Source organism: Phalacrocorax carbo, chromosome 22 (assembly GCF_963921805.1).
Source record: "Phalacrocorax carbo chromosome 22, bPhaCar2.1, whole genome shotgun sequence".
NCBI classification, from domain to species: Eukaryota; Metazoa; Chordata; class Aves; order Suliformes; family Phalacrocoracidae; genus Phalacrocorax; species Phalacrocorax carbo.
In genome coordinates this window covers 8066633-8184966 of record NC_087534.1, presented here as the reverse complement: position 1 = coordinate 8184966, position 118334 = coordinate 8066633, and the positions used below count along the sequence as shown (strand labels likewise).

The 118334-nt window shown below is 50.3% G+C and overlaps 6 protein-coding genes across 10 annotated transcripts; 3 read left to right on the top strand and 3 right to left on the bottom strand.

The window, feature by feature from the left end:
- Positions 1-12134: 12134 nt before the first annotated feature.
- Positions 12135-20229, top strand: PTAFR (platelet activating factor receptor). Its single transcript, XM_064471395.1, has 2 exons — positions 12135-12314; positions 16611-20229. Exon 2 carries the CDS (start codon positions 16669-16671, stop codon positions 17728-17730), a length of 1062 nt encoding a protein of 353 aa, XP_064327465.1. The 5' UTR covers positions 12135-12314; positions 16611-16668; the 3' UTR covers positions 17731-20229.
- Positions 20230-21247: 1018 nt separating this feature from the next.
- EYA3 (EYA transcriptional coactivator and phosphatase 3) lies at positions 21248-78959 on the top strand. 3 transcript variants are annotated; one of them, XM_064471393.1, is made up of 18 exons: positions 21248-21361; positions 39590-39685; positions 45606-45649; positions 49163-49242; positions 52548-52614; positions 53396-53538; positions 59952-60089; positions 64739-64821; positions 66295-66478; positions 69253-69392; positions 71223-71306; positions 71913-72002; positions 73792-73850; positions 74740-74900; positions 76528-76642; positions 77070-77191; positions 77467-77567; positions 78398-78959. In XM_064471393.1, exons 2-18 carry the CDS (start codon positions 39653-39655, stop codon positions 78476-78478), a joined length of 1725 nt encoding a protein of 574 aa, XP_064327463.1. In that variant the 5' UTR covers positions 21248-21361; positions 39590-39652; the 3' UTR covers positions 78479-78959. The 3 variants fall into 3 exon arrangements, with proteins under 3 accessions (XP_064327463.1, XP_064327462.1, XP_064327464.1); XM_064471392.1 differs by lacking the exon at positions 21248-21361 and adding an exon at positions 34823-34841; XM_064471394.1 differs by lacking the exons at positions 21248-21361; positions 59952-60089 and adding an exon at positions 34823-34841.
- A 3966-nt stretch (positions 78960-82925) lies between these two features.
- Positions 82926-86206, bottom strand: XKR8 (XK related 8). Its single transcript, XM_064471250.1, has 3 exons — positions 85693-86206; positions 84697-84893; positions 82926-83953 (listed from the first exon to the last, which is right to left on the bottom strand). Exons 1-3 carry the CDS (start codon positions 86121-86123, stop codon positions 83214-83216), a joined length of 1368 nt encoding a protein of 455 aa, XP_064327320.1. The 5' UTR covers positions 86124-86206; the 3' UTR covers positions 82926-83213.
- Positions 86207-88095: 1889 nt separating this feature from the next.
- SMPDL3B (sphingomyelin phosphodiesterase acid like 3B) lies at positions 88096-95415 on the bottom strand. 2 transcript variants are annotated; one of them, XM_064471521.1, is made up of 8 exons: positions 95215-95415; positions 94904-95117; positions 93162-93259; positions 92450-92593; positions 91686-91858; positions 91356-91536; positions 90643-90776; positions 88096-89831 (listed from the first exon to the last, which is right to left on the bottom strand). In XM_064471521.1, the coding sequence occupies exons 1-8, from the start codon at positions 95264-95266 to the stop codon at positions 89439-89441; spliced, it is 1389 nt and encodes a 462-aa protein (XP_064327591.1). In that variant the 5' UTR covers positions 95267-95415; the 3' UTR covers positions 88096-89438. The 2 variants fall into 2 exon arrangements, with proteins under 2 accessions (XP_064327591.1, XP_064327592.1); XM_064471522.1 differs by lacking the exon at positions 95215-95415 and having other exon boundaries at positions 94426-95047.
- Positions 95416-95463: 48 nt separating this feature from the next.
- On the top strand, positions 95464-100233 carry RPA2 (replication protein A2). Its single transcript, XM_064471523.1, has 9 exons — positions 95464-95613; positions 95803-95906; positions 95988-96089; positions 96169-96282; positions 97284-97358; positions 98001-98114; positions 98429-98539; positions 98722-98816; positions 99602-100233. Exons 1-9 carry the CDS (start codon positions 95598-95600, stop codon positions 99684-99686), a joined length of 816 nt encoding a protein of 271 aa, XP_064327593.1. The 5' UTR covers positions 95464-95597; the 3' UTR covers positions 99687-100233.
- Positions 100234-103017: 2784 nt separating this feature from the next.
- THEMIS2 (thymocyte selection associated family member 2) lies at positions 103018-111380 on the bottom strand. Of its 2 annotated transcripts, XM_064471260.1 has the most exons (5): positions 111174-111378; positions 106225-106365; positions 105925-106125; positions 104488-105615; positions 103018-103736 (listed from the first exon to the last, which is right to left on the bottom strand). In XM_064471260.1, the coding sequence occupies exons 1-5, from the start codon at positions 111265-111267 to the stop codon at positions 103642-103644; spliced, it is 1659 nt and encodes a 552-aa protein (XP_064327330.1). In that variant the 5' UTR covers positions 111268-111378; the 3' UTR covers positions 103018-103641. The 2 variants fall into 2 exon arrangements, with proteins under 2 accessions (XP_064327330.1, XP_064327329.1); XM_064471259.1 differs by having other exon boundaries at positions 103731-105615; positions 111174-111380.
- Positions 111381-118334: the final 6954 nt, after the last annotated feature.

Genomic DNA, 118334 nt, shown 5'->3' with positions numbered 1-118334 from the left:
TCTGCAGGAAAAGCAGCTCCCAAGGAAGGTAGTGCTTTCTGACGGGCCTAGGACTTAGATGAATCTGCTGAAAGGTGGCTGGTGCCCTCCACTAGCCTTTGTTTCGTCTCTCATGCACTGGTCTGTGACCAGATGTAAAGTGAAACATCCTTCCCTATTAAAACTAAGGTATTTTGGTGTTTTTTTATTTTACATTAAGTAGCTCTCAGAACAGCAGACTATTTTCTCTGTGAATACAGGCATACAAAGTTTCTTTGCTTCATTTGTCCTGCTAGGTATAATCTGCTAGTGGATAGCTTGAGCCAAACCTCAGAGGGCAAAACGTAGCTTAGAAAATAACATTGGTGATGTCTGGGTGGACACAAGAGCCAAACAATAACTAGCAGCAGACTAAAGTAGGCTGAGAGGTCGGGGAGACACTGAACTGTGCAGCCTGGCTCTGTTCAGGCACTGAAACTCCTTTTTGTTGGCAGAGTCTCGTCCTTCATTAACATGTTGGTAGGACACAACTTCCTTGTCAAGGCAGCGATTAGCCACATTTGTTCTGGGGAAATGTCAGTTAACTTTTGTGGTTCTGTTGCTCAGGTGCAATCTCTTCTGCTTCCTGGGTGTAAGAGCAGAGTGGTGCTGGGCAGTACCTCAGATGATCAGAGTATCAGAGTGCAGTCTCTCACCCAGAGGATGTGCTGTCCCTCTAACTTGTCTGCCTCTTGTTCCCATCAAAGTATTTGTAGCTTAGAGATAAATCCCAGTCATGCTTGTCCCAGAGTCCTTCCTTTTGATACTGAAACACTGGCCTTTCTAGTAGCATTTGCTTTCAGATGGTCTAATGTCTCTCCTGACTGATGGTACTGGTCTTGCAGATCTTTAAACTTTTTTCAGGTAGCTCAGGATGAGTCCTGTGAGAACTTGAAATGCTTATAAGAATCATAGAATCATTAAGGTTGGAAAAGACCTCTAGGATCATCAAGTCCGACTGCCAGCCCAGCACCCCCAGGCCTCCTAAGCCGTGTCCTGAAGTGCCACAGCTACACGGTGTTTGAACACCCCCAGGCACGGTGACTCCCCCACCTCTCTGGGCAGCCTGTGCCAGGGCCTGACCCCTCTGGCAGGGAAGACATTTTCCCCAATATCCAACCTAAACCTGCCCTGACGCAGCTTGAGGCCGTTCCCTCTCACCTGTCACTGGTGACTTGGGAGCAGAGACCAGCCCCCCCCTCACTCCAGCCCCTCTCAGGGGGCTGCAGAGAGCGAGAAGGGCTCCCCTCAGCCCCCCCTTCTCCAGGCTAAACCCCCCCAGCCCCCTCAGCCGCCCCCCAGCACACTTGTGCTCCAGACCCTGCCCCAGCCCCGCTGCCCTTCTCTGGACACGCTCCAGCCCCTCCAGGCCCTTCTTGTCCCGAGGGGCCCAAACCTGAGCCCAGCATTCGAGGTGGGGCCTCCCCAGGGCCCAGCACAGGGGCCCCATCCCTGCCCGGCTCCTGCTGGCCACACCAGGGCTGACACAAGCCCGGGTGATGGTGGCCTCCTTGGCCACCTGGGCACTGCTGGCTCATGCTCAGAATATAAGACACATTATGCTTCTGCTTCTTAGAGTCATGTATGTTTACGAGAATTTGACCGGTGGAATGGCTTACCACGGCCTCTTGAGGAGTGCAGCCTGCGGTCAAAGCTGCTGAAGTACTAGGCCTGTGGGCTTCTGTTGTTAGAGTGATCTTTTCCACTGGATAGTACTTGGTTGGGGCAGCAAAACATGTCACTTAGAAAAATGCTGTTTCATTGTCAGTTTAGCTGTTCCTGTTTCCTTTTCTTCCTGTCCTGCCTATGATATGCTTCTGTGTCTGAATATGCAGTATTTCTCCTGTCTTATCTACTCAGCCAAGTCCCGTGAAGCTTCCCATCTGCCAGGCAGGCTTTAGCGGCAGTGAAATACCTGGCCCTTTGCTAGATGTTTCTCTGCTCCACTGGAGGGAACCCAGGAGATTAATTTTGATCCTTGTAACAGGAAACTGTTTTGAATTGCCTGGGTGGAAATAATTGAATGCACAACATGGACCCCCACAGATACAGGCTGGGCTGTTGCCTGGCCTCTGCAGCACACGCCAAGGCACGGGGATTGAGTGAACCATTTAATTTCATAGAATCACAAAATCACTAAGGTTGGAAGAGACCTCTGGGATCATCAAGTCCAACCGCCAGCCCAACACCCCCAGGCCTCCTAAACCATGTCCTGAAGTGCCACAGCTACACATTTTTTGGACACCCCCAGGGATGGTGACTCCCCCACCTCTCTGAGCAGCCTCTTCCAGTGCCTGACCGGTCTTGTAGTGAAGAAATTTTCCCTAATATCCAATCTAAACCTCCCCTGGCACAGCTTTAGGACGTTTCCTCTTGTTCTGTTGCTAGCAGATAGCTTTCAAGAAGTTTTTGTCACAAGTAGATACCTTGCAAGAGGTAGAGATGTCATAGAGGGAAAGATCTGTAGGCCTCCTTCCTCCTTGGCGCTTTTTTTGGGTCAGTGGTCCTCGCACACTGAAATATTTGTCCTTGACATGCAGGACAAGAAAATACATTGGTGGGAATAAGGAGTAATTACTTTTTCTTTTGGAAGGAGAAAAGGTATCCGATAGCTACAGAAGCACCTTTCAGTAGAGTCTTGGCTTCAGTTTTCTGTGAAATAACTTGTTCTCTGTGTCCATTTCCCACAGAATGTGTCCAGCGGTTTACCAGAGTCCAGCTCAGCTCCTTGCTGCTTTCTTGGAGTCTAGGGAATGCTCCTGGCTCCCTTCTGAGGCAGGGAGGTTCCCCTCCCCTTCAGATGCAATTTGCAAGGGTGTATCTCCTGTTCAGCACTAGTGGGGTGGGAAAGGACTTTTACAGGTTACTCGGGGAAACTGCAGCAGGAACCTACTCACTGGTGGATTAAAGGGGACAGAGCGCAGGACCTTCCTGTCTGGGATGAGAGCAGAGGGTCCCCTGAGCACGGAGACAGGCATGGGTCCAGATTTCACCAGAAGTTCACCAGATTAGCTAGATTTCACCAGGTGGAAAAACTATTCAGTAAAGGCTAGGACCAAGTTATGGCAGCTATAAAAAGCTTGGGTGACCCACCAGAGATGAAATCTATTCTTGATAAGATGTAAACCAATGTTTTCCTTAACATTTATCATAGTTTGACAAACCCAGCAATGTGCTCTAAGCTAGCTACTGCTGCTCAGGAGCCATTTCTTAGTCACTCGGCCACAGGGGCTGTATAAAACAGAGTCCTGTTGGCAGAGACAGAGAGTGAAATGGCAAATACCGTCTTCCTCGCTACGAAGCCACGTTGTGGCCAGACCTTACAGTTTACATGGATGCCCACTTACATACCTGCTGTACTGCACAGCCTTTCAAAAGGAAACAAGCAATGATACAGGGGAGAGCCAGGGCATCAACAGCTGCTCTGTTCCTGAACCTGAGAACAAAAGGTTTTGGAGGGAAATCAGCAAGAAATGGGTTGAAAAGACAGAGAAATGCTTCTCCTGCAGTGGGTTGTAGAACTCAACATAGACTATTGTTGAGGTCAGAAGTTTCTAATTTTCATCCACATATGTGTTCACACAGATACATGCCATCACGCTCTGTAAAGATCCCGGTGTAGGAGCCACGGGGGTCTCTGCCCCCTGTTGGCACGTGCTGGCAGCATACGACGAGGGATGTGTTGCTCTGTGTTTGCTTTCTTAGTTGATCATCATCTGCCAGCTGCTGTTGGGCGCGAAGTACTGAACTGGATGGCCTGGATCCAGCATCACCGTTATGCTGTCTGGGTGGCTGGGTCTTCCTCCAGCCCTCCTCTTCCCCAAAGAGATGCCATCTTTGTAAATGCGTGGAAACCCCCTCTTTCTTCCACCCCTTCTCCTTGGGCAGTAACAGCTCTTTCACTGTACGTGATTTGTATTTTGGGAGCGTAACTGTAGTTCTGGGGGATTAACTAGCGTAGTGTTGGGAACCCCGGTGGGAGAGATCAAGGGCTTGTGCTCTCCTCTTCTTCCAGATGAGAGTCTCTTTTGCTAGTCTTTCTCTGCCCTCTTAACTGAAACGAGAGAAACTGAGAGAGTTTGGCCTTAATATATGAAGTTTTCCTCAGAAAGGGTTGGGCAGTTGCAGTGCGTTATCTAGAGCAAACGGGGTGTCTTGACTTCCTATTCCTCTTGCAAGCTGCAAGAGGTGTGAGCTGCTGTGTGAGCAAGACCTCCCCCGCTCAGGCAGCCGAGCCCTACAATTCACAAGCAGAAAGGGGCATCGTCCCTTGTGCATCAGCACAGCGTGCCCAGACCCGATGGTGTGTGGGGCTGCACCAGCTGGGTTCAAAACCTCCTCATTTTTGTTTTCCAGAGCTCCTGCTGGCAGCACACCTCCTGCTGCTGGGGGCTCCCTTGTCTTCAGCTCCAGGGGTAACTCCTTTTGCTCCTTGAAAGGTAAAGCTCTCACAGCCCCGGCTTCGCATCGTGCACAAAATGGGCAGATGTTTGGGAGTGCTGCTCCTCTAGGCTGGGCTCCTGACTTCCCCGCCCCAATTTCAGTGCTGCATCAAGCACCACGCACACTTTAGGTAGGATCTAGGATGAGGCTGAGCTGCCTGACTCACTACCGAGGCTTGGCAGCCTTTCTGCTAGGAAGCCTCCTTGTCACACCAGCTGGAGGGCTTCAGGCTCCCAGGGCAAGAATGGACATGTACTTTGGGGCAATTAGGTCTTACCTTTGTGGGAGGAGATCTCTGCCTCTGCCTGTTCAGTGTCATTAAAATGGATTCTTCATTCACACCTGCCTCATTCATACCCCTTTTCGGGGATATTCCGTTGTCTGGCAGCGGCAGGGAAGTCCAGACGCAGCATTAATATTAACATTAAGGTGAAAGTCTCCTGCTTCGCAGCTGCTACCACATTCTTACTGAAGCAAACAAGGATGTAACCTGAAAATAATCAATAGGATTTATGTGTCACCCATCCTCTCAGGTCTGGTCAAATTGCTTCCTTTTCAAATGCCAGTAGGCCCTGCCCGGTCACTGTTGTGGCAGTTTTTCTGGGTGGAATGGGGTTTGCAGGAGGGCGTTTTGATGACATGGAGAGCACCTGCAAAGGAAAATAACACTGGCACACATGCTAGTGCAGTTGTTGCAGTTCAAATCACAGAACTGCAGTGTTTTGGGGAAGAACCTCTGAGGTCTTTAATTCAACCTTGTGTTTGAAGTGGGGCTGTCACTAATGGTAGGTGACATCAGCTGCGGCTTTATCTAGCCAAGTGGTGAGGATCAGACCCTTGGCCTCTCTGGGTTCCTGTCCCAGGGATGCAGAGCCCTTCTAGCAAAAATATTTCACCAGTGTTCATCCTGACTGCCCTGCCCCCCAGTTTGTGGCTATTGCCCCTTGTCACACCACCTGTCACTGCTGAGAAGAGTTTGCTTCCATCCACTTTGCAACTTCCAACGACTGCAGGTAGTGCTCGGGTTGTCCCTCAGCCTCCGGGCTGTCCCAGCCCGGCTCCCTTTGTAGGGCATGTCCCAGGGCTCAGACTGGGGTGGCAACTCTCTGCCCATCCCTCTCCAGTTCTCCATGTCCCTTTTGAGTTGCACACACTGTTTCAGGCGCAGCATCACCAGTACCAAGCAGAGGGAATATTAACTGTCCTCATTCTGCTGGCCGCGGTCCTCCTAGCATAGCCTAGTTTTCCTTATTCACAAGGGGATGGTGGCAACCTTCTCTGTTGAGAGAAGCCAGAACTTACCTACTCTATAAACTGGTGCAGCTTTTCTGTTTGGTTGGGAAAATGGGGTGTTTGCTGCAGCTCTGCATTCTGCGTCTGGGTGTCTGGCAGGCCTGGATGGGGGGACTGCAGGACATGCAAACAGCTAGTTCCTTCTGATGGTGGTGCAGGCTGTGTGCCTGCCTGGACATGTTCAACATGCTTCTGTGCACTGACCAGTTGTGACTGTCTGGCCCTTCAGAGCCGTCTCAGCAACCTCGTGTCTTCTTGCAGAAACCAGTGCCGGTTCCTAACAGCAAAGAAAACCCAACAATGTTTCCTTGTTAAATAACCCATGGTGAGTAAAGGGAGGAGACAGAAGCGCATGTGATTTCTTGTTGTAACACAAGTGACTCGCTGGATGTTATGCCCATGACCTGAGTGATGCCAGTGCCAGGTACACTTCTGGGGAAATCCCACGTGAAACATGAGCAGAGCGATGCCGGAGCTGCTGCCCTGGGACTGCAGCAGCAAGGAGCGGTCAGTCCCCCATGCGTCCCTCCACCCTTTCTTCCCAGGCTGAAGGAGCACAAGAACCGAGGGGGGCTTATAATGCTGCAGAGAGGGCAAGGACACTAGCTGCCACGGCCTGGAATATTTTTCTGGCTAGTGCTTCCCCATACTGGGACTCGCACAGCAAAGCGGTCTCATCCTGACACGCTGCCCTGCTGCAGCAAGTTTCCACCTCCAATGGAAGCATTTGAACAAGCACTCGCCGCTCTGCTGGCTCCCGGTCCCAGTATCTGGAAGGAAATGAGAAGCCCAGGGGACGGATCTGCCGAGGGCGCTGGCCCCCCTCGCCAAGCCCAGACCACCTCTGCCAGCGCGGCCGGGCTGGGGAGTGCCCCTGCCCTGGAGCTGCTGCAGCGCAGGGCTGCCCCGTCTCAGGCCTGCGAGGCACTGGGCGACGCGGGAGCGTGACAAGCCCCTGGCCAGCACAGAGCCTCCGCTGCTGATCCCCTACCACGGCCTGCCAGAGGAAGGGCTGCAGGAGTCGGTGTGGAGCTCCAGGGCGCAGATGGGGCGCGTCTGAGCCATGTCGCAAGTGCCAAGAGGGAAGTGAGTCACTCACCTGCGAGCGCGCCCTCCTTCCCGTCTGAGCCTCTTCCCGGGCAGGGGCACGCTGATGGCTCGGTCCTGCTGGTGGCTCCGCTTGCAGCAGGGACCTGGCGGGCTGGGTCTGCGTCTGCTGGGCCAGGTGCTCTGTGGCCCTGAGGTAAGAGCCGCCTTTCCCTTCTCCTTGCTCTCCCAGGGTGCTGTCCTCCCTCCCCGAGCTCCACAGGCTCCTGCTGTGCCTGGGTGCCTCAGGGCTGGCTGCAGGTCCCCCCTGGGTCTCAGAGCTGTGGCATCTCAGCTCCAGGGTCGTCAGAGCCACCCTCGTCCTCCCTGTCCAGGCGCGCTGGGAAGACGCGTGCTCACTCCCTGCACCCAGCAAGCAGGGACGAGTTGCGTTGTGATGGCACAAGTCAGGCTAGTGCTGCTATTGCCTCTGGGGCTGTGGGGATGGGGACTGCGCTTGTCTGGCTCCTGTCCCACCCCTGGGTGGCAAGAACGACCCCATCTTTGCTTGGACACTGTAAAGCAAGGTTAGGAGCCCTGCCATGGATCTTCCTCCTGTGAGGAAGGGGAGGCAATGCCTCTCAAGGAGCCCAGGTCACTCATCCCGCTGGTGCGTGGCCCCTGCCCTTGCCAGGCTGGGGCAGGGGGACAGGGCAGAGGGCAGCCACTCGCTGTTGGGAGGTAACTTGCTGCAGCGTGGAGCGGCAGGAGCAGATCAACCCGGCCATGGACAGCTCAGTGAAGGCATGGTTTTCCCCTCCGGCAGAGCTAGACAGCCTGGGGCTGCAGCATACAAACCCTGACGCTGCGGCTCACCGAGATCACCCCCTGCCCTCTGCGTCGGGGCTGGACTTGGGCTCCACCTGCCCAAACCAGCCAGAGTCTGCCCTGCTCGCTTCTTCACCGCTGCTGGGGAGGCAGCCTGGCTCCCAACAGCGACGTTTCCTGCCAGGCTGGGTTATCCCAGCGGCAGCATGAGCAGCAGACGCTGTGCCCTGCCTCCCAGTTGTCAGATGGCTCCCAGGAAGCATCGCTGCTCGAGGAGGGGCTCTTGGCCGCTGCAGAGGGTGTATTTCCCTGCTGAGCAACCCAAGCTTGGGGGCACATTCCAGCAGAGTTGGTAATAAGGTGGGGACATGCTGTGCTGGGCTCTGAAGTGCTTGCAGGTGAAAGCTACAGAGTTTATTTAATATTTCTTTCCTGCAACAAGCAGGAGGAAATTGTGCAGATGCGTAGTGGAAACTCACAGACAGTAATGCTTAGTGTCAGATCATCCGCCGCTCCAGCTCAAAAGGAACTTGTGTCCTTTCAAAGACCTGTCGTGGCACTCGAGGACGACATCCTGGTGACTGGGGCCGGCAGGGATCATGCCCACCGTGTGCTGGTCCTGCACACTGCCGCACCGCACAGCTCTAGGCCTGGTGGCAGTGGCTGGTGCTTTCACAAGCTCTGTGTTGGCATCTCATCTTATACTTGTTCACTGCTCTTCTCACTGAACAGGGCAGTCGACAGCGCATGCAGACGGAGCCTGTCGGCTAAAATGCTGCTCCCCTCTTTGTACTCCAAGGAGAGTTTTTCTCCACTAATTCAGTGTGATTTTGCTCTTGGAAAGAGATCTCTGGATATTTGCTTATAATAGTGTATTTTCAAAACCAAAAGAGTTTCTGATACCTGAAAAATTTGTATATGGTCATCAAAAATGGGTATGTTGCTAATGGACTCCATATCAGAAGGAAACGAGCCCGAGGAAACATGCCACAAGCAGACAGCCTGTACAAGGAGGCAGTGTGTGTCTTCCATGGCAGCGTGCGCTTGCCATGAGAGTGCTGATACGGTGCCAGAACCAAGGGGAACAGCCCGCCGCCTGCCAGCCAGACATGAAGTTGTCCCTGCAACACATCATTTGAAGAGCTGCTCCAGGATCCAGCATCCTGACAACAACAACCTGAAGTACCATTAATGCTAGTTAACAGCATTGCATGGGAATCAGTTCTAGTAAAAGAGGCTTTTTTATTTCATTAGATGGCAAGTTTGGTTGATAAAAGTAAAGGCATATTCAAGATTTATTTTTTTTTTAACTTGGCCTTGCGTGGCATTCGGTGCTGCCAGACTTTGTGTGTGTCCCCTGGGCTGGAAGAGTGGTAAATAACGCTGATGACAGGTCAGTCAAAAACTGCCAGGACCATGTAATAAGCCAGGCCACCACACACAAAATGTGTCGTAATACCAGATACCCCAGGTAATGGGACCTGTCAGTGCAAACCAGGCACAAGGCAGTTCAGGAGGGAGGGTGGGACTATGCTCACCCTGCCTCCATTGCCTTGGTACTGGGAGCGCTGGATCTGGGTCCCCTTCTACTTTTCATGCTTTACATGCTACAGCTGAAAAAGGAGATGATGAGAAAGGGAACTCCCCAACTTATTAAGAGGTGGACAAGTGCAAGCCAAGCAAGAGGCCAGTCTGTATGACCAAGCAGTTGTTCTGGGTATTTCTGTGAATCGCAATAGCTTGAGGCCTAACCTGAGCATTTGAGGCAAAGCTCAAAAATGAGTAAATCTGGAGAGTGGTGAGGAGGCGCTGGCTGGCACGGATGTGGTCAGCTCCCAGCTCGGGGCAGTTAGAGGTGTCCTGGCTCCAGCGGGAGCGCTTAAATCAGAAAGCAAAGCTTGTGTCACTGCTAGAGCTTCCACCCATGAGGGCTCTTTGTGTCCTTCACCACTGAACTTGGTATGTGTTTGTTGTTTGGTTCTCTGGGTTTTACAAAAGGTCTTCTTCGCTGAACTTTGGTGATGTGCGTGTGCCCCATCAGTGGCCGAGTAGACGCAGGGCTGAGCAGAGGAAGGATGAAGATTTATGATGAGAGCTCCTCCCCAATCCAAGACCTCCTGGGCTTTCATTTCCTCTAAAAACTTGGCTGCAGCAGGACAGCAAGCTTTGTTTGGCCGTTGCTACAGCCTTTCCAAGAGCTCCCCTTCCCTCCGTGACCAGACATCCGCGCTGGCTGTTCTGCCCAAAGGCATGGGCTGGCTGCCAGCCAACCCCGTGAGCATGCTTTTGCTTTGTTTTTAATCTGAGCTCCTGGAAGCAGTCTTGCAGGCGTAACCGGGGCTCTGTCCGGTCTGTGAAGGGTCAGGTTCCTCAGTACATCTTTACAGCGGCTGATGGGGAAGGAGGGAGGACGGCAGCTGGTGGAGGGAAAGGGACCGCTGCAGCCTCCGTCCCAGCACAGAGTTCTAGCATCACTGCAGGAGCCTCATCTCACCCCGGTGAGCCTCAGGTCACCCTGACATGGGCTGACAGAGACAAAGCTGGGCTGTTCCCTGGTCTCCAGCCCCACACAGCCAGCCGCCTGGTGCAGCCCGCCCTGCCGAGGCAGGGCAGGGTAGAGTAGGGTCTCCCACCCCACACAGTGCTGCTGCTGCAGGACTCCCTCACGCTGGAGGAGTTTGGGTCCCGCTCAGCTCAGGTGGCTTCTGAGTCCCTTGGGCACCTCGTGATGTGTCCATGGGGAACAAGGGTGCTCCTGCAGCCGTTCGGGATGTGTCCAGCTGTGGTTGTGGTCTCCATGGACCTCTGGGTGTTTTGGAGCTTCCTCTGAGCAGGGCCTGGAACAGCAGGACGTCCAGTTTTGCACAGCAGTTTGCCGAGCACTTGCACAACACCCTGCCAGGCTGGGAGCTCGTCTGGGGCTGGTGGTGGCTGCCAGGCACCCGGGTACACAGCCTGCCTCTGCTCACCCCGAGGCACTGTGCTGAAGTACAGACCAGGTGCTTCCCTCTATAACAGCCCCGAGAAAGGCCATCTGCACCCTCTGGAGAAGAGCCAGGGAAGAGCTGACCCAGGCAAAGAAACCCAGATCAGTGCTGGGGCTTTGCGGGCCCCTGGCTGGCGACATTGAGCCATGAGCATGGAGAGAGGGTGGGCTCTGGCACCATGCTGGCTTGCCCTGGTGCTGCACAGCCCATCGCCTCGAGATGCCTGAGGCCAGGCAAGCCAAAAGTCAGCGTCTCGGCAGAGCAGCATGCTGCCGTCTGCCTTGCCCCCTCCACCAGTGCCCCAAGTCCCGGGCTGGTGAGGAGGTTGCTTTGTACCGGCTCAGAGCCAGGGCTCACCAGTCCAACAGCAAAAGCATGACTTGAAGGTGTCCCAGTGTCTGTGCCAGCTCCTGGCTCTCGGAGAAGTTTGGCAGGTGCCCTCAACTGATGTGGCCCAGGGGACACAACCCTCAGCCTGGCCCTGATGGCTCTCCCAAGATGTGACACCACACCATGGGGGTCTCTGGTGCTCCTCACAGCATGGACGAGGCCAGGGTCTACCCTGGGCTGTTTGCCATAGATGGCAATTCATGAGAAGAGCCTGGAGATCCAACCTTTCCTGGGGAGCACCAATGCAGACTGGCCTCTTCTGCTTCCACTTGAGCCCATGTTGTTCCTCAGCAGCCTTGTTGCAGGCTCAGACACCTCTTTGTGCTGGTACCGGACTTTGTGGCTCTATCCTGTGTTTCACACTGAACCCAGGCACCAGACTCGGTGTTCCAGTTCCTGTAGGTGTCTGCAGGTGTGAGATCTGTGCAGGACATGGTGCAGTTGCTCCAAGTTCACCTCCACACTGTGTGCAGGTGTCAGAGCAGTGTCCGCATGGAGGCCAGGTTAACCATCAGCATGCGAGCTACAACTTGGGCTTTACGGCTTAGCTGGGACCATGTGTGCAGCTTTGCTTCTCACCGGTGTCTCCCTGAGTGCTCCACCAACTCGCATCGTTGTGATGAGTCTTCAGGCTGCCACTAATAATGGTGGTCATGATGTGAAGGTGGATGGGCCAGGTGAAGACCTGCCATGCTGTGGTGTCTCAGTGTCCACTGAAGGTCCCTGAGATAAAAGGAGTCTTGGGATGGCTGGATTTCTGGGTCTGTTTAGCCCCAGCACAGGTGTGAAGGAAACTCTGGTAGGGAATGTGTCTGTCCACAGGATATATGAGTTTCCTGGCACTTCCTTTCCTCAAAGTTATTAAGTGAAAGCTCTTCTGGCTTCTGCCATTCATCCATTTGGAAGAAGGATGCTCAAATGCTGTCTAATCCCGGATCTAACCAGGGACAGGGAGTGGATTCCTAGTTTGCCTTTAGAGGAAAATCCTAACATTGCCCACTTTCAGGATCATCAGAAGCAGAGATACTTTGAGGAAAGCTTTTAGGACTTACCAGGTCTTTACTGTGGTTAATTGCTTTTCCTCTACAGCTTATTTTATTTCTCATTTCCTTTGAGCTGATGTCACCCATTTCCTCTTCTCTAGTGACTCTGCAGTCATGCTGCAGTTGCTTCCATTCTTGTGTCCTGTTCTGGAGAGCTGCCTGTGTGGAGACCTTCCAGCCTCAGGGCAGAGAAACACTTGGAAGACCAAGGATCCTCAGTAAAACACCCACCACTGCTCTACTGCAGCTGAAGATGGACATATTGTGCTGAATCCTTTCGACTGTGGTAAGCAGAAAGTATACTTTATTAGTACTATTCCTCTCGGAATATACTTTTTCTGATGGCATAGCTTGTGATAGCGTGGTCCTTGCACCTTGCAGCCATGAGGCAGTAAATCCTTATTGGAAGAGTATGGCCCATGGCAGAGAGCGCGGACTGGGAGCAGAGTCCACGGTTGCCCCAGCCGTGCTCTGCTATGCAGCTGGTTACTTCCATGCCTAGTCTGCATACAATGGAGTCGATGATATAAACCACTTGGTATTATCTCTGGTGTACTGCTGTACGTGGTAGTGCTTAGGCTAGAGGCGCCAGGGATTTTGGTGTCGCAGTCCAGCCTGCTGCAGCGGGGAACGGGACCCACACCTGCCAGCCTGCACCCCACCACGCTGTTCCTCCTTCTGCTGGCATGGAGAATATTTATGTGTTTTATACAAAGGAGAACCACTTCAACAGGAGAGGCTGAGTGAGGTGCCCCATACAGTACTCCAGAGTCTAGGGTTTGGACATCTCACAGGTGAACAGGAGATGTGAGCTCAAGTTCCTTAGGAAAGGAGGTATTGAGAAAGTTTAGTTGGGCATGGTGCCATGCTCTCTTCTAGCTGGATTTTGTAGAGTATCTGGCTTGACAAGAAAGAGGGGAACAACAACTTTCTTCTGATTCCCTGAAGAACCTTGGCATTGGCACTGGACAGGCTACTAATGCAAAGACCAAGTGCTGTTGGGGCCAGGAGACGGCACTGCCATCTCCCACAGCCCGCCTTTGCCAGAGATTTCTAGCAGACTTAACAACATAGTGCATGTCCCTGCCTTCATCTCTCCAGGTCAGAGAGCAGCCCCTTAGCTCAAACCCATCTTCTGTGCAGGGCTTTGCAGCAGAGGGGGATGCGCAGGTTTGCACTCCCTTCCACGACATCTGCTAGATCTGGCAGCTGATGGCCAGGCCTCAGACCCCACCAGTAGAGTTCACCAGAGCTCCTGGGCAAAGCTGGGAGGCTGCCCTGCCCACGTACAGCACCAGAAACAGAGGAGTAGATGGACGGTGCACCTTGGCAAGGTCTAAAGTGACTTTGTGAATAACAGTGGTGCCTATGTATTGGATGTGGCCACTCCTCAGGAATTCTGCTAGTGGGATGCATCACCTTTTTTTTTATTTCCCCCCACTCTTGGTATACTCAGGCCTGGTGCTGTGGTAATAGAGCACCTTTCATTGCAAAGATTCCAGCCCCAAGCACCAGAACTAGCTGCTGAAGTTGGCAGATAGTCAGATCAGAGGGTTTAAGATGCAGACTGGAAAAAACCCTGAAGTTCTCTAACAATCTTGGGTAGTTAGGACTTTTTAATTTCCTTATTCTAACATCAGAATAGTGTATCAAACACAAGCTTCTCTTGCCCCTGCAGAGCCTCACCCCTTCCCTGAATGTCTGCATCTTGCAGGTGCCCTCCCGAGCTGGGAGATGCAAACCCTTCCAACTGGTGTATGTCCTTGCTGGGGACAATCCCTCAGTGGGTGGGAGAGCTGGGCTTTGACATGGACATTTCTTTAAGACCATCTTGCAACAACCACCACTTTTCATACATAGATGAGGGTGTGGAAAGAGATCCATGAGATGACCAGTAGGACTTGCCTTGGGTCCTGCATGAAGGCAGAACAGGGAGCAGAGCACAGAGCCCTGTCCCCTCTGGGACCTCTCCGCAGGGCAGCAGGGAGTGCCGCAGTGACAGAGCAGGGGTGTGCCAGACCTCCGTGGCCAGACCCTGAGTTGCCATAGCCCACGCCATCCTCACCTCCTGGCTACCACCGCCTGATTCAGCTACTACCCCTCAGAGATCAGTGGGTTCTCAGCAGGGTGGCAGAGATCAAGGTGAAGGAGTACAGATCCATGTGTCACCCAGCCAACTACTACCACTGCCACAGCTACTTCTTAATTCATGTGGAACATGGGACGAACATAATTCACATGAAACACTTGAAGGATCGAGTTTAAAGGCACTCAAACCCCAGTGCTGCCCAGCACGCAGCAGCCTGTGAAGGGCCAAGGACAAGTTGTGGGTGTCTGTAGTTGTCCCGTCCTTAGGGGAGCTGTGAGGGGTGAGGAGGGACAGGCCCAGGGAGGTGACTATTGACTCCCTCTCCTAACAGCTGGGAAGAGGTACCAAGTGGTTTGCAGAGTTTTCTGAAGAAAGGTAGGGCTTTCTTGAACTAGGGCTGACTTCCCCATTTCAGGGGAAAATTGCAAATGTGCTAATGAGGAACCAACTGCACATGGGCACAAAGACAGACTCAACCCAGAGAGGGTGAGATGGGGCTTCATGCCACTGTCTGCTGCTGGGGAAGATCCAGAAAGTTTCAAGGCAGGAGGGTGCCTTCTCAGGAGGCAGCAGGGAAAACTCCTTGCTGTCCAAGGGGCTGGCAGAGCTGGGGCAAGCACATTACAATGCACAGCACCCGGCATTCCCGTTGTAACTGACACAAGAAGTTTGGGCTTCGTGACTGGCAGCACAGTTTACCACGCTCAAGGAAAACCACCGTGCTCTGCAAATTAGGTTAAAAACACAGCAAGTTTACCATCAGTGAGCAACCTAGTGTCCTTGCCCATGGCTTTCAAACTGCGTCACATGCATTAGTCCGTTATCTTCCCGTAAAGGAAGAGAAAAACAAGCAGATCTGCAGGATTATGTCAGGAGAGGTGAGTGCCTGCCCAGCGTCAGACAGGGAGTTGGAGCTAGAGCCAAGAACAGGCATCTATGTCCTCTGGATCATAAAAGCAGCAGGTTAAAGTATACAAGGGATTAGACCAAACCCATGTAACTCTGGCTGAATGGGGCAGGGGGTGAAAATAAGATGAAAAAAAACCCTCGTGGGTCAAGATAAAGGCAGTTTAATAAAAGCAAAAGCAAAGGCCATGCACAGAAGCAAAATGAAAACAAAGATTAATCCTCTGCTTCCCATCAGCAGGTGATGTCCACCCACTTCCCGGGAAGTAGGGCTTCAGTACAGGTAGCAGCTGCTCCCGAGACAAACATAAATAATGAATTCCCCCCCCCCCCCCATTCCTTCTCCTTTCTCTTAGCCTTTATTGCTGAGCGGACAGCATCTGGTATGGCATATCGCCTTGGTCCGTTTGGGTCAGCTGTCCCAGTCGCATCCCCTCCACAGACCTTGCCCACCCCCCGCCTGCTGGTGAGGGGGGAAATGGAGAGACAGCCTTGAGCGCTGCTCAGCAGCAGCCAAACCACCGGGTGTTACCAAAGCACAGCACTATGAGGGCTGCTGCGGGGAAAACGAACTCCATCCCAGCCAGGCTCAGTACATTCTGAGACTAGAACACATACAGTACTGATGGTGCAGGAATTCTCTACGTCCAAACTGGAGGCAAGGTTTGAAGAAATACTAACTGTGGTGGGGACTGGTAATAATAGAAACCTGACAGCATCTCTTTAGGGACAGTGTTCGTCAGCAGCCTCAGCAGCGGCACAGGGAAGTACAGAATTGCTGCTGCTGACACATGCATTTGGTGCAGACACCGCGGGGGAGAGCGCAGATGGGTTTGATGGCAACCTGAGTTCAAAATAATGGCATGAGAGACAACAGCCAGGGTTTTAAGAGAGATAAACTGTAGTTATAGTCAACAACGTACCACAAAACATCACCTGTTAGTATTAGTGACTCATCTTTTACATCATTCACTGAGTAAAAAAACTGAGAGCTCTGGTAGCCTATGAAGTGAATGTGAGATCCTACGGTGCCTGTGACTAGGAAAATACAGCTTATAAAGCTTCTGAAAGAAAAAAACAATCTTTACAAGTGTAAGAAGGAAAATGTCAGAAAACAGCAAGTAGAGGGCGACTCTGGAAACGGCACCAGTGAGACATTTTTACCAGGTATTGTTTCACTTCTGGAATCCCTAGGTAAAAATAAGTGCAGGCAAGTTAGAAAGCATTAGGAACCACGGGGGGAAAAAGAGACCCAGAAAACCTGTTTGCTTATAGTAAAAGATTAAGAAGCTTGAGACGGAGCAGAGTACCAGATGATTTTGTCTAAGAACGCTCACACAGGAAAGTCTTCTGAGATTAGAGATTAGTGATCTCAGATCCGCACTGCAGCGAACAACGCTGGATGAAGACACAAAGGTGTGGGAATGGCATCAAAGAGAGGACCAAGGGGAGAGGGCAGGTGTCTGTAGCTGGAGCCAAGGCACGGAGCAGAACTCCTGTGGTCACAGACAGCTGAAAATGAGAGGTGGGCTTTGGCTTAGCAATGGCACCATATCAATCAGCTCGTGTTATGCTTTGTATTTTTAGGTAAGAAGAAAAGCTACAGCACAAAATTCTGCTTCAGACGTGCCCACTCAGCACCACGATGTCTGGAAAGGATAAGAGTGGTGCTGAAGGCAGCGCTGGGTCCTCCATTCTATGCCAAATAGACTCCGAGTTTCGCTACAAACTCTTCACCATTTTCTACAGCATCATTTTCATTCTGGGCTTTGTTGCCAACTGCTATGTGCTCTGGATTTTCAGCCGTATTTACCCCACCAAGAAACTCAATGAAATTAAGATATTCATGGTGAACCTGACAGTAGCTGACCTGCTCTTCTTGATTACGATGCCAATGTGGATTATTTACTATAGCAACAATGGAGACTGGATCATGCCTGAGTTCCTCTGTAATGTGGCTGGTTGTTTATTTTTTGTTAACACTTACTCTTCTGTTGCCTTTCTGATGGTCATCACATACAACCGTTACCAAGCCGTGACTAATCCCATTAAAGCTGCTCAGTTTACCACCCAGAGAAGGGGTATCTACATATCAGCAGCTATCTGGATCATAACAGTGGGCAGCTCCTTGTATTACCTTTTTGACAAAAATACTAATCAGGAGGAGATGAATCTGAGGAATTTCACGCGGTGCTTTGAGCGCTATAAGCCTTCTGGCAGTGTTTCAGCTGTTCTTGCCATTCATATAATCATCTGCGTCCTCTTCTATATAATTTTCCTTTTTATACTAGGCTGGAACATCATCATTATCAGGACCCTGTTCTCCAAATCAGTGCAGCCACAGAAGAGAGCTCACGTCAAGCAAAGGGCGCTCTGGATGGTTTGCATGGTGCTGGGTGTGTTCATCATAAGCTTTGTCCCTCATCACATAGTGGACCTGCCCTGGACCCTGACTGTTCTGGAGCACTGGAAGAAGGAAGACTGTCACTTGCGCCAACTCCTCAATGATGCTCACCAGGTGACTTTGTGCCTCTTGAGTATGAACTGTGTGTTGGACCCAATCATCTACTGCTTCCTCACCAAGAAGTTCCAGAAGCATCTTTCAGAAAACCTGAAAAGCATGAAAGGGAGCCGCAAGTGCTCCAGGCAAACCACAGACACAGGGATTGAGGGCACCATTCACCAAGAGGATGCCATCAGGATCTAGGTCAGTTCTGTTCTGACTGCAGACTGAGGTGCATGAATTAGTCACTCATCTTCTCGAGAAGAAGCACTGAGGAACACAACAGAGGACCAGGATATTATGGCTTTTTTTCCCCATTAGAAAGATGAATGGATGGATGCTCATTTCTTCTATCCCATGCAACTGGCAGAACTGGGACCTGTAATAACCTGGCAGAAAAGCACCTTCTGCCTGGGCTGATGTTCTTGCGGGCACTGATAACAGCTCAGAGGATCTGCTTTTACATGAAAGAAATAGGTCACTGGGTCTCTGCAGTGAGCAGCTAGAAGCTAAGTGCACTGAAGTTACCCACTGTGTCAGCCCAGGTAGCACCATCCCTGGTTCTTTGCCTGCTCAGCTCCCACAAAGAATCTGGTATCAGACCTGTAAGAGGCTGCTAAAAGACCTAGAAGAACAGACTGAGTTGCTAGCATCATCAAGTGACTTTTCCAAGAAGCTTGCCTTGTTCTGTGAGGAGAGACTGAGCTGAAGAAGCTCCTGAGGGGCTAGAAGTCCAAGGAGTTCCTCAAATGCCATCAGAGAGATCTGCACCTCTGATCCCTTCTTACCTACTTGCATGGTCTGCTGGGGTCTATCCTTTGACCGATGTCTGAGAGTAGCTATTACAAATTTTAGCCTTTGCTTCCAGCTCTTGAATCAGTCAAGTGACTGAACTAGTAGGCAGGAACAGGAAGAGAAATTGGCAGTGCCTCAGCCCCCACCCCCAGAGCAGCATTATGTCCAAAGGGGACTGTGGCCCGCCCTGGCTTCTTGTATGATAGTGGGGCTGGCAAACCAGTGGCCTCTTACCCTCAGTTTAGTAATTTGTGGCTGACTCCACATGTCTGTGGAAATCCAATCTCACTTTGGAGGCTCCAAATAACAGAAGATTATTTTCAGCATGGGCATTATGATACGAAAAAAAAAAAAAAGCTTACAATGCTTCAGTATTTTTGTTCTTATTTATTTAAATTAGGGTTGTAGCAAGCAACTGTACATTATTCCTTCCCCCAGCTTTTCTATTTCTGCTTTGAAGAAATGAAGCTGCTGAGTTCTTGATATCCTACCACAAGTGAAGTATTAGGTCAGGTCATGGCCACTTTCTGAGTAAATCAGTGCTGCGCAGTGATACAGGACACTTGGCAGAAAATGAACTCATGCACTCCAGCAAGACTGGAGACTCCTCACTCAGGGCTGGCTGCAGCCAGTTGGGAACCAGGGCAAAGTGATTTTCCAGGGGTGCTGAGTTCTGTTACTAATCATGAGGTGCTTGAGGTTCCTCTTCTGACCCAAATTGCTCAATCCAGCACAGGAAATTGGGCAGGAAAGGGAACTTACTTGTTTTCACAACGGTTTTTGGTTCCCTAAACTATATAGCAGAGTTTGTTGATGACAGAAAAAGTGTATCTATCTGACCTGTGACACTGATTAATCATATGCAAGGTCAGGAGTCTTCTTACACCCACCAGAAAATGTGAAAGACAAGCTCGGGTCTTTCCAAAGACAGGAGCAATGTTTGTATCAGACTTTGCCTAGATTCAGTGGAGATATGGGTCCTTCAGATGTATGACCTGAAGCTCCTCAGGCAGCTTTTATGCTTATTTGGGCAAATGAGCAAAAGAACCAAGGTGTTTCTTTTTCTAACGCCATCTGTCAGGGCCAGCCATGCACCCCAGGCCCAGTGCCAGGCGGAGGAAAGAGCCTGATCACAACGTGAATGCATTTCCCTCCTGGTCCTGGACTCTGCTCCAGTAATGGCCACCCATAAAGGGCACCTGCTGGCACCTCCTGGCAGAGAGATCATTCCCTGACTAGGTCCCTCAGCCACGTTCAAAGCTTTGCCCTGGATGTGCAGCCATCCAAGCCGTAGCACACAGCAAGGGGGGCGATTTCTGTAATTTAAAAGCCTAAATCCCGCTTGCTGGAGGAACCTCGGTATTTCTGCCCTCCCCAGACGGCCAGTTGTGGCTGAGGAGCTCTTGCAGCTGGCAGACGGGGTGGAGCTTTCCCCTCTTCCCCTTGCCATAGCGGAGCTCTCTTGCTTCACAGCCCCTAAAGCACCGAACAGATGGAGTTTGGGAACTCTTAGAGCAAATGGAAAGGGATTTTATGTGGAGATCTGGTAAATGCGTGATCTCTTGCTGACTCCTGGAAAGCTTGCAACAGAGTTTACAGTATAGGCTGCTTACTGTGGGTAAATAACTTGCTTTACTCCACAGAAAACAGCTGTAAGGCCAGCGTGGGCTCAGAGGGCAAATGTAGACTGGCATTTAAGGAAAAGGGTAGGTGGAGGAAAAAGCCCCAAGGATGCTTCAGGAGGATATGTTGCAGTAATTACGACAGTAGCAATGCGCTTCTAAAAACCAGCCTGAGCTTCTACTTCTGTTCCTGGAATTATGCGGTTTTACCACAATGTTGTGTTACTCCGCTTTACTTTGCAATAAAATGCATCCTCAAAAAGTTCTTTTAAATAAAGCGTATTCCCCAAGTGTTTTGCCTTTTAACTTCTCCCACCTTCTCACCCCTCTGTATTTACACTCAAGGTAGAAGCCTCGGTGCCACGCGGACACAGCCTGTTTTGGTGCTGTGCTAGTTTTTTTTAAATCACCAAGCAAGCTCTTGGGAGAGGCGAAGTTAAAGGCTCAGCACGTTTTGACCCGCTAAGAAGGGAAGGGGAAAGAAAGAATTTCAGAGAGCAAAGAGCTTCCGAAAAACCCGCTGGAGCTCCAAGGCCAGGCAGAACTCCCGGCCTCTCCGGCCGGCCCGGGCAGGCTCCTCCGGCGGCACCGCGTCCCGCGGCTCCAGCAGCGCGGCGGGGGGCGAGCCCTGCTGCGGCCCCCCGCGCTGCGCTGCCGCCCCACAGCGCCGCGGCGGCCGCGACCCCCGGCCCAGCCGAGGCCCCCCTCGATATCCCGGGGGAAATGGCACCTTCTGCTGAGCCGTCAGCGTGGCCCACCCCAGCCTGGAAACAGACTGAGCCGAGGCCGGCAGGTGTGGGTGACGCGGCCGTAACCGCGAGGAGAGCCGAGACCGAGAGGGAGCGTCCCGCCTCCGGAGGCGCCGAGAGCGGGGTGACAAAGCGCGTAGTCGAGAACAGCTACCGGGGATGTGGAGAAGAACTAAAACCCGGTGTCCTTCAGGCGAACTATCATCATTCTAACACTAAAAGTCGCGCCCATAGGCAGAAACCCCCCACTCACATAAGCCCCTCGCTCTCTGAGCGTGCGTGGTGGACTGAAAGGGAGCTGTGCCTCTAGGGCGAAATGAGAAAGTAAATAATTAGCGGCTGGGGGTGCGAGCACCGGCTGCGACCGACACACGGAACCGGACAAACGCCCTGCAGCGGCGCGGGGCGCGGCTCTGCGCGGCAACGGGCCGAATAAGGCGCCTCGGCCCGGCGCGGGTCTGGTGTCGTGCCCGGACCCGAGGCGCCCGCTTTGCGGGGACACCCCCGCGCCCGCTGCCCCGCGGCCGCCCGCCGCGGCCCGGGCCGGGGCCGCCCCCGTCACTTCCGCGGCCGCCGCTCTGCTTCCGGGCGGCCTGCGGCGGGCGGGGGCGCCGCTGCCATGTCCGCTGCGGGACGCGCTCCCGGGCCCGGCTGCGGAGCCGCCTCTCGGTAAGCGCCCGCCCGGGAAGGCCCGGCCCGGCCCGGCCGCGCCCGGCGCCGCTGCGGGGAGGGCGGCGCGGGGGCCTCTCCCGCCCCGAGCGCGCCCGGCGCCGCCACTCCGCCACGGGGCGGGCCGGGCCCCGGCGGGCCCGAGCTCCGAGGGGGCGGCGCGGGAATGAAGCGTGTGCGATCTCGTCCCCGTCCCTCCCCCCCCCCCGCCCCGAAGGGAAGCCCGAGCGGCGGGGCCGCGCGAGGGCCCGGGGTTCGCCGCTCCCGGGGCGCGGCGGGGGTCGCCCGGGAGAGGTGGGGGGCAGCCCCGAGGCGCAGAAAGACACCGAGCGAGTCCCTTAGCGGGGGTGGCCGGGACGGAGAGCGCCGGGCGCCGGGGCCGTGCCCGGCCGGGCGCGTTCCGCGGGTGGCTTCGGCTCAGGGCAGCCCTGCCCAGGCCGTGTTGGCTTCGCAAGGCGGCACTTCCTCGTCGCCGCGTGGGTCCGGTTGCTCGCATGGGAGCTCCTGCGGACGGGTCCGAGAGGTCTGGGCTTGGCAGGGCCCCGGTCCGCGGTCGCAGGCCCTGCTGAGCCCGGTCGGCTCTGCCGTCCCTGGTGCCGGCGATGCTGCGCGGGGTCGCTGAGGCGTTATGTGGAGCCAGCCCGAGCGCAGCCTGCTCTGTTCGCTTTCTGCACTGCATGGTGTGACTGGATTGTTTCCAGACTGGAGTTGGTCCTTGATGCAGCGTAGCTGCAGTAACTCAGATGGAGCATCGTACAAAGGAGTCTTGGTGGAGTTTGCTTTTGGTATGGAGCGAGCTCTGCTGCTGCGATGCACTTAGTCTGCAGTGTACTAACTGGTAATTAAAAGTCAACCATACTGATTAAGATAAGATTTTTATGGTTATAATTATCTGCCTGTGTTGTTTGGTTTCCTTCAATTTTGTCTGTTGTAGATTATCTTAAAATCATGATACTGAATAAGATAGGTTTTGTTGAGAATCGTGGCAATTCACATGCCTAAGCCGCTGTTTTCATAACAGGTCGCTTTTAAAAAATCACGAGGGCAGTGGCTTCCTCAGCCTGCAAAATCCTGACCTATCAGGCCGTGCCCATTGTGTTTTGGGTTTTTTCTTGTCGCCTCACGGTGTGATACTTCTTAGTTGTGCGGTTCTGCGGTCCAATTTTTGCCACGCAAACGATACGCAGGTACGTTCTCACAGCTCTGTGTCTAAAAGGAAGCTGAGGTTAAGGTCTAGTAGTTTATGAGCCATCACAGTTACTGCGCAGTGTCTTTCTGCAGCTTTCACCTCCCTCTCGGCTCCTCCGTGCAACCTCGGCAGCAGTTATGGCGCCTTGGTAACTGCGTGGTGTTGGGTTGCGTGACAAATTTGATCGAAAAACTCTTGCTTCCCCATTGCAGATGTATGCAATAGCTGTCATAATTCCTGAGTAATGGGTGACTTTGGAAGGATTCATAGCTTCTCAAAACTTTGCCTTGTAAATATGCAGATGTTGAATGAGTTTTGAATAGAATATGTCTGACTGCACTTTATTAAATGGGTTTCCATGTTTTGTGTTAACGGGTTGCAGAACCTCTACAGCAGAATAACGTACGTCTTCCCATCTTTCGCGTACCAAAGGGTAGTGATCCAATTGTATGTGTAGTCGTATATAAACTATACTGAAATATTTTAGCTGAATGAAAAGCCTAGCAAGTAGCGTGTTCCTGTGTGCAAGTCATGTTATGCGTAAAGATTCAAGGCTTAAAGCAGATAATATGTCATTGTGGACGTGAGTAACGCAGGGCCTGTATTCCTAGTTATCAGAGGTAGGATGTTTTTTTTTCCTTCCCCGTCAGTCTGTGCTTTCTATTCCCCCCTCCCCCAAAAGGTGCTCCTAGAAAATGGATGTTTGTTAAAACTTGCACTGGGGCTGCAAAACCATGTGATCGAAAAAGGAGCTGTCAGGATGTACAGGAAACTTCTGAGCCTTCAATGGAATGGCGTTGGGGTTTAACAACCAGTATTTTCTGTTTGCTCTCGCACCCAGCAGTGCACGGACACCACGCCTACAGACAGAATTGTCTCTTGCAGCGGCTCCTGAGTGGTTTTGTCACTTAAACCATGACCAGTGGCACACACTGGTTAGCTGTAAGTTGACAAAGGTCTTTTTCAGTTTTTCTTGCTTTGTATTAATTTATTATCTTTCTTTCATCCTAACTTGTCTGGAAGTTTTTCCTTTAATTGGTTAAAGAGCAGCAAAACAAGCATCTCTTCAGGAGTGGCCCCTCTCTAGCAGTGATTCAAGGGCAGGTCGTGCGGGTGCTATGGCTGGAGGCCCTCCAGTACTCGAGGGTAAAATTTCATAGAATCGTGGAATGCCCTGAGCTGGAGGGGACTCACAAGGACTGTCAAGTCCAGCTCCTGTCCCCACACATGACAACCCCAAATTCACACCGTGTCTCTGAGGGCCTTGGCCAAGCGCTTCTGGAACATCGCTGGTGCCGTGATGCCTCCCTGGGGAGCCTGTGCCAGGGCTCCACCACCCTCTGGGGGAAGAGCCTTTCCCTAATGCCCAGCCTAACCCTCCCCTGGCACATCTCCCTGCCGTTCCCTCGGGGCCTGCCATTCCTTCAGGTCCTTCAAATCCTTTCTTCTTTCTTGCAGCCGCCTCTTGCAGCTTCAGTGAAGGTGGTGCTGCAAGGGGTCAGATCTCCTAATGCGTGACTCAAACCTGATGTTCAGGAGAGTGCTGAGGGAGAAAGACACAGCATGTTGTAGCAGGCTCTTCGGTGTATGGCATCATTTTGAGCCACACCGCACCAGTCACTGCTGTCTTGCCTCTCCTGGTTGTCACCGATCAGTCCCGTAACTGGGCCATATAACTAGAAAACCAGCTTTGTATTTAGAAAAATAATTTAGTATTGTGATGCAGCTGATGGGGAAGGTTTTCCATCTCTTAGATAAACTCTTGGGGTTAAAGGTATGGCTGATCTCATCTCATCTCAGGGATGATTGAACCGGTTCTTCAGTTCTGTAGAAGACGAGGCTCTCATGAGCTGAGACCCACTGACAGAGCTGTTCTCACACCCCAAGAGCATCCCGAGCCTTGAAGTTTGTGTTTGAATAATGACAGTCCTGTATCTCTGAGAGTCACCAGTGGAGCATAACATGAAGTGTGTGGCAGCTTTAAACCTTGGGTTATGGTTCATATTTCTATAAATATACTCTCGTATGTAATTCCATTTTGAAGACTTTACAAACCAGTCTCATACTAATGTCTTTTCTGTGGCAATCTTTTTGCCCTATTCTCTTTGAGAGAGCTTAAGAAATTCTTCATGAAGTATGATTGATTTAAGATGATCACGGTAGAAAAATGCATATTCAGGACCAAGATGATTTGAAGAAGTAGGTGATTAATTATTCTTCAGAGCAGAAAACAAAGTGGCAGCTGTTTTCAAAACCACATGGAAGTATTCTGAAGTACACTCGATCACTGGTTTCCTCTAAATTTCCCCGTGCTGCTTTTTTGGTAAAAGCATAGTTGTTCTCATATATCTGTTGGGGAAAACCCTGTTGGTCCAAGGCTTTGAAGTTGAACATATAACTCTGGTCCCATTTGCAATATGTCTGATATTTTATTAATACCTTTATAAGAGCTCTTGAAATTTCATAAGCTGTTTCCTTGATTATTCAGTGTACTTTAAATCCCCAATTCCTGTCCAGCCAGAACTTTTGGGGTATAGGGAGGCTCCTTCTAGAAGATAAAGGGACTCAAAGGTAACAGGGTCTACTTTTTTTCATTAGCCAGGCTGGTGTCTGGAGAACTATCAAGACACAGGTTTAATTCTTCTTTTTCTACTGTATCAATTTTTTTTTTTCTATCCAGTAGTTAGCTCTCATGCCAAATCTGCTGCTATGCTGACCTTTCTGGATATGAGGAAAATTAATTCTTTTAATTTTTTTTTTTTTTAAAGTTACAAAATACCCACTCTTGCCTAACCTGGAGAAATCCAAGAATTCCCCATGAGTCAATGATACCACTGCTCTCAGCATTTTAAAATAAGATAGCACAAGTAGTTTGACAATTCTCTGAATTATTAATCTGTGTAGTAGCCTTCCAGGACCTAAAGAATTTCTCTTGGTGCTGTTTTGTCTTCAGCACCAAGTTGTTGAGTAAGTTTCTCTAATCTCTGAATGAAATGACCTATTTTGTGGTTGCTGTTACAAAAAACATACATAATTGGTCTTCACTAAAAGTGTTAGTCCTTGCTGAACCATTGCCAGAATTCAGTGTATGTCACGCAGCTTTTTTCCAGTGAGGGAAGTGAAAGTGGACTAGTTCAAGAGAGTTTTTGGCAGACTCCGTTAGTCAAAGATGACAGCCCTTTGGGGAATTTCTGGATGTTGACAGACTTTGGAGCTACAGGGCAGGAGAAAATACTGTGGACTGCTCTTTCTCAGAGGTCACCTGTTACATATGGTGAGCAAGAAGATACTAATTCCTTGGGCTCTCGTGTAGCCTGAAGGCGTGTGTCATCCTGCTGGTTCTGCCGAAACTTTGGTCCTGTTAGTCACTCACCTGGGGCCTGGTTTCCCCAGGGATGGGCACGCAGTCACAGATGACGGAGCTACCAGGGCTCCAAAAGCTGCAAAAATGAGATATGCCTGCGTTCCTTGCCCATCTCAGCTCCCAAATAAAACTGGTTGTAACTTAATGGAGTGTAGGGTTAAACAGTCTTTGATTGCAACTGCAGTAATTTGCATAATGGGATTCACTTTGCAACTGGTGCCAGCTAAAATCTGGATAAAAAATGACCAGGCCATTTGTCTGCATTCTTTTTGTGTTCTAGATTTTCTGCAATCATCAGAAACTTCAGAAAATACGGCACTATTTTTACTATGACTTACTTGTTGTCTAGTTAGGGATTAATTCTCAGTGACAAGGTCTGAAGAAAATGTGTTTATAGCAATGAAGATATCTTCATGATCTTGTTTGTTTCCTGGAATCAAGCAATGCTTGCGTGTGCCAGAAGGTCAGAGGGCCTGGTCTACGTGATGCCTGAAGCAGTGTAATTAATTATCTTTTTTTGTTTGTTTGGTTTGGTTTGGTTTTTAATATTGACCAGAGAAAAACACAGACACTCACCGTGGAAAGGTGCAGATGCGAAGTTTGAGTCTCTTCTTGTGAACACAGTTGTGTGAACCCTGGAGTCTTGCCTCCTCTTTTTTTTTTTTTTTTTTTTTTTTATTTCCCTCCTTAAAAGCTGTAATTCAGGAAATGCAGTACATTAAAAAAAAAAACCAAAACCAAACTCCCAACGTCCCCCCTTCCTCCCCCCAAAAAAACCCCAAAACCTAAAACCTTGATGGCTCTCCGTCAACCCCTGTTGACTGTTTTGTTGCTGTTGTAATATGTGTAGTTGCCATTTGGCCAAATCTGGTAAAATAGTCCGACTGAGACCCCTGTGGATCAAGAACAATCTCGAACAAGGCTTCTTACATTGTTAAAATGTCAGACCTTTCCTGCTGTCTTTCCTTTGTCCATATCTTTGATATGTGCCATCCGACTCCGTCAGGGCCTTCAAATGCCTTTTCTGTGTGGGTAGCAGAAGTGGAACATGCATTTGGTGACCCTGTGGTGTTGCTGCTTGTGAAGTGCAACAGTGAGTCGTAATCCACGTTAGGTTACTGAACGCCCCACTTTTCTGCAGTTAGAAGAGAACTTGGAAGAATGCAGGGACAAAAAGCAATCTTTCTCGATAGTACAGAAAAAGTTTCGGGTAGGAGAGGTCCAAAGTCTGAAAGTTTCTGTCACCACAATGTTGTTGTCTAGAAGTATATTTTTGTTTTCTGGAGAAGAGAGTTGTTGATTAGAATGAGTCATTGTTTTTAGGTGTTAATACATTTGAGTACTTTTGGGCTGAAGATATTTTGCATGGGCTTAATATGAAAAGTTATGTAATGACTAGAGTGGCAGTTAGATAATTCAAATAAATAATGGCATGAAAGAGAAAAAAGGAAGTGGGATTAGGTGGGAAGACAACAGGAAAGACAAAGGAAATATGAATCTAGTTTTTACTGTGAAAGTTTTGTTGTCCTGGCTGCAAGGTCTTTTGAGGCTCGCGTAGAAACTTTGTACTGGTTTTGTGGTTTTGAATGTAGGTTTATTACTGGTTATCTCAGTCTGGAGCACAGGTAAGCTAGAAGCTCTCACAGTAAAATAACATAAAAAATATAATATAAAATAATAAAAAAGCTCTCGCATAAAATAACAGCCCCTTCTCTTTTATAAAAAATAATGCATGACGTACTCAGGATCAGCTCAGAGATTCTTAGGTTGCATGTGAGTTGGTCCATGCTAGCACGTATTAATTATGATTCATACTGAAGAGCACCTGAACTAACATGGAAGAAAAAGAGAATTGGGAGAAATGTGACCTTTAGGGTGGATTTGGAAAGAAAAAGTCACCAGACATTTCTTTGCCAAAAGAGGAGAGGTTCTCTATCAGTGGAAGGCTGGTGAAAGCATCGGGTTGGGCTGCAGGGGGCCTCAGGAGGTGGCCTCCTCCAGTCTCCTGCTCCTAGAAGAAAGGCTGTTCAGGGTCTTGTCCACTGGGGTTTTGAAAATGTGCAAGGGTGGGCGTTTCACCACCCCCGTGGGTCACTCTTCCGATGCAGACCACTGACATGGTGAATGAATTTTTCCTCATGTCAAACTGGGATTTTCCTTGTTGCAATTTATGACCATTATCTCTTTCTCTAGGCACTTGAGATGAGTCTGGCTGTGTCTTTTCTAAGAATCTTTTTAGCCTAGCTTGAGACAAGCCTTCATTGCTGCCAGGACGCACAGCTGACTCATGTTGAACTTCTTGTCCACCAGGATCTCCAGTTTCCTTCCTGCAGAACTGTGACCTCTCATCTTGTTCCAGCCTGTCCTCTGCATGGGGTTGCCCCATCCCTAGGGCAGCACATAGCACGTGCCCTTGTTGAACGTCATGAGGTTCCTGCCAGCCCATGCTTCCAGTGTGTCACAGACCATCTGAATTGCAGTTCTGCTTTTCAGGCTTTTGGGCCGCACCCCCCAGGTTGGTCTTATCCACAGATTTTTTTTTTTTTTTTTTTTTTTGAAGGAGCGTTCTGTGCTGTTGCGCTGGTCGTGATGAAGATAATATTTTGTCCGCTATCGGCTCTTGTAGGTGGCCTTTTGTTACCAGCCACTAGTTAGACTGTAGACCTGTAATCAGTCCTTTGAACCTGGCAGTCCAGACAATTTTTCCTCCACCATGTCATCTGTCCATAGTTCATACCTGCCTGGTCTGGCTGTAAGGATGCTGAAGGACTCTGCCTCACTGAAACGAGCTACAGAGTGTTTATAGTTCTCTTATTCCACAGAGCAAATATTGCATCAGAAAGGGCAGTCAAGCTGGCCAGGCACCATTTCCCTTTGGTGGATCCATGCTTCTTGTTCCTAATAGCTTTCTTGTCCTTCATGTGCATGCAAATCACGTGCGGATTTGCTCCACGGTCCCCTGAGATGCTGAGGCAAGCCTGACTGGATGGTATCGCCCTTATTGCCTCTCTTGGAAGTGACATTTGCCCTTCTGCAGTCATCAGTCACCTCCTGGATTGATATGACCATTCAAAAATGATAGAAATCAGCTCCTTCTCCATCCCGTTTGGTCTTACGGAGTTGTATGTGTCCAGTTTTCTTAAGGCAGTCTCTAACTTCATCTTTCCATATCGTTGTCAGTGTCTGGGAGCCGCAGGGACACACTGGTCCTGAAGGGAAGGGACGCCCAATGTCGTAGCAAGGCAGGCAGCAGCAGTGGCCTCACCAGCAAGGGTGCAGTCGCTCAGGACCCACGGGGTGAGGAGGGCAAGTGGGGCAATGGCAGGTCGCTGGGTTAAGGCAAGAGCCTGGGTTGGCAGAGGGACCCGTGGTGAGGCAGCTTTGAGGTCAAGCTGGGAAGTCAAGTTTAGTGCAGGTGAGTGCCAAAGGAGGGAGCTCCTGAGGCAGGGAGTGGAGACCTTCACTGAAGCTTCCAGAAGAGCTTTCTGGAAAAGCTGTCAGCAGGGTCACGAACTGTACTATGTTGCCCTGAGCCAAGGTAACCAAGACTCCAGAAGAGGGGATATTTGCTGGGGGCCCTGTCAGGTGGCACTTTATTCCTCCAAGCTCTGCCACAAGGCACAAGGAACTGGTGGGGCTGAGAGCAGACCTTGGTGGTAAAGCCTGAAGCAAGGAAGACAATGCATCAGCCTTTGCTGTGTCCTTGATCGGTTGCCCTGCTCAGCATCCAACCACTGGTTTTCTTGGGTTTTTTTGCTGCCAGCATGCTCGCAGGAGCCCTAGAAGCCCTTCTTGATGCCCTTTGCATCCCGGGTCAGATCTGAGCCAGCCAGGCTTCTGATCTCTGCATGCTTCATCAGTTCTGGTCAATTCCTCACAGCTATCTGGTCTTTGCTTGGCCTCCAATGTTTCCTTTTTGAGCTTAGTCAGAAGTTCACTTTCCGGCCAAACTGTTGCCCTTCTGCATCTGCTCCTTCTCCTGCCTGGGATGGACTGTTCTTGGAGGAAGCTGTCCGTGAGGACAGCTGCGTTGCTCCTCAGGCCCTCCTGTAGTACTGTACCTATTGGATCAGTTTCCTGAACAAACTGTAATCTGGCTGTTTATTTTGCTACTTGTCCTCTTCACTTCTGGGATCTTGAAGTCTTACCCTGTCACATCACCACATAAAAAAATTATCTTTGATGCATTGAGAAACCTGACTTTTGTGTGCCCCACCGTGTTGCCCTCGCAGCAGATGCTGGGGTGAGTGAAGCCCCTCTTGCAAACTGTAGCGTGCGATCACTAGGTTTCTTCCAGCTGTTTAAAGCAGCCTTCATTCACTTCTTGACAGATGATCTGTAGTGGACATCCACCGCAACATTCCTCTTTTTTGGCTGCCCTTTTTACTCTGTTCAAGATGATTAGGGGTCTATCCATCATGCTGTAGCAGAGCTGGTTTATCTGAGCATTTTTGTCACCCTGCCTTACCTGTGTTATCCCCTACTTGGTAGGTCTTCCCTGACAAACCTAGCTAAAAGCCCTCTAACTCAGTTAGCAGCAGACAGGGCGTAGCGGTCACCTCGGAGGCTGGAGAAGAGACAGCACTGTAGTACCCTGAACATTGGTGCTTAGACTGGTTTTGTCCAGCATTTTCACCAGTGACCCAGAGAAATGAATGACTGGTGAAATCCCCAAGTTTACTGATGTTAGGGAACTTTTGAGCCTTAAAAAGCCACACCAAAGGCAGAAGGCTATCCCCAAACTGAGTGATTAAAAAGGTGGCAGAAGAGCTGCAGTGTAGATGAATTTGTGAAAACTTAAGGTAATTAACATCAACGCAGTTTAGACTGCTTTCACTACAATATGGGTAATTCACCTAGGGAAAAGCGATCTAAACTGCATCTACCTACGGCTGAACTCAGAACAGGCAGTTACGGCTCCAGGAGGAGAACCTGAGAGTGATGGTTCGTTGAAGTGATCACTCGCTGTAAACGGGAGCCAAACAAAAAGCCAGCGATGCTGGCTGTCATTAGGAAGGGTGTTGAAAACAACAGACATTGTTTCACTGCTCTGCAGTAAGGCTGTGGTTGCAGCCACATCTCATACACTGTGTGCAGCTCTGGTCGCCGCGTCTCAGGCGGGAGCAGAGGTTGTAGGGGATGGAGTAGGTGCCTTATGAAGAGAAGATGAAGCTTGAGACTGATGTGGAGAGAGAATGTAATCAAGGTGTACAAAATCCTGAAGGCAGGGACATGCTGAAATTGGAGCTGCTCACCCAGTCCTGCCGTACTAGGACCGAAAGTACTCGGAAACTCCTTGGAGTTGGGTGGGAGACAGCGAAGAAGTTCTTCACGCGGCAGGCTGTGGGCTGCTCTGGGCAGCCGTGGGAGCTGCCGACCACAGCCGGTGCGGAGAGGGACCGGGCAGGCTCATGGCAAACAGGCCCGTGAGCGGGTGCTGGAGGCCGGGGCAGGGGCGTCCCCTTGGCGGTCCCACGCCGTGGCTGCTGGAGGGGCGTGCGGGGGTGGTGGGGGGCGGCCAGGCGCACGCGCTGCCCGCGGCGGCATCTGCAGTTGGAGGCAGCAAAGCGGGGCTGGGCTGGGCTGGGCTGGACGGACCATTTGTCTGACCCGGCAGGGTGTTTCTGTGCTCCCACCTGCCTCTGCCAGCGGGACTGATGCTGTGTGAAGCAAATGGTTTAATAAATCTGCTTAATTAAAAGCAGTGGCTCCTACCGAGCAGCTGAGCCTAGAACACCGTCATTTAGACTGTTTTTTTCCCCAGTAAAAAATCTCACATATCCAGTACTTTATTCTTTCTTTAATTTTTTGAGCAGGTTACTCTAGCAACTGTTGTTGCTAAGACACAAATGGCTGCAGATGTTCTCAGAACTGATTGCACTGTGATAAATACCGTGGCTGCCTCTAATGCAAAATAACAAAAGAAACAAGTAAATTTACTGTAGTCACAACCTTTTAAATAAAATTGTGGTGAAAGTCGAGTACTGAAACGGTTTCTCTAATAGAACCATAGGTTAACTTCCTTGTAGCCTCTCATGGTAGCTACAGGACTTTTTAATATGTATTAGTGAAATCTTTTATTGAAAATAAAGTTTAGAGCTGCATAAAGTAAATAATTCCTTTTTTGTGGTTAACGTGATGCAGATTTGCTGTCTGACTAATAGAGGATTAAAAATTTCAGTCTTTCATTCAGGAAATTTCCTCATCTGTTCGAATGTGTCTGAAGTGGCTTCTAGAAATTAAAAGTAGTATCCTCTGCTCTTTGAAAGCTTGTTTTAAAAAGCTTTTAAGACAAACAGCATTTTTTCCCCTGGAGCTGCAGCTTATCTAAAACACAAAAATGTGTGAGAGCGACAAGATACTAGGTACCCATCTTATCATTTGTGGTCTTCAGAAAAAATGGATTAAGCCTCAGTGCACGTTGAATCCTCATGAACAGAGGGCGTAGATCTTTTTCTACTTTTCTTATGTTTACATAAACTCCTGTGCTTTGTTTTGTAACTAAAAGGTTGAGGGCAGTTTCGTGTTCTTGTGCCGCGTGCGCTCTGCACGTTAGATCTATCTAGAAGGAATCGCTGACTTGTTTCTGGGCTCAGTGGGAGTTGTTTTTCTCAAGGATGAAGCTGTTATTTCCAAATTTCCCTTTTGTGAAAACAGTTCGTTTCCCCATTAAAAATTTCCCTGCTGTGTTTCAAAATCATATTTAACAGAATTGCAAAAGAGCTGGGAAACCATGCTGCGTGTGTGTCGTTCAAGCGGAGTGACCTGCAGACAGCCTTAACGTGGATAGCCCTGCGAGGATTTAAAAATAACATGAAAATTCCTATTAATCAAATTGGCATTGCTTAGGGTAAAACTGTATCTGTATTACCACATTTAATTTCACTAACTCTCTCACTTTGTAAATATGGTGCTTTTTTTTTTTCCATTTTAAGATTATGAAATTTTAATCAAACCATGATTTTTCAGTCCTACAGGACTGTTCATAGGCTTGTCACGGCTGCTCGTACCTTCGAAAATAGGGCATGCGATCTGCCTTCCCTGTAACTTTTACAGTGTTTGATTCTGAGTCTTCCCCAGTTAATAAAGAGGAGGAGAGAGGGCATGGAGAGGGAGCAGTAAACAGCCCCGCAGATCTCGCAGCAAAGGTTTGTGCTTTGGTATTCTTCACAGTACTTGCAAATACCCGTGTGTGTTGTGTGTGGGTGTGTGCGTGGAGGGTGAGGAAAAGCGAAGAATAGCGGAGTATAAATCTCTCTGCCATGAGATTTCCTGGAGCTGTTGAAGATACGAAATCAGCAGGCTGGTGTGTAACACAGCTTTCATTCATTAACTCCATTCCACTTTGTTTTTTTAAACTGCTGCTCTCTGCTGCTGAAAAAGGAAAATAGTAGAGAACTGTACTTAGAGAAGGGGTGGATTTAACAAAACAAAGCTTGAGATGTAGTGTCTCAAAGAAGGATTTAGAGGGAATTTTAAAGAATTTTTTTGGGGAGCAAAGCTGTTGTCAGAGGAGTTGGTTGCTGATACTGTTAAAGTAGGATGTGGGGGTGTCACAATTTCAAGTTAGAAACCCTTTTCCCTCTTTACCTGATTTGTTTTTTCAAACTCCGGAGTAATGCACCTATTTCATCTGCTTGGCTGTCATCGGGCGACTGCCTTAATGCGATACTTACCAATTCAGATTACAAATTCACCGTGAGCACCAAGGGAAGGAGATCATTCATTGTGTTGCTTGCAGGTCTGCTTGTGAAAGCCATTAATTTGTATTAAGTATTTCATTCCTTAGTGGAGGAGGACAGCTAGATGGCCCCCTCCTGCTCGCCCCTGCCTTTCTTCGCACGCCGCTGGAGCTGCATTAGCCTACTGAGGACTGCAACTCCCCTTTCTTTAAAGAATCTGTAAAGTTTCTTGAGTTTGTATTCAGACTCACCAGACAGAACATTTTACACACCCAGGTCTCTGCTCACTCCTTCATTTTGTTTGCATTATTGTGGTGGCACAACTTCATGAAGAATTTTCATTACCTTGTTTTTGCCTGAAAGAAGGAAAAAATGAAGCTTAGAGCACAAAATTGTTTGATTCCTCACAGCTCCTATTGGGCTGTTCTATTAGACCAAACCAGGACCCAGGCTGATGCTGCCATCTCCTCTGATCTTTAATCAGGCTGTTTAAAAACTAAATGGAAGATTTTTCAAAACTTTCGAGAATGCCTGTTTTTGCCAGATCCTCGTGAGAGGTCCCGTAGGAGTGGGCAGCGGGCTGGGTTTGCTTGCTCGGTGTAGGCAGAATGCTAGTTTGGCTATGCTGAATACCAAGTTGGAAATATTTCAGCAGCTTGGCTGATGAAGTATTATCGTAGTTGGAATGCTGAGATATGGGAAGAATCAAGTTGTACAGAAACTTTCCTGTGAAACAAGGAGGTTGTATCTATACACCCACGCACACCCTGATGTGGAGGCACGTGGGTTGCTGCCGGTCTGGGGGATGATTGATAGCGTATTATGCCTGAAGATTAAAACTTAAGTCATAAACCTTCAGAATAAAAAGCACTTGGTAGCTGTGCAGTGCATAGTGGCGTCAGTATGTGTCTCTTCTCTCTTAACTTTTTGTATTTACTTATTTGGGTGTTTTTGATTAAATTTAAAAAAAGGGGGGGAGGGAGGGAATCCACCACATCCCACTGTGCCAAATTCTGCTCCTCTCCAAAAGCAGCAGTTTGTCACACGGTGAGTGGCACGAAGTAAAAGCATATTGCAAGGAAAAACACTGCGCTGGTCGGGTGAGGGCTTAGGTTGCTGTGGTTGCACTCCCCGAGCCCGCATTTGTGTAGTGAGCACCATGGGACAGATCGCCGTGAAACGCTCCACTGGAAAATATGGGAAGCTTAGACTCTTCTGCAGCAGCTTAATGCATTGCTGATCATGGTAAGGTGCTGGCCCTTGAGTAAATACGGAGTGGAAATAACTGCCTGGATTTCATTATTGTGCATACAGAACATTTTATTTTAACTTTCTGTTTAATAGATATAATTTCATTACCCTAACTAATGCTTTGTTCTTAGGGAAATAGTGGCTGTTCTAAAGTAATATAAAACCATATCCAAAGAGCTTTTTTCTAATCAGGATAATTACCGCTTGTTGGTTTTATCACGGTATCTTTGACTTCAATTATTTGCAGCTTGAGAGGAGCTGTTCTGTTCCTCAGCCGAAATTTTGTATTGCTAAGCCAAGGCAGATGGGATTGAAAAGAACAGAATGAAAGTATAGCAGTCTAGCCTGATGCTAATAGCGGGTAGCTTTTAGAAATTATATCCATAGTATCTAGTTCGAGAGAGTCTGAGCCAGCGAGACTTCACATTTTAGGTTTGTTAAAACGGAGTTTAGGGCCACTGTACCTAGCTTGCCAGGGCTTTTAATGGGGAATTACTGGCGTAGCGATCTTGTGCAGAACAGAAGGCCGGCAGCTGATCTGCACGATTCTGCAGACCATTCCTCTGCTTTGATGCCTGCTCTTTTGAGGTTGAGATGATGTGTCTCCACAACCTGAGCAAGCAAAATAAAACGTCACGCAAACACCTATCCTCGGTGTTATGCGCAAGCTGGAATTAAACCAGGATGGCTATCTGAAGCAAGTCTAGATTAAATAGTGTTGTTTAATTCAGATATTACAAAATGTTTTTCATCAGATAAATAACGAAAACCTCACCGTAAATGGAAGAAAGTATGGTATTTCGCTGGTTTTCAGAGGCCTAACACTTGACTCATTTTTTTTCTGAATGTTTCTTTTGTTGCTGCAACCCATTTGAGGGCTTGTTGCACACTCAGTTACGTTTTGTACAGGTTTTTCTCGCTCACAAGCCCAGTGCCCCACAGAAGTATTCTCCCTACCAGAATCTCCTTTTCAGACCTCCCTCATGCACACATCAATATAAGCAGATATATAGATGGAAAAAGTGACCAAAGCCCAGCTGCCCCGAAGCTGTTAAGCACCGATTTCTTCTCTGCTGAGGTTAGCAGGCGTCGGGCCCCTTCGGGAGGTCGTGGCTTCGCGTGGGGCGGGGAGCGGGGCTGGCGGCGGCCACCGTTGCCCTGCCCAGCAGCTGCGTTGGCACCCCCACCGTGGGTGCGAGCGCAGCGATCAGGACTCTCTGGAGCTGCAGATATCTGACGTCTGCCTTGATATCTCTTCTGGTGCGGGCACTTAGAGTTTTAAAATGTTCCATAATTGAAAGTGTGGTAACTTTATCTGAAGTGCAGTCGCTTTGCGTTTTAAGTTAAAAACCTAATTTTGAGATTTGAGGTGCCACCAAAAAAATCAGAGGTGTTTACATTCAGTTTTTTAAAATCAGCTTTGGTCATGGCGAGCTGCTTGCTAGATAAGATAATACGCTGAGGTGCTCAAGCTGAGCAGGTGCAAGGCGCTGGGGTTGGTTTTTTGCAAACCCCAGCCTTGGGTGGTGCAGGGGTGCGTCCCCTCCTCCCGGGCAAGGGGCGGCTTACAGCACCTGGAAGTGCCCGGGGCTGGCCGGAGGGCAGGGGTGCCGGTGCACCTGCCTGGGGGCTGGAGCCGGCTGGTGGGCAGCGGCGGGATGACTGTGGTGGAGGGTGCTGGGAGGGAGGCGAACGTGGCCGCAGCAGCTGCTCCCCAGATCCTCCTCCGCAGGGCTTCGGTGCTGAAGCTGTCAGCGGCTTTGCTCAGCCTCTCGCTGCAGCAGGGCAGAGGCAGGCAGCTCCTGCGCCCATGGAGGTGGCGGTGTGGGGAGCCTCCGGCCTCGCTTGTTGCCCAGGTGCTTTCTGTGCCCAGCCATGAGCCGTCGGGTCGCGGCTCTGCAGGAGAGCTTGGTGGTTCGGTGGGTGATATGGGTTAAAAGGCTGCGCAGGCATACGTATATCACTGAGACTTTAGGCCCTCTGTTTTGCCTAAGCGAAAAGTAAATATGATGGTAAAATTATGGATTCATTCACTGTGGCTGTTGCTGAAAAGGGGCATCCTGCGGGCAGGGCAGCGTGCTCTGCCTGTTCCCCATCAGCACTGGGCTGCATGAGACCGGAGCTGATCCCACGAAAACAGCTCAGTAGACAGGTTGTGTTCGGGTGCCTTTTTTCTTTTCCCTTTTTCCTTAGAAGAAGGTCGGCTCCCAGATGCAGGCTGCTGTTCAGCCACAGCAGCACTTTGGGGTCCACGAGGGAAGGGGTGCCAAGTGAGCAGCAGTGGCTTGCTGGGGGTAAGGAGGGGCAGGAACTCTTCCTTCAGCCCCAGCCTGAACTTTTTGTGGTGTAGGAGGCCTTTGCTGGAGAGAAGCCCCACCACCCCCGGCTAGTTGGGTGGGCTGGGTAAGTACCTCCCTTTCACCCTGAAGCACGTGCTGCTGCTTCTGCCTGCTCCTGGGTAGCAACAACAGCTACAAGCACTAAGCCTTTGCGAGATGCCTTCTGCCCAAGCTGCTATTTCTGGAGGTATGGAGTTTTCTCTAGAAGAAAGTGTGAAGCCACCAGAGGTCAAGTTTTCACTTGCCTTCTAGGCATGTGGTTACTGCTCACCTGCTTTGGGTCATTCATTTCCGTGCGGGTGCTACAAGATGCCCTGCTCATTTGGGAGGGGGGGTTTTGTTCACAAGAGCAACTAACATATTCTGACATGACTCTGGGGATCTTTTTGCCTCTCTGATTATTTATACCCTTCTCAAAAACAAAATTAAAGAACTCACAGCTTTTAAACAGAGCATGGAATGGGAGGTTACTGCTGTATGGATCAGAGAGCGATGTGAAATCTTTTTCCGTACTGAAGAGTTTAGTTTGGGACTTTTCTAAAATTACACAATGAAACAGTGTTGGGTAACAAAAATGAAGGACAAGGGACAGGACGGGACCCGTTGGTATCAGTTTCAAATATTCTTGCTGTTGGCCGTTGTAGTCTACACTCCTATAATCTCTGAATGCCACAGTTTCTCTTAAGTCTTAATTTTTATCTGTTATCCCTACAAAAAGTAAAAAGGAAACAAGCATTTATACTGAAAATAAAACCGATTAAAACTGATGAAGGAAAAATTGGAACAGTGACAGTAGTACATTGTATTGTACGTTTCCTTGTGTGTGGTGTGAAGAGGGTAATTTCAAAAGAACCTGAGTTATTGAAGAGACTTACTGTAAATCAGTTGATTTACAGTTAAGGCAATAAAGGTAAGTAGCTTTGATTAGGGGAGACAGCCTTGGAAAATACGCAAACCCTCAATGAAATTTTACCCTGCCATATGTGATAACACCCTGGCATGTAAGACCTTCATCTGCCCTCAAATAAGGGAGAAGAAATCCTTTGTGTTTTCATGGTTAATATGAAGTTATTCCAGGCTGCAAAGCATCCCCATGGTCGGCACGTGGTGCTCCACCGCAGGCTGGCTGCACGTGCTAGGAGTTTAACTAGGTCTGACGGGCTGGGAGGGGGGAATAGCAGTTGGTTTTGGGATGCTGGAAAGTTGTTTCTATTAACTTGTTTAGTCACTTGGCATGGGGACAAGCTCGTGTTGTGGAGGCACCTGAATGCTCCAGACACGATGGGAAAACAGAAAAGCATAGAGACAGCAGAGCCGGGTACGTGGCCTTTTGCATTTCTACTGAGATTTACAGCAAAACTTTCATGGCCGTGGGGGCAGGGATAGGTTGTACCTCAGCACAGAACGACGCTGTATTGAATTTCTTCCAAACCACTAAGTTTTTTTCAGGATTTCTTCTAATTTCTGTAATCCACTGAGGCTGTGCTGTGTGCGGTAATGCACGTGTGTGTGAGACAGCTCTGCTGGGATGGGAGAGCAGGCACCTGCTCGCTTTTGGTGCAGCTGAGATGGTGCTTGTCTGAAGAGGTTAGGGTTTGTTCTTAATAAACTGGCTCTGAAACAGGAGGGTGAAAGAAGAGCAGCCGAGCGCAGGGGTCGCACTGTTCGTGACGATGGGCCAGGCAGAGAGGGAAGCCGTGGAGGACACATGCCTTTATCTTTTGCCCAGCAAACTGCAAAAATGAATCAGGTTGTGAAAGTAATCTGCAACATGTCCTTTTCATGGTTTTTACACCTCAGGGGATGGCCGCTCTTTGGTGTAGCATATAAGAACTCTATGCGAAATGCTACTGGGTTACCTAGCTTCCAAAATAAAAATTATTTTATAAATTTTCATCAAGCTTGTCTTTTTGAAAGGTGTGACTGAAATAATAAGCTTGCCTTGTGAGTCTGGCAATAAACAGTACTGGATGTAAATACATTTAGGTGTACAGTCTTGTCCTGATTTTTTTTTTTGTTCGTTATATAAATGTTCTAAATTAAAACAGGTTAGATTGAATCACGCTGTTTACTGACCTAGTAGACCAGACTTGATCATTTAAAGTGTCTTTAAAATCATGGTGCACATGTCTGATTGATACATTAGCTCCTGCAGTCAGTATGGTACAAGTAAATGATGTGGAAAAGTGCCACGTGCATAAAAAAGTCTGTATCTTGAAGCTTAAAGCTAAATCCCTTGTTTATGAAATCTTCCCATATACGAATTTCGTCTTTTAATTGGGAGATGGCAACACGAGTTTAGAAAGCTTGTGGGTGGAATATTTAACAATTAATGTTCTCTGATAGCCTAAATGATAAGACCCTGCAAAAGTACATAAAGCTATGAACACCTTTTTTTGACAGGCTTTGAAGACTTGCCGAGGAACACACGATCTGAATCATTTAAGCATTAAAATAGTAATACCCATGGAAGAGCCACAAGACTTGCCTGAACAACCAGTAAGTACATTAAAAAAGGCTAAAAATGAACATAAAAACCAAATCGGTGATCTTGGAAATTCAGTGTAGTTAATTAATAATGTCAATGGAAATGAAGACTTACAATAGGTGTATTTGTCTAGAGGTGAAAAATCACTTTGCTGTTAGTAAAATTGTTGTGTGCTGCAATCATACAGGCAATAGTAGTAACGTGTGCTTAAACTCTAGAAAGTTTCTATGTAAAATAATTAACTTGTTATGCTCAGAAAACCAGACTACTTCAAGCCCGTTCTAGAGAAACTAAAGCTCACTAGTTTAATGACAGGATCAGCATGCTGGTTATTTACAGTGTGTGTAGTCTTTAATTCTTCTTGTGCGTGAGATCTTGAAAAGCTCCCACGATCCATCATCTCCACAGGTGGAAGGCAGTTTTTCAAATTCTTAATTTAACAGTGCGTTCAAGTAGGGAAACTTGTCTTAAGTTAAAAATTGCTGTCCAGACATCTTGCCTATTTGCAATACTGTCTGGATTATCCATAACTGATAGTATCAGGTCACAGAAGTTTTGGGTAGAGCGATTATTAATATAGTATGATATGAAATTAAATTTGTATATCTAAAACATAATAGCGTAGGAGTTAAGCAAAAAAGTTTGTATTAATGTTGTATTCCTGAATTAAACCTGATGCAAACTCAACAAGAAATTGCCAAGTTACCTTGAGAGTGAAGCTTGTTTTAATTTTGGAGACCTTTTCAAATGCACACAGAAAGAGTCGTGTGCTGAGGGCAATTTGGTATGTTCTCATCAAAAAGATTTCGATGCCTTTTTTAATATGAGAATTTTATATTCTGCAGTTAACTAGTTAGAAAATATGTTGTAATGTCATTTATGCAAATCTATGACTTAGGAACAAAATTGGATGACATGGAAAGTAAATTTACAACTATTCAAAATATCGCTTGGCACAACATGACGACTATGTGCCTGAGCCAATACGCACAGAATGTGAAACTAATCAGCAAATCATATCGTTTGAACTCCAGAGATTTGTAGGATTTAAAAATTATTTAAATGCCTGTATTAAAAAAGGAGGTATCTCTAATTACATCCTTATATAATGAAAACTGCCTTTCTAAAATTTTATTCTTCAAGGCATGAGAGACAGGGCACAGCTAATTTTCGGTACATGAAAGCATTTTCTCTAAGCAGAGTCTGTTGTAATTTTCAGCTGAAGGTTTTCTTGGTGATTTATTTCAAGTATCTGATGCCAGTCAGTCGTTCTGAGATGGAATATGAGACTCTATTGATCGCAGCTTGTAAGTGAGGTGGTACTGTGAGTAGCGTAGCATGTTATTGCAGGAGGAAGTGCTAAGAACAATATTCTTGGTTTTTTGTAGTGAAACAAGTGAAACAAGTGAATTTTCCTAATTAAAAAAGAAGTCAGCTTTGCCAAACCCTGTCAGCCTGGTAGCCCAACACTGATACTGTACAAATTTGTCTTCTTCCCCGACTGATTCTGCTTTTCTTAATCATGGGAACAAGATTATTATGTCATGTCAGAAAATAATGTTTATGGCAAACTGCTGACACGTGAATCCGGAAAGGAGCCTGCGGAGAAGTCACCAGGCTTTGACTTCCATGTCGCATACTGTTGCCTGGGAGGTGAAACACGCGGGCCTTTTGTCCCTGTTTTTTGAATGCTTTTTCCCTTTTCAAGTCTGAATTAGAATCAAAAAGTTTCTGTGCACGCTGCAGCGCTAGAAAGCAGAAACAGCCATGGGAAGTAAGAGCAAAGGGAAGTTTGGGGGGGAATGATCGGAAGTGACCTCCTGACCTTCCCATGACAAAAAAAATTATTAATTTAGAGTAAATTATTAATCTGGGTTAGTTTTTAGAAGTAATGTCGTATAGTAATCGCTCACGAGTTGAATGCATTGTGGATGCATGGAGTTGAGTTTTATAATACTTTATTTAATCCTTCATGCTAGAAAATGACAAAAATCCTTTTTATAAGGGGCGGTGAACTTGTGCTGCACTCATTGTGGGCATCTGCTGGGTTGCTCTCTGTCTGGAACAACTTTCATACCCGACAGCCGCGGCGAGGCACAGGCAAGGAGAGCACGGTGTTGGAAACACCTCCGGAAAGCGCCAGCGCTGCCAAAAGTGCAGAGAAAAAACGATGGCGTGTTCTTGGGCTGACAATTTTTCATAACTGAAATCGGCAAAGAGTGCAATAAAACTCCGCGCTCCTGGCCTGTGTGCGGCCCTCCCTTTGCAGCGGTGTCGCCGCGGCCTGCAGTGGCTTTGGCAGCACTTGCCTGGCTTGGGGCTGGCTGTGAGCGGGGGCATTGCTGGGTTCTGCTTGGCCTCGGGAGGTAGGCTGTATTAGTCTGAGAGTTGGATTCGGTCGCAGAGCAGCTCTTATCTTGACGTCAGGAGGAGAACTTTGTTTCTGCTTTGATTCTGAATCTGTAAACGCAACTGAACTCCAACGCTGGTAGATGTGGGGCAGAAACAGAGTTTTCCAGCACCAAGAATGATTTGGATGTTCACTTATAGAAATTTGTGTTTTGGGAGCAGGGATCAGCCAGAATGTGTCACTTTTTTTTTTTTTTACTTTTTTTATTTTTAAATCAACATAAGCCCGAAATTGAGTGAAAGCCAAAAAGAGTGAAATAAAAAGATGGAGGTAGGAGCAAAGATGTAGCTCATGAGACTTGTTGTTCATTGTAGTGCAGCAGAACAGGTTAGTGAGGTAATGCCTGAAGTTGATAAAGCTGAAACTTGAATCACTGAGGTGGACCCCATCTTTTCCCTTGTTTTAATTTCTTTTCTTCCTTTTTTTTATTTCTCATTTTTAAAAAGAGTGAATGAACTTCTCCTGCATGGAAAGTCTTCAACCTGTAATCCTGTCACTTGAGAGGGGACAAAAACCCTCCTCAGCACGTCTCCAGAGGTTTCCCGAGGGGAGTGTGTGTTGAAAGGAGGTGTTTGAAGAGGTTTCAGCAGCCCTCTCTGAGGCTTGTGCAGGGGAGGACAGATGGGTGCCCCACGTGGGATTTGGGGCTGGAGTGTGACCGTGCAGGGCTCAGCTGGGAGCACAGCGCGTCGTGGCAGCTCTCGCTCCTTCTGCCCCAAACATCTTCCTGAAGTTATCGTTACTAGGTGCTGTTCCCGTCCCAGCTGCAGGGCGTGAGAAGCTGAAAGGTCTTTGACTGGTGCAAACACTAAGCAACAACTAAAACATCAATGTGTTATCAACATTACTTTCCTACTAAATCCAAAACACAGCTGTGTACCAGCTACTAGGAGGAAAATCAACTCTATCCCGGCTGAAACCAGGACGTGGGGTCTGCATCCCACTGAAGTTTCAAGGTTTTGGAAATGTTATTGTGCAGCATTAAGAAGTTAGGGAGAATTACTTTTAAAAACCTGCAGAGATGGGGAGCAGCCACAGCTAGCCGGCCGAGGCTGGGGCACGATAGGCTGAAATTCAGAATTGCTGTTTGGCCTGATGCGCTGCATACTCACAGCCCATGTTCCAGAGCCATTGAAAGAGAGTACGAAACCCTCTCCAGATATTCAGTGATTTTTAAAAAATGAAATTAACTATTGACTTAAAGGAAAACTCATTTAAAATATTGTTCTCTGCACAACACCAAGGGCATGTTTCTGGCAGAGGGAGAAGGTCTCCCATCAGAGGAGGACGAGGCACCTTGCGTTGTAGGTACTCATCCAGCCCGGGGACCAGTCAGCAGAGCAGAGGTTTGAGCTCAAGTCCTGACTATCGGGAGGCATTTTAGGAACAGCTCTTCTGTTCTGGTTGTGAGGAGAACATCAATAAAACCGACCTGTTCTTCAAAACCTTGCTTTTTTGGGGGGGTTTTGGAGTTTGGTGTTGGGGTTTTTTGTTGTTGTTTGGGTTTTTTTTTAAAAAAAAACACCAAAACCTACTGAATTGAAGAAGCCAGATCTTCCCCAGTATCTGACTGGAAACAGCAGCATTCCTCCTGTGAAATCTGAAATTCAACCTGCCAACTCTAAGTTAATTTTTATTTTTATCCTCAATGTAATTTCGGTCTGAAGCAGTTTGCTGCTACTTCTTCTGATGTGATTCATTTTTTTATTCTCTCTCCTTTCCTTAAGAGCCCCGTGGGCAGCCTGGCACCTTGCGTGCACCCTGAGACACGCGCTGGTGCAGGGTTGGTGGCTGAGGTCCCTGCTCAGGAGTGGGTGGCAGGGTCCCAGGGAAGAGCTGGAGCACCTGCTGCGGGACAGAGGGACGCCAAAAGGAGCTGAGGGGCATTGTCGGGGGGTGGCAGGCATGCTCTGGTGCCTGAGGGGGCGGGGGGAACACTAGTCTGCTTTCCCTTAGTGTTGCAGTTAACATGGTCTTTAGGAGGGGAAGACGGATGCTGCTCCTTTACGCCCGGACGTCATGGAAATGGGGACCAGAAGTAGAGTGTGTTCTTGGCCAGGCAGGAGAGGGACTGGAGGAGTTAATGTCAATGCTCTTTGCTCGGGTTGAATGACAAATGCCAGAAGACTTGAGGCTGTGTCACGTCCAAGCCCTTGTACTGCCGCAGTCTTTTGTCATTGCCTTTGCCCTTTTTATGCGTTAGCTGCTGGCAAGGCTAGTGCAGAGGTGAAAGCAGACTGAGCTCTAAAATACTGGTAACTTCATCAGGGAGAGAAGATTGTCCTTTCAGCTTTCTCCTTCCCATCCTTACTGTTTGCTTACTCCTTTCCCCTTGCTGCTGCCTTGAGCCTTTATCCTTGTTGTGCCTCTGCCTCCCATCTCCCCCTGCCCAACAGAAATTCACCTGTGCTGTATTAATTTTATTTTTTTTTTTTAATTGTGAGCACATTTTGACCTCTCATGCTCAGATTGCACTTTTCTGGTGTTTTATTTATACTCACCCAAGAGAGCCAAACTTGAATAACACGGTGTGAGGCATTTACGCTAGCGGCTTTCGTATGGGGAGCAGTCTCTCTTTGACTGCTGTACCCGAGCTGGGGGACAGGGCTCCCTGCAGCCTGACGCCCAGCACGTGCCTCCCCAGACCCCCTTCACAGAAAACGTGCTAAACAGTGCTGTCCGCTGAGCGCCCTGCGGGGCCCGGGGTGAGCTGCGAGTGCAGCTGGCTACCGAAGCAGCAAGCTTGGCATTTAAATGTGTTCCAGAATTGTGGAAGGCTGTAAAACTTTGTGCTATGAGGGAGAAGGTGGGGGAAAGAAAAGCCAGTGTATCACAGGAACATCTCGCTCAAAGGACTGCGGGCTGTGGGAACTAACCCTGTCATCCTGCCGAGGATTTCGAAGTAGCATTTGGAGCCTGTGTGCAGAAAACCGAGTTTGTGTTCAAGGCGGTGCTTTCTGTTGTGTAATGCCCTACACAGGAATTGGATCCAGCTGGCCAGCTACAAAACCGGAATAAATGCTGTATTGTTTTTACTCAGAAATGAAAATCTGAACTTCTAATTTATTACAGAAAAAATATTCAAGCTCCTATCTTATATAATATTTTAATATGGGGGGGGGGGGGAGTGAAGGACCCAAGTTTATGGCAGTTGTGCTGAACCTATGCAGAATAAGATTTCCTTAAATCTTATGGCTGTTCTATTCAATTTCCATAATATTGTCCTTATCAGACGTTTGTAGCTCTATATCCCATCAGCTGTGACTTCTTTAAATAACATGGGTGTTTTGCTAACGCGTTCAGCTTTAGCGCTTGTTCTCTAATTAGGAGAAAGCTTGTTTTGAGGCGAAGAACCTATGGTTACACAGGTTAGCTCTGGGTTCAGCGCAAGGCTTTCTGTATTTAAACAGTAATGCGAACTCTGTAGTAACTAGCGGTGAGCTGCTAACGGAGGTCTGCGTGCACGGGTTCTGTCAAGGACAGCTCTTGTTCGTTGTCTCTGAACGTTTCTGTCTTTGCAGGTGAAAAAAGCCAAGATGCAGGAATCCAGAGAACAAAGCTTGAGGTACGTAATTTTGAATTTTATTTTAGTGTGGAAGAGTTAGTAATGTTGGTTTATCGTTATAAGCTTCCATTTTTAGAGGCCTGCATATCGTTTTAGTTTTCACAGAGGTAGGGCAAATATAAGTCACTTTTGATATTGATATGTTTGGTTATATATATAAATATAAATTGATATAATTTGAGATTAAGTGCCTGATTTAAAAAATTAACCGGCCATTTGGTATTAAGCTTATCTAAAAGTGGCAGCAAAGAGTCTTAATTGCATCATCAAGCACCCTGTTTTTCACAGAATCTGGACTGTCACATACGGCACATAAGATGCCTTTACTCTGGTGAGACTGAGAGTATTTTAATAATACCTGTGCTACGTTTCTCAGCAAAACTCTGTGGATAACTGTTTTGAGAAATTAAATCTTCTCAAATTGATAGCCTCTTCTCTTTAAAGCTGTTGTATTGTTTAGCCTCAGGAAATGCTTCCTGGTGGACATCGTACTTGGGAATGAATCGATGTTATTGCATGGGAGTAGCTGTATTGGGTTAATTCCCTTCCTGTGAGTGGTAGCAAATACTGTGAAAAAAAGACTTCTTTTTGGAGCCTCTGGCATCCCTGTGTGAGTGAGAAGGAAACACTGCATGCACCATTTGTGCGGGAGTGGGTGTGAAGCCCTCAATAGGGACATTAGTACGTACTTTTTAAAAAAAATTGAAGGGAACACGTCAAAGGGAAACAGCGAGCAGGCAGTGCGTGAAATTCATTATACGTCTAAAATTTAGAAATTCGAGCTGATCACTGCAAGCTCCCTTTCTAGCCGGTATGAGGTGAGATGAACTGTGTCCTAGGAGGATTTTTCTTCTCTGTTGGCTGCAGAGGAGCTGAGGGCAGCACAGGCAGGTGTGAACATGCCAGGTCGATTCTCCTTCAGCGCATCACCCTGCTTCAGTGCAATCATGGCTTTCACTGACACCAGTAGATTTGAGTGTAAATGTCCTTATACAGTATTTAAAAATAGAATGGGGAGGAGGGGTAAAATTGCATTTCCAACCTGCTTAAATATTCTGTTTAAATATTCTGGCTCTATTTTGATAAAACTATATATGATTTTAAGTTTGACCGTTGGAATAGTTTAAAATAATTTATTAGACCCGTCTCTCCTCAGCAACATGCTTTTCCACCTGTGTCAATATTCTGGCTGTATTTGCCTTAGCTGGATTGTGGAAGTGGAGAAGAGCAGAGCTGTACCCAGTGAGGGCCGTCTGTCTTGGGAGCATTAAGCATCGTAAGAGTCTTAATGCTTTCATGAATACAGCGTGCTCCACTGGTCAGGCTGGTCTGTGGGACGCTTGCAGGGTGCAAGGCAGCATGGTCCAAGTGGGAATTTTCCTCTGAGTCGGTGAGAATTGAAAAGTTTTAAATGATGGAGAATAAGAGCACTTGAGATGGATGCGTCCCAAGAGCCACAGGTGTGTGTGTTGAGAAGCAGCAGTGACAAAGAGCGCAGAAACATGGGCTAGTATAGTATGGTCAGAAATGTTGCTTTATCTATCATATTTTCCACAGGAAGCTATCACGATGAGCAGCTCTCAGCCTGCTTGCAAACTGCGTATGTTTAACAGCTGCAGATTGACTCTCTGTGCTGAAGAATCACAGCATTTTTTTTTCCACCAAAACTAATACTAGAGAAATACCCCGACTCTGCATAGAAATATGTTATTTTCCTGCAAAACCCATACTTTATTATGGAAGTCTGTTCAAGTAATAGCATTGAGAAAGATTTCCAAGGATTTTCTTTATAAAGGTTTTCAGGGGAAAGAAGCCAGGTTATGCATTTTGGTTAAGTTTCACTCTGTCTCACCAGCCAAAGAAAGGAAACTCACTTGCCTTATAACCAAACCTGTGGTACTCACTAATCACAGAATCACAGAATGCCCTGAGCTGGAAGGGACCCACAAGGACCATCGAGCCCAACCCCTGTCCCTGCACAGGACACCCCAAATTCACACCGTGTCTCTGAGGACCGTGTCCAAGGGCTTCTGGAACATCGCCAGGCTGGTGCCGTGATGCCTCCCTGGGGAGCCTGTGCCAGGGCTCCACCACCCTCTGGGGGAAGGACCTTTCCCTAATGCCCAGCCTAACCCTCCCCTGGCACGTCTCCCTGCCATCCCCTCGGGGCCTGGCGTTGGGCACCAGAGAGCAGAGACCAGCCCTGCCCCTCCTCCTCCCCTCGGGAGGGGGCTGCAGAGCGCCATGAGGCTGCCCTCGGCCCCCTCTGCTCCAGCTGAACAGACCAAGGGACTCCAGCCGCTCCTCGTACCGTTTCCCCTCTAAACCCTTCCCCAACTTCATGGCCCTCCTCCAGGCACTCTCCAGTAGCTTTATACCCTCAATGTCCTGCGGCGCCCAACGCTGCACCGGCGGCTCGAGGTGAGGCCGCCCCAGCGCGGAGCAGCACTAGCCAAATCCCCCATTCCCTGTCCCGGGAAAGCTGCACCTCCTGCCCCAGGGGATGGTCTCCAGCCTGTCCTGGAGGAAGGAGCTCTGTCACGGACAGAAGGAGCAGTCCAGGGGCAGATGGAGCTGCCAGGGCACTGCTGGTTGATGGCACACACTCCTTGGCTTCTTCCCCGAGCCTGCAGGAGCCGAGTAAATGCCACCGTGAGTGGTGTGTTGTGGCCCTGCTGCCACAGAGTTCTGTGTCCGCGCGAGGTTGCCTCACTGCTGGGTTTGTCCCTCAAGACTTGTGCTGAAGCATCCTTGAACTGGGTGTTGCTTCTGTACTTTGCCACGCACTGTTTCAGTTGTGTTGTTTATATGTAGAGTAGGTAGTACAGATAATTTTGTAATGAAACGGCATTTTCTTTTATGATTGCCTTGTTGGCCTTAGTTTTATTATTGCTGGTTCTGCAACACAGCTTTTCCTGAAGCTTTGAGGCACCTGTGTGCTATACTGATAATCTCACGCTGCAGTTTTACAACGTGAAGAGCCAATATAACTGCTTATTGCTGCTGAAGGGGGAGTTCTGCTTGTAGCTCAAGTGTGCACCAAGCATGGTGCTTTGCTGGATCCCTCCGTGAGCTGAGTCTATTCAGAATCCCAGCAGACTGAATGGTTTTGTGCTGGATGAGCAAATTAAACTCTGATGGAGAGCCTGATGGGTGCCTGAGCTGATGCAAGGGAGCAGGAGGCCGTGCCCAGGCGGCAGGAAAGAAGTTTGTACTTGCTGGCAGCAGCACCAAGCTGCTAGGTCTGCCAAGCTGTCAGTGACCCTACAGCCTTATCTTGAGAGACCAGTTGGTGAGTAAATGTGGTGGAGGTGATGAAAGTTTAATGTCTAATTAGTTTAATGTCTAGTCCCTCTTGGGATCTCTGTGTGAAATACCAAAGGGTGCAGAGCTAGTTGCTGTTAAGAGACAGTTCGCCTCAGTTAGGAGGGTTGAACACAGGGGTTACGATGCCCAAGGATGCTAATTTAAGAGTTCATAATGCTAATGATTAGCCTTTATTTGTCCTGGCAGTCATGTGAGCACCGCGGAAGTCAGCGATCAGAAACCTGAATCTTCAAGCCTTGGTTCAAACCTTCCCATGTCCAGTGAGAGTAAGTATCTTCCGGAGTTCTGCTCCCACTGTCTTTCCTCTGTTCTTCTACTGGTCTTGTTACTTTGCTTCATCAAGGACAAGTTTTGTCTCCGCCTTTCAACCCTTAGCTTGCCTTCCCTAGTAGTTCTAAAGTGAAAGTTTGCTGTAGAGCTTACAAAGCATTAATGCCTGATGGTGAGCAAATATACCTTTCTAACAAATACTGTTGTGTCACTTGCTGCTGGGTACCACTGTGTCTTATCCGCCTTATACATGATTCTTCTTGAGGGAAGGGGTTGAGCTGATCACTAGTAATGCCTATTGTAAAAGATGATATTTTTATAAATCATTATCTCTACACAGCTGGTTGGGTGTTTTGTAATAATATGCCATACACCTACTCTCAGACTCTGAACTGTATTGAATGTCTGCAGAAATTCCTTATGAACAAAACAGAGGGGAAGCTGAGGCAGAAAATAAAAAGATTGCTTAGTGAGAGGTGGAATGTGTCCTTTCTTCTAGCAAAAGAGGACTAGAAGTTATTACGAAAGCAGAATTCCTGTGTAGAATACCTTTGACTGCCCATACTTATTTATAAGTGTAAATCAGCTCAACTTGATTGAAAATATGCAACATGTAACTTTCCATTGCTAACTGATTGCATCTTCACTATTTTAATCAATATGCTGTGATGTTGCAGTTGCACAAGTTACCAGAAGTTTTAGCCTGCAAAATCTGCTGCCTAACTGGATAAGTCATTTACAAATTCCAGAAGTTGCATGCAGTAATATTGTGGGGATTTTTTCTTTTTGACACCATTACCTAATCCTTTATATGCTATTTTTAAAACTAAGATTCTAGAAATACCATTACTACATTACTATTCAGGTGAACATTAGAATCATAGAATCATTTAGGTTGGAAAAGATCTTTAAGATCAAGTCCAGCCGTTAACTCAGCACTGCCAAGCCCACCACTAAACCATGTCCCCAGGTGCCACATCTGCATGTCTTTTAAATACCCCCAGGGACGGTGACTCCCCCCCCTCTCTGGGCAGCCTGTGCCAGGGCCTGACCGCTCTGGCAGGGAAGGCATTTTCCCTCATCTCCAACCCAAACCTCCCCTGACGCAGCCTGAGGCCGTTCCCTCTCACCTGTCACTGGTGACTTGGGAGCAGAGACCGACCCCCCCTCACTCCAGCCCCTCTCAGGCAGCTGCAGAGAGCGAGAAGGGCTCCCCTCAGCCCCCCCTTCTCCAGGCTAAACCCCCCCAGCCCCCTCAGCCGCCCCCCAGCACACTTGTGCTCCAGACCCTGCCCCAGCCCCGCTGCCCTTCTCTGGACACGCTCCAGCCCCTCCAGGGCCTTCTTGTCCCGAGGGGCCCAAACCTGAGCCCAGCATTCGAGGTGGGGCCTCCCCAGGGCCGAGCACAGGGGCCCCATCCCTGCCCGGCTCCTGCTGGCCACACCAGTGCTGACACAAGCCCGGGGGCTGGTGGCCTCCTTGGCCACCCGGGCACTGCTGGCTCATGCTCAGCCGGCTGAATTGACAGTCTTTAAAAAAAAAAAAAGATATTTTTGCATGAGGGATGTGAGAATACCTGAGAAGTGTTCAGTGAAAGCCTTTAGGTCCAAAAGTTCCAGGTTTGTGTTTCCTGTTGTATCCTTGTGCTTCGTGGGCTTTACACCATGAATAAAGGCGATACTGAGGACCAGGGGGAGGTGATTCATGGATCATTCAGAAGGTTCAGAGCGTGTGGCTGGTGGTTTGTATTTCTCAGCCACTTCTGCTCAGGTTACATTAAGAAAAAGTTATTTAGGTAGCAGAATGCAAATGTTACAGTTAGGGTTGCCTGTGCAAACTGACTTGCTCCCCTTAGTGGATGTAACTGATAGAAGGGTAACCTACATGATGATACAAGAGTGATAATGTTGTAGGACTGTTCCAGATAGGGAAAGCCCCACTTGTTGGAGCACATCACTGGCATCTGGAGCAAATCCCAGGGCAAAGTATGCTGCCATCCGTGACCGTATTTCTTTCTGAAGGCTGTTGAGGCTTACTCTAGGGAAGGGAGAGGGAAAGTGCAGTCTCTTGTCATGGAGGATCCAGGCCCCTGGACCCATGCGAGGTCCATGTTAGCCTGGATCTCCTCCTAGGCAGGGCTGGAACCTGGCTGCTTTGCCCACTTCCAAACTGCCTTCAGATTAATAAGCTGGATATGCAGCAGCAGCGCTCTGTTTTCTGAGAATTTGGGTATGGCGCTTGTAGATCCAAACGGGTAAACCCATGCACTGTGCAGGTTTACAGTTACAAAGTCATCTAGCTTGGAGATCACTGCAGCATACTGCACTACAGGGGTGGCGTGTGCCAGAGGGGCTATGCAGTGCCAAATTCTGTGCCAGGGGTCCTGCACGTTCTTACTTTCCTGGTTTGATGGACAGCTGACTATTTCTCAGGTCAGCTCATCTGAATCCAGGGTTTGTTTTCTTTAAGGGCTCTTGGGTTAAGACATACCAACTCAAGTGCCCTTCTCCACCCCAACCCAGAATGCTGTAATTAAGAGCTGTCGTGTATGGGGTATACTAGAGTCATAGGCAGTGATAAGTGAGGCGATTTTGAACGTACTCTCCTTGGATTGGCAGCCTGAGTGACTCTTTCTTACCAGTTTTAGAGGGCAATTGCTGTGGATTTATTCAAGCAGAAAAATGGAAAAGTCCGGTTAAATGTAGCTGCCAAATTTCTTTAGACATCGTCTGAATTTGGACTCAGAGCCTTGTGCACTGCAGCTCCACCTGTTGTCACCTGGTGTGTGGGATTGTTGAGCTGGGAGCTGCTCCTTTTTAAGGGAAAGACACATTGCTGGAGCCATTCTCTGGGTAGAGTGTGTAGGGAAGGGGAAGAGGCAAGCTTGGCGAAACAAGCATCTTCTGTGTCCCGGAGCAGAGACCAAAGCAAAGAAACGTTAAGCTTGGCGCAGATGAAGACCCTTTTGGCATATGCAAGGTTTTGGGCAGGGCTGAAATCACTTTTGTCATGAGAATTGCAAAAGATGACGGTACCAGCTAGTAAAGAGCACAGTTACAAAGGGAGAAACAGTATTGACTGAATCATCTCCCTGCTGTGAACTGGCAAGAAAAACATTTTTGTGCTGTTTTAACAGTGCATGTTTTGAGAATTTGCTTTGAAACAGATATTCAGGGCACTAAAAAATGTTTGTAAATCCTATGGCTTGGTTAAAATGTACTGTGCATGTTGGTATTTAATTGTTGTTATTCTTTGGGTTGTGAAATCACCTTTGTAATTTTACAAACTATTTATTTTCCAGTTATGACATGCACTGATTATATCCCAAGGTCATCAAATGATTATACCTCACAAATGTATTCTGCAAAGTAAGTTGAATAATTTTTACTAAATTACATAACTCTTCTTTCTGAAGTTATCTTTTTGCATCTTTATGCATTTCTGCAATGCTGTAAATCACACTTTCATATCTTCTGGCAACAGGTACTCATTGCTGCAGACACTGAAGCTGATAGAAGTCACCCTTTGGCTTCAGTGTCTCATGATCACAAGGATAAATGAGCCACTTCAAGTAATTAACAACACAATAGTCTCGTTGGATAACACCCATAATATTTGAGGAATAAACAAACTGAACATAAATTAATATAAGGGGAATATATGATTTTCTGGTCATTTACCACATTTGGGGATCTTAATAGTTCTTCCCACTGCAGCATAGTAGGCCTTAATCCTCATGCTTGCTTTTGTGTAGTCTCTTTGTGTGTTCCAGTAGTTTTGACATGTTCTACTGTATTGTATTAGCTGGAGGATTTGGTGTTGTGAAGCATGATAAGTGAAACTAATTGCTCGTGCCTGTTGGAACGGGGAGTTTGTTCTTCCCCTCTCACCCTGCCATCCCCGTCCTGGCATAAGCACTGGTGCTTTTGCATCACAGAGGAGAGAGTTCCCCCTGGTGTCGCTGCAAGAACCAGGCAGCATATATAAAAAACCAAGAGCCTGTTGTATTGGGAAACATGACTGGTATTACACTAAGAGCACGTGTTTCTTCTTCATAAAGCAATTTCTATGTGTGTCCTCTGGTTTGGAGGCTGAAAGATGCATAATGTAAATAGTTCTTTTTTACTTTTGTTCTTTCTTTTTAATAAGACCATATGCACATATCCTTTCTGTACCTGTATCGGAAACAATGAGCCCTTACCCTGCTCAGACTCAGTACCAAGCACTACAGCAGTCTCAGCCCTACACCATCTACCCCCAGACCACCCAAACCTACGGACTACCTCCTTTCGGTAAGAAGTAACTTTTCAAAGACTTCTCAGTGCCTGCGATTATTCTTATGTCTCATTAAAAAGCCAATGTTAAGCTTCACCAGGTCTGTTGGAGAGAAGAGCTTGTAGGAGAGCACATGCCTAACTTAAATTGTAGATTGGTGTCTGCAGTACTGATGGGACTTCATATTGTAAGATATTATTCCTTTCCAAGCTGTTTTCCTGGCCATTAATTTGGATGTCTCCCCATGAAGCTTGCCAGATGTTCGGGATCATATTTTTCTCCAGTTGTGGCGTAGCTGTTTTCAGGCAGTTTCCTTGCCAGTGAAATCACACAAGTCCCCATACTACGGCATCTCTGCTGAAGGCATTTTTCCTTTGTGCTGACCAGGATTAAGACTTTGTTATTTCGTCTTTCACCAAATCTAGATTTCATGCTAAAATGTCTTCAAGTTCACAAGGCAAATAAGTTTGCTTAAGTTGCTCTAACACCTGAGCCCTCTCTTAGCCGTTCCATTTTCTGCAAACGATTGAAGGGTGAGAGTCCTGTCGTAACTGTGCGGCTGAAGCTGGATGACAGGGCGTGAGCTGTTCGCCCTGTGCTCCTTCAGAGGGCGTGGAGGGAGAGGTGCACCTCTGGGCTGCTCTAGAAGATAACGGCCATCTTCCTCCATGACATGTAAAGGGAGTTGAGGATGAGCAGTGCAGGCAGAAACATCCAACTTCTGGGTGGGGTTGGCTAGTGAGAGGAGCTGCTGGTCTTTTCTTGTACTCTGTGTATTAAAGTGTCCGGCACTGGGGAAGAAACCACACCACTGACTGTCCTCCACATGCATGAAATTTTATGACTGATTGTTAAAAATTAACATTTTAACTTCTCTCTTCATTTTTGATGTTGCCCTGCTTGGTTTCATACGTAAATGTTGTATATTGTTGCCAGCTCTCAAAAGTGTGTGGTGGGGGAGGCTGTTTGCCCCTTAGCGCCTAGCTCGCTGAGAGGGGAGAGCATCGCCCCTCCATGCAGGTAACCCGGGGGAGCACCACGCGTGCTGTCAGCGAGCCGCGCACCTCTGAGATAGCCACGAAGCGTCTCTCGGGCTTGTGGTCCTGCTGCGGCACTAAATGGACAGAGCCTCTTGCAGATCTGTCTGTAACACTAAATCTTAGTACCTTGAAGTGTAAAAGGGTGACTTTTTCCTTAGCGGAAGAACTAGATGTCTTTGAATAAAACCAGCAACATTTATGGCTTTTGTTAGCTGCTGACAGAGCAAGGACTATTATAAAAATTACAAAACAATTGATTTGTCATGGTATTTCTGAAAGATGGTGTAGAAAAGATGATACAACTAGGCTCAGTTTTATTAGACATTACTAATTCTGTTTAAAGTAGTATGGCACAAATTGTTATCTTTATGAGAAAGGTCAATATCCAAAACAAATCTACATATTTTTTTTTCCATGTATATACACCTGGGATTCGTGAAAAGGGCTTTTCTTGTGGTTGAGGGATCCTTAGGAAGAAAATGATGGGTTTGTAGTGACTGGGATGCAAGGGTTTCATCACACAGAATGTCCCAGATCTCATTTGCCCTGCATTAACACTGAGATACATTGTTCTGGCTGATAACCTGAACACCATGAAGTGGGAGCTTTGCAGGGTGCACGTGTTGGGCTGGTTTATTAGCAACCCAAGGCTCTTCAGAAGAACAGGGTCATTTGGGTGGCGGCTGGTATCTGCTGCTTCTGCGTTTCTAGCTCAGCCCCTGCCAGTAAGGTTCAGGTGTGACTGCCATTTCGGAGATGCTTTAAAAACAACCAGCCTTCCCCACCACCTGGCATGACAGTGGTGTCAGGATTTCTGGTGGGCGAGGACCTGGTTGACTCTGTTATATGTGCCGGGGAGCCAAAGGTCTCCCCAGCACATATAATAGAGCACAACACAACAAGCCTGTTGTGTTTTCTGAGCCCACTTCATTCCTCTGGGAGAGCTTTCCCTGGAAAGCTGAACCGATGTGGAAAAGCGTGTCCATACCCAAGTCTGCAGCTGCCAGTGCAGTTTCTCTGCTGTCTTCCTAAACACTCTGCTCCTTGTCTTTTTGTCTAGTTCTAGTGTGGTCACGAAGGTCCGTTACCTAAACCATGCCAGACCCCGTGTTGTAGTCGCTGGAATGTACTCCCTGGGTGCCCACGCTTCTGTTTCAGTGCCTTGTTGCACTGGGTTTTGCTATATCTGAAGAGTGGCTGGTGGTTTTCTTCATTTATTTGGTGTTTATTGACAGTTTGTTATGAATGGTGCACTGAGGCTGCTTTTTTTTAAAAAAACAAAAAGGCAAATATGTGTAAATACGTGGAATGCTCCCTTGAAGTATTAAGCCAAGATGTTTAAAAAGGTGTTTTAGACTTACCTCTAAATTTTTTGGGGGGAGAGAGGATGGAGGGAGTTCTGTTAGCGTTTTGTATGTGTGTGAAGTTTTGGTGGTGGCGGCTGTATTGCAGGTTGGGGTGGGGTTGTGTTTGGTTATTTTTTTATTCCAAAGGCTCGGAATTTGGGGATATGTAGCTGCTTCAGTATTATACTCTGAATGTAACAATAGAAATTATTCTGAAGACTTAGGCAAGAGATCAGCATTTTCTGTTGACTTTGTAGGAACTTTTGTCTGTTAAACACCTTCTGAAACGTGATCAGTTACCAAAATGTCTTGGTATGGATTTTGAGGTCTATTATTAAATACCTAAATATTCAGTCTGAATGTAGGTGTTAGGAAGATGTTAAAAGTCATATTTCCAGTAATGGAAATCGTGGAGTGGAACCTGCTCGGTGGTACTGACCTTGCATGGTGTGATGCGTAGGCGGAGGGCAGAGGGCTGAACCTGCACACTGCAGAGGAAATCCTACAAATTGTTTCTGCTCACAGAATCTCCACTGAGCAGGTGAGGGCTTGGTCAGCTTGGTCAGATGTTTTACCATCATCAAAGGGCCTGTTCCAGAGGTTCGCATGACTTTCTACTGTGTATTTGTTTCTATGCCAAAAAGAAGGCATCATGGATTATCTAATGGAACAAAGCAGATGTATTTTAAGTATGAAATTCAAGCAAGCTGACAAACACAAGCGTAGTCTTGAGATCGCTCAGGTCAGGATGCTGCTTTCAGAGGAAAGCTGGCATATGCTTTTGCCAGTTTGTGTTGAGTTAATGGTAGGAGTCTGAGGAATGGCTAGGGGAGACCCTACCGTTGAGTCACAAGGTTCAGACAGGACCCCCTTGCTTTCTAAACTCCTTCTCCGAGAGGAGTCTAGGTGCGGCTAAGTCCAGTCTTAGTCTCAGACTTGGTCAACGGTTTATTTTCTAAGGATTGTAGAAGTAACCACCCATTGGAGTATTTGTTGTTAGTGACTAATTTGCCAGATGCCCAGGCCGGTCGTGTTCAATGAGAACGATCATGGCTAGATTAATGTGTAGTACGATTTATTAAAGCAACAGATACACAGGTTCTTTGGATTACCGGTGATAGAATTGCTGGTTACAAGACACACAAATACTAGGAAAATTAGTAACACTGCTGGGCTACAAGTGGGTTAAGCAGATATGAAGCACCAGAGATTTAAAGTGAAGCTATAGAGAGCTTTCTAAGTTTTCCCGGGGAAACACTTGGTATAACCAAGTGTTCAAATCTTACCCAAAGGCGTCCCAATGTGGGGGGAAGGAGGCTCAGCCCGTCGACTGGTCCCAGGAGTCAGAGTGCTACGCGATGGTATCTTCCCCACCACCCCTTTTCTCTTAACCTAATTTATACAATTTTTTTACCTCTCAGGTGGAGCTTGAGTGACTCCAGTCATACATAATACAGGTATGATTGGGGTAAAATTTCCTTGCTTTGCCCAGTGAGGGGCGATCCCACCTTAGAGGCAGGTAACTTTTGGTATTATAGTGATAAAAAAGACAGCATTTAGTCAAAAGCATGACAGACTGTTGGATCAGGGTAGCAAATGTGCAGCATACCAGCTCCATGGTACCACAAGTTCCCATTTATCCCAGAGCCTGGCCAAGTGTGCAGTGTACCAGCTCCATGGTCACAGAGCCTGGCCACGGTGTCTCCACACCATTCCACCCTCCGGACAAGTCCTCTCAGAGTCAGTACCCCAAGTTCTCCTGGCATTGCTGACATCTAAGGTTACGAGCCTAGGGAACTTCCGTGGAATGGATTTCTCACCTGTCAGCTGCACCCTGCCCTGCAAGCTTCTTCCGTGCTGTACCTTTTCTAAAAACATACATTTAATTTCTAAGTCACCCCCAGCGATTATTCCACAGTTTGTCACCTCTCCTTGTGCTGTGATACTTTTTTGGTGGTGTTCAGTGCATTGTTCTGCATGGGACATACTCATGGTCTGGAGAGATTTTATTAAGGAAGCATTAAAATAGGAGTAGTGACATAGAAGCTGTGTATGTGTGGCTGTAAGTGGTGTTAGAAACACTGTGGATGTGATGGTTTATGCTGACTCAAGAAAAACCTACAAGAGATGGACTATTCTGTGTGGGGCTTCCCATGTACGTAGACGCCTCTCATGACGTTCTGTTGCCCAGCTGCAGTGCTGCCGATGAACGTGGAGGGGTCTCGTTCCCCCTGGCCCGACTTCCTCTCTGTCACCTTCACGGCTGTGCTAGCTTAGAAGCGCTGCCTTGCGGAACGAGAGGAAGGATGTGTGCATGCCTCGCTGTGTGGGAAGTGGGAGATGACAGAGACAGTCATGGAAAGCGGGGCTGAAGGGTGCCTTAACGCACGACCTGAGTCAGCTCCTGCGCTCGCATCCAGCCCACCCTGCGAATGCCTCTGACAGGTGTGTCTGACCTGGTGTTGCACTCCTCATGTGACAATTATCCTGGTTTGTGTTTCATTGTCATGGTTGTTAGGCACTTCTGTGTGTCCTGTGACCATCTCATTATGTGCTGTCTGCTCCTTGTCCAGCTGCCTTGGCTATAAGGAACACTCAGTTACCATCTGCTCTAAAAACTACTCACTGATTTTGTAGATTATGGCACTCCCTTTCCAGATTAAATAAACACAGCTACTCCCACTCTCCTTAGGGGATCCGTTTCCCGTACGTTTTATTCTGGAGTTTCTGCAATATATCTGCAATCTTTCTTAAATCAGTCTTTCCGTTTTGTTTGCTAATTATCACGGTTCTCGAGGTTTGAAACAGTAACGAAGACGCAACTTGAGAGTCGAAGAATCAAAACCCTGGTGTGGCTGTACAGATAGGTGAATGGCTTAATTTGACTCATAGGTGACAGTTTGAGATCAGGTATGTAAATAAATCAAAGAGCCATTGCAAAATTTAATTCTGACAAAGCTGCAGCATGAAGCGAGCTGCTCTTGTCTGGCTCTATAGAGCCTCCTGTGTCTTCTGGGTAAGAGTCTTGGAGCTTGTAGCCTGTGGCTCATCCAGCTAGAGTGGGTGAAAGGTGGCTTTTGCAGCCTTGGTACTGGTTTTTTTGGGAGCTTAAGAAGGAGGGTGGTCTTCCTGCTGGCCCTGTACTTTTTGTCTAGCTCCAAATGTCCTTTGTCCCTCTGCTTTGCACACTCCTGCTTGTTTTTAAGTAAATCCTCTCAAGCAATTCCTGCTTTCTAACCAGGACCAGGGGGAAATGCCTTTGACTTTGGCGGTAGGTCTGGAAACACGTAAACAAAAGCCTGAAGAGCCCTGCAGAACCGGGCCTGAGCTGAGCTGTTTCAGTCGGATGCTGTTTTCACGGCTGTCAGGGCAGTAGGCTAGACCTTAACACGGCACCTGAGCTGAAACCACGCTGCTTACGTGTGCCTTGGACAGATGAACTACAGCCACTTTGCTGCCTCTGCTTTGCCCAGTGTTGTTACAAATGCTTTCCAGAACGGCAGGAAAACTAGAAGAAACATTTAGATTCCACCCCTCCACCCCCATTTTTTTTTGAGCTCTATATTTGCTCTTGTCAGTCTGCAAAAATTACTGACTTGTGGCTTGTTTTAAAATATTCAACGCAAAGCCCAGTGAAGCAGTGGAAGCATTGGCTTTGGCCTCAAACATACCAGCTTCAGCCTCACTATGTAGTAGCTGAGGTCATTTGCAGTGCTGTGCAACTCAGCCCAAACATCAGGGAGATTAGCAGTTCCTTTATGCCGAAGGGACAGTGAATCTTACTGTGACACTAACAGATTTTTAGTTGAAAGCTTTGGAAATTGGTCTTGGTGCTTTTAATTTTCTCTTTTTCAGCCAGTTTCGTCAGCAGCTCTAATCCATGCACAGCCTGACAGTCAGCACTTACTATTGCATAAATTAAACATTTTCCATGTGTGGTTTGTTACTTGCTTTTGTGACAAGCAAAAATCTTAATCTGAGGTAGCAGCATGCTGTTTGGTCCCAGCATATTTGTTTGTAACTGGTCCAATTTATCTGATTCAGGTGCACTGTGGCCAGGTATGAAACCTGAAAGTGGTTTAATTCAGACTCCATCTACAAGTCAGCACAGTGTTCTTACCTGCACTACAGGGTTAACCACAAGCCAGCCCAGCCCAGCACATTATTCTTATTCCATTGAAGGTAACTTGGCATGGTTTTTATCTGCATCTCTCTCCACCTAATTGAGTCCAGATACCACAAGTAGAGAGGCTTGCACGTTTGTTCTTGGTTTGTGCATGCTTCTTTACGCTTTGTCTCTTTTCTCTTTGTGCGTGTATGTGTTTGGTTTTGTATTTGCTACATACCTCTGTATGCACCAGGCTGGCTTGTTGGTGCCATGCTGATGGACTTAACAGGGTGAAGAGCAAATGGGAAGGGGAGACGAGGCTAAATGTTGTGTTCTTGCATGCCTTTACTGGGAATGCTCTTGCAGCTCAAGCTCTTTGTTAGTGGTCTTTAGCTTGATGCCAGGAAATACGCTGACTGACATTGGATTCTTTTTTCTTTTTTTTTTTTAATTACTTCTGGAGGTAGATGGCTCATATATTACGCGCGTGCGCGCACACACACACACACACACCCCCTCCGCTTGGTAGATCTGCTAGAAAGTGAATTTCTCAGTAAAGAAGTAGCCTAAAAATATTCCAGCTGCTGGAAGGGCCACATCTAAGAAGCCAGGTGCTGAACTTAAACAACTTCCACAGCAGTTTTTAGGAGTAAATGTGCCAGTTAGCTGAATAATGGAATGTTGTTGTTTGTGGCAAATACGTGCAAATCGATGCTTTTTTGCTAGGCAGGATTTTTGCCATTTATGTTTGGATGATGAATTGTGAAAATGTGTTTCTTTCTCTGTAGTTTTTAAAAAGCATTTCAGGAATTCTTAATCTATTTCTCACGTGATATTCTCATAGAATAATTCAGGGACCTCAGGAGATCTTTAGTTCAGCCTCCTGCTCAAAGAAGAGTTGACACTGAATTCAGAACTAGGTTGCTCAGGGCTTTGTTGAGCTGGGCCTCAAAAACCTCTAAGATGGAGATTTTGTCAGTTCTGGTGCCTGACTGTCATCATGGTGACACTTTTTTTCTTCTGTGAACTCAGAGCATCCCCTCTTTCACATTTTGACCGTTTCTCTCCTCCTCCTGCTGTGCACCTGCAAAAAGAGCCTGGATCTGTCTTGATAACCTCCATGCAGGTATGAGCAGGCTGCTGTCAGGTCCCCCAAAGCCATCTCTCCTCCAGGCTGGATGGTCCCGCATCCCCCAGCTGCCCCGCGCAGGGCACGCATGCCAGCTCCCTGACTGGTCTGGTGGCTCTTTGCCAGACCTGCTGAATTTTATCAACGTATTTCTTGTCCTTGAGGCCCCAAATGCCGTATCCAGATGTGGTCTGATGAGTGCCAAGGAAAGGGGAATAACTCTTAAAATTAGCAATAAGTGGGTTTTAGTGTAATCTTTCACTGGTAGGAAGGCCACGCTGTATGTTGTGGTACTTCCTCAGCTTGCGTCATCATGACAGTAAATGGCCCAGCATGGTGTTTATCTTTAATTTACTTTTCACATTCATAACATGAGCAGTACAGCGCTGGAAATACTACCTTCCTTCAGACGTAACTCTCCTGCAGGTACTCCTGCCACCAGAATGAATTAGTGTTTGATAGCACCAACTTGAACTGCCAAGGGCCAGAAATGGTTCTGTATAACGTGACCACTGGCAGGTTTGCCAGCAATGAACCACGGCGAGCATGTGAACCCCTGGGGATCGGTGAGGTGACCGAGCCGCCGTCAGGCCTCGCTCTGCAGAAGGATTTTAAAACATTTGAGCTGTGCTGCTGTGAGAATGTGTGATTTGAGGAGAGTCTCCCTTCAGGCTGCTCGGATGTGTGAAAGAGTGAAAAAGTCACCTGGATTGTGCAAATTCTGTCACTTGGTTGAAAAACTTTTTGCAGATAGGCAGGAAACCCTTCCTTTTTTGGATTTGCTACATCTCCTTTTCATCAGATTATCAAGTGGCCTGCCTAGGAGTCAGCTCAGTACTTGGGCGGCCGCAAGGGAGGAGGTGGGGCAGGAGCTGGAAGGATGGACAAAGTCGCCTTGTCAGAAATCTCTTGAAAAATCTATCTTTTCTCTCCAGTCAGAATAGGGTGATACACAGTTGTACAGTGCTGCTGTCCCACCGGAGGTGTTCTTCAGCGCGTGGGTAAGGCTTAGACTGCAGATGCTGGACTGAAGGAGTGTGATATTTGAACCCCAGTAAATGGCCAGATGCACTTAGTGACTGAGAATTTTGGTTTCTGTACTCACCTGAGCTATGGCCGTGGTGGTACGTTGCAGAGGCGCGAGGAGGCACCGGGAGCAACGTGGGAGGAATGGCTGCTTCTTGCCTTGCCTCTTCCTTCCCTCTGAGAGCAAAGCAGCCAAGTGAAACATAAAATGCATTAATTGCAATTTCCCTTCCCAGCACATGAAGTGGGTTGAAACATCTTTGAAAATGACTGAAGCAAAACCGAACAGGATCTGTAAGGCAGGGGAGGTAGGGATGTGAGGTCTGAGGATGAGATCTTGAAGTGGGGGAGAAAAAGAGGAGAGGAGAAGGAGTCACGGCAGCTTCAAGGCAATACTTGTGTTTGCTGGTCTTTTAAACCTGAGACCATGAAGTTGTCCCTTTTGGCACGCCCGCGCCAAACATTTTTGCATGTTTTTGGCTCATTCACAAGTAAAAAGGAACTGTCCCACAGTGCAGAAAGAATGGGTTAGTCTGTGTAGTGGGAGCTGTTTGTAACGATCTGATGTGTTACACTGTAGAGACACAGGGTAATTAAAAAATCGATGTTGGAAGGAGACCAGAGTTAAGATAAACAGTGGAGTTCATATGAGGGAGGCTGTGTTTCTACCAGAATCTCAGCACTTGGCATCTTTTTTCTGTGATTTCTTAACTTCTGTTACCTATCTCAGTGGAGAAGCAGCCTCTTCAGAGCACTACAGATGAGAATTGCTTTCTGTCTGCTCTCCGTGAAAATCTTGAGTGAAGTGGTAGAATAACCTGTCTTCTAGATAGTTCATCTCTGGCTTCATGGCAGGTTTGTTCTGCATTGGTGAGGATCTTTTCTGGAGAGCTGCTCTTTGCAGTGCCCTGGGAGGTGATATTTGCTTAAGGTAATAACAGCCTTGATCATTTCCGTAACGTGCGTAGTTGGAAGGAGCTGGGTTTGGACCCCGGCCTGTTCTCTAGCAGTTGCTTATGAGGAGTGGCTGTGACAGGTACCTTGCTCTCACAGCTGTGCTCCCAGTAGCTTCATAGCTACTGTTGGTACTTGAGTATCTTCATTGCCGTTATTGCTGTTCAGCGCAGCCTTTCTTCTTTTTCTAAATGTTCTCCCCCCTCCCCAAATTCTCTTCCATCTGTTTCTGAACACTGCTGCTCCTGTCTGTGAGGGGATTCCTGGGGCTAATTACTTACCTTCGTTTCTGCTTCCGCAGAGATGCCACCCTTCACGTTTCTCACCTCTTGTAAATACTGTGTATTTCTGCACCTCTTGTAAGATATATTTCTTTTGTTTTTCATCTTTTTTGAGGCATATTTTGGATCCATTCCTCTTTCCAGGAGCTGTTCACCAGGTAGTATCTGTGCTTGCCATAACACAACGTACATTGATTAAGAGTTCGTGGTGGGGTCTGTTTCCCTGGGGTTGAAAGACTGAAGCCTTCAGAAGCTTGAGTTTTTCAGTCTTGGGGTCAATTCTGCATGGGTGTTATTTACAGAAAGTGAGGGCTTTTCTCAGAGTGATGGTAAAGTAGGTGACACTATGGATTTCCGCAAGTCTTTTCATAAGCATCTAAAAGTGATTTTTGGTTTTATTTGTGTACAGAGGAAGAAGGTTTAGCAAAAGAAAATATTCCTTGGTGGCACCTGGTTTCGTACATCCTGACTTTGTTCATGCTGATTTTGTTATTTGTTCTCACTGATCCTTGAGGATCCCAAACCCCCTTGTGGAGTAATGTTCAATGGAGGGGCCCTGTGGTGGTAAAACCACAACATCTGCTAAATGACTGGTGTTCCCAGAAGGTTCTCTAGCAGCCTCTTCTGCGTTTTGGAAGAACCGAGTGCAGTGACATGAAGGCTATTAAACGTCTTAAAATTGATACTAACAACTACATGTCTCTAATAATTTGTCCTACAAGCTGCTGAAAAATTATTTCAGAAAGTCTCATCCCAAAAGCAGTTGTAGTCACACCGGGGTATGGGGAGATACGTTCGCTTTTCTCCAGTAGGAAGTACCCTTTTTATACTATTTGAAATATTTTTACTATGTCCTTAATTTTTTTTACCTAATTAGACTCAATATGCCAAGTCCAATGCAGAGGGAACATTTCTTATCAGAATGGATTTAAATACATTCATATCCATTTTACTGATTTATTCTGATTAATTTTCAACCACTAATAATGAACACCGGAATGTGATTGCTGTCTCCTCAAAACTTCCAGTCAGGATGTGAAACTGCTTTAATTATACTCCAGTCGCTCAGCAGGCATGGAGGGAAAAGGTTTCTGAAACATTGGAAAGCACTGTTTTCAGAGATATGCTAGCTCTCCTTCCCTGTAGGCCCAGCTGAAATGTACCTGGTTTCCAAACACACCCCAACTCTTTTCTGACTGTTACAAGCAGCGTGCTGCTGGAAGCACAAGTGCTTGCACATAAGCCTAGTAAGTACCGATTTCACAGTGTGGATTGGTCTTGTCTCTTGGGCTTTTTTAGAAGCATTTAATGCAGCAATTCTTCAATTTTACAGCATCAACTACCAATGCCAGTCCAGTCTCTACATCCTCAACTGTTGTCAATATTTCCACGTCAGCAGTAGCCAGCATCTCACAGGTAAAACTTCTTCCTTGCTATATTTACGTGCAGCATCTCCTTCGCCTTTGTTTAACACGTTGCTCAAAACTAACAAAGAAAGGCCAAATATCTGCATCACTTCAAATGAAGCACGATGGGTACTAGAGTTAGAGGGCTCAGTTGTAACTCAAAGTCAGCAAAATTACTCTTGCTGTCTTTTTGACCATAACGCTTTTCCCTTCGGCCTTTGCAGCAAACTCACTTTCTGTTCAAAGCTGTTTCCTTGTCTGCAGATCATGTGGTGAATCTTAAACAGGGTGCTGAGATCTCCGCAAGAGAGACAGCAGAGAAGAAACACTAGAACTATTTTGAGAACCAAACCTACAGGGAGGACTATAGGTGGCTATTTTTGGAATGACTTTGTTCTCCCTCAGCAAGAAAAGGAAAATAGAATGTACACAAACAAACCAAAAAAACCTCAGTAAATTAGGAGATGCATCCTGATGGTGCTAGAATAAAACAAAGTCAAGAAGTCCTGCAGCTGTCATGGAGCCCTTCCCCCTGACTGTGACCCGTGTGTAACACGTGGCAGTGTCAGCCGTTAACTGCCATTCTGAATATTTAGATATGCAAAGGAACCCTTCAGTGTCAAAACTTTGCAGAAAGAGAATATAGGAAGTGTGGGAAATGCAGTGGATGCACAAAAATCCTTGCATGCTTATGCTGTTGCTTTCTGAAGTTCTTTCATTAACATAAACTTGCTTGGAGCTGTAAGGAGGAAAAAAAATTCCTTTCAGTAGTGCAGACCAAGGTACCTGGTTCACAAATCCAGGTTGCTCTTTGAGGGAATCGGGGGTGCACAGTGTGCCTGACCTTTGGGGTGGCTGCTTTTATTACTATCAGTAGCATAAACTGAAATCCTCAATCAGAGCTTCACGTGCTCAGTGATCTCCTCCTAAATGAATAAATACTCTTCATAAATGGATGTCTTTCATTGCAGCATGTAAGGTAATTGCTTGCTGAGGTCAGGACATGAGTAAAGGCCACTTATCCTGTAGCTGTTGTGGCCAGGATTGCACCCTCAGCCAGTGCCAAGACCTTGTTTTTTGTCACTGTCAGTACATCTGGTATCAGAAAGTAAAGCGTAAGACAAAACCACAAATTCCAGGACACAGACAGTGTGGACTGATGCCGTGGCATCCACTCAGTACGCCCCTGTTACTGTCACATCATTTGTAATGAATTAATTTTTGAAGAAATGGGAGGCAGGAGTGGCCCTGTGATTGCTGGCCTCCTGTCTGCAGAACCTGCCTGTGCAGGGGTCTCTGGCGAGTCAGATCTCTCAACCCTTTTTTGGGATGTCTTACATATGTAGAAAGAAATAGCATAAAGTCAAACTGTGCTCTTGCTGGGATTTCTCTTTGACAGGCATATTCTAGCATTAAACTCATCTTAATATAGAATGTTTTCTGGAAGAAGTGTCCTATTGTAACCGATCCTTTGCTCCAACAGGAGTATCCTACGTACACGATCCTTGGCCAAAGTCAGTACCAGATGTGTTACCCGAGTTCTGGCTTTGGTGTTGTTACACCAGCAGACAGCAACACGGACAGCACGGCATTAGCAACAACTACGTATCCCACCGAGAAACCAAACGCCATGGTGCCTACACGGACAGTGCAGAGACATTCCTCCGGTAATGGCTGGATCTTTAACAGGGTGGCTACAAAATACCTGTGATAGGCAGTACAGTGTGCAGACGGGGAAAACTTCTTTCCAAAAGGTAATTGCACCACCTTTGCGTGCTGGCCGGGACAGGACATTTGCCTTCCATTGTCAGACTGCGCTTACGGTGTGAAGGTGGTGGGCCAGTGAGACTTACATACTGGAAGTCTTAGACTGCTGTGATTCAGAAAATACCTCCCACGTGCTCTGAGTGCTGTAGGGAGAGGGAATTCCGGGGTGACCTGAAGAGCCAACGGCAGCTCCCTGGGGACTGTTGATTCTGTCGTGTGCCAGGCCCGGGCTACAGTCTCAGGAGCTCATGCTAGCTCTTTCCCTCCTGCAGCCAGGTATTCAGATTACCCAACGGCCATGACATAGCTGCTGGTCCCAGTTACGCAAGTCCTCTGGGACCGCTTATGCATTTTCAAGAGCTGTAGTTCAGCTGTCGCCTCTCGATGAGTTGGTCTCTGATGTGCCCAGGAGTACATCCTTTCCCTTCTTCTGCTTCATCATGTAAACTGATTTTGAAACGACAGCTGTTCCGTGCTTTGTGTGTGAACAGATCAGCATCTGCATAGCATTAAGTTATCTGGTACTTGTCAGGGGAGAAGATTTTAGCTGGTAAGAGATGTAGAAAGTGGTTTAATTGACCATTCTAGAGAAGTCACATCTTTCACTGGCCTTTTCCACTAACGCCATGTCACGTACCAACCACAGTGGTGTTGACTAAAATTTCCTCATCAAAAACACAGTTTTCTAAACTTAACAAGGACAAGAGCAAAGGCTTAGTTCTTCTTCCGATGTCTTATGCAAGGAGTTATGAGATTCTTCCTGTGTTGTCAGTTTTAAGTTGAAATCTGCTGCCTGTTGCAAATTGGTAGGCTGGAAAAAAAAAATACACATTCTGTTCGTTTTTGATGGTGCCCTAGGTCTGGTCAGGAAGGAGTTAATGTTCTTCCTAGCAGCTCTGCTGGTGCTGTGTTTTGGATTTGTGGCTAAAGCAGTGTCCATAACACAGAGGCGTTTTGGCTACTGCGGAGCAATGCTTGTACGGTGTCAAGGCTTTCTCCCTTCCACACCACCCCCAGTGGTGGGTGGATGAGAAGGTGACACAGCTGTGGCAGCTGACCTGAGCTGACTGAAGGGATGTCCCCTACCGCATAATGTCACGTTCAGCAACAAACACTGAAGTAGAGGAAGAAGGGCAGGGAGGGGGACAGGGGAGGTTTTGCTTCCAAGGTGGCTCTTGCTTGGAGGTCGGCTGGGCATCAGCCTGCTGTGGGAGGTGGTGAGTGATTGCCTTGGCAGCACTCTGCCTTCTCCATCTTCCCAAGCCCATCAGTAGTACCTGAGCTCTGCCAAGTCCTCAAAGTCGTTCAGGCAATGTGAAAGCAGGGATGAGTGGCTGCCAGTGAGCAAAGCACACAGATCGATAGTGAAGTTCCAGACCTCTCTCACATTTACCTTATGGGTACAGACACCATGCTGTGACGTTGTCTCTCAAGAAGCATGGTGCTTCAAGCGCCTTCCTCTTTCCAGAAGCAGTTGCCCTCTAGTCGGGGTGAGCAACAGCAGATTTACCCATGTGAATTTGTTCTTATTTGGTGTTGAAAACCTAAGGAATGGTCCTGTTATCTCACAAGGCACTGGCCAGGGAATGGCCAATTGTTAATGTGTTTGGTGCCATTTTCTTAGCTCAGGAATTCTCCAAGTTCACTGTTTTGTGTGAATTTTCATAGGAATTGCAACATCTTGTCTAAAAGACCCAGGCTGAATTCAAGCTCTTCCAAGTCCCTTGTGCCCTCTGCCTTCCCGCTACAGCTCTGGTCCTGTTTCTGAACTAGTTACGCAGATGTCTGGGGTGTTAACTCTTCTGCCTGAACTGTTAATAAAGGATTCAGACAGTATCTCCCATCGTGGTTGTAACATTCTGCACATCAAAGTGTTGATTTTTTAAATTTATTTTTTATGGTGGTGCTTTACTCCTTCCTTGGGAAGGGTGTTCTCACCAGCAGCAGAATAGGATCCATAACGCACCCCTGTCCGTCATGGCCACTGTGCTTGGCCAAGTCTGCGTCTCCAGGGCCGAGATCATCCCTGTTATTCTTTCCTAATTCTTGGATAGGCCAATGGAACAGCAGTCAAAGTCTCTCTGTTTACAGTGAGCACACTGTGGACGCGTGTGTGATTAACACACTCCAGAGAACTCTGTGCGCTGACTATGGCTTTGCTTAACTCTTAGTCAAAGGCTTACAGCGGCAGTGGGGTGAGCAGTGTGTGTGGAGGTGGAGACAGCTCGCATTGTATGGTGCTGCTTGGCACAAAGGCATTTGACTAGGCCAGCAAATCTGGCAGGGGGAGGCATGGGTAGATACTTCCCTTTGTACACTCATTCCACGTTTAGGGTTTCTGGTACTCTCTCAAGAACTATTAAAAGAAACAACTGCGTAATAAAGCAGTGCCCGGGTAGAGAGACAGGCTTTAGGGTGGAGGGTGCTCCGTCTTTGGCATTGTAGCTGCAGTAGCTCAGTCCTGGTGGACTGAATTGAGGAGATAGCTGTTTTAAAATGATGGGACAAAGAAATCATGTTTTGTGTTCTAATAAGGGTTCAACTACTAGTGCATCAGTAAAGCAAAACATCTTACCTTTTGCAAGGGAGGTTTGCGGCGAAATGATATAAACTTTATGTTGGTGTGTGTTTTGGGACATGAGGGGGTGAGATCTGTGTGATTTCTTTCTTCTAGGAGATGCATCCACAAGTCCTTCATTATCAAGAGCAACAGCAAGTAAAGAGTTAGATGAGCAGTCAAGAAAAAACATCCCTGGGAAGAACAGGGGGAAGAGGAAAGCGGATACCTCCTCCTCACAGGACAGTGAACTGGAGGTAAGTAGTAATCTTGTTTTCTACAGGTAGCACTGCAGAGCAATGTGGTGGTAAGAGTCCTCCTCTGTTTCTTTCCATCCTCTCTCCATGGAAGTGGAAGGAGATAATTAGAACCATAGAATGGTTTGGGTTGGAAGGGACCTTTCAAGGCCATCCAGTCCAACCCCCCCTGCAGTGAGCAGGGACAGCTTCAACTAGACCAGGTTGCTCAGAGCCCCGTCCAACCTGACCTTGAGTGTTTCCAGGGATGGGGCATCGACGACCTCTCTGGGCAACCTGGGCTAGGGTTCCACCACCCTCAACGTAAACGATTTCTTCCTTATATCTAGTCTGAATCTTCCCTGTTTTAGTTTAAAACCATCACCCCATGTCCTATCACTACAGGCCCTGCTAAAAAGTCTGTCCCCATCTTTCTTATAGTCCCCCTTTAATCACTGAACGGTCGCAATAAGGTCTCCCCGCAGCCTTCTCTTCCCCAGGCTGAACAACCCCAACTCTCCCAGCCTGTCCTCTCAGGAGAGGGGCTCCTCGGATCATTTTTATGGCCCTTCCCTGGACCTGCTCCATGTCTGTCCTGTGCTGAGGGATAATTTGGGAAATTCCCATGACCAATGTTGTCTGAGAACTGGCCCAAATGAGTTCTTCAGTGGCTCTTGACAAGCAGCACTTAAACGGTGCCAATGGAGGAGACGTTTGGATGTCTCTAGTACAGCCTCCTGCTCAGAGTAGGGCTGTCCCCAGCACTAGAAACATGGCTTTGTGTAGCTGAGCCTTGAGAACCTCCAAGATTGGAGATCCTGTACCTGCCTAGTGATCTGTCCCAGGACTACTGCATCTACCTGGGGAAGGAGGTTTTCTGTCTCCAGCTGGAATCTCCCAAGCTGAAAATTTCCCCTTCTTTTCCCATGGTGATTTTCTGTCTGCCACTACTGAGAAGAATTTGTCTCCATCATCCTTGCAGTTCCCTTTCAATTAGTTGTGGTCTGCTATTAGATCACCCTTAGTCTCCTCTTTGCCATGATAAACCATCAGGGCTCCCTCAGCCTCTCCTCTGGGCTGCTGACCATCTTGACAGCCTTTTGCTGGCTGCTCTCTAGTTTCCTGACATACCTCTGGAACTGGGGATGCAATCTAGGGTGACTTTCCCAGGGCCAAAGGGTGAGCTAGCCCCTTCCTTCTGTCAGCTAGGCACGGTTAGTATTCTCTAGCACGCAGTTCATCTTCTCCACAGGGAGAGAGCGCTGCTGGTTCATACTGCGCCTGGTGTCCACTTGTAACCTCCAGCTCCTTCCAGCCTGGACCAACACGAGGGGTTATTCTACTTCACATGCAGAAACTGCAGTTATTGAACTTCTAGTTCCTGTTGGCCCAGTTATTAAGTTTATCAAAGCCCTTCTGTACTGAAACGCTGCTGTTCCTCACGGCAGCCAATCCCCCTACAAAGGTGTCTCTGATAAACAGCAAGGTCATTTACCTGATGCTCTCCAGATCACAGACAGCAAACTTCTACCCTAGCAGGGCTCAGAAGTTCATTAGCACTCCAAGTTTTTGCTTTTGTAACTATAAAAGCAAGAGAAGCTTTTGAAATAGTTTGACCAAGAGAGCCTTGCTCTGAGCACATAGTTGCACTGTAGCGGTACGTGAACTCCGCCACACTAAACTGAAAGGGTTTAACTAATAATGTGTTCAGCCTGTAAGATGAACATGGTCATTCATGTCTGTTAAAAGGACACTGCAACTAGCCACAAAATTAACCCTAAAACTTGCTCCTTCATTGCAGCTCCATGCTCGGACTGTCTCCACTCTAACCTGCTTTTATTCTCTGTGCAGCGAGTGTTTCTCTGGGACCTGGATGAGACCATCATAATCTTCCATTCACTTCTCACAGGGTCTTATGCCCAAAAATATGGCAAGGTAATGTTGTCTTTTCTGTGGAAGAAAAAACATATCTGTAATGCAGAAGTACATGTTAATCTTTGGAAAAGGAATAGAAAATTATATTTTGTTTTAAATGCATAAGGTGATAATTTTAACTTGTGGACATGTTGGGGCGAGGAGAAGCACTACATTTGGCTTTATACAGAGGTAGGATATGGACATCACCAACACTTCCCTTCTAACAATACAAGTCTTAAAATGTCAAATTGTTTTTATCACCATTGGGAATTACTGAGGTCACAGCACATAGTGAAAAGAAGGATTTTTTTTCTTCTTCAAAATATGTTGAAGATTTTTGAATATTTTGTTTGTGTTGCTTCTGAAAGTGCATCAGTCCCTGCTTTGCATTACTGAAGGGTGCTGTTGAATTTTGGGTGGCTCTGTTAGCAGAATACGGATTATTTTTTTTTTAATTGAGTTTAAAATACTAGGGAAATAGCAGTTCACACAATTGAATGCAGATGAAATTGCATCAGGCTTGATATATAGTGGAAACTGTGCAACATAACTGATGGAAGATTCTTCAATTTACTTCTGCCTGTAACCACAGTGAATTTACATTTTCTCTTTTTGTTTTGCCAGGATCCAACTCTAGTGATTGGCTCAGGTCTGTCAATGGAAGAGATGATTTTTGAAGTAGCTGATACTCACTTGTTCTTCAATGACTTGGAGGTACATGGGAAATGTTTTTGAAAGGCAAAACTCCACGTTACCTAGTTAGAGTCACAATGCACTGTTTGTGAGAGCAATTGTGCTTCACAGCCACTTAACGCTGAAACATGTCTGCCAAACAGAAGTGGTTCTAAGCACAACCAAATCAGAGAGGGGTACTCTTTATCTGAGACAGGCATTCTGCAGAATTCTAGTGTCACGAGCTCTCCTAGCTCTCCTATGGGCTTCTACTTGAACCTGTAAAAATAAAAAAGAGTGATCTCTGCTTTGTCTTACATTTTCATTCTGGACTGGGTAAGCACTTTGCTTTCACTGATCCTGTTTTGAAACGCAGACCAGAGATGTGGGGAAAAACTGGTTTCAGAATGTCAGTTCTCAGGGGCTTTGACTAAGCCAAGGACAGAATACGACCTGTGCATCTCGGCCAGTGTCTCAAGTAGGTTCCACGCGCTGTGTAACAGCTATGAAGGACACGCTTCTGCAGACAAGCATGCTCTATACATGGAGGTCCCACAGCACCCTCTGTTTTTCTTTCCTGCAAGCTGTCTCTGCTGCTCTCCCATTCCCATCCTGCCTCAAGGACTTCTGATCAGCTTGCGTCCTCTTTTACGCACAGTATTCTTTGCCAAATTAAATGCAGCTCACTGTTCTGCACCACTTCCACAGAAGTTGAGTCTCTGCTCTAATCATGGCAATGCCCTGTGCTGTGCTATGATATATTGTCAGGTAGTAATGGACACAGTAATGCAATCTGTACAGGAAGGTCTGAAGTTATGCCAGAATCTGGAATTAAATGGTTGGAAATAGCAGATTTTTCTTCCTTGATATGTGTCCCTGAATATGAGTCATGAACCTAAGTTGCAGAATTTACAGGGCTAGTTTAAAGCTTACGAAGGCTCAATACGAACAGCAAACAATTAATTGTGAGTGCATCACTGATGCACATCGTGGGAAAATAAGATGGTTTTGCTGATGCAAATAGAAACTTAAATGAAGTTTCCATCCATGGCTGTGTCTACTTGCAGCCGTGAACTTTGCAAAGGTAGTACTGACAGTTACCTCCCTGCCCCAGGGGGAAAAAGCAAAGCACCAAATCCAGTCTCCTGTGCTGGAAGGGTAGTCACCGATATGTCACCGCTGTGATCAACAGCAGCACTTCCTGCTGTAGGTGCTGGTTAGGAGCAGCAGAGGGAAATTCTTGAAATGGGGAAAATTCACATCTTGTCCTAAGGAGTTTGCAGTTTATCTCTGGGTTAAATCAGCTGTGCCAGGGACCAGAGTCTTGGCAGTGCCACCACGCTGGCGTTTCACTGCAGGGCGTGGGGGGTGACTCTCCGGTAGTGGCTCTGACCATTATGTTGGTGAAATGGAGTATCGATACTTGACCAGATAACGTGGTTTGGGGATATTTTTAGTATCGTTTGCTTTGTTTTTGTGAAACGGCAGAAGTGTTTCAAATGACAAGTCAGCTTTGAGTCCAACCTGCTTAGGGAGGTTTGACGTTCCTTTTTTGCAGACAACTCGAAATGTCATAGAAGCATGTTTTTTCAGACTTTTCTGGTACTTCAAATCCCAGTTTTGGCAAAGACCTGTAGGTGCTGAGAAGTAAAAGCTATTACTGGGAGACAAAACTAATGGAAGATACGTATAGGTTTGTGGGAGCAGTATGGCATGGCTTGTTGCTGTTGGGAAATGAGAGGGGTTTTTTTTATATCACGCTTTCTGTAATCTGCAAAGTTCAGGGTATTTCTGGTTTACAACAGTGTGACTTTATTTTTTTCCTAAACAGGAGTGTGACCAGGTACACATAGAAGATGTGGCATCTGATGACAATGGCCAAGACCTAAGGTGGTGTACTGATGAATGCATGAAATGTAGAGCCGATGGAATCTGGTTTTTGTGGGGACTTCAAACCCAAATGGGGTTCAGGGGTGGAGGTCAGCATTGTGCAGGGGATGAAACTTGGCAAACGGCGTTTGTTTGCTGGGTGGTATTTCTTCGAAGACCTACGAAACTTAAGACTTTCAGAATTACAGTGTGAATTATACAGTCCACTGTTGAATGTTGCCTGTGCTCTCAATGGCATGTCATGAACCAACACTCCAAACCCCACAGTCTTGACCTTTGAAAGTCTCCCTGTGGTTTGCATCCCTCTGGGAGCTGATTGTGTACGCTGTCAGGCAGGGTGAGGCTGAGTTTTCTCTCACATTAATGAGCTGAACTGGCTCGTGGAAAGGTCTGAGAATTGCCTGTCAGGGAGAAAGAAATACGGGGAAAGTAGTGAAGCAGGACCTGCTTCTTGCAGTTGTGAGTTGGTAACGCAGCTCATGAGCTTGTGGAGCTGCAGTTGTGATGTAAAGACACGGATGTTATGCTTGGGAAATACTATTGCTGGGGTTTATCGCTGCAGGGTGAGAAAGGGGTTAGTGGGAAGGATGCTCTGTATTGCAGAAGAGCGGGCAGTCAAAGAGCAAGGGAAGGGCTTGTAGTGGAGGATGAGTTGAATCAGTACAATTCAGTGCAGCAGTTCAGAACCAGCGGCAAATGTAGCTGGCTGTCAGAGCACGTTGCCCGTAGAAGCCGGTCTCTGCTTTTGGGGTGCAGCAGTGGTTGTGCCCGCTTCCCCTCCGACGTGCTTTTCTAGCTGCTGTCAGAGCTGAAGTCTGCAGCCCGGCCAGAAAAGCTGCAGAGGCTCTGCTGCTGTAGCACACGTAACAGATCTGCTCTTCTGAAATAGCAACTACAATTTCTCCACGGATGGCTTCAGTGGCTCAGGAAGTAACGCAAATCACGGCTCATCAGTGGGTGTCCAGGGTGGAGTGGACTGGATGCGGAAACTGGCCTTCCGCTACCGCAGGGTACGAGAGATCTACGACAAATACAAAACTAATGTTGGAGGTGAGTGTTCGCCTGCACTGATATCTGAGTGCTAAACAGAGTTTGTGGTGCCAGGCTCTGTCCTTCCTCAGAGCTTTTGCTTTCCTGAATGTTTGGACATGAAAAGTAACCGTTCTCCTAGTGCTAAATGGGATCAAATCTCTGTGGAATCTAAGAGGGTACGTCTTCCAAAACTGAATGGCATGCCAGTGCGGTCTGTGCGTTACCGTGTGGGTGGGCTGGTGGTCAGTCAGTCCTGTATGTAAGAGAAAATTTTGGTGCAAACAGTGTCCCTTTGCTTATTTTCTATGAAAGGCTGCCTGCCACTGCTTAGGATGGGCCCAAATGACTTACATATCATGCTGCTTAGGAGGTCTTTTCACTGATGTGATATTTTCACAGAAATCTGTCTCTTATCATGCCATTGTTAAGAAATACAGCATTCCCCCTTCTGGCTGCTGTGCTCGTAGCCTGACGTGACATCTCTACCATCTGTTCACAAAGTCACTTTGGTGACTAGTGACCAAGTCTTCTAGTTTTGCTTCTCCTCCAATGCTGATGTAGTAATAATGATGCAAACTACAGATATCAAATGTAGACAAGTTTTCTCTTTAGTCTGAATCTTGGCATTGACACCCCTGGGAAAGGGGGGCTGCTGGAGCAGCTTGCCTGGCAGGGCGGCTCGGCCTCATGGGTCGTGCATTTGGATACCCTTTGCTGATGCAAAAAAAAAATGTGGTAGAATGTTTTCTTGGACATATTTTCTGAAAAACAGGTGTTCAAATCAATAACCTTCAGCCTTAGAAGTCTGTCAGTGTAAGCCTGCGTTTCAGTATGCTGCAGGGACCTTATTTCTGGTAGGGATCAGACCATTACCCATATTTTGCACATGGGAAACCTGGATGCAGATTTTTGCAGGACCTGTCTAAGACCCATGGTAGAGCAGTCGGCAGAGCAGCCCAGCACAGCGGGTCCCTCCCTGGCCCCGTTGTCAGAGGACTGGTGTTCTTCAGGGCTGGAGCGAGGTGGGGGGTTCACACGTCGTGGCTGGAAATGGGGTGGAGAGAGGTTCGGGCTCAAGCTGCTCCTTCCTCCTTGTATTTCCTGATGGGAGCAGGACTGAGTGTATGGGCACCATTTCTGGCTGCTTTCAATACAGAACTGGATGCTTTGAGAAAACGATACCTAAAAGGGATAAAAAATATGGGGATTTAAAAAAAAAAAGGGGGTTAAAAAAGGTATCTAAAGGGTTAAAGTGGAAAGGGTCCTTGGGGTGTCGGAAGTGAGAGAGGGTGACTGCAGGAGTTCCTTCCTCTGTTGTCTGTGGCCTTGGATAACACCTCTTGCCACGAGTGCTTTGCACAGGAGAAATGCGTTTTGTTGCACATATCCTGAGAAACGGCTTGAAATAATCGGAGAAAAGTATCTGCCCGATTCCCCACAGCCAGAGCCACAGATGGGTGTCTGGGCTCAGCCAGCTCCGTGGAAGCTGGTTTCTCCTGTTGCCTTGAGACAGTCTCGGCTTTCAGATGCCTTCAGTACCATGCGATTTACTGCAGAACAGGCAGCTGTTAGATGGAGCGATGGCACTCTCTCTCTGTTGGACTTGCCAGCTCAGCTGGGGATGCTTGTGTTGTTTGCCTTCCAGGCCTTCTTAGCCCGCAGAAGAGGGAAGCTCTGCAGCGACTAAGGACCGATATAGAAGTGCTGACCGATTCCTGGCTGGAAACTGCATTAAAGTCCCTGCTACTCATACAGTCCAGGTATGGAAACTGGAAATGTGTATGCTGCTTCCTCGGCCCTTTCTCTCACTTAGATTTGCATGCAGTCCTTGGTGCAGTGGTGTCCGTAGGTAATGCTGCTGCTTGTCCCGGGTGCTGGGAAGCAGAGTGAGCGAGTGCAGGGCTCCACTCCTGAGCACCCCTTGGGATTTTTCTGCTGCAACGTCTGTTCGTAAGGAGGTCCCTTTAATAGAGCTGTGCTCACAAAATTGCATTTCTGCCAGAGAATTTCTGTTTAAAACAAAAAAGAAACAAGCAAAAACCACTCATCAAAATCTTGGCTTAAAAAGCCTCTTGAAAGCAGGACAACAGAGCACGGGGCGCTCTGGAAAGCCACGCGAGCTGTCCAGAGCAGGCCTCAGCACCACTGGCCAGAGATACGCTTTTACAAATGTTTTTCTTCTTTTAGAAAAAACTGTGTGAACATCCTGATCACAACCACCCAACTGGTGCCAGCTCTTGCCAAAGTTCTCTTGTATGGATTGGGCGAGGTGTTTCCCATTGAAAATATTTATAGTGCTACAAAAATAGGTAAGGAGTTGTGCTGGGTGCCTGGCACTGAGGCGTCTGCTGCGGGTTAGCTGGGATTTTTACACAGGAAATACAATTTCTGCAGCTGAGCAGCCCCCGTGGCGGCTGTGGTTCAGCTGGCTGGGTAGTAGTGGTGGCTTTTGGCCTCTCGAGCTGAACTGGATGTTGCCCCCTTCCCAGAACAAGAATGTGTTTCTGTACTGGGAAGAAGGGACTTGTTCAGGCTTCTGTTACTCTCTGCGTAGCGCTTATTATAGTGGGATTGTCTTTGGCAGGTAAAGAGAGCTGTTTTGAAAGGATCGTGTCTCGGTTTGGAAAGAAGGTGACCTATGTGGTAATTGGAGATGGCCGTGACGAAGAGGTTGCAGCTAAGCAGGTGGGTTTCTGACTCTGCAGAGGTGGCATGTGGCTGGATGCAAAGGGATGTTACTGCAGTGGTCGTCATCTGCAGACACTTTCCAGGGCTGAACTCTTCAGACCAGGGGCAGCCAGGAGGAAACTGCCTTTGATGCAAGGGATCTTCCACTACGTTAAGATGGGGAGTTTTCTGACTCCTTGGTGTTTAAAGTTTCTGTTTCATTCTTAAGGATTGTGTATAACAGTGTCCCTGTAAAACAGTACCTTGATGCAGCATGTCTTGATCATAGCATGCAGCTGTCAGTTAGGGTAACGTGGTTTCTCAGAAGCATGGAGGGAGTCAGGACTCGGCTGCCAGCAGTCAGATCAGTACACAGCGTGTACTGTTAGTCTGAATTACAAACAAGGAGCAGTTTGGGTGATGTGGGCCGGCCTGGACAGGCGAGTCAGTCATGCTGACGGCAGTGGAGTGCATAGATTCCTGTCAGGACGTCGCCTCACGTGCTTCACGCTGTCTGCCATGTGCCGGAGGCATCATCGACACAGGTTCCCTGGGAGCCCTTGGAAGGCTTTCCTGGGTGAAGCAGCAGCTCGCAGCTGAGCGCTGAGGTTTCCATCACGAGCATGCAAAGCACATGGTAGTGCCAGTGCCTGCCGTAAACAGATGTGCAGATAAGATAGACTTTGGATACTGATGTGCATGTGGCTGAAGCCCTTCCTGAACACGGTGCATGCAGTCAGTGCTGTCACAAATGCTGTATTGCACAGCCCTGCAGGTGCACCTTGGCTGCTCCCACCTGGCTGTAAAATCACACCGATAAACCTGCCTCTGTCCGCTCTCTCTTACAGCACAACATGCCTTTCTGGAGGATCACAAACCATGCAGATCTCGTGTCCCTTCACCAAGCCCTCGAGTTAGACTTCCTGTAAGAAGTTGGGGCAAAGGTGTGGCTGCAGCTCCTGCAAGCTCCTTCCGCCGCTGGGGAGGCAGAAATCTCACACGTTTGGGGACTCGCTTTTCAGCTTGATGAAGAAAACAAACCTAATGCAAACTGTACAGTAAAACATGACACCAGGTTATTTCCTCAGGAGTACGGGCCCCGCCAGGTACAAAGGCATCGTATGAAGAAGCACTAGACTCAGTAGAGCTAGAGCTTGTCTGAAGAAGAGGCTTAGAGAAGCCAGCTGAATTCCTCTGGCAGGTAGTCTCCAGAGGGAGGGGGTGATACAACAGCTGAAGTATTTGTAAGAGCCTTCTCCTTTCTATTCAACTTAGATGTAGAACCCAAGTAAACACAAAACCTTATTTTTATAGAAAAATACTGATGGCAGAGCTGAACCTCCCTTGTTTTGCAAAGCCAAAAAGAGCTGGTTTTTTCTATAGGAAATGTTAATGAAAATGTCAAAAATACCTCTGTTGCTGTGAAATGTGTCCTCTCTCCTTCCCTGGGTGTTCAAAGCAGTTAATTACAATGTCCTTATGTTGTTTCCTCCACATGGGATTACTGGAAAATAGAGAAGGGAATGTTTCAGGGGTACGAGGGTTCCTGGCAGAGGAGAGTGTTGGTGTTCTGAGTTGATCCTGGTGGCTCCTCGTCAGTGTGTGCACAAGCCCTGTTAACGGGCAGATGGTTGGATTCCAGCTATCTGTGACCCAGACGGCAGATCCCACTGGTTTTCCCTAGAAAGGAAAACAAAACTGCTTATGAACATTAGATACGGCACAACGCTGTCGCAGACTGCTTAGATCTGAACAGGGTCCTTGTCTGGACAAGGAATAATTTGAGAAACCTAAATCCTCACAAATGTTACAAAGAAGGGTTATTAACCTTCACCTCGGCTTTCTGACTCTGTTTGTGAGAGTAAGTTCCTTTTAGTAGAATCAGATTCAATTTTCTTGTATTCTTCATTGCATTAGCCTAACTACATAGTTAGAAACAAAATCCTCGTTAAGAGGGACTTAATTTTCTAAGACACTGTGACTTGGCAGCCTGGAGCATACTGGCCTTGGGGGTGATGGTGACACTGATTTTTCTGCTACCAGCTTGGAAAAAAAGGCTGGAGTCAGTGACCTGCAGTGCCACCAGCCAGAAACAGCCAGCTGGAGATGGGGGGCTTGGCACGGAGTGCTGGTTTTGTGCCAGGTCAGGCTGTGTTCAGTGGTATCTGCCTCCTCCCTGTACCCCAATGGCACCAAATCAGCAGGTGCCAGATGCCTGCCGCACCCCGCCGCACACCTCTGCTGCTCCTGCTGAGCCAAAGGCTGCCCCTGCGCCCAAACCTCTCCAGGTCTCTGGTCTCCAGCTCAGCATCACCCATCTCAGACCCACGGGGGACTGGTCTGAAAGCTTGTCACTTCAGGGAGGACGCTGAGCCACTCAGGCCATGCCCACAGAAGCAGGGGATGCGTTTGCTGCATTCCTTCCATGGCATTTGTCAATGAGGAGTGATTTCCATCAGTGCTGGGGAGTTGCTGGGCCAGCTCAGCACGTGCTCTGCTGTGCCCTGGGAGCGTCTGTGCCACTGTCCCGTCACCCCTGTGGAGAAGGTGCCTAGGACAAGGGCTTTGATCCCAGAGGTGAAGGACTGGACGCAGAGGTCTCTGTTTCGCATGTTCCTTGCTCCAGTTTTGCCTTTTTTTTTTTTTTTTAATTAGAGGAGTTTGTCTTTCTCCAAGGTGGTCACAGGAGTCCAAGCAGTCTGCCTTCCATCCAGCTCCTTGCTAGGTGTTGGCAATGTGCTCTGAGCTCCTGCAGACGCTCTGGGTCTGCACATTTCCCCAGGACCTCTGCGTCAGGAGCGTGCCACCTGTGTAGAAGCTGCTGCCTGCCAGCAGCGTGGCCTCTTGTCCCATTAGAAAAATCTGAGGAGCCGATTTCTGCCATGGGTGTCCTGGACAGCCCAGTGGAGGGGCTGCCTTTTGGCTGCCCTGACAGCTGCTGCTCCTCGCACAGCTGCTGGCCCAGCAGAGCTGCTGGAGCAAGTTGGGACCGTGCTGGGTCTGAAGAGGAGCAGGAGCCCGCGGGGAATGTTCTCCCATCAGCCGCGTACACAAGAGGGAGAGCTCAGGTGTGTTGCTGGGTGTTCCCATGTGGCTGGGGCAGCCCGTGTAGGCGTGTGCTGGTGTTTCACAGCAGCGTGGGCCCTGTGCAGAGCAGGGACAGTTGCTGCAGGGCTACGGCTCCGTTTCTGCTGTGTCCACGAAGAGTCCAGTTCATCTGGGGTCTCTGTGAAGTGCCGTTACTGCGTCAGCTGAGCAGCGACCTGTTGCTCCCAGGGTCTGCGGTTACCAGACGATCAGGACTGCTTTGCAGTCACGGAGGAGGCTCTGCTGGATCCTGAGCATCTCTGTGGGGCCCCAACCCGTCCAAAGGTCTCCTGTAAGCGGACTTGGGAGACGTGGGAGACATCCCAGCCTGTGGAACAGTCTCTTTGGAGCACGTCTCCTACTCCAGCTGGCTGACTAAAACCTGTGCCTTAACCTCGCCCCATCCGGCGTGGCTGAGCAGCCCCTTTGCTTCACTAATGTCCAAAGCATCTTGCAGAGAGCTGTGCTGGCCCGCGTGGGGAGGGATGTGTTTTGCCCAGGCACTTGCGGCGTGTGCTGGAGCCAAGGTACCCAGCAGCTGGCTGGCTTTGCTTCAAGTTTTCAGGAGTTTTAAGGAAATTTTAAGATGTCAGCAAAATTTTAGCTGCGTGCAGAACTCTTGCAGCCGGTGACATTTCATACTATTTATATGATGGGTCCTTGAATGTATGTAAAGTACTTTTATAACAGGGGCTTGATGGTACATTTCTGTGTTTAATAAAAGTTGACCTGGCTATTTTATTTTTTTCCCTCTGCTGGCTAAATTTAAGATGTTTCCTGTCTCTCATGTGGCAGGAACAGCATCTCTCTCCAAGCATTGATTTTTTTCATCTGGCTCTGCTCTTCTGTTATCCCTGACCTGGCTGTAGCTGAACTGGTAACAAACCTGAATGCCTGAAGGACAGCCTTGCTGGCCTAGGGCGTGGAAGCAGAGCCAGCCTGGGTGCTGCGGGCCTCCCCTCCAGCTCCGCCGCAGCTGTGGAGGCATGAGAAAAAAACAAAAAAAACGCAACTACCTAATCCACTAATATTTGCTGCCTCCAGGAACCCTGGGTGAGATGAACGTGCTGGTGCTCATGGAAAGCAGCCAGACCCCCAGTGGCCTCAGCAGCCCTCGCTGCATCCCAGACCCTCAGCAGAGGAGCCCTGGGCGCTGCTGGCTGCAGAGCCTTTGCCCGTCTGTGTAATGGGAACCATCCTATGAACTGGAAAAAAAATAAAATATTTTCTATAGTTGCTGCTTCAGCCTGTTTTTTTGACAGCCCTGGTCCCCGCGGCAGCCTGGGCTGGGCTTGGTGGCACTGATGGCGTTTGGGGCAGCGGCGCCGCAGGTCGCAGCGCAGCCACTGGCACAGGCAGCTGCTGAGACCCCGATGACCCGGGGCCTCCGCGGGAGCCAGCGGCTGGGGCTCCTTGGCTCTGCTGTGCGTGCAGGGGAGGCCCACGGTGCTGCAACAGTCCCACACAAACCCTCCCTTCCCTTCTTTTGCACAAGCCCAACAAACGGCCCTCCTCCCACCCTCTGCTGTGTTGCCCCTGTCCTTGGCCACGGGCTTGTCTTGGTGCAGGAACAGCTGTGAAACAAGCATTTCAGAGACGCCTCCAGCTGCAGCCGCCTGCCTCCCCTGCCCTGCCGCGGGGCGGGGTCCCCCTCCTGGGACAGGGTCCTGCTGGGAGCAGGGGCCAGAGGCAAGGGAACGGGCCAAGAGCCAGCGCCGTGGCAGCGGGATGGGCCGTGGTTGCTGGCTGGGCAACAGCAAGAAGAGCCAGGGCCATTCTGGGGCCTGCTCGGGTTTTGGCAGCAAACTGGGGGCAGCCCCGCCTGGGACGCAGCGGGTGGCCTGCAGCAGGAAGGGAAAAGCAGGAAGGGACCCAGCAAACAAGGCAAAGGGCCGAACCAACGTTTCTGTCCATGGCGAGGCCACACTGGAGCGTGCGTCCCTGTTTCTGAAGGGGCAAAGCACTGTGCCAAGGCAGGGGCACAGCCCCCTGTACCATCCTGCAACACCCCCCCAGGGCGCAGGCACCCCACTGCTCCCGCCCACCTAGCGCAGGGGAATCCCTGCCTCCTTCCCCACCCCTCCCTGAGCACGGTGATAACGGGTCCTCTTTGACCACAAGAGCAAAACAGGAGAAGGAAGAAAATCCTGGCTGGAAACAGAAAGCCCCGATAGCTGCTGCCAGGGAGGGAACAAACTCTCCCCCACCAGCACCCCCCTCCCCACGTGCCCACAGCGACAGCAGCCCCAGGAGAGGTACAGACAGAGAGAATGGACCCGTGGGGACTTTTTGTTTCCTGGTTGTTGGTTTTTTTTTTTAAAAAAGCTAATAATAAATAACAAAAGAAGATGACCATGGCAGTGCAGCCACAACACGCTGGACAACCCACGAACACCATGGCTCCCCCTGAGGGCGCAGCCATGGGAGCTGTGCCATGTGCCTCGCCGGGTGCTAGCACATCACCCCTGGTTTCGGCCAAGTCCGTCCAGCTGCCTGAAACAACAGCCTTGGGGTGCAGAACCGGGAGCAGGACTAGCAAATCTATCTCCCTGGCAAGTCACTTTGGAGGAGCCGGCCTCAGACAGCTGACTCAACAGCAGCAGCCCCATTCAGGAAGCACTGCCTCGCCAGCCGGGGGATGGAAAACTGTGTCTGGGCCAGCCACTGCATCCGTCTGTTTACGAGGTGTGGCACCGAGAGCGAGCAGAACCCCAGCCCATCGCTCCCCCTGTTGGCATCCACCTCGTCATAGCCACCTTCTTGCTGCGCCCACACATTGGGGTGAAGCCACTTGTAGTAGGTGACTCTGAGCACCAGCCCCAGCAGATAGCAGGGCAGGGCAGCAGAGACCACTGGCACGAGGTACGAGTCGTTGTCAGATGGGGACCGGCACCAAAGCCAGGACAGGGCCAGCATCATGCTGTCTACCAGGATGAAGCCGTGATAGATGATGCTGCGGTACAGCGTCCTCCCCTGCGCCACGTTGAACCAGCTGAAGTAGAGGATCACGGCCACTATGGCCCGGTAGAGCTGCTCGGCGCCAGGTGACTCCATGAAGTCTGTGCCCTGCAGGCTGACCCAGAGGAACATCGCCAGCCACACGAGCGGGAAGTGGACAGCCATGCCGTAGGGCCAGAGCAGGGCAAAGAGGGTGACCGTGAGGATGCGGGGGCAGATGAGGAAGAGGTTCCACAGGAAGTAGATGATGGAGGAGCCCAGGCTTAGCTTGTACTTGTCCTGCAAGAAGGAGCGGAGGGACTGGTGGTAGTCCAGTAGAGACCAGGTCACGCACAGGAACGCGGTGCAGAGCCCCAGTCCTGCAAACACAAGGGCGGAGATGCTGAGGGCAGATTGAGGAGGGCCGAGCCCAGCTCAAGCCTCCTCCCACCCAGCATTGCTAAAATGAGCTTCCCACCAGCTCGCACGCAGAGGGTCAGAGCCTCAGCACCTGTGTCTCTCCCCCTGCCTTCCGTCCTCCCCAAGGAGGCGGCAGCTGGTGCCCAGCCTTGCCCAGGAGATGGGGAAGAAGCGACGGGGCTGAGCAGCTCTGCAGAGCCTGTCCCCAGGCAGGGAAGCTCCCATCCCACACGGGCAGGAGGGGAGCACTGGCTCCACCCGACCAGCATGTGACTGGGCTCCCATTTCACTGCGGTGGCACTTGCTGCCCACCCCCGGATGAGCACCAAAGCAACTCATCAGTGGCCTGTGCTCCACCTTCCGTCTGCACCCACAACAGCATCTCCCCCTCCCCAGCAGGCTCCCGATTTCTCTCCTGACCCTCAGCCTCTCCTGGGGTACTTAGGGCACCCCACTTCAACCCTCCCACCCCAAGCCCAGCACAGTCCACTGGGACACGCGAGTGCGGGACTGGGGTCCACTCTCCTGTGTGTCAAGGGAAGGAGTGGCCTTGGAGAAGAATGACACCTCAAGCAAGGACAGACAAAGCATCCTGCTGAGTCCTGCAGCCCCTGGGCAGCCCACGCGGGCTGTCCCATCCAAGCTTGCTCTGACCTGAAGCCTGCGCCCCCGCAGCCCCTCTCCCCTGCCCCACACCCCTCACCCTGGGAGGGCTCTGCCTTGTTTGTCCGCAAGATAACATAGAGGAGCAAGATGAGCTGCGGGGTGTTCTCCAGGAAGGTCTCGAAGAGGCGCAGCATGCTGATGTCATGGGAGAGGAAGGCCATGCGGCTCTGCTCCTCCTCCTCCTCCGCCTTCGCCCAGCACACCTTCCAGCCCACCTTCAGAGCATAGAGGCACCTGTGTGGGGACCCGGCCAGCAGTGAGGGGCTGCTGGGTGGCGACGCAGCGCACCCCCAGTCCTCATGCTGCCCTGGCAGGACAACTTAAAACACTCTGATCTGTGCTCAGAGCACACACCCCCCTTCCTAAGCCAAGCACTGCGTGATGCCCAAGTGTGAAACCGAGCAGAGCATCATCCTTCACAGATGCTGCCAGATTATCTCCTTCCCCCAGCGGGAGGCACGGCACAGCTGTGCCGCTTTCCAAGATAGCCAGGAGAGAGAAGGACTCTTGACAAGACAAGAGACTCGGTTTTGTTTGGAGCATCCACCGCACCTGCGGGCTCTGACTCCTGGCCCGGTTTGGCAGGAGGCCTCCGGCAGCGGTGACAGCACCAGGAGACTGAGCAAAGCTGGTGCTTTAGGACGTGGGTGGGAAACTCCAGCTGGAGGAATGCTGGTGGCTCCCACCGAGGCGATTCCACCTGGCTCCAACCCGGGGGGGCCCTTGGACATCCCAACACCCAGGGATGGGCGAGATGGGCCCACGCGCCCCCCCCCCATCCACAGGTGTCGGCACGTCCAAGGGGGTTCCCAGGCAGAGCAGCAGCTGCAGGGGGTCAGGCCCGCGCTGCCCCGCAGCAGACGGGCGAGGGGGGCAGCCTGGGACGGCGGGAGCGACGCTGGGGGTGCCCGGGGTTGGGGCGGGGCCTACCGGGGGGTGCCCGGGGCGGGGGGCTGCCGGGAGTACCCGTGGTTGCGGCGCGAGGTACCGGGGGGGCGCCCGGGGTTGGGGCGGGGGGGGGGGGGCACTGCACCTGAAGAAGAAGCCGAGCTGGAGAAGGTGGAGGGCGGCGAGCAGCCACGGCGGCACGGCGGGGCGCAGGGCGGGCGGGTCGGCGCGGAGCCAGAGCCAGCTGCAGGCCTGGGTGGCGACCGAGGCGGCGGCCAGCAGGGCCAGGGCCAGCGCGGCCCAGCCGGGCTGCCCGTCCCGCGCGTACCCCGCCGCCACCCACCCATCGGCGGCCACGTCCAGCGCCGCCGCCGCCGCCCCCGCCGCCGCCAGCGCCAGCTGCAGCGGCCCGAACCGCGGCGGGGCGGCCATCGGTGGGGCGGGGCCCCACACGGACAGCGCCGCTTCCCCGCCGGCCCCGCCCCCGGCAGCTCCCGCCGCCGCCGCGGGGTGGGGGGCGGGGACGCTCTCGCCCCTTCCCGGGCGGGGGCGCCCCCCGGCCCGGGACCCTCCCATCACGGCGCGACCCGCGCAGGGTCTTTGCTCCCCCTCGCGAGAAAAATCACATCCCGGAGCGGCGTGTCACGGAATCCCAGACTGGCGGGGCTGGAAGGGTCCTCGGGAGCTCACCCCGTCCCACCCCTGCTGGAGCAGGCACCCCCAGAGCAGGGGCACAGGGCCGCGGCCAGGCGGGGGGTGAATGTCTCCAGGGAAGGGACCCCACAGCCTCTCTGGGCAGCCTGTGCCCCTGCTCTGGCACCCGCACAGGGAAGGGGTTTGTCCTCATGTTCAGGGGGAGCTTCCCGTGTTCCAGCTTGTGCCCGTGGCCCCTTGGCCTGGCGTTGGGCACCGCTGAAAAGAGCCCGGCCCCATCCACCTGACACCCGCCCTTCAGATATTGATAAGCATTGATGAGATCCCCCCTCAGCCTTCTCTTCTCCAGGCTGAACAAGCCCAGGTCTCTCAGCCTTTCCTCACCAGGGAGATGCTCCAGCCCCTGATCACCTCCGTAGCTCTCCGCTGGCCTCTCTCCAGCAGTTCCCTGCCCTTCTTGAACTGGGGGGCCCAGAACTGGACGCAGCACCTCAGAGTGGCCTCACTGGGCAGAGCAGAGGGGGAGGAGAACCTCCCTCGCCCTGCTGCCCACACTCCTTTCCATGCCCCCCAGGACACCGCTGGCCCCCTTGGCCCCAAGGGCCCGGTGCTGGCTCAGGGTCACCTCGCTGCCCCCCAGCACCCCCAGGGCCTCTCAGCAGAGCCGCTCTCCAGCAGGTCCCCCCCAGCCTGTGCTGGTGCGGGGGGCTGTTCCTCCCCAGGGGCAGGGCCCTGCACTGGCTCCTGTTGAATTCCCTGAGGCTCCCCTGGGCCCAGCTCTCCAGCCTGCCCAGCCCTCGCTGGGTGCCAGCACAGCCCTCCGGCACATCAGCCGCTCCTCCCAGCTTGGGATCACCAGCAAACTTGCTGAGGGGACGCTCTGCCCCTTCGCCCAGGGCATTGATGAATGTGTTGAGCAGGACTGGACCCAGCACAGACCCCTGGGGAACACCACTAGTTATGGGCCTCCAACCAGACCCTGTGCCCTTGATCACGACCCTCTGAGCTCTGCTGTTCAGCCAGTTCCCATTCATCCAACCCACACTTCCTCAGCTTGTCCGTGATGATGTGATGGGAGACAGCGTCAAAAGCCTTTCTGAAGTTGAGGTAAAGAACACCCACTGCTCTCCCCTCATCTCCCCAGCCAGTCACGCCATCACAGAAGGCTGCCAGGTTGGTCAAGCATGATCTTCCCTTGGTGAAGCCATGGGTGTCAGCACGCCTGACACTTATCCCCCACACCCTGCAGTGCTGGCCCCCTGGCCCCCCGCAGGCCACCCCCCTGCACCTGCAGCCCTACACGAGGCCCTGCAGCACCCCACCACGCATCTCCCTGTAACCCCCACCGGGGAGGCTGCCACCAAACAAACCAGGGGATCAACAGCAATCAAAGATGCCGGGTTGGGAACTGACAGCTTTGTAGCCCTCTTCCAAACATAACTATTTCAGGACACGGCAACGCCCAGAATCACCACGCGTCTCCACCCATTCCCTCCGGGCCTGCGTTTGCGGTGGGGATTGCTAGTGAAGGGGCTGGAGGGGAGAGGGGTGCAGGGCCAGCCCTGCAGGCCCAGGCATGGGAGGGGGCCCCAGGCATGGGAGGGGGCCCCAGGCATGGGAGGGGGCCCCAGGCATGGGAGGGGGCCCCAGGCATGGGAGGGGGCCCCAGGCATGGGAGGGGGCCCCAGGCATGGGAGGGGGCCCCAGGCATTACCAGCCCCCTGCACTGAGCTTGCTGGGACCCCTGAGTGCGCCGGCACAGCCACCACAGCAGCTCTCGGGCAGCCGCAGCATTGCTTGGTGTCACGGTTTAACCCCCACCAGCAACTCAGCCCCTCCAGCTGCTCCCTCACTGCCAGAGAATCAGAAGGGTAAAAGTGAGGAAACTCATGGGTCGAGATAAAGACAGTTTAATAGGCAAAGCAAAACAGTAATAGTAATAACAATAATAATATAATGAAAAGCAAAAGCCGCGCACACAAGCAAAGGAATTCCTTCACCCCTCCCCACGGGCAGGCGGGTGCTCAGCCGTTCTCAGAACAGCAGGGCTCCATCATGCATAACTGTGACTTGGGAAGACAAACGCCATCACTCCCAACATCCCCCCCATTCCTCCTTCTCCCCCAGCTCTATGTGCTGAGCATGACATCATACAGTGTGGGGTCAGCTGCCCCAGCAATGCCCCCTCCCCTCCCAGCTTCTTGTGCCCCTGGCAGAGCAGGGGAGGCTGGATAAGTCCCTGACTAGTGTAGGCACTACTTTGGGACACTTAACCGCTACTTAACAACAACTAAAACCTCAACGTGCCATCAGCGCTACTCTCATACCAAACCCAAAACACACGTACCAGCTACAGTGAAGAAAATTACCTCTATCCCAGCCCAAACCAGCGTACTTAGGCACACGCTCTGATAAATACCAACCACGCTGCAAAGCCCCAGCGCCGCAGGCAGCTACTCCCCCTGCGCCCTCGCTCCTCTTCCAACACGGGGCACCCGCCCCATGGCGGCTGCCTGGTGGGCACCCCACCGCGCACCAACGCGCCTTCAGTGTTTTGTAATGGCCAAGGTCAGCTTGCAATGCCCAGCTAAGGAAGAAACTGCGTGGGTGTGAGTTAAGAGATCACAGAAAGGCAGAGCTGTTTATGATCAGCAGTTGGGGGAAACAAAAAATAAAAATTTAAAAAAATAATAATAATCAAGCTCCTTACCCTGGAAGCTCACCTTGGGCAGTGACATGTGAAAGTCACGGCCCAGATGTGCTCAAGTTCATACGCTGTGAAAGGAAGAACTAGTCCCACCTGGCTTTGCTCCTGAGCTGAAGGCAAGGCTGCTGCCATACAGGGCCAAAACAAGACCTTTGTGCGGTCCTTCCAGAAGGGAAGCCTGTGCCAACATGAGGAACGCACCCGGCAGCAGAATTCTTGGAGCATGTGGCAGCTCACAGCTCTCATCCACCGTAGGCTGAAGTTCACGGGGAGGCCTAGTCTCTACCTGATTCGTGAGATGACCTCAGACGTCACAGCAGAGGGGAGACACACTCCTTAGTGCAAAGACTTTGTAGCAATCACTGCCCTTTCCCAATTCAGCAAGCTTTTCTAGAAGATTTCAAATCGACATCACAGAGCTTCATGTAAAAGGCACTGATTTTGTCTTGGTTTCTGAATAAGTTCTCAATGCCAAAGCATTCATGATTGCTGATTCATATGCGCTCTCTTCATTTGCTCTTGCTCTGTCATTACAGCATTCGCAGGGGACTCAGAAGTCCTAAGAGCAAGCAAAATAATAAAAACCAACCGCTGATGATGGCAGAGGCAGAGCTGCCGGTTTTAACACACTCATTGTATTTTGTAAAATCAACTTCCCTAATGGCACAAACATGATCGACGCGGCACGCCTCCTCACACGGGCTGAGGTCATATCTGACGGAGTTAAACTCATAGTACTGCTGCAGATAGCGTGGATCTTCCGATATCCTCTCCAGCACCGTTTGCATGGAGCGTGCCGAGCCATCAGGGACCTGGAAGGCTTCCGTCAGCCTATACTCTTCCTCCCATGTTGGGAGCTCTTCCTCCTGTGTTGAGGCCACCATGTTGGCACGAGTTAGGTTCAAGTAGTAAGTCACCATATCCTGCAGGGAGAGAAGAACAGAGCAAGGACGAATCAGGAAAGGATCAGGCCTCGCGTGAAGTGTTCGCCTGGGATGGGATCAGCAGACACTGGTGTGCGGCACCACAGGCGCACAGTCGCTGCAGGCAGCACATCTCCCTGCCTGGCTGGGGCGAGCTGCCTCCCAACAGGTGTTGTGTGCCGAGACGTGGACCTGGGGGCAGGCACTGCTGGTGAGAGCCTCCAGACTCCCCACATAGGCGGCCTGTTCTGTAAGGGATGTTGGGATGGCTTTTCTCTGCTTGACATTGCAAAGAAAGGCACAAACACCCCATCCTCTACCTCTTTGCAAATAAGAGACAGAGGAGGCAGAAGCTGCCCTTACAATTCACCTACATTCAGACCCATTACAAATGAATCAAATTAGCAAGTAGGGGGACCCAAATAAATTTCTAGATGGTTAAAAGTTTTTGGAGGGGTTTGAGAAGCCTGTCAGTCCCCACAGAGAAGTCCTGCAATCTACATTACCTGGGTAGTAAAGCAAGTGTCAAAGGAGACTAGCTAAAGCCACGAAGAACACAACAAAGCCTGTCCTGCACCACCCTGGGGAACTCCTCCCAGCAGGCAGCCTGCGCCAGCTGACTGCGGTCGCCTTGCCTTCACTCACTGACGCTCTTACTAAGTCTTTGTGCTAGCCATGAGGCTGCAGTATCCTGGCTGGGGTCCTCCCCTGCGTAGCCACCCGGCTCCTGTAGTCCTGCCTGTTAAAGCCACACGTAGGAATTAAAGCACACTCCTAAAACAGCAGCATGTAGCACATGGGGATCCCCTACCAGCACTTCAAGGGTGTCTACATCGTAGTCGATCACCCGAATCCCAGGGTTGTTGGCTCCATTGTTCACTCCAGGTAATGTTGTTTTCCAAGGAGTCACTCCAGGGGCCACAAACATGACACTGATTGGAGAACCTTAAGAGAAGTGCAAAACAACCCATGAATGGAAGACCCTGGCCTGTACCACACCCTGCCCACGCTGCAGCGAGTGCCGCCAGAACCGATCACACTACAAACAGCAGCTTTGTCACCAACCCTAGTTACAACAGCGTGCGCACAAAGATCAGCACCGGGGATTGAACATGGGTCTGCTGCAGCTGAGAATGGGCTTTCCACTGCTGTCAAAGACTCTCACAGTGAGGGTGTGCAAGAGAACCATGCTCAGCAAAGGAGACCCAGAGCACCCAAAGATTCGCAAAAGCTCCCTTACGTCTCAGCTGATGTCCAAAACCCATCCGTAGGGAGCGGGCAAGACATTACAAGGCACTGAGGGGAAATTACAACGTTTGAGGGTAAACAGGAAGGAAGGATGGAGCTACAGGCTGGGGGTGGTGGTCAGAACCACTGTTATCTCTTGCTGACCAGACCATTTCACAAGCCTGTTCTGGCTTCTCAGCTGCGTTCAGCTAACAGCCACTGAAAACTCTCATTAACCATGATTTCCTGGGGGTGGCAGAGCTATCGTGCAAATGCTTGCCTGGCCAGAACTGATACCTCTATCATTATAAAACATCCGAAAGCTGTCCATGTGATGGTGCCCAAAGAACTGGGCAGCAATCACTCTGTGGTGCTTCTGCACAATTTTCAAGTACTGTTCATTAAAGCCACTTCGGAACCAGTGCTTGTGTCGTTTCTTCTCAAAGAAGCCAGGAGGGACGTGCCCCACGATGTAGACCTACAGAAGCAAAGAGTTGCACTGAATGCAAAGCCCACGCTTCCCACGGAGCACTGGCTTGCTGTGACTGCACAGCAGGGAGAGCAGGAGCGAGAAGAGCTTCCAGGCTCAGAGAAGCCCTTTACAAAGTTTGTTTATTCATTTATTACCCTTTCATCTGCTCTAGAGGCATTGGTCAGCGTTTCTTCCAGCCACTGGAATTGTCCTCCAGGATCTTCCTCAGCAGCTGTCACCTCATTCTTGTCATAGTACAGATTGGTGTTGAGGACAACCATTCGCCCCCTCACGCTTGGGCTGGGCAGCTTCTCACTGTAGAAAGCTCCTGAAAAATGCAGCTGGCAGGGACAGAGCTGGAGGTCTGGTCACACTGGTTGCTGTGAGCCCTTTGTTTCCATCCCTGTCAGCTCTCCTTGGCAATAGCCGCAGCAGAGTCACCGTCTGGACAAGGTGCCAGCAGTGCTCTGACTGCTCCAGGATAGGGATTCGGAGTGACTCTTCCCCCATGTGCCTCTTGTCATGCTTATGCCTCTCCAGGTTTGGGGAGACCCTGCACGAGGACAGTGTGCAGCACCAGGAGCTGGGCAGCCCCAGAGAGCCACAGTGCTGGCCTACACCAGCAGCTTTCCTGAAAGGTCTTATTTCCTTCCACTGAAGCTCACCACTCTGCATTCTCTGTAGGGACACTTTCCAGTAACTTGAGGAAAGCAGGAGAGGCTAAAGCGTAAAGAAATTAATTTTCTTGCATGCAGGAGAACTCAGTGCAAGAAATCAGCATTAAACTGGACCCTTCCTCTGCAAATACTCTACAAATACTGTTGCTCTGAGCATAGAAGCAGGAAAGACTATTTGTGGTATTCTCCTAACCACCTGCATCTCCCCAGAGTGCTGCCAGCATGTGCCAGCAGTGCCATACCTGCCCTGAAAAGAGGAAGGGAAGCATCATTCAGCCAGGGATGCCACAGTTCAGCTGTTCGGTTGTAGATCCTGTGCTCCTTCCCTGGAAACTGATTCTTAGGATGGAAGTCATGATTGCCCATTGCTGCATAGACTTTAGTATCTAGAGACAGATAAAAGGAGGCCCAGAGGAATCCATGCTTGCTTCAGAGCTCCTCAGCACCAAAGATCCCTGAGGCACTCACAGACTTGGAAAGAGCAGCATGGCTTGAGCTTTGCAAAAGCAAATCATCCACACCATAGCCATGTGGTTTCACTGACTGGGCGTTCAGCGCCACAAAGACCTTCACTCCTCGGGACATGCCACCCCAGAGCCACAGCCTTACAGATGAATCACTGAGCTTTCACCATCAATAACGCTCCTTCCCCCACTGCTGACATGGATTAAGCATGAGGAAATCTTGCAACCTTTTCTGTCTTAAGGAGTAATTACAGAAAAATTTATTTTCCTCTCTTCTGAGTGAGTTAGCCTGAAACAACGAACATGCATCAGACGCCTCAATTCAGACATGCCTCAGGCCATACAGCAGCAAGGGAGAGGACAAACAAGGCCCATCTACCACAGCCCTTCTGTGCCTTTCACCTTCCCAGTTCTGTCATGTCTGCACCCTGGTAAGCTCTTCCCATGAGACTCTGTGCTCCTCTCCCCTTCTCATCCCCTCAAATCCTACCTGGAAATGCCTCTTTTATCAGAGTAGTCAGATTTTTTATTATGTACAGAACTTTTTCTTCTCCAAGCTTCTCATTGGGGACGTGCGGAGTATCATCTCTAGAAAAATAAAAGCAGCACTGTCACTATCTGTGACTAACAGGGCATATGCTTAAAGTTATAAGCAAGGCAGAGAAACTTGCTTACTTCTCTTTTTGCCTCCTGGAAAAATAAAGTCAAAGCTTTTGGGGCAGAAACCAGCACTATGTTGACTGGCCAAGGGACTGAAGGAATTTCAAGGAACGTGAAAACCAGCTCTACTTTGCTCTACCTTGGAAAATCTATACACAAGCATACGAAGCAGACGCTCACTCTGCCTCAGTGCATTTAATAAGACACTAAAGCTGCCTGGAAATATTGCAAGGAACAGCATTTTACTATCTCAGGTCAACATCTGATTAGCAATAGCGAAGCAAAGCTGTTTACACAACTGCTTGAACACAGGATAACAACCGTCATTAAAATGAAACTAAGGAATGCCTCCAGCAAGGCACTGATCATCAAGGTCTGCCTCCAAAAATGTGGCAAACGCTTCTGTGTTTTCACTAATATACTTATGGCACTTCTAGATGATGCTGGGCTGTCAGCAAGCCCATCAGAAAGGAAGATCAAAATTCAAAATGATGTCAAAGAACCGGGGGAAACAGTTTGAAGGAAGAAGAAAAATCAACATAAAGTTGTAAGGACCAATAACTACTTCTAAGCAGGAACAATCATCTGCAGAGACAGAAAATGAAAACATGGGGTCAGGCAACAGCACTGCAAACCAGGATTGGAGGTTACAGATTACAGGCTGATGTTGCACTGTTAGAAGAAAAGCAAACATTACAAGAGGACGCATATACTTATAATAATCAGCAAAATAAAACTTTTACTGTCTGTAAGTGCTAATGAAGCCTCCTGCGGAGTAGGGTACCCACTTCTGGAGACCATACTAGGAGAAAACACGCTCCATTTGGGGAGGTTCTTTATACTTTTAAAGCAAAACAGCCTCTTTTTGAGCCAAGTTTCCCAGGTGCCTCTTCACAGTTTAAAGAAATGCCGCAGGACTGTTTTGCAATGCTCTTCTCCCATTGCCTCTAACAGGCAGGATTTGGTGCACCAACAGAGAGAGCACGTCCCATTCCCCCAAGGGTTTCAGGTGCTCAGAGCTTGTGTGAAGTCAGAGAGGGCTGACCTCAGTTAAAAAGAAAAGGAAGGATATCGAATTGTGATCCTTTCCTTACCTTTCTCACTGCTGGGGCTTGTTGGGAGCCTCTTGCTGGCATAGAGAGGCCTCATCACAGTTACGCTCTCCCCCAAGCTTCCATTTTGCGTTACGAGGCACATCCTTAGCTCAAACCTCGCCAAAATGGTTACCAGGTAAAGAGCCCTGGATGTCCCACAAGCTCCTTAGGCCCCGGCCCTCCGGCTGCCCCTTCCGCCACCCAAACCCCGGCAACCCTCAGAGCAGGCAGGATGGTGCCACACCCCGAGAGCAATGCACGACCCCAGAACCCCCCCTGCCAGCTCCCGGAGTATTTGGCGACTCTCTGGGAGGAGCAGCTCTCTGAAGAGGTGGACACCGTCCCTCAACCCCCAGGACTGCAGGACGCGAGCCGAGGAGACCCGCCTCCGGCAGGTTCAGATCCTGTCCGACGGCCGCTGCTGGGGCGGCCGGGCAGCGAGTGCCCCCGGCGGGACCCCGGCCCGGCCCATCCTCACCCGGTCCAGAGGACGAAGTCCGGCTGCTGCAGGCGGCTGCTCATGGCGCGGACCGCGGAGGCGAGGAGGCGCCAGGGCGCGTCGCAGAGGTAGCTGCCCCAGGGCCCGGCGGCGGGCACGGCCCGGGAGCCGCCCGAGGGGCACACCTGCCCGCCGCTCGCCGCCGCGTCGTAGTCGGGGTCCCAGTGCAGGTCGGTGAGGTGCCAGAAGCGCCCTGCCGCCACCGAGAGATGCCGGGCTTAGCGGGACGGGGGATGCGGAGCCGCCCGGGACCCCCCGCCCGGGACCCCCCACCCGGCTGCTCCCTTCACCTGTTAGGGCGGCGGCCAGCGGGCACAGCAGGAGGAGCGCAACGGCCCGCATCCCGGCCAGCAGCTCAGGTCGGCAACGCAAGCCTGGCCAAGCTAGCCTACGCTAGGCTAGGCTAGGCTAGCCTGGCCTGTCCCGTCCCGCCCACAGCCCGGCTCCGCCTGCCCTGCAGCCTCCCTCACCTCAGCGCGGCCGGGCAGCACCCACACTCAAAATGGCACCGGCCGCTTCGGCGCGGCCTCCCCCTATTGGAAGGAGCCGGAAGGCGGAAGGTCGCAATTGGCTGCTGGGAGGCGGAGCGGTGCCCATAGATTGGGCGGGAGCCGGTGGTGCGCAGAGGAGCGGTGCGCGCGGGCCGGCGGGCGCCCGACGTCCTGCCGCTGCCATGTGGAGTGGGCAAGGTGCAGGCCGCCGCCGGCGGGGCCGGGCCGGGGCGGCGGCGGGGCCGGGGCCGGGGCCGGGGGGGGCGCCCGGCCCCGCCGAAGGCGGGAGGGGGGAACCAGAGGCCGCCGCGCCGCGTGATGGCGGCGGCGGGGACGGGGGGCGCATCGCCGCCGCCGCCTCACGGGCCCTCCTTCTCCCCCCCTCAGGTACCTTCGACGGCGGGTACAGCACCGCGGGACCTGCGGGCGGCTACATGCAGGCCCCGGGCGGCTTCGGCTCCCCCACCGGCACCCAGGCGGAGAAGAAGCAGGTAGGCCGGGGCCGGGGGAGCGGAGCCGGGCAGGGGGCGGCCGCTGCCCGGCGGCGCTGACGGCCCCACCGCCCTTCGCAGAGAATCCGCTCCCAGAACGTCGTGCCCTGCACCGTGTCGCAGCTGATGGTGACCGATCTGGTGGAGGAGAACTTCCGGATCCACGACATGGACGTCATCCAGGTGGGCGCCGGGGGAAGGCGCGGGTAACCCGTGCTCCTGTCCGGGGCCTTCCCGGGCAAACTTCCCTCTCCTGACGCAGGTCACCATTACGGGCATAATTCGGCACTCTGAGAAAGCACCGACAAACATTCTCTACAAAGTGGATGACATGACGGCAGCCCCGATGGATGTCAGGCAGTGGGTCGATACTGATGTAAGCACTATTCCTTATGGATGCGTTTCTTTAAAAGCTTTGGGAGCAATGAGGAGAGAAAACCTGTCAAAAAGATGTGGCTGTTCCGAAGAGTGCTTTAGGAATAACATGCCTCTGAAAGCCGAGAGAGATGCTTCTGTAGCAGAGATCACTGGTGCTCTACATGACCCTTCTCCTGTTCTATAATTCATACGTGGTTCTACATTGAATCACTTTGAATAGTTTTTTAAGAGTTTAGCTGCCAAAGCTCAGCTGTTACCATGCAGCTGGACGGAGAGGTGCGTGCTAGGTACCTTTGTGTAGAAATACAGGGAGAGGGAGGGAACAGAGATTCTTCTGTGTGGCTCAGCAATTGAGGCAAAGCAATGTACTGATGAACATCGTTTTGTTTTCTGATGCACACCTCCTGAAGTGCTGATAATTCTCACTGCTGGTATAGCATGCCTTCAAAGCTAGCCTGTGTTATTATAACGTATTTGAAGGCAGACAGCTGAGTTTAGCTAAACAACTTTGGGAGAGAGCTAGGCAGACGTTCTGTGGCTCAACTGCAAGTTTATTGTAACTTCAGGAAAGGTTCTGGACTGCTTCCGTTCCCCTAGCCAACTTAGGAGGCATGGTGGTGTTGGGTTGACAGTTGGATTTGATGATCCCAGAGGTGTTTTCCACCCTTAATGGTTCTATGATTCTAACTTCAATAGCTGAACTACTTTACTATTTGAAGGTTCTTTCCTCTTGTTGCTCTGTGAAGACCTCTCAGAAGTGGACAGAGACAGCAGAGCAGACAGCCAGCTTTGACTGCTCTCAAGTGTACAGTGTGTTCAAATGAGCAAATATCTTTTTCTCCGTTTTTCATTTACGGTTACTACTGTTACTGGACATAGGAATGTGTGCTGTTGTGTTTGCCTGAGATAAGCCTCCTTTCCCAAGTCATTTATTGTGATAAATGAGAAATGGAAACGCGAGTCAGCAAAACTTTCCTTTCTCCTTTTCCTCTCTGTTAGGGGGCAGGTGGTGAGAACGTTATGATACCTCCAGGAACTTACGTAAAAGTAACTGGTCATCTTCGTTTTTTCCAGGTGAGATGATGTTACCCGTGTCTGTCTCCTCAGGTCACAAGGCCGGAACAGTGGCGTGAAGGACTGGTGACCTGGCACGGTGTTAGTGGGCTCCCTTTAGAATATCTGCTTAATTGTGGTCTTTGCTCATCCTTTCCTGTGGACAAATCCTTCAGTATTTTTGCCAGGGCTGTGTTTAATGACACTTTACTTGTTCCTAAATGCAGAGGACAGAGGGCCCAGTTAAAAGGCCGTTCTTCATCGGTGCAGTGTTTTCAGCAGAACAGAGTACCGGACACCAGGTTCATGGTACTGTAGAGCTCAGAGCAGGTTCTGGTTAATGGAGATGCTTCTTGTAGCGTATTAAGTGATGTGGTTGTGTCATAACTACATATGTGAATAAATATTCAAATAATGGTGCATGCATTAAAGTGCAGTTAATTACCAGCCAGTTCGAAAGAGATGTTACCCTGTCTGCATTGTCTTGCAAATTCACATATGAAGATGTAAGTCAGAAAATTTTGGACTAGTTATGTGCAGTCAAGCTTCCTACCTGCCACTGTCCCTGTTCCTGGAGAGGATGGTTGGGTTGGCTGTTAAGTATTTTTCTGTTGCTGTCATGTTAATTTTTTTCTTTGCTTTTTTTTTTTTATTCTGTGGAAGACTACGAAAAGCTTGGTGGCATTTAAGATCGTGCCTCTGGAAAATATGAATGAGTTCACTGCACACATCCTAGAGATTGTCAATGCGCATATGATCCTTGGAAAAAAACGTATGGTATGTACATACTTGAAGATCCTGATTCTGTCTTGGCCCTTACTGGGTTACTGGTTACCTCCCAGAGAGATGGACCTCTTGGTTCATTGGGGGAATTGTATAGCAGTTGTGAGGCTGGAAAGCTTGAAGCTGTTGGAGGGCTACAGTGAAGATGCAACAGGAGTCCTGGCTTCCTTGGAGAGAGTTTGTATTGCAGTCTATTCCCAGCAGTTTCTTTTGGGAATCTGTTTTTAATTACTGTCTCTCTGAGTCTTTAATGCTGGGGGCTTGTGACAGCCTGTGTAACCACAGCAATTTTACTCTCCTAATTTCAGTTGCCATCGAGAGTGCCTCAGTCGTTTTCCTCTGCTGCGACAGGTGACATGGGAGGCTCTGGAGGAGGTGGCAGCCTAACGCTGAATGGACTCACAGCGCATCAGAGTCAGGTAGGTGCAAGCAGCTTCTCCAGGAGCATAGCAGCCTCAGCGGAGGCTGCTGCGGTGTGATGTAGGACAAAGAAATGAAAGGTCAGTTTCTCTTTGAAGATGGATAGTTCTTCCTCGACCTTGCTGTCCATCGATGACAGAGAAGCCTAGCTGTGTGCTAATGGTGGTTCTTGCTTTTGCAGGTGCTGAACTTGATTAAAAACTGCACTATCCCAGAGGGTATGAGTCTTCAAGAGTTGAAATTTCAGCTCCACAATATGAGCATGTCAACAATCAGGTAAGTGTGTAGCAATGAAGGATGTTCTGGAAATCCAGGCAGTCCTTCCTGGAGTTTGATAAAAAAAGACAGAGAGGAAAACAGTGGGCAAGCCCAGATCCTTGCTTGCTCGACAGCACTAGTAATGTCCGATGTTCCCAGTGGGATGCAGTAGTGAGCCAGAGTTTCTGAAGCCTTCAGCGGCTTAGAATGAGCCATTGTCCGTTGAAGGGGTGATAAAATGCTTCACTGTTTTCAGAACAAGCTGTTTAACAGTTTAGTAACAAAGTAGTAGGCACCTGAGAGTACTGCAGTGCCTCAGCAGTATTTTCTCCTGTTCAAGGACTACCTTGCTCCCTGCACACTGATCAAACCATGGGAATAAGCTGTTTCTGTTCTGTTTCCCTTTGCTGTCTCTTACAGCTTTTCCTCCCTGAGACTTAGAAAAACAGTAAGGCCTAAAGACAGTAATTAACATCCGTTATCTTCCTGTGTTCTGCCCTCTTCGAAGCAGAGCAGTAGTGCTGCTGTCGCCTGGGAAGCGGTGAGCGTGGTGGCCTTCCCCTCGGCAGGAGGCAGGGTCAGCAGGCTGCTGTGGGAGCACTTTGCCGTGGCTTTGGTGGAGCTCCCTGTTCCCACTGGCTGGCGGAGCAGCACTTCAACTCTCACAGGGTGGAGCCACCGAGAGCTTTCCTTGCAGAAGCCGGAAGGGAGCAGTAGAGTTGGGGTCTGTAAATGGGAAATCCCCGAGCGAAAGGCGTTGATATGAACTAGTTACCAGTTGCTTTTCTTTTTTCCCTTCAAAGGCAAGCCGTTGAATTCCTTAGCAGCGAGGGGCACATCTACTCCACTGTGGATGATGATCACTATAAGTCAACGGACGCTGAGTGAAGTTGCTTCCAGCTGGATTTAGTTTAAGCAAATTCTTGTCCATGTATCAAGTTATCCTGCCGAGCTTTGCGAGGTGGAAGGTGATCTTTGCTCTTTCTAGCCTGTGAAGGTCTCAGCTACTCTGTGAATGCCTCCTTGGAATTCAGGAACAAGCAGAAGCTATAGAGTTTGTTAACTGGACTTGATTATATGCTGTGACCATGTGACTAAAAGTGTAAATAGACATGGGGAAACTGAACTCCTCAAAGCCTGAGGGCCTTCAGTTTTGTTTTGTCTCCTTAGAGGATGCCTGCGTTAGAAAGAAGAACCTCTTTCTAACAGGGTCCTGGGCAGATTGTCTTTTGTTTCTAGACCTGTTTCTCCTAACTCAGCTTTCATTCCTTTTCATTCACATAGCCAAGAGTAATATTCCACTAATGTACAGTAATCATGAATAGATTTTTGATTGGTTTAGTTTATGCATTTAAATCTATATTTGTACTGAGGCAATCTTGTTACTAGAGCTTTTGAGTGTTTCCAATAAAATTTTAACTTGGGTAGCTTCGCATGCTTGTGTGGCTCTAGAGGCTTTTCTTCTTCCCTTTGCCCTCTGCACTGACAAGGCTGAGCCCTGTGGGTAAAAGCACAGGCCGTGCTTTCAGAGTTTCTTTAACTACAGTTAATTTTCTCAGTAGCTCTTGAAGTAAATTGCTTTAAAAGGTCAAACTGAAGTGAATGTCTGGACACTAAGAAATGAAATAATTATACTACTGAAGAAAGCTACACGTTGTATCAATATTCCAAATATAGTCAGGATCATTTCTGCCACCAGAAGTACTTTAGTTGAAGCTCAAATGAATTACAGCATGCGGTGCAAGTTTTTCTTCTTTAAACTACTTTTAAAGCATAACAAAAAAAAAACCCCACGAAGTTAGGAAACAGCAGGGTTGGTGCTGGTGATGCATCAGGGTGGAGATAACAGATTTGTATCTCTGCAGAATCCTGCCTTGTTTGGGGAGGCGGCATGCTGAGGGCAGCTGCTTCAGTGTTTTTCTGTCCTCTTAGTCATTGCATGCTTCCTGTTATATAAAATACAAAGCTGAAAACAACCTTCTGGGAATTGTTTTGCATTTGTTAATGGCAACGTTTCAGGAGTTCATAAATATTCAGAAGCATTTTTCACCAGGACCCCATAAGGCATGTAGCTGCTCTCACAAGAGGAACCGCGGCCTCTGTGGTGCATGCCTTGCTGAAAAGCAGGACCTGGGATCTTTCACACTGAGGCACCAAAATGCGCTTGCTGCCTGCCAGATGGGAGCCTGGTTTCCTGCGCTGTGCTGACCTGCCCTTTGATTGCTGCCTGCCATGTTTCCAGGCGCCTGCTGGAAAAACTGCTGTGCAGCCAGGGCTGACGCTGGTAGGCTCACGGGCCGGTTGGCTCCGGGTGCTGTCGGAGCTGCAAGTGCTGGGGTTTGTCTTACCTGGGACTGGTGAACACTTGGCTTTGAAAAAGCAGTTCTTCCCTGTACGCACATCTGTGGGGCTGGCTGCCGCACCCAGGGCACCTGCTGCTGCTGCTAGTGCTGGGGCAAAGCCCGCTGTCCTGCTCAGGCCCAGAGGTGGCACAGCTGTAGCCCCCAGGGTGCTTCTGGGGCTAAATCCTATGGAGGTGTAACAGGTGAGCTTCCAGGCTGTGGAGCCTAGCAAGTCTAGAAGCCAAAAGTACTGTCTTTTCCCTTTTGCGGGAGGTACGCAGGTTAGGAGGAAAATCCCTGATGATTTTTGGAAGTGAAGGTGATAGAACTGCTTGCAGTAAAGAGTAGCTGTGCGACTGGAGAGAACACTTGTGTTGTGACTGGAGAGGAGAAACTCGGTGGCTGAGGAGGGACTTTAAGTCTTTGCCTTGTCTCCATTTGCTGTTCGATCTTAAAAGCGCTCAGGACCATCTGCTGTTGTCTGGCTAGCGGGGCGATTTGGATCAGGTCTTAGAGGACAGAAGCGTTGGCTGCTTCACAGGAAGTTTGCATTTAAAACTACTGGTGAACTAAGTGAAATCCAAACTCAGACTGCTTTTGGCTCCAATAAAGGAGACAAGGGAAAACACTCAGGCGTTTTCAAGCGTTCTGGTTTCCTCCTCCCTGCAGCCCATCTCCCCAGCCATAGTCCAGCGATTCGTTTTGCCCTGGGAGAAGGAAAAACTGGATTCTAGGGTGACTTAATCACCTGTTGGCCCCTGCCACTGTGGTGGGTCTCTAGATTGAAGCTTTGTACGTTGTATGAAGCCATGAAGGCGGGCTGGGGGAGTTTGGGTGGTTCAGCCTGGGGAAGAGAAGGCCCCAGGGAGACCTTATTGCGGCCTTTCAGTGCTTAAAGGGGCACTGTAGGAAAAATGGAGAGAGATGTTTTACCAGGGCCTGTAGTGACAGGACAAGGGGAAATAGTTTTAAGCTGAAAGAGGGTGGGTTTAGATTGGATAAGGAAGAAATTTCTCATGATGATGGTGGCAAGACACTGGAGCAGGTTGTCCTGATCCAGTGGAAAGGGTTGGGCCAGATGATTTTTGATGGTCCCTTCCAGCCCAAACCCTCCTGAGATGCTCTGATCCCATGATTTAGGTTAACGAATGGCTAGTGCTTGTTTGCAGGGTGGAGCTGGGTTCTCCCTACTTGGGTGAGCGTTCAGTGACAGAACCTAAAGAGTCAGTGTCTCTCCCACAGTGCTGATTTGAGGAGAGAGTGCCGATACCCAGCGTAAATCCCAGGGCAGAACCAGAGCCGGAGAAGGAAACAGCCCAAACCCAAGCTAGCACTTGAGCCGGGCTTGACCAAATGAGATTGTCCCTGCAGTCTTGGGACTGCCCTATGCACTGAGTGAGGTGTGATGTGAACTGAAACACTGAACCCAGAGCTATTCTTCGCTGGGAGAGGGGAAAAAGAAAAAAACAATAGTTTGATCTTAAATTAAATTTAAAATTTAATTTTCCAGCTCTGATTTTAAAGGAGTGCAGCGCATGATGCAGGAGTGAAACACTTGCTTTTGGTATAAAGCTCTCCCCTTGTCAGCTCTTTTCCCTTAATGCGCATCAGGAGGTCTTTGTCTCTGCCACTTTCCTGGGGCTTTGCCAAACTTCAAGGAAATGGAGAGTTCAACTTTGGTCCTTATTTGGTTTTCAGGTCATTTTTTGTATCCAATGCCATGAGTGCAGCAGGAGCCTCTGTAGGTGCCAAGAATCTGCGAGAGCGTGACAAGCACGCTCGCAAGCAGGAGGGGACCATGGGGGTCTGGGACAGATGTTGCTTCCACTTGCAAACGCAGTTAACACCAGCGGAGCAAGCCAGCAAAATCTAAAGCCACAACATTTCTACAACCTTCGTGAGAAACTAGGATGGAGTGAGAAGTGAGTTTGGTTCTGCTTGAGAAAAATGTGGCTTTTGCCTTATGAAAGTGGGTTTCTAACACACAATTGTACAAATGTGTCACTTGGTTTGAGCCCCACCTGGGCATGGTTTGCACTTGTCAAGTACCTTGTCATGCCTCCTCCCAACGCCACCCCACGTGCCAACCAGCGTCTGGACATGCTGGCTCAGAAGCATCTCTGCCTGGAAGCATCTGTAATCCCAGCCCAGACACTGTGGCAATGCAGTGGAGCAGAGAGACATCATATCCCAGGGCCTGGGCTGGCATTGCAGTGGCATCGTGGTGGTGCCCCTGCTGTGTGCTGGTCTGGAGCTGCCAGAGAATCCCACAGGTGGCAGCTGAGGACACAGCCCACAGCACAACAGGAGGCTCTATTTTGTGCCCAGGGCTGTCCCAACAGCCTACAGGCTGCTTGCCTTTGAGGGAAGTGGGCACCATTCTGCGGGATCAAGGCAGGTGGAGGTTGCGCTGCGGATCCCTGGGGCTGTATTTAGCCTCTGCAATGTCATTTAAGGTTTAAGATTATTTGGAGGCTGTGTGGCTTCCAGAAACTAGAGGCCTAGAAAGGAAAAATTGTCTGCATTTTTCTACTTGTCTTTTGCATGTTGACATCAACAGTTTCATAATCGTGCTCTGCGCTGTCGCTCTCCATGCCTGGAAGGGAAGAGAGAGCACAGCCTGCGGAGATGCACCGTGACGGGCTGCAGCAGAAACCCCCCAGGGGATGCCTGACCTGCTCTCCCCACCTCTGCAGTCTGAGCTGCACCCCAGACACGGTGGTGGGGACTGAGGGTGTGGGAGGAGAAGGGCCTCTGCCACCACAGACACCAGCCTCTGGGGCCACAGGTCCCCTGCGATTGGGGGGGGAGGGGGGGAGGAAGGTGCCTCGTTCGATGGCAGGTGGAGGCCAAGGGCTGGTCAGCAGTGTTCACCATGCCATCACCCTTGAGGTCAAGCCTTGCTTCCCACCATGTGGGACAAGGGACTGGGGTGGCCTCCCCCATGTGCCCCCCATATGTGGGACAAGGAAATGGGGCAGCTACCCCCATAGGTTCCCTGCAATGTGTGGGATGAAGGGATGGGGCAGCCCCTGGTGGGTCCCCCCAGCATGCGGGACGTGGGAATGGGGCAATTCCTCATAGGTCCCTTGGCACATGGGGCAAGGGGATGGGGAGGTGCAGCCTCTGTGGGGGCCCGGCTGGCTGCAGCGCAGTCATTCCCAGCTGAGCATCCCTGCCCTGGATCCCCATGAGGACAGCCCCGGGGAGGTGGTGGCCGGCAGGGCTCCTCGGTTAAGCACGACCTGCTGATGCTGCTGTGGGGCCCCGTCCTTCTGCCAGGGCAGGGCATCTCCAGGCTGAACCCTGTGGCGGGGCTGGGGCCTGGGAGGCGCCGGGGGCCTCACCTGCATCCCCGGGGGGGCTCCGCTGCCCATACTGGCTGGGGGTGCTCGGCCGGGGCACGGCTGGGAGCGGCGGCAGTGGAGGAGTCAGGTGGGCTCTCGCCAGTGGGGCGCTGGGGACCGGGGATCTGGAGGCTGAGGGGTGCCTTCCCCCAGGGCCCGTCCCTGCCTGCGCTGGCTTGGGGGGCCGCGGGGGTGGCGGGGCCAGGCCGCCGGGCAGCTGGGCCAGCAGCTGGTAGTAGAAAGCCTCGGTCAGCTCCTCCACCCGGGAGCGGCGGGTGCAGGGGGCCGGGGGGTGGATGGGCCCCTCGCTCGGCAGGATGGAGAAGTCCAGCCACTGCGGCAGGATCTCGAAGCCCTTGTCTGGCTCCTCGCAGAAGCTGCCCACCAGGAAGGGCTGGTCCAGGCGGGCTTCCAGCCGCAGGGCGGGCAGGGTGCCCAGCACATCCCGGTCCAGCCCTGGGTCAGGGGCCACCACCCGGACCTCGCAGGGCAGTGTCTGCCTCTCCAGCAGCTCCTCCAGCCTGTACTTCTTGCTGTCACACACCTCCTCCACAAAGCTGCCTCCGAGGTCCAGTGGCAGCAGCATCTCCTCACCTTCCTCCTCCTCCTCCTCCTGGCGGTGGCAGAGCAGCCGGGTGTCAGGGCCGTTCCCCTGCAGCCCCAGGGCCTCCAGCCGGTCGCCCACGCCGAGCGGGGGCATGTCGTCCCCCTGGCGCTCGCAGTCCTGCGTCACCACCACGCGCAGCCGCCGGCCGGGCTGCAGGTTGGCCGCCAACTCCTGCACCCCTGAAAACTGGCGGGGCCGCCAGCGGAACCGGCCCTGGTAGGCGCTGGATAGGAGGAAATGGCGGCCGCTGCCAGGGGCTGAGGCCAGGACCCGCCAAGTGTGGGAGCGGCTGTGGAGCTGCAGCCACTGGCCCCGCTGCAGCCGCGGCACCCAGGTGCTCTTGAAGATGGCGGGGCCGGCCGGACCCTCCAGGATCTCGGCCTGGACCGGCAGCATCTCCTCCATCCCCAGAACCTCGCTCAGCAGCAGTGGCCGGGCAAAGTGGATATGCTGCGCCTCCTCCGTGACATCCTCCACATCTACCTCCAGCGTGGAGGGGATCTTCACCACATCCCGGCGCACTGCGGGGGCAGAGCTGCCCTGACCCCGTGCTCAGCCTCTCCCACGTGTGAGAGGACGCCCACCCTCGTGTCCCCTCACCTGCAGCCACCCACACTGTGTGCATTGGGGTCCTGGCTCTAAACCGGTGTAGGCCCCCAACTCCGCAGCACCCCAATCCCCACAGCATCTTCCCCTGACCCCACAGCCTTGCCCCACCCAACCCTGACCCCACAGCACCCTTGCCCCGACCCCCCAGCACCCCTGCCCTGAATCCTGCAGCACTCCCACCCTGAGCCCCCCAGCACCCTGCCTGCCCCGTCCGCACTCACAGTGCATGACAGCGTGCACCTCATAGACGGGGTGCAGGAGCAGGGCATGGGGGCTGATGGTGGGGCACAGCAGGAGCTGTGGCTGCCCATCCCACTGTCCCAGCACCTGTTGCAGCATCAGGCCCTGCTGCCTGCCACTCTCCAGGAACGGTTGCTGCAGTGTTGGGCACGGTCCCGGTGCTGGGGCAGGCTGGAAAAGACCTGTGGGGCAACGAGGCTGAACCCATAGGGGCTGTAAAGGTTTCCCCCAGGAGGAGGGCACCCATTGGATTTGGGCTGGGACAGGGCAGCCCTGCTCACCCTTAAATGTCAGTGGCAGCTCTGTTGTCTGCCCTGTTGCTGTGTCCTCACAGATGACCTTCTGCAGTGCCACAGCCATGACTTTCAGCAGGTCACCCGTCGACAAGCAGCATTCGTTGCCTGAGACCTCGTACACGGACCCTGCAGGGTGAGGAGGGAGATTTTCTCAAACAAAATGCCTCTACCAGCATTTCATAGAATCACAGAATGGTTTGGGTTGGAAAGGACCTTCACAGACCATCTGGTCCAAACCCCCTGCCATGGACATGTCCCCTGCAGGGACATCTTTCACTTGATCAGGTTGCTCAGAGCCCCATCCAACCTGACCTTGAACACTTCCAATGATGGGGTGGCCACAATTTCCCTGGGCCTCACCACCCTCTGTCAGCTGGCCTTTACTGCTTCCTCAGAACACCTGCACGTGCTCCTGTCCAGCAGTTGGGAGCTCTGGACTGAACTCAGACACATGAGCGTGGTGTACGAGCAGGGGCAGGTGGCCCAGGAGGAGCACAGAGACACGGTTTAGCATGTGGGGATAGGGTTAGGAAAGCCAAGCCTGGCCGGAGCTGAATCTGCCAAGGGATGTGAAGGGCAACAAGAAAGGCTTCTACAAGCACATCAACAGCAAAAGGAAGACTGGGGAAAACGCAGGTCTGCTGCTGAATGGGGCAGGGGACTTGGCAACAAAGGACACAGTGAAGGCCGATGTGCTCAGTGCCTTCTTGGCCTCAGTCTCTACAGGTATAACCAGCCTTCAGGAACCCCCCCTGACACCAGGGGGAATGCCTGAAGCAAGGAAGACCTAACCTTGGTGGAGGAGGACCAGGTAAGGGAGCACTAAGACGTACATAAATCCATGGGGCCTGTCAGGATGTGCCCGACTTTGTGTGGCCACTCTATTATCTCTGAGAGGTCATGGGCAATCGAGGGAGGTTCCTGAAGACTGGCAAAAGACGCAAATGCACTCTTACCTTCAAGAGAGGCAGGAAGGGACCTACAGGCCATTCAAACCCTGGGAAGGTGATGGAGCAGATAATTCTGGAAACCATTACCAGACACACGAAGGACGAAAAGGTGACTGGGATTAGTCAGTATGGGGAAATCATGCTTAACGAACCTGATCACCTTCTGCAGTGTGGCGGCTGGCTTGGCAGACAAGGGGAGAGCAGTGGCTATCTTTTGCCTGGACCACCATAAGGCTTTTAGCACTAGCTCCCTTCACATGCTCATAGAGAAGCTGGTGACGAATGAGCTGGATGAGCAGACACTGAGACGGACCGAAACCTGGCTGAATGGCTGGGCCCAGGGGGTGATCAGCGGCACCAAGGCCAGCTAGAGGCCAGTTGCTGGCAGTGTGCCCTGGGGATCAGTAATGGGTCCAGCCTTGTTTAACTTCTTTGTTAATGACCTGGATGATGGGGCAGGGCGCACCCTCAGCAAGTTTGCAGGTGGCACAAAACTGGGAGGAGAGGCTGATAGACCAGAGGGCTGTGCGGCCACCCAGGCTAGAGGAATGGGCTGAAAGGAACCTCATGCAGTTCAACAAGGGGAAGTGCAAAATCCTGTCCCTGGGAAGGAACAATTCCCAGCACCAGCACATGCTGGGGGCTGTCTGGCTGGAAAGCAGCTTGGTAGAAAACAACCAGGGGGTCCTGGTGGACACTAGGCTGAACGTGAGCCAGCAACATGCCCCTGCTGCAAAGAAGGTGAATGCTGTCCTGGGCTACATCAGGCAAAGTGTGGCGAGCAGGTCGAGGGAGGTGATCCTTCCCCTCTGCTCAGCGCTGGTGAGGCCACACCTGGAGTGCTGTGTCCAGTGATGGGCTCCCCAGTACAAGAGAGATGTCGACATACTGGAGAGAGTCCCATAAATGGCCACAAGAGTGGCAAAGAGACTGGAGCATCTCTCCTGTGAGGAAAGGCTGAGAGGGCTGGGACCCTTCAGCCTGGAGGAGACAAGACTTAAGGGGGAATCTCATCAATGTATACTAATACCTGAAGGGAGGATGCAAAGCCAGGCTCTTCTCAGTGGTGCCCAGTGCCAGGACCAGAGGCCATGGGCACAAACTGGAACACATGAAACTTCCCTGAATGTAAGACGTTTTCTTACTCTGCTGGTGGTCAAACACTGGGACAAGTTGCCCAGAGAGGTTGTGGAGTCTCCATCACTGGAGATATTCAAAGCCCAGATGGACAAAGTCCTGAACAATCAGCTCCTGCTGACCCTGCTTGAACTGGGGGTTGGCCTGGAGGATCTCTAGAGGTCCCTGCCAACCTCAGTGATTTAGTGATTCCCATCACAGGTAGTCATGCTCTGTGCCATTAACAAATACCAGTTACATAGTGGGGGCCCCTCTGCTTGGCCAGCTGTGATGAGGTCCCCAGGAAAGTGGGGAGGGAGGTGACCCGTGGGCTGGTCCTGGCCATGGGCTTTGTCCTTTCTGAGATGTGAGTCAAGCCCAGATGTCCTGGCAGCCACCAGTGCACGGATGTCCCTGATGGAGCCCCAGTCCCAGTGCCTGTGGCTGCGATGGGGCCAAGGGGACCCCCCTGCCCCTGGGATTGCAGGAGGCCATGGGGTGGGGGTGGAGGGTGCTGGGGAGGGAGGGAAGCTGTTCAGGGAAGGACAGAGCAGCTCAGTGGGCTCAGCAGTGGGCAGAGGTGGGGCTGGCACAGATCCACCTGGTGTGCGGGGCAAGCCAGTGTCTTTGGCCACGATGGCAACACATTAGTTCGGGGCCCCAGCACATGCGGCGCCTTGGCAGCTCTGGGCAGACAGACGGAGCCGAGGTTGGACACCGCCAGAGGTGTGCGGCTGTCCCCGCGTTGGGCATCAGCGCCTGAGCGCGGGGAAAGGACACTGCCGCAGCACTGACCACCGCTCAGCTGTGGGGTGCAGGGGGGAGCAGTGGGGCGGGACTTGCCGCCGGAGCAGGGGGAACCCCAAAGTGGAAATAAGTGTGAAAAAATAAACCAGAGGAAGAGGTGGATGAAAGCTAGGAAGTTTCAGAACATATTGCGTGTTGTGTAAGCCCCAGACCCCTCCTCCAGCCCTCCCATGCCCTGTCGCGCTGTGACAGCATCAAGGACATGGTGTGCAAAGGAAGGAAACCCACAGCCGCGCTGCCCAGAAGAGAGAGGTGCCTCACACCCCAAGCGCAGAGGCTCTGTTCACTCCATGCGCCCGTGGCACGGCTGGCTCCCTGGGCTGGCAGCAAGACACACAGACAGGCGTGGCTGTGGGTTCCCTGTGCAGGAGCCCAAAGCGCTCTTCAGCTCCACTGCAGCACCAAGCCAGAGCAGTTTCACAACATAAGGCAGGATTGAAATGCAGAAGAGGGGAGAGGAGCCCAGGCAGGGAACGAGACCAGCAGCAGTTTTGTGTTGAACCTTGGGGACCCACGCACATTTTTGCTAACAAAAAGCCAGAAGTAGCAAAATCTTCAGTAACGGCAGGAAATGCAGAAGTGTTCAAGAACCATCATCAGTGCAGGGCAGCACACCTCTGCAGGGTGTGGCACTGACTGATCCCCAGTGCGCTCTGTTCTGTCTGCGAGGGCCGGCGCAGCCAGGGGAACACGCAACCAGGAGGCTGGCTGAGGGGTCTTTGTTGGCTGATGCTCATTTCTGAGGAATCAGGAGTACCTGGAAGCTTGCATAGCCCACGTCCTGGAAAGCTTCCAGTGCTGGTGACTGTGCTGGCATCATAACAGGGGAAAAGGCGTGCAGAAGAGCACAACAGGAATGGCTGGAGGCTGAACGGATGTAACTCAGATCAAAAATGCAGCAGGAAAGATTCAGTGCTTGATCACACTGCAAAGGGACGAGGTTAGCTGTGCCTGTCCTGGAGCTGGAGCCTTTCCTGGAGCAGGAGCTCCGCAGGCTACCCTACCACATCATGATACCCTCCAAGACAAGCAATGCCCTTAAGTCTTTGCATTCATTGAGCTGCTTCCAAACCTCCTGTGCAGCCCCAAACTTCTCCCCTCCCTGGGGTGAACTCAAGACAAACCCCCGCTATGCAATGCAGAAAGCAGCAGCTACCTCATCATGACTACCAGCAAGCAACTACTAAACAAATCGACTGCTGCTGCGGCATTGTTTACTCGTTTAGCAACGTTAAGTTGTTATCAAGGGCATCAGAAGTCTTTGGGAAACCTAAACATCCACCCCAGCTGAGCTATAGAGAAGCAGAGTAAGACCATCCCAACCACTTCTCCTGCTCTTTGAAAGTCAGTGTAACCTAAACAAATGGTACAAATCCTACAAGTCTTGATGGTAGTTGCCACATGGGTGTTGCCAGGATCCTGCTGTGCTTTATCAGCATTTTTGGGAGCCCCAGAAATCCAGCAAAAGCATTTGCTAATTTCTGGTCCTGTTCCACCACCAACATTGCCAGCAGCTGAAGAAGCCATTTTGGTCAAGGCTTCTCCTCAACCTAAGATGTCTCCAGGAACACGGCCCACGAGGAAGCAGAACTCAGACCAGGCTGCTCTCTGCTCCCGTGCTGGAACCCTCACGCTGAGGCCAGGAGCAACGCCATCCCACCTTCCTCCAGCCACCGAGCATGTGGCTCCATCCCTGCCACATCCTCCGCCAGCAGGCGATTCACAACCTGGGATGAGAGCTGTGCATGTGGAAGTGGAAGACCAGCTTGGACGTGTTTTGGTGCCCCCCTGCTTTCCTAGCAGCATGACTGAATGCACTGGGGCACTCAGCTGGCTGGGCACTGGCTGGAGAAGAGAAAGTTTTTTGCAAGAAGCTGTGCCTTAGGCACTAGTGTCTGGTGGTAGCAGGAGGACCTGTGCCTCTCCCTGGGCTTGGGCACCCCGGTGGCAGGGGAGCAGCCATCTTCAGGGTGCGAGGGGGGAGCGGGGCTGCAGTGGCATGGCAAAGAGGTGGCACAGCCTTGGGGCACCCTTCAGAGGCAGCAGGCACCGAGCACTCACCTTGGAAATAGACACCGGAGCAAATCCTGAGGATACGGGGCAGGGTGGCGGGGTCCAGGGAGCAGATGTATTCCTGGAAGGAGAGGGGCTCCATGGCCGTGCTGCTGGCTGCTCCCAGGCGCTCTGCAGAGGGGAACTGCCTGGGAAGCAGCTCTGGGCTCTGCTTTCACTTCCGCCTGCTTTTCACTTCTGCTTCTAGCAGTGGTTATTTCCCTCTCTGCCCACAGACCCATGTTGCTGGCAGGTCTCCAGCCTGTGTCACACTGACCGATGCGCTGCTAGGGACAATCTTCTTCCTGACCCCATCACCCGTCACGGATTCATGTCCCCAGTCCTGGCCCTGGTGGCGCTGCGGGTGCTGAGGGCGGGTGAAGGCATGGACCCCCCAGCTCTGCCGTGGTGCTCTCCTGGCTGGACCGACGCTGCAGCCTGTCCTCCCCGGGCTGTCCCCATCGCACCTCTCTCATTACCATCCCGCCCTGCCCCTCTGCGCTGGGGCCAGAACGAGTGATTGTGCCGTGAGGCAGGCCTGGGTGGACCATGCCAGAGAAAGCAAAGGGCCGTGTCCGGACAGCCCTCACCCCCTACACACAGAGAGGCACCTCCCTGCTGCTCACCTCTGGGCTTTCAGGCCACACCGGCCCCCGGCACAAACATCCCACGAGTTCAGCGCGGGGAGGAGCGGGGAGCCAGGGGGTCTGGCTGCGTGTCGCTGCGGCAGTGCCAGCCACAGGGAACGCGGAGCCAAATTCACACGCCTCCAGGACAGGCGGCAGCACCCGCCTCACTCCTCCGCGGAGATGGGCTCATCCTTCACCACAGCAGCCAGGCACGGTCCCCACGGCCGCCAGCCCCACAGGCTGCTGCGGTGGAAATGACGGTTCTGAGCTGCTGCTCCTGATCAGCTTCATCTTTGTAAGGATTTTCCTTCAGCTTGCCCTATGAATCAAACCAAAGCTGCAGGGCAAGAACAGGAGCATGACGGGACTTAATGTAGAAATTAAACTTGGAAAAAGGTATTTTTATGTAGGTGATGCAGAAGGTGTCTCTGCTTTGACTCCAGCTACAAAGTCAGCTGCACTGAATGGGAACTTGCGTTTCCCATTATTAGTACAGGACGAAGCAATCTGAGTGACAGAGCGTGCTGGGGTATCGAGATTCCTGCATGAGGCAACCTCAGCATGCCATGCAGAGTGTCACAGCAACAGGAACACCCAGAGGAGTTCAGGCCAAACTAACACTTGGAGCTGGACCATCCTTGCCACCAGAGCAAGTCAGCCATGTCAAGGTCTTGACAACCCACAGGGACAGTGACCTTCCATCGCTCCGATGATCTGTCAAAGGGCTGCACCACCCTCCTAGATAAGATGTTTTCCTAATGCCCAACCTGCATCTCTGAAGCTGTATATGTGGCCATTGGTCCTATCTTGTCTGCCATTGCTGGGAATAACTGGGCTCCACTGGCAGCAAAACTGTCCTTCAAGTAGTTGTGAGCTGCTATTAGATGGGCCTTCTCCTCCTCTTCACCAGACAAAACCAGTCCGGCTCCCATAAACACTCATTGCAGGCTGTGTGCCCAGCTCCATGACCATCTCGGTTGCCCTTTGGTGATCTCTCTCCCACATCCCTCTTCCTGAATTCAGGGTTCAGCACTGGGCCCACTATTCCCAGTGCAGGCAGAGAGCAGGGATAGCTTCCCTTGACCTGCAGGTCGTGGTCTGGTCTTAGACCAGCACATGGCTTGCCCTGTTCCCAGCAAGAGCACAGGTGTGGTGTTGCACATTTAAGAGCAAAAAGCATGACTGAGGATAAGGGGGAAAAGATACAGGAACTCCCATGTATCAGCCCCCTTTGGAGAGCCAGCAAGATGCTGGCTCTGTTCCCCAGCCGGACAGGCTGTCCTAGGCAGGCTCAGCATTGCTGCAGAAGGCGTATGGGTGCTGAGCCTGTGCTGAGGGGACATTGCAAGATTTACAGCTGGGCAGCAGCACACGAGCTCACGAGGAACTAGAGGAATGAAGATAAAGTAGGTGGAAGAGCCTAAGCAGTAGTTTAGATGCCACCAACTTTATTATCATGGAATGGGACACGGCGCCTGGGAGAAATACCCTTCCTACCAACAGGTGGGAATTATGGGTATTTTAAACTATCAAACAATGTCAAGAATCCCTGAAGGGCAGGACCAGACTAACCATGGGAGGTGAGGAAACTCTCAATATAGTGGAGAGAAGCCCCCAAATGTGCAGAGTTTGTCCTTCTTGGGGTGTTTTGCTGCTCTACGGAGAAGCTGAACAGCTGCATTGCTCTGGCAATCACAGGATAAGGTGAACAGCCAACAGCCAAGGTCTCTGCACGCCAAGTATCTGCTCCTCCATTCCCAAACAGGCCCTAAAGAACCAGCCACACATGCAGACAGGCTGAAATCCCAGAGGCAAGGCTGAGTCCAGGGCCCCTCTGCAGGGGCCAGCTGGCTGTTGTGGTAGGCACCTCTGGCAAACCAGGGTGTGGATACTGGTACAACTGAGACCTATGTCTGCAGCTGCAGGAAGAGCATAAGGGTTGCCCCAGGTGATGTGCTGGGCTAGTTGAAAACAGGAGAGCCTGGCCACAGCCACCCCTGCATACCTGTGCTCTGCTACCAGTCTGGGGAAAATGGGAGTGGGAGAGGAATCAGAAGGAATTCGTTTGAAAAGTCTAAATATGTCTAAAAATAAAAGGTCACTTCAGGAACCAGAAATGTACAGCAGTCAACACTGGACAGCTCAGCAACCCACAGCTTAGCATGTAACAAGCTGGTTGTGGTTGGAGAAGATAGCAATGACTGTCTAATCTTTGCTGAGGTTTCCTGCCAGGAACATGTCATAACCTAACACTGAGCAGAGGTGGCACAGAGGAACGACCCAGCACCAGCGCAGCTCCCCGGAGCTCTGCTCATTGACACGTCTTTAGGATGCTGCTGGGTGCTGCCAGCCCCCAACCCCCAGGGCTCCAGCGGGAGGCTGATACCCCGGCTGCAGAGCCTGGCTGTGAAAGGGCACGGGAGCTGGCGTGCAAATCTCCATGGGAAGACTGGGAAAATAAAAGGGTTCATGGAAGTATCCTAGCCCTGGACACAGGTACAATGAGCATGATCATGGACAGCAATCCTGGTCAGCTGCTCTTTCCTGAAAGAGGCTTCTAGAAGCAGGTCTCCAGGCTGCTGAGGTCCAGCAGCAAAGAGCCAGGCCTTGGCCATGGTGAGTATTTCTTCAGGGGTGGGGAAGAGCTGCAAGGAAAGGGGAGTGAGGAGAGGCAGAAACATGTTCAAGACAGCTCACTAGGAGCCAAGGGGCTGAGTAGCTCTGCTTTGGGGCCAACGATGCTGGCCATCCTCTCCTGGTAGCTTAGCCTTGAGCCTGATTTCATCAGGGGATGGGTGAAGGAGGTTGTTGCTTTGCTGCTACCCAGAAGCACGTGTAGCAGACCCGTGAGGTTTGGGATCCTTCTGAGAACAACAGAGCAGCTGGTGGAGGAAAAGGCAGCAAACCCATCAGGGTTCCATCATCCTGAAGAGAGCCAAAGCGCTGAGCTGAATAAACCGGTGGAACATTTTCATTTCCTCCTGCTTGTCAGCAAGCTGGTGCCTGCCTGCCTGCGACGGGGGGACAGGCCAGCCGCAACGGGGCCCTGAAAACTGCTTTACTTCATGCGCTGATCGAAACCAGCCCATCCCCTTCCACAAACAGCCCTCAATTGCCCACAGTAAGCAGGGACTCGGCAGGGGCCATTCTTTACTCCCAGCAGACATTTCCACATCAGCCACCCAGGGCCCAATGTCAGGATGGCTTAGGCTAGACACACAGCCCCTGGCCTGAGGGCCCTCTTTGTGAGCACTGTCTCCATCTGTTTGAATTAAAAGTCAGAGGTGATCCTGCCAAGCAGGTGCCCCCTTCAGAGAGGTCCCCTGTAACGGCAGGGCTGCTGAGAGATGCTGAGACGCTCCAACACAGCAGCGTGTGCAGCAGAAGGAATTGGAGCACCAAGTGATAAAACTGCTCATCCCAGAAAGCAGGACCCTGCTCATTGCGAAGGCCGGAGGAGCTGTGCCACAGGAAGGCCAAGCAGCAGGGAACATTAATAGCAGAGGGCCCTGACAGCACTGCAGGGTCACGCACAGCACCTGGATGACACTCTCCGTGCTGCCTTGTTGAAGCTCCTGGGCGCTTCCCTGCCATTCAGTACCCAGCCCTGAGCCAAGGCTAACTAGCATCATCTCTCACTACATGAGCCGTGTTCTTGTGCTCTCCAAGGTCAGTGTGTGACATGGGACCCAGCTCAGGTGATACCTCCCTGCAAAGGGATCCTCTCCTACTTCAGGCAACCAGGTACCACCATGGAGCACAGCACAGGGTGGTTGGCCAGCCAGGACCCACGGCAGTTGTTTCTTACCCTGGTGAGGCTCTAACAAGCGTGATGAGGATGGACAGTAGTAGGAGCAGGGGACTTGCATCAGAGGAAGTTGCCACTTTTTGCCTCATGCAGTGAGCCAGGAAACAGTGCAAGTGCTTTTTTGCCCCTCCAGTTGTGCACTTGCCTGACCAGAGCAGAACACATCCATTGCTGACATCATAGACAAATATAGGTGAAAAATCTGTTGAAAATGGTTTGCAGAAATTCAGAAGATGAACTAGGTACAAGTGCTGTAGGACAGAGAAAAGCTCCTATGGAAAAGTCGGGAATAAGCCTCAAACAGGCCAACTTCAGGTCACAGGGATGAAAAGAAAAAAGATCACACGAATCACGAGCAGCTACAGGGAACAAAGTTGCCTACCTGCTCTTCTGGCGTGCAAACTCAATGGGGGAAACATAAAAATTGCCTAAAGAAATTGCCTTGCAGGGCATCAGACAGACAACTGAGCAGCCCTCAAGTCATCCCCACTGCTTGTCAAAGTCCTAAACCTTGCTGCCGTCATGCAGGTCAGAGCTCCTCAGACGGAAGCAGGAACGGTGAGCCCAGCAGCAGGGACCCAGACAGACAAGTACAGAAGATGTGAAGGCAGGGGTCACATCAGCTGCTAGGACCCAAGCGAAACTGCTCTCTCAGCCTGAACCATCCACACCTCGAAGGTTTGTAACGCTCCCTGCGGTGGAGCACAAACCTTCTCCGACCTGTCAACAAGCAAGAATGATCAGAGCTGCTTGAGGTTGAGGCAGGCATCACTTTGGGCAGAACCACTGCCTAAAGAGCCCGCTTCCAGGCTTTTCCTCATTTTCAGTGAACCCTGAAATTGTTATCAAAGTAACTGAGCACTCTGGTAAGCCTGTACACGACAGGTTAATAGAGAACGAGCTCCCACTAGCTCTTCAAGTTATAAAAACAGTACTTTTAGAAAGACTGGAGAAAACTAGTTGCGCCTCCTTTCAGAAAGGGCTTGACCTGGGTGATATGAGCATAAACACACCAATGCTTACCCAGCCAGGAGAAATGCTGCTTCTATTTCCTCCAGGCTGAAGCAAGGGAAGGCCTCTCTGACATGTCTAGAAGTAGGTGGGAAACCTCAGTCAGGAAGTGACCCTTCACAGCCAAGACGTGAGTCAGAAAAGCCTCTGTGGCCCGGCAGGACCAGAGTTGCTGGGTTACTCCGGTATTGCTGGTCGGTTCCTCAAAGGCCAGCACACACGCAGGCAGCTGCCCACCTGGGTGTCTCTGCACAATGATGGCAAACAACTTTGGGCCATGGCAAGATGGGCCAGAATGACCAGAGCAGTATTTGGAGCATTTCTAGCGTTTAAGACTTACTTCCTTCTCCTCTACGATTATGCAAACATTACTGAAACCTTTCACAGATGTATGCCAGAATATATGACCACACAGAAAGACAGGTACAAGAGGGTGGACAGCAAAGATTCGGGCAAATATCTGGGCTCTTCAGCTGCTTCTCCCTTAAAGCTTCTCTGAAGAGGACATCAGTTCTGGGAAATTCATAAGAAACACAAGGCATCGAAGCAACCACCAGTGCTGCTGGAAAGCTCTTGCTTTTGTGGAGCCGGCAGGACCTCTGAGGGCGGCAGGGAAGCACCGTTTGTCTCAGGCACGAACATGATGCTGGCATGTGAGGTACCTCTTAGTGCTTTACTGGTTATGGGACCTTTAGGGAAGGCTAATTTAGAAGACCATGACCCAAAATACATGACTGTCTATCCTGAATGTGCTACAATCTTACTTCATGCTCTGTCTTGCACTAGGATCCTGTCCCCTACACTGAGTAGGTAGAATCACAGAATGCCCTGAGCTGGAAGGGACTCGCAAGGACCATCGAGCCCAGCCCCTGTCCCTGCACAGGACACCCCACATTCACACCGTGTCTCTGAGGGCCTTGGCCAAGTGCTTCTGGAACATCGCCAGGCTGGTGCCGTGATGCCTCCCTGGGGAGCCTGTGCCAGGGCTCCACCACCCTCGGGGGGAAGAGCCTTTCCCTAATGCCCAGCCTCACCCTCCCCTGGCACATCTCCCTGCCGTTCCCTCGGGGCCTGGCGTTGGTCACCAGAGAGCAGAGACCAGCCCTGCCCCTCCTCCTGCCCTCGGGAGGGGGCTGCGGAGCACCATGAGGGCTGCCCTCGGCCCCCTCTGCTCCAGCTGAACAAACCCAGGGACTTGAGCCGCTCCTTGTACGGTTTCCCCTCTAAACCCTTCCCCAGCCCCGTGGCACTAAGGCAGGTCCCAGTGACACCACATAGCTCACATGAACGAGCTGCTCCTGGTGTTGAGCAGAAGTGAAAGCAGAAACTTCCCCCCCCCCCCTTTACCTACCACTGCTAGATTAAGAGAGTTTTGAGATCAAAGAACCTACAAATTACCTGACTGTGTTGGGCTACTTTTGAAAAAATCTTAAGCAGCATCTGACCTCTGAGCCCAGCAACAGCCATTACACTGGCCCAGTCCTTTAAGCCAAAGGACAAGCCGTCCTAAGCCATGTCTTCCAGTCCAGCCCTCTACTGCGGTCTTTCCCCATACCACTGAGTGTTTCGAAGCATTTAGTGTAACTGCATGAGCACACACTTGAGCTGGCACACTCACCTGTTCTGTGTTGGAAGCTATTCCTGCACTCCTAAAAGGCCCCCAGGAGAAATCGCCTCCTTTCCAAGAAGTCATTCTTTCAGGCATGTTGTCCCAGGGTCTAA

Excerpts from the sequence above, each read along its gene's own strand:
- PTAFR (XM_064471395.1), top strand. The coding sequence starts at position 16,669 with ATGTCTGGAAAGGATAAGAGTGGTGCTGAAGGCAGCGCTGGGTCCTCC.
- EYA3 (XM_064471392.1), top strand. Across the intron at positions 53,539-59,951 it reads CTACGGACTACCTCCTTTCG|GTGCACTGTGGCCAGGTATG; the intron begins GTAAGAAGTAAC and ends TATCTGATTCAG. Across the intron at positions 72,003-73,791 it reads TGTTCTTCAATGACTTGGAG|GAGTGTGACCAGGTACACAT; the intron begins GTACATGGGAAA and ends TTTCCTAAACAG.
- XKR8 (XM_064471250.1), bottom strand. The coding sequence starts at position 86,123 with ATGGGAGGGTCCCGGGCCGGGGGGCGCCCCCGCCCGGGAAGGGGCGAG. Across the intron at positions 84,894-85,692 it reads CAGCTCGGCTTCTTCTTCAG|GTGCCTCTATGCTCTGAAGG; the intron begins GTGCAGTGCCCC and ends GTCCCCACACAG. Across the intron at positions 83,954-84,696 it reads CAAGGCAGAGCCCTCCCAGG|GACTGGGGCTCTGCACCGCG; the intron begins GTGAGGGGTGTG and ends TTGTGTTTGCAG.
- SMPDL3B (XM_064471521.1), bottom strand. The coding sequence starts at position 95,266 with ATGCGGGCCGTTGCGCTCCTCCTGCTGTGCCCGCTGGCCGCCGCCCTA. Across the intron at positions 93,260-94,903 it reads GACTTCGTCCTCTGGACCGG|AGATGATACTCCGCACGTCC; the intron begins GTGAGGATGGGC and ends TTATTTTTCTAG. Across the intron at positions 90,777-91,355 it reads GATGTTTTATAATGATAGAG|GTTCTCCAATCAGTGTCATG; the intron begins GTATCAGTTCTG and ends ACTTCTCTTAAG.
- RPA2 (XM_064471523.1), top strand. Across the intron at positions 96,090-96,168 it reads ACGACATGGACGTCATCCAG|GTCACCATTACGGGCATAAT; the intron begins GTGGGCGCCGGG and ends CTCCTGACGCAG. Across the intron at positions 98,115-98,428 it reads TCCTTGGAAAAAAACGTATG|TTGCCATCGAGAGTGCCTCA; the intron begins GTATGTACATAC and ends TCCTAATTTCAG.
- THEMIS2 (XM_064471259.1), bottom strand. The coding sequence starts at position 111,267 with ATGGAGCCCCTCTCCTTCCAGGAATACATCTGCTCCCTGGACCCCGCC. Across the intron at positions 106,366-111,173 it reads CTCCGGTGTCTATTTCCAAG|GGTCCGTGTACGAGGTCTCA; the intron begins GTGAGTGCTCGG and ends CTCACCCTGCAG. Across the intron at positions 105,616-105,924 it reads GGTGCACGCTGTCATGCACT|TGCGCCGGGATGTGGTGAAG; the intron begins GTGAGTGCGGAC and ends CTGCCCCCGCAG.